This window comes from Vulpes lagopus, chromosome 5 (genome assembly GCF_018345385.1).
Source record: "Vulpes lagopus strain Blue_001 chromosome 5, ASM1834538v1, whole genome shotgun sequence".
In the NCBI taxonomy this organism is placed as follows: domain Eukaryota; kingdom Metazoa; phylum Chordata; class Mammalia; order Carnivora; family Canidae; genus Vulpes; species Vulpes lagopus.
This window is the reverse complement of record NC_054828.1, coordinates 73,780,306-73,893,474: the sequence shown is the minus strand read 5'-3', so window position 1 is coordinate 73,893,474 and position 113,169 is coordinate 73,780,306. Positions and strand designations below refer to the sequence as shown.

The 113,169-nt window shown below is 44.0% G+C and overlaps 7 protein-coding genes across 14 annotated transcripts; 4 read left to right on the top strand and 3 right to left on the bottom strand.

The window, feature by feature from the left end:
* Positions 1–659: 659 nt before the first annotated feature.
* TNFAIP8L2 (TNF alpha induced protein 8 like 2) lies at positions 660–4,164 on the top strand. Its single transcript, XM_041756507.1, has 2 exons — positions 660–1,519; positions 3,135–4,164. Exon 2 carries the CDS (start codon positions 3,140–3,142, stop codon positions 3,692–3,694), a length of 555 nt encoding a protein of 184 aa, XP_041612441.1. The 5' UTR covers positions 660–1,519; positions 3,135–3,139; the 3' UTR covers positions 3,695–4,164.
* On the bottom strand, positions 4,165–12,142 carry LYSMD1 (LysM domain containing 1). 2 transcript variants are annotated; one of them, XR_005987994.1, is made up of 4 exons: positions 11,311–12,142; positions 6,027–6,391; positions 5,218–5,423; positions 4,165–4,329 (listed from the first exon to the last, which is right to left on the bottom strand). XR_005987994.1 is itself a non-coding variant. In XM_041756506.1 (3 exons), exons 1-3 carry the CDS (start codon positions 11,488–11,490, stop codon positions 5,285–5,287), a joined length of 684 nt encoding a protein of 227 aa, XP_041612440.1. In that variant the 5' UTR covers positions 11,491–12,142; the 3' UTR covers positions 4,165–5,284. The 2 variants fall into 2 exon arrangements, 1 of the variants encoding a protein (XP_041612440.1); XM_041756506.1 differs by having other exon boundaries at positions 4,165–5,423.
* A 100-nt stretch (positions 12,143–12,242) lies between these two features.
* SCNM1 (sodium channel modifier 1) lies at positions 12,243–14,548 on the top strand. Of its 3 annotated transcripts, none has more exons than XM_041756504.1 (7): positions 12,243–12,436; positions 12,648–12,718; positions 12,952–13,022; positions 13,116–13,213; positions 13,335–13,423; positions 14,060–14,254; positions 14,399–14,548. In XM_041756504.1, the coding sequence occupies exons 1-7, from the start codon at positions 12,386–12,388 to the stop codon at positions 14,496–14,498; spliced, it is 675 nt and encodes a 224-aa protein (XP_041612438.1). In that variant the 5' UTR covers positions 12,243–12,385; the 3' UTR covers positions 14,499–14,548. The 3 variants fall into 3 exon arrangements, with proteins under 3 accessions (XP_041612438.1, XP_041612437.1, XP_041612439.1); XM_041756503.1 differs by having other exon boundaries at positions 12,245–12,436; positions 12,952–13,040; XM_041756505.1 differs by lacking the exon at positions 12,952–13,022 and having other exon boundaries at positions 12,370–12,436.
* A 690-nt stretch (positions 14,549–15,238) lies between these two features.
* On the bottom strand, positions 15,239–20,114 carry TMOD4 (tropomodulin 4). 2 transcript variants are annotated; one of them, XM_041756501.1, is made up of 10 exons: positions 19,964–20,114; positions 18,802–18,966; positions 18,456–18,612; positions 18,020–18,136; positions 17,190–17,279; positions 16,874–17,004; positions 16,656–16,763; positions 16,125–16,268; positions 15,721–15,865; positions 15,239–15,358 (listed from the first exon to the last, which is right to left on the bottom strand). In XM_041756501.1, exons 2-10 carry the CDS (start codon positions 18,922–18,924, stop codon positions 15,336–15,338), a joined length of 1,038 nt encoding a protein of 345 aa, XP_041612435.1. In that variant the 5' UTR covers positions 18,925–18,966; positions 19,964–20,114; the 3' UTR covers positions 15,239–15,335. The 2 variants fall into 2 exon arrangements, with proteins under 2 accessions (XP_041612435.1, XP_041612436.1); XM_041756502.1 differs by having other exon boundaries at positions 19,992–20,112.
* Positions 20,115–20,496: 382 nt separating this feature from the next.
* Positions 20,497–33,936, bottom strand: VPS72 (vacuolar protein sorting 72 homolog). Its single transcript, XM_041756499.1, has 6 exons — positions 33,749–33,936; positions 29,340–29,492; positions 29,029–29,143; positions 28,464–28,640; positions 21,348–21,492; positions 20,497–21,063 (listed from the first exon to the last, which is right to left on the bottom strand). The coding sequence occupies exons 1-6, from the start codon at positions 33,863–33,865 to the stop codon at positions 20,676–20,678; spliced, it is 1,095 nt and encodes a 364-aa protein (XP_041612433.1). The 5' UTR covers positions 33,866–33,936; the 3' UTR covers positions 20,497–20,675.
* A 377-nt stretch (positions 33,937–34,313) lies between these two features.
* On the top strand, positions 34,314–78,254 carry PIP5K1A (phosphatidylinositol-4-phosphate 5-kinase type 1 alpha). 4 transcript variants are annotated; one of them, XM_041754905.1, is made up of 16 exons: positions 38,628–39,152; positions 49,770–49,808; positions 59,436–59,467; positions 61,411–61,491; positions 63,526–63,656; positions 64,084–64,201; positions 64,384–64,536; positions 65,406–65,705; positions 69,272–69,477; positions 70,275–70,358; positions 71,172–71,220; positions 71,425–71,509; positions 72,566–72,712; positions 72,913–73,042; positions 76,292–76,340; positions 76,620–78,254. In XM_041754905.1, the coding sequence occupies exons 1-16, from the start codon at positions 39,071–39,073 to the stop codon at positions 76,620–76,622; spliced, it is 1,689 nt and encodes a 562-aa protein (XP_041610839.1). In that variant the 5' UTR covers positions 38,628–39,070; the 3' UTR covers positions 76,623–78,254. The 4 variants fall into 4 exon arrangements, with proteins under 4 accessions (XP_041610841.1, XP_041610839.1, XP_041610840.1 ...); XM_041754907.1 differs by lacking the exons at positions 38,628–39,152; positions 49,770–49,808 and adding an exon at positions 34,314–34,382; XM_041754906.1 differs by lacking the exon at positions 49,770–49,808.
* A 10,655-nt stretch (positions 78,255–88,909) lies between these two features.
* Positions 88,910–97,291, top strand: PSMD4 (proteasome 26S subunit ubiquitin receptor, non-ATPase 4). The gene is made up of 10 exons (XM_041754909.1): positions 88,910–89,010; positions 93,115–93,255; positions 94,221–94,335; positions 94,763–94,849; positions 95,074–95,142; positions 95,315–95,530; positions 95,911–96,019; positions 96,175–96,306; positions 96,382–96,449; positions 97,012–97,291. Exons 1-10 carry the CDS (start codon positions 88,985–88,987, stop codon positions 97,180–97,182), a joined length of 1,134 nt encoding a protein of 377 aa, XP_041610843.1. The 5' UTR covers positions 88,910–88,984; the 3' UTR covers positions 97,183–97,291.
* Positions 97,292–113,169: the final 15,878 nt, after the last annotated feature.

Sequence of the window (113,169 nt, the reverse complement as noted above, 5' to 3'; positions counted from 1 at the left end):
TAAATAGTTGAATCCATCCTTCTCATTCTGCTTCTTCAGCCCTATCAGAAATTATCTACGGGACGCCTGGGTGGCTCAGTGGTTGAGTGACAGCCTTTTGGCTCAGGGCGTGATCCTGGAGTCCCAGGCTCAAGTCCTACATTGGGCTCCCTGCAGGGAGGCCGCTTCTCCTCCCTCTGCCTATGTCTCTGCCTCTCTTTGTCTCTCGTGAATAAATAAATAAAATAAAATAGAAAAAAAAAGAAATTATCTTCTAAGTAATCTAAACTTCTCTTTACTCTCATTATTCTTCCAATTTCTATTAAGTTAATGATAATATTTGACTTGCATTGTAGTTACATATGCTTAAGTTTATCTCCCTGACAAAGCTGATTCTTTTATTTTTATTTTTTAAAAGATTTTATTTATTCACGAGAGACTCAAAGAGAGAGAGAGACACAGAGACACACACAGAGACACAGGCAGAGGGAGAAGCAGGCTCCCTGCAGGAAGCCCGATGCAGGACTCGATCCCAGGTCTCCAGGATCAGGCCCTGGGCTCAAGGCGGCGCCAAACCGCTGAGCCACCCGGGCTGCCCTGATTCTTTTTTTTTAAAGATTTTATTTATTTATTTGAGAAACTGAGCAGAGCAGGGCAGCAGGGGAAAGGGCAGAGAGAGGGAGAAGCAGACCCACTGCTAAGCAGCGACTCGATCCCAGGGACCCTGAGATCATGACCTGAGCCAAAGGCAGATGCTTAACCAACCCCAAGGCTGTCTGATTCTTGATAGTAAATGTTTTGGTCTCATTCAGAAACTGTAACTTACCTTCACTTCTGCAACCACATAGCCGCTACAAAGCACTGGCAGGTAGGCTTGTTTCCTCTAGTGGTTCAATGCTGTGCTGACATCTGCTGGTCACACGTGGTCTGGCTGCCCTGGCCCCAGCTCCTTCCTCTCTATTATTAAGGGTGGGAACAGTCCATGCCACCCCTACCCAGCCAGGCACTGGAAGCCTATGCTCATGGTACCCCTGCACCAAGCACCACCTTCCATAGAGACTCTGGGAACACACATCTGCTAGTCGCTGGCCTGCCTCAGGCATCTCTAGCCTAAGCTCAATTCAACTTTCAGTCTTTCCCCACTGACCCCCACCTCAGCAATTTGTACTTCACGTCCTTCCCAGCACCACAAAAATAGAAGAAGATGATCTCAAGGAACTGGGCATAAGGAAATGAAAAGACAGACAATTTAAAAGCAGGGGATGTGCAATGCCTCCTCCTAACCTCACAAAATCAAGACTATTTCCTACAGAGTGCTGCTATTCCTTTTAACCTGTCGTGTTGAATTTCTAGAGCGCACTTGGGCCACAGACCTTCTGAGGGAGAGTGTGATGAACCGGAGGTAGAGCACAGAGCTGGTAGGTGGGGCTTGAGGGGCGGGGTCAAGCCAGAGGGCCTCTCACTGAGGAGCTTCTCCATTCTGAAAGCTCTCCCAGAACCAAGCGGCGAAGGCAAGATTGGCACCCAGCACTCGCCTCAGGTGAGGGATCGTCAGTGGCAGGCCAGGCTTTAGGGGTGATGGTGGAGAGGAGTCTCCATTCTGTCAGCCTGAGACTTCCGTGTTGTGAGACTCCCACTTGACAGAATTCGTGGGTCCCCAGCAGCGGTCCAGCTCAGTTTTCCTTGGGGCAAGGCAGCCTCAGAAGGGAGGGCCTGGTTTGGGATGGTATCAAAGCAGGGCAGAGGCACGCAGGTGATGTGGGTGCGTGACAGAGTACTGACAGGTGTGAGGACACCGTAGGGGCCACGGAGATAGACGTAAGGGCCAGAGGGAGAGCCTGGCCGGAGGACCGCAGGGCAGGACCCAGACAAGAGAAAAAGGAAGGCTAAAACAGGGAGAGAGAGGACAGCGGACCAAATGTGAGATAACCGCGGGTTCAATGAACAACTGGGTAACAGGAAGGCCAAGGAGGAAGGCAGGCTCACATGGAGCAATCTCCTCTTCCAGCTACGGAGCCTGGTCCAGAAAGGCAGGGCCAAGAGCAAAGCACAGTTCCAGGTTCCCAGTGGACCGGTACAGCTCTGGCAGACCGTCCTCCTAACGGTACCCATCTCCTCGGTGTCCTCAGACTCTCGTTTTGGTTCGGGGGAGAGGGTGAGGCTGCTCCTCACTGCGGTCACAACCACATCCTGCAGAGCAGTGGAGGGGAAGTAAGAAGCAAACAACCAGAAGCACAGGCAGAGACCAGGGGAGAGAACCCTGGGTATGTGGCAGTCATGTGCCACCAGGAGGGTCCTTGGTTTGGTCCCAGCAGAAGACCATGGGCCTCCAGTACCCCCTGCCCCGTTTGCCATGCTTCCTTAGCCCAAGTCAAACTCATTGAAAGAATTCCAGGGAAGGAGGTTTCTTTGACTTATATAGTTCGAAGCCTTGTTTTTATCATTTGCTAGTGACTGTGGCCAAGTTGCTTCACTTCTCTCAGCTTCAGGGTTCTCACTGCAAGATGGGGACATCTACCTTACAAGGGGTTGGGAAGACTGGGACAATCCCCATAAAGCACCTGGAATGGATGTTCTCAATAAATGTTAGTTACTATTTTTATCAGGACTCCTGGGACCCCTATCTCACTAATTTCCTTAAAGACAGTATAATACAGCAGCTCACACAGACTTTCGGATTCAGAAAAACAGTTGTGTTGGGCCTTGGGTAAATTATGTAAGGCAAGCCTCGGTTTGCTCAGTGGTAAAACGAGGAGAGTAATAGCCACACCTCATAGATGTATGGTTCCTGGCCGGCGACCACAATGGTCGCCATGAAAGTGATCTGCCAGGTAAGCCTCATCTTCTCCACTGTAGCGCAGCAACAGCCTACTTCCCCTTAAGACCTAACTCATGGGGGCTAGTGGCCTGTATGATCTCACACCTCCAGCCAGAGCTGTCACTGCTCCTCTGGGAAGGGTGGTGATCAGGATGTCCTACAGTACTCTAGGGAAAGAAATGGGAATAAGGCATAGAGGACTGAGGGTGCCCAGGGGAGAAAAGATGAGAAAGAGAGAGGACAGTGAGAAACCAGAGAAAGGAGGAAAATTCATCTCTAAGGAAGCCTGTGGCCTTTCTAATGACTGACCACATACCGTCTTGCGCCCCTTCCCCAGGAACTATGGAGTCCTTCAGCTCAAAGAGCCTGGCACTGCAGGCTGAGAAGAAGCTGCTGAGTAAGATGGCAGGTCGGTCTGTGGCTCATCTCTTCATTGATGAGACAAGTAGCGAGGTGCTGGATGAACTCTACCGGGTTTCCAAAGAGTACACACACAGCCGGCCCCAGGCTCAGCACGTCATCAAGGACCTGATCAAGGTGGCTGTGAAGGTGGCGGTGCTGCACCGCAGCGGCTGCTTTGGCCCCGGTGAGCTGGCCCTGGCCGCCCGCTTCCGCCAGAAGCTGCGTCAGGGCGCCATGACGGCGCTCAGCTTTGGCGAGGTGGACTTCACCTTCGAGGCTGCCGTGCTGGCCGGCCTGCTGACTGAGTGCAGGGATATGCTGCTGGAGCTGGTGGAGCACCACCTCACGCCCAAGTCACATGGCCGCATCCATCGCGTGTTCGATCACTTCTCTGATGCGGGCCTACTCACAGCCCTCTATGGGCCTGACTTCGCTCAGCACCGCAGCAAGATCTGCGATGGGCTCAGGAAGCTGCTGGACGAGGGGAAGCTCTGAGGCCCGGGCCCAGCACATTCTACCTCGGCCAAACGGCGGACTGAGAAAACGACAGCCAACAGGCCTTCTAACCCTGCTCATCAGCAATCCTCTGAGACCACCCCACCCCCAAACTACTGGTGGAGAAGAGGGACAGCTGAGGGTTAAGGCCTCTCTCCCACTCCAGCCCCAGGACAGGAAACAAAGCTGCCTGAAAAAGACGAAGTGAAACTTGGATCTCTACTTCCCCCATCAGGGACATTCGAAGCAGGGAAGCCCCTCCCCTGAGGACCAGGGAAGAGGGCATAGCCCAACTAACCCTTCAGGGGACACTAGAGACGAAAGGGGGTATGGGGGCCCTTTGGAGCCATTCTAGACCTCCAGCTCCAGGCAGAGCCTGGACAGATGCCAGAGGCTCTGCCCCAGAGCACAGGAAGAAAGGGCCAGGGCAGGGGAAATTCTCATAGGGGAAATAAAACTACTAAAACATGCACAGGGCTCAACGTTTAATCTCTCCAGCTTCTTATACCTTCTGACCATCACAGAGGCAAGAGATATATAAACACCACTTATCTTACCTCTCACCATTTCCACAGGAGACTGAGACATAGTTCCAAGTATCATTAGGGTTCCCTTGCCTACTTCTAGTTAAGAAACTAAAAAAAAACAAACAAACAAAAAAAAACAAAACTGTACCGCAGATCAGTGCTACAAATTGCAAATAAATATGCAGTGGGGGAGCAAGGCATAGATCAAAAGGGTCTGGTGGGGAAGGAGTGTGACAAAGAAACTCCCACAACAAAAAGGCTCCCCCCAAACTGTCCTCTTCACACTCCAAGGCAATTCTTCTTTCATCCCTTAGCCTCACATGGGCTGAAGAGAGGAGCAGGTTAGAAGGGTGAACTGGTGGCATGGAGAGTTCCGGTCCCTACATTGCTGCTTTTTATTCAGAGCAAAAGTTATAAAAAAGTTAGAGTGAACTGTTAGTCAAAACTGAGTCCAAATCCTTTACTTGGAGGTTGGGGGAAAGGCCCAGCACTGTCTGCCATTCTCTGCAGAAGGGCTAGATCACTGATTGCCCCATCTTGAGTAACGTGCTTGTCTAAGAAGGTGGGGAATGTGAGGAACTAGCAGTCACTGGCTCGCTGTTCCTGGATTCCCCCCACCCCAGACTTACAGAAATCCCATTTTTTAGTTACAAGAGGAAAACAATAAGATATAGCAAATAAATACTATTTCAATATAGCACCAAATAAATTAGGTAACATAGTCAGAAATGGGGCGGAGGCTGAGGGCTGGGGGGAGTCCTTGCCTCCCTGCTCTAAGGCCAAGGAATGGTAAAGGGATAGGAAAGGCAGCATGGATGTAAAAAGAGCCTTCTGAATCTAAAGGACAACTTTAGATTCAGCCCAAAAACTGAGGAGGGTTCTGTTCTCTGTCCCCAGGAAAGCTGCCCCAGGCGAGGGAATTCTAGATCAATAGGAGGCTGGGAAGATGGCAGGAGGGAGGGAGGTGGGCTGGGAAGCTGTGTTCTTGAGCCTCACCTCAGGCTCCTCTCCCCCTCAAGTTGCTCCTTCAACATCTTGCTTCTCTCCATCAGTTTCGGGGACATCAGAGTTTGAAGATTTCATCCTCCTGGTCTCGAAGTGTCCGGGTCCGAGAGGTTCGGGTGAGTGGCACCGGACCTAGGACTGCTCGCTGCTGCATCCGAGGGGAGCTCAGGGGAAGGCCTGACTCCTCCCCAGGTATCCTGCAGGTGAGGAAAGGGGGCAAAATGACAGATCAGGGCAAGAACCGAAAAAGGGCCCAGTGAAGAGGTACAGAGCAAGCTATCCTCCCCTTTTCTTTTTTTTTTTAAAGATTGTACTTATTTATTCATGAGAGATACAGAGAGAGCAAGAGAGAGGCAGAGACGCAGGCAGAGGGAGAAGCAGGCTCCATGCAGGGAGCCTGACATAGGACTCGATCCTGGGTCTCCAGGATCATGCCCTGGGCCGAAGGCCGGCGTTAAACCACTGAGCCACCAGGGCTGCCCTGTCCTCCCCTTCTAATAGACATGAGCAGCTTGCTCTGAGATGGAGTCTTGTCACCCTCTCGCTAAGTTCTAACCCGAATGCTCCTTCGTGGATCATTAGCGCTCATCTCCTCTACTCCAGTGAGCACAAAGAACCATTTTCTGCTGCTCTACCCATCCCAGCAGCCACTGGCTCTGTTGCTGTCCTAGGGCCACCTGGGCAAAAGGCTTTACCTTGCTTCTGCTGACACTGAGCTCTTACTTGTGTGCCTGGTCAGCTAAGGCTACAAGAATGGAGAAGTCTGTGGAAGGGCTTAAAATGAACCATTCAAGACTCACCCACTTTCTCCCTTTCTCAGCTTCTGGGCAGCAGCCTTCTTTGACAGGCTGATCTGTGAATCAAGCTTCTTAAGGAAATCTGAGGCAGAGAGGTCATGGATGGGAGTTGGGGGTTCCCGGCCAGGTGTGGGAAGGACTTCACCATTAGCACGTTCTGAGCCTGGCTCTTGTTTCTTCCTGTCAGCTGAGTGTGGCCGAACTTCATCGTTCCCTGACTGTACATCTTCCTCTCCATTCTTCTCTTCCTCAGAATCCAAACCATTGAACAGGTCTCTGGGCTCTGTCAGGATGGGGATGTAGAGGGTTTTCTTCAAGAAGATGGAGTCATTAGTATAAAGGCGGTTTGCACGCTTAATCTGTTCCATCTTTAAAAAAAAGTCACCGCAATTAATAATAGTAATAATGATCAATCTTCTGTTTAGCATCTCATGCCTTTTAAAGTGATTATATAGAGTCCTATCTAACCATATCACAACCAAGCTAAAATACAAAGGGTTGACAGTATTCCTCTTTTATTGATCAGTGGGTTCCATACTTTCTGGTGTTAGGGCCCCTTTATGTTATCAGAAACTACTGAGGAAAAAAGCTTTCCTCAAATGTAGATTATAGCTATCAACATTTAAAGTATTATAAAGTAAAACTGAAAAAAAAATGAAAAAAAAGTATTTATTTTAAAATAACCCATTACTGGGGCCCCTGGGTGGCTCAGTCAGTTAAGCATCTGACTCTTGATTTCAGCTCAGGTCATGATCTCAGGGCTGTAGAATTGAGCCCTAGGGTCAGGCTCCTTGCTCAGTGGGGAGTCTGCTGGAGATTCTCTCTTCATCTCCCTCTGCCTCTCCCCCATCCTGTGCTCACTCTTACTCTCTCTCTTCCAAATATATAAATCTTAAACAAACATTACATGTTAACAAATATTTTAAGGAAAAATAACTATTTTCTAAAACAACAACAAATGGATCAAAAAGAGAGGCACTGTTTTACATTTTTTTTTTGCAAGTTACTTTAACATCTGACTTAACAGAAGACTACAGAAGATTCATCTATCTGCCTCTACATTCAATGGGCTGTAATATTACATGTCATACAACTTCTGGAAAATACAGTACACTCATGAGGATGAAAAAGACAAAGCCTTGTTATCATTACTGTGACAATGATTTTGACCTTGTAGATTCCTGAAGAGTCTCAGGTACTCCTAGGGATCCCTAGACCTCACTTTCAGAACTTCTGTTAAAGAAGAAGGAATTGAGGCTCAGAGAAGTTAAGTTACTTGTGTAAGATGATCCAGCAGGTTAATGACAAAGCTAGAAATGGAATTCTGGGCCTTTTTACTCCTTCTGGGGATGCTTTTCACACTAATAATTTCATTGACCAAATATTTATTTAGTACCTATTTATTCATCACTGAACATAGTGACTGGCATTACCATCCACTTGCAACCCAAGGTAGAAATATCAATGCCAACCTTAACTCATTCTTTTCTTTGACCAACCATACCCAACTGTTCAACAAAAGTATTGCAAAAATCTCTCTCCCATCTGGTCTGACCTTTATGTTGCCTGCCAACACCTTAGAACATATTCTTACTATTTCTCCTCTGGGTATTATAACAGTCATTTATTTTATTTTATTTATTTTTATTTTTTATTTTATTTTATTTTTTTATTTTATTTTATTTTTATTCATGAGAGACACACAGAGGCAGAGACACAGGCAGAGGGAGAAGCAGGCTCCATGCAGGAAGCCCAACGTGGGACTTGATCCCAGGTCTCCAGGATCATGCCCTGGGCTGAAGGCGGCGCCAAACTGCTGGGCCACCAGGGCTACCCTATAACAGTCTTTTTAACTGGTCTTCCTCTCTCCATTTCTATGTATCTTCACCCTGGTCAACAGCTATCTTTCTAAAAAAACTTAATCTGATCAACCTGCTACCCTGCTTATTAACCTCCTATGGCTCCCCATTGGCTCAGAGATAAAAGTCAAATTAGCGTTCAAGGGTTCTCAATCTACCCCCATAAGATGTCTTACCTCATCTCTCATCTTCTGCCATCTATATATTTTGCCATCCTGAACTTTTCATTTTTTCCCCAAACATTTTATGATCTTTCACACTTTTGTGTCTTTATCTACCTGAAATACTTCTCCACTGTCTTCTCTGCTGGGAAAACTTCTTCTCATCAACTATAACTCCCTTTGTGTTAACCTTCTCCAGGGCTCCCACGGTATACTGTAAATAGTGCCCTATAATACCTACTCTGTTATATTGTTATTCACCCTTTTGCATATTTGTCTTGCCCAAACTCTTTGAGTTCTTTGAGGTCAGGGATGCTGTTCCTGTATCCTAAGGCCCTTCTCAGCATCACACAAACTTGGCACAGAGCAGAAGTTCATTAATGCTTTATGAGCAAATCAACTAGATAACAAAATATAGAAACTGCAAATGTAGTATATTAGTAAAAATCTTATGCTATACTGCGTCAAAATAAAACTGGATTAATCTCAACATATTGTTAAAAAAGTTAAAATTGGCTCGCAGTTTTGCAGCTTTATTTTGCAAAGCACTTTGATACTATTAATTTCATTTTGCCTAGATAACTAGGTCCCTAACTCCAAGATGCTATGAATACTGTAAATCTTTTGGTGCTTTCATTTCCTAGAAGTACCATATAAGGCAACATCATTCCACCTTTAAAAAGGATGTAACCAAAGCCAAACCCCAGAGGAGTCCTAGGCTGCTGAGCCAGTCTGCTGAGCTAGAAAGGCCATTAGAATCTAGTTAAAGAGGGTAGCCCTGATGGCGCAGCAGTTTAGTGCCGCCCGCAGCCAGGGCGTAATCCTGGAGACCCTGGATCGAGTCCCACGTCGGGCTCTCTGCATGGAACCTGCTTCTCTCTCTGCTTCTCTCTCTGTCTCTATGAATAAATAAATATTTTTTTTAAAAAAAGAATCTAGTTAAAGAGAATAGTTAAAAAAAAAAGAGAGAAAGAATAGTTCAAAGGGATGATTTTAGAATGAGACAACCTGGTCTGAATCCCAGCTTGATTTAATAGACTAGTTAACTCTATTAAGTAGACTTGTAGTCTGTAGCACGTTATCTCCCTAACCCTCGCTTTCCTTATTTTCTTTAATCTTTTTTTTTTAATATTGTATTTATTTATTCATGAGAGGCACAGAGATAGAGAAGCAGAGACACAGGCAGAGGGAGAAGCAGGCTCCATGCAGAGAGCCTGATGCGGATAGGTAATAACTCTGGTAATTATCATTATTTAATACCTCTTTCTCATTTTACAAATGGTAAGGAAACTGAGGCCCCAGCCAGGTGAAGGGACATATGCAGGCACTCAACTGGAATGGAGGGAGTGCTCAACACCTTCATATCCACTTTCTTTGTTTAGGCCATGGCCTCTACTTGCAGTATTCACTTTCCTATCCTCCCAATCTCCATCTGTGGAAATCTTAGCCATGTTTTCATTCATTCAAAAAACATCTATTAGCTTCTGTGTTCTGGGATTCTGCCAGACTCCAGAGATATAAAACGGAAAGAAAATAGTTCTGTCCCTTAAGAAAAGTACAGGTTATTGGAAAGACAAACACATACAAGGTATAAACAACAGGAGTATAGGTTTGTGGAGGAGCTATAGAAAGGAACTTCTAAGTCTTTCAAGGCCCCTTAAAATTCACTTAAAATCTACACTTACGTCTGCCCTCGTCCCTTTCCAAATATAAATGAATCTTTTCTGATTTCCCACCCTTTGTTAATACCTCTACAAACTCACCTGCAATCATTACCTGTTTCCCCCTTACATTTCTCACTAGACTGCAAATTATATGAGGGCAACAATTACATTTTATTTATGTTTTGATCTCTTGGTCTGGTTACAACAGTGCTTAAACATATCATGCACAGAAATGTTAGCTAAGGATGCCTGGGTGGCTCAGTGGGTTGAGCATCTGACTCTTGCTCTCTGCTCAGGTCATGATCTCAGGGTGGTGAGATAGAGCCCAGCATCTGGCTCTGCACTTAGCAGGGAGTCTGCTTGACATTCACTCTCCCTCTCTCTCTGCCTCTGCCCCTCCTCACCCTGTGATCTAAAATAATAAATACATAAATAAATCTTTTTAAAAATGTCAGTTAAAAAAATAACTTAAAAATAAAAAGAGGGATGCCTAGGTGGCTCAGTGGCTAAGTGTCTGTCTTTGGCTCAAGGTGTGATCCTGGGGTCCCGGGATGGAGTCCCACACCAGGCTCCTGGCAGGGAGCCTGCTTCTCCCTCTGCATATGTCTCTGCCTCTCTCTCAGTGTCTCAGGAATAAATAAAATCTTAAAAATAAAATTAAAAAAATAAAAAATAAAAATAAATGTTGGCTAAATTTGACAGGATATTGGAAAAAACTCATCAGTTTCAATGCAATGTATTTTTTACAGCTATCAAATATACCCCATGAACAGCCTGAAATGCCTGGTGTAGAGTATCTGTTTTGCACCATGGAGGCCACCCTCCGGAAAGAAAGTAGAGCACTGAGGAGTAAAAAAGAACTAGAAGAGACGGACTTTAAAAACTTAGAGCTGGGGGGGCCTGGGTGGCTTAGTTGATTAAGCAACAGACTCTTGAATTCAGCTAAGCTCCTGGTCACAGGGTCCTGGGATGGATGTGGGGCTCCATGCTTGCCTGCCAGTCTGCTTGGGATTTTCCCACCTTCTTCCCCTCTCCTTCCCCCTCTTCCAAAAATAAATACATAAATCTTTGGGGAAAAAAACCCCAACAACTTAGATCTAGAGTGGTTAGAGCACTGGTCTCACAAAGAACCTTAGAAACCAACTCTCCACTGTTTGCTGTAAATGTTTAATCACTTGCAATTAAAAAGTTTCCATGTGGTTAATATTACGAGCTTTGGAGTCAGATCTGTTTGAATTCCCACTCTAATGCTCATTGGTTATTTGACCTTGGTCAAATTGGTTAACCAATCTAAGTCTGTTTCTTCATCTGTAAACAAATGTATGCTTGATGGGGATGGGAGTACAAATGGGCCAATGTATGTAAAACCTCTAGAATAGAGACTGGCATAAATAGAAGCAGCTCCTCTCCACCCGGATAGTGGCACAGAGTCTGTCCCAACCAGACAAGGCAACACTGAGATGGGAAAACAAAAAGATAAAGGTGGGTCAGACCACAACACAATTAGGAAATTTCAGGGGAAGCTGCCTAGCCGGGTCATTCAATCTAATGAGGAATAATCTCTTCTGAGTGGTTGTCTGCATCCCTACCATGGAAGACTCACCGTCACCCCGTATTTCAGTGCGAGTCCAGCCAGGGTGTCTCCGGGGGCCAGCTGATGCTCCAGGCGTCTTTCCCTCACCGGGGAGCAGGCTGACTGCACCAGGCTTCCGTAAGAACGAGCCCGGCTCCCCTGTAGCAGTCCTGATCCCCCGAGGGGGGCCTGTCTAGAGGACGAAGCCATCTCCTCACCCCGCCGGCAGCTGGGGTTGCAACTGAGGGAGGCCTGGCTAAGTGCCGACAGCCACAGGGCTGGGGGCTAGGGACGTCTATCCAGGGGGTTCCTTTCCCCTGTCTCCTCTCACAACTCCCCCGTCTACCCCGGCACTTCGCGCCCCCGCGGCTCTCGTTTGTCCCGCTTCCCAGGAGCCTTCCCACGAATCTGTATCCCGAGGATCCAGTCCCTACCAGAGTCTATCCTTATTAGCACCCCGCTGACTCTCAACCCTCCCACCACTATGAACTCTGACCTTTGAACTGTAGTTACCCTCCACACTCCGCTCAGCTTGCCCCTCTCCCCCAGGTCAGGTAGCCTCGGCCTCCCAGGTTCCCCTCACACCCCGGCCCCGCCTCGTCCCGGGGTTGGTCGGCTAGTGTCAGGAATAAATCCAGCCCCCTCCTGGTGGGCTGTCGGCGGCTAGGGAGGCGCGTGAGGACCGCGAGAGTTTGTACTACACGTTCCACTCAGAGATCTTCCAAGGCCCGCTCCTCAGCAAATCCGTCACGGCCTCAACGTCGGTCTCCACATTTAAGTTCTTGTCTCCCCAGACGCCTCGAATCAGCCAAGATGCAAGGGCCGGAGCCAGCTGGGTGGCAAGCCCTTTGAAAAAAAGACTTCATTTCCCAAAACGCCCCGCGCTTGCGGGGTCGCCGGGTCGCGTGGGAAGTGCGGTCGGCTCCGCAGGCTGTGGGCGGGCTTTCCGCGAGCGCTGTGCATCTAGGGAGGCGCTTCTAGGGAAGTAAGGAGGCCAACCGGAAAGAAACCCGAGGGCAGAAGACGCCTTACTCTCGCTACGGTGGCCTGAGAGGAGTGGCCAAGGCGGCTCCGGAGAATTGTTCGCTTCTGGAACTCAGTCGTAATGTCTTTCAAGAGGGAAGGGGATGATTCGAGTCAACTCAATGTGCTCAAAGTAAGCGCGAGAGGGGAGCATCGGGAACAGTTTCACTGCCCCGTGAAGGAGCTGTTTTGTTGCTCTGGCAACAGCTGCGGGGCCGGCGCGACCAGAGCTGGGTAGTGACCCCTTCTTAGCCCCGTGATCTCTGTTCTCATGGTCCCTTTTGCCTTTCAATCTTTGACCCCTCCCTCCTCTCCCACTGGTCCCGTCCGGCTACCCCCTGCAGAAACGGAGAGTCGGGGACCTGCTGGCCAGTTATATCCCAGAGGATGAAGCGCTCATGCTACGGGATGGACGGTGAGGGCGAGGGGTGATCAAGCCCGAGGGTGCTGCGGTTATAGGCTTCATATAATTTTGTTATCAAGGGGGGAGCGGGAGTATCTAGGATTTTCTGATGGGGGATGAGGGACAGGGATGTGGGTGGTGGAAATTGGGAGACCCTAGAGTTTGGTTTTGGAAAGGGTTGCTAGGTCCAGGTGGAACCAGACCCCACTCATCTGGCACCGAATATCTTCTACCCACCTCTCCAGCTTTGCTTGTGCTATCTGTCCCCACCGACCTGTACTGGACACCCTGGCCATGCTGACTGCTCACCGTGCAGGCAAGAAACATCTGTCCAGTAAGTGAGGGAAGACAAATCTCTGCAGATCACTCTTGCAGTTTTGTTTTTAATTCTCTTCCCCTCTATCTTCAGGCCTGCAGCTTTTCTATGGCAAGAAGCAGCCAGTAAAGGGAATGGAGCAGAATCCAAGACAGCAGAATGAATTGAGGCAGTCAGAGATCAAGGCTGAGGTAGGTAATCAGGGAGGGGAGGGTGTGTTTTAGGTGGGCCTGCTGCACATCTTAGGCTTGAAGGGCTTCGACTTCTTTCTAGCTCTGAAGACACTGACTGTGTTTCCCATCTCCACACCAGGCTCCTCTGTTAACGCAGACCCGACTTACCACCCAGAGTGCTCTGCACAGAGCTCCTCACTATAACAGTTGCTGCCGCAGGAAGCACAGGTCTGTGGGGTGGGAAAGCCAGAGGTAGGGCGGGTCAGAGGAGATAGATGGCTCTAAGATAAAGGTATTACAAATTGTATTCTCAGGAATATTAATACTCCAGAGATGTTTACTGGTATTTCAGAAAAAAAAGAGAATATTGCTTTTTTTTTTTTTTTAAAGTTTAGGAAATGGCACTATGTTTTTTGTTCTAAAGATTTTATTGATTTATTCATGAGAGACAGAGAGAGGCAGAGACATAGGCAGAGGGAGAAGCAGGCTCCCTGTGGAGAGCCCAATGCAGGATTCAATCCCAGGACCCCGGGATCATGACCTGAGCCGAAGGCAGACACTCAACCACTGAGTCACCCAGGTCCCCCAGGAAATGGCACTTTGTGATCCTACTTGAAGAGTAGTAATATTAATATATTCGAAGGGCTCTACAAAGTCTAAAGATTAAAAAAAAAAACCCTCAAAATTTTATACTAGCCTTTTAAAAATTCATATGATTCCAAAATTCTTTTTTTTATGCAGGACATTTTACTAATATCTTGAGGAACACAGTTTAGGAAGCACTTCTGTAAGGGATTGGGAGTCATAGGAGAATTGGCCTTTTTCCTTTACTACTTTTATAGACGTTGATTCTTCTCTACCTAGACCAGAAACCCCTCGTCCCTCTGTCTCCCATCCCCCTTTACCACCCCCAGAGGTTGAGCCTGAGAGTGGGAAGATCACTAAGGAACCCATGCCTGGAGCTGGCCCACAGGCCAAGGAGTCAGCAACTGTCTCATCTCCTGTGCCCATGAGCCCCACGAGGAAACGAGCCCTGGATCATTACCTCACCCTTCGAAGGTTTGTATGCAGAATCACTTTCTTCAAGTTTTCTCTTTTCTTTCTGAGTTTTCTTATTTCAATCCTTCTCAATTGTTTTTCTCTTATCCCCATTAACTTCTTAAACCTCTTTTCCTGATTTATTCTATTTTCTGTTATTTGCAGCTCTGGATGGATCCCAGATGGACAAGGTCGATGGGTAAAAGATGAGAATGTTGAGTTTGACTCTGATGAAGAGGAACCTCCTGACCTTTCCTTAGACTGATACCCTCTTTTCCCCTTCAGTTCACAAATAAATTTCAGCAGGCTCCAGGAGTCTAACTTTCTTCAAGTCTACTTCCTTGCCCCATTTCAGGATTTCACTGGTGGATTTTTTTTTTTTTTTTTTTTTAATTAGGCTACACACCCAGTGTGGAGCCCAATGTAGAGCTTGAACTCATGACCCTGAGATCAAGACCTGAGCTGAGATCAAGAGTCAAACTCTGATTAACCAACCAAGCCACCCATTTCAGGTGTCCCCCATTTCAGGACAGCCAGGCCCATTCTTCCCTGAAATGTACACAGCTCCCCATACTTCTGACCCCTCCCCCACCTTCAACCAAAGTACTGCCAAGCGTCAGCTGCATGCAGCCCAATGCCCTATTAATAAGTCTGTCAGAAGGAGGTCTTTGCCCTTCATGTTGTCTGCCTTCTTCCCCACCTTCACTTAAACTTCTTTCCTCCTTCAGATCACATGAAGTTGTAGTTAGACACCAGGGGCCCTACCCATATCTGAAAAGAGGGCTGGGGTAGTAGGTACCCTGTGAGAGCAGAAGGGACTAACTGCATTGGCAGGGCCACAGGGAACACCAAGGGAGGGAGCTGCCCCACCTCTGCCTAGTAACTTGAACCTCCCTGCCTGCTGATCCCCAGAGTATAAATAATCCCCTGATGAACTGGCAGTAACCCTTGGGGGTTAGCGCCAAGATTCCCACCCCAAAGCCCGAGGAAGGAGGGAGGCAGGCAGAGTGGACAGAAGGGCCTTTATTTACAGGAAAGGGGAGAGATGAGGATTTAGGTATTCAGGGCTCCCAGCTCTAGTTGGTAAAGGGAAAAGGTAGTGTTATCTCTTTTTTTGCTGGCGGCCTATAACAGGAAAGAGGAAACACAAGTCTTTGTTTTATCTCTTTGCTTCCTGCAAGGGTACTCATCTTCCCCTTTCCAGTTCCTTGGCCAGACTCATAAAGAGGTAATGCCTTAGGCTAGCAAGCATACCCATCCCACATGGCAAGTAAAAATGCCATGCCCACAAACAGGTATGTCTGGCTTCTTTTCCACCTTTCTGCAGGTATAAATTGGGGCAGGAGACTTTTCTATCTACTTTTTCACAGGATTTAAACTTCTCATGTGAATATTGCTTTGGCAGCCCACAGGCCATTAGTCACTAAGCTTTCAGATTCACTACCTATTTGCCCTTTCCGCCACACAACAAGTTTGTATTTACTCACGTAGTTCATTGTTCCGGGTCATGGCCTGGGCTGCCCGAGCTCGTGGCCCCTGCTGTGTAAAGTGGTAGCCAAAGCGGACAATGGAGGGACACTGTTCGAGAACGGTGGCCATCTCCATCTCCACTGCATCGCCAGGCCACTGGCGCTGGGGGAAGGAGAGATGAGACCTGTCAGCCATGCTCTCTGCCTGGTTCATTGTCCCACACCACCAACCCTTTGGGAGGTCAAAGAAGCTTGTTTCATCAGAGTGGGTGATGAGAAGTGCTGACTTGGCTCCCTTCATAGAGACAATGAAGAGGAGAATTCAGACAAAATTAGATGAGATCCTGACCCAAGGGCTGCTCCAGAAAAGAGATTCAGTGAGTATTACCTGAATGCAAAGACCAGAGGAAGGTAATGCTGACCTGGTTGTCTACACGCAGCTCAGTGAGTGTGGCATTTTCCCGAACTGCCTTCAGCACAGCCATGAGCCCTGTGCTGCTAATGAAGTTGGATTCAATGTTCAGGCTCTGGAGGCTACGATTCTCACGCAACATGTCAGCCACCGCCTGGGTAGTAGGGACTTGGGTTAGGATTAGGGGATAGTTTCACAGATGACTGAGGAGAGAAAGAACAGGAGCAAGAGGGAAACACAGCTCTTTGAGAAGAGTCCTTGAGGAGCTGTAGGTGGGGCTCAAGGAGATGGAAGGGAGCACAGGTAGTAGGGGAAGCGGGGAGGGTAGGCATGCAGTGAAGTTGGTGGGGCGGTAGAGAGGGCCATGGCTCTCTGAGAAGGTGATCAGAAGATTTCAGAGTGATGAGCCATAGGACTGGGCGTAGGCTACCCTAAGAGAACATGATAGGAAAAGCATCCCCAGCACAAACCCTTATGACAGCCCTGGCAGGGGTGCATGGTAAAGTATGGAGAGAGGGCTAGGGATTTCAAGTTGCCTTACATTGGCAATGGGGTCCCCACTCCTTGTGGCCACAAGACTGAAGCTCCGGACGTAGGTATTTTTCTTCATGGCCTCACATAACTCAGTTAGCATGGGTATTGGGATGTCCTGACAGAGGGGAAGAGGAAATGGCAGGCTAAGGGACTCATATATCTGGGACTCACATAGTTAAATGGGCATTTAGTGTTTGGAGGATGGGTGTAGGGGGGGTCAGATACCTGTATGTTATTGAGGTTAACTTCCTCCAGCTCCTTGTCATTGTTTCGAACACTCTTCAGGATCTCCTCAATGTTTGTAGGATTTGGGGGCTCGTCTGGCACTGGCTTATACTTGTCAGGCTGTACCACACCTGGTGGGTGAGGGCCAGAAGGAAACCCCAGCCTGTCCCCCCACAGTCTCCTCCTCATAGGTTCTCTTATTATTCATGCACCACATCCTCTCCGTGATCACCCTGTTTTACCCTTTGCTACCTTCCCGCAGACCTTGGGACTGGCTGCCAAAAGTCCTGGGTGCTGTGCCCCCAGACACACTCACTGCTAATGCCTTCTGTGTTGCAGATTTCTCCACTGCAGATGGCATCATAGTATTGCTTGTTGCTCATCAGTGTGTACATGCCCAGAATTGCTGGAGAGAGCAAGTAGAGGGGGACAGGGAATGAGAAGGGGTTTGTTCCCAGTATCCCTTCCTCATTCTAAATCTGTTAAAGTTTTTTTTTTTTTTTTAAGATTTTATTTATTTATTCATGAGAGATGCACAGAGAAAGAGAGAGGGAAGCAGAGACACAGGCAGAGGAAGAAGCAGGCTCTATGCAGGGAGCCCGATACGAGACTCGATCCCGGGTCTCCAGGATCACACCCCAGGCTGAAGGCAACGCTAAACTGCTGAGCCACTGAGGCTGCCCCTGTTGCAGTTTTAAAGCCTGACCTCTCCCACTCTTCCAAAGAGGTTCCCGCTCTCCCTAGGTCCCAGAGTTCCCTTCCATGAGCTGCTCAAGGTGTGATTTGTAAAAAACTTTAAGACCAGGCTAAGGGAGGGTTCCTAAGGAACCCCTAGAGGGGGAAGGAAGGAAAGACCACACGTTCCAAAAAAAGGGGTGAGGGAGTCTGTCCCACTTCCTCCTGTTTTCAGCCAGGCTAGTGACACTCTTACCTGTTTTATGATCCCTGTAAAATTGCCTTTGAGATGTGAACTTACTAAATTAAAGAATGAATGAACTAATACATTAAAAAAAAAAAAAACACGACCTTGAGGCTTTCTTTAACATCCATGTCCTGTCCAAGGCTTTCCTCATGAGTCCCATGCCCTGGGTAGGACCCCCCCGCCCCTGGTGTCGTCACCCTCCTCAACTTTCCACAGCTGCCCACCTGCTATATCACACATTTCAGCATCTGTGGCGTTGGCCAGTGCCTCTTCCAGTTCAGGCTCCAGAGTGATCTGCTCCTGTACAGGAATTTCTCTCTTGGGCTGAATATAGGGCTTCCCTGATGGGGAGATGAGGGATGGTTCAGGTAGAGGGCATTCCTCCTAAGATCCCTGTATCCAGCTCCTTTCTTTCTCCGGGAGGTGGAGGTCTGGGTCCTAGGGGCCACAGTAAAGCTTGAGTCCTCTACCAAATCAGGACTCCTGAGTCCCCTGATCTCTTCTAAAAGTTGGAGAAGTGAAAGATGGCATGTAGGTTTCAGGGTGGCAGAGTCCCTGGGCAGCTAGGAGCTGGAAGGCGAGAGGGAGGCTGGAGGGGGGAGTACAGTTGAGAGACAACCATTTGGGTTTTGGTAGGCATGGTCGTGAGGGTCTCCATACCCTTTTTCTCCCCTGTGAAGGGCACCAAGTCGTCCCGCTCTTTGACCTCGAGTGCCTGCTGCTCCAGGTACTGCAAAAGGGCATCCCGGTCCAGCGGCCCTGTCGGACTCTTCTTTGTCTGGTCACGTTGCCTTAGTCCAGCTGGCAGGAGCATGTTCTGAGGGATAAGTTTTGGGGAGCAAGTTGGACCTCTGATCTGGGGCACCTTCCAGGGCTCCCTAAAACATCTGCAGACCCCTTTTCCTTGGCCATCTTGAGACTCCAAGCCCTGTAGGCAGCCCTGATCTCAGCCACCCAGGGCCCCTCACCCTTCTCAAATGCCTGGAGACTGCTCCCAGCTCCCTACCTCGGGGTCCATCTCCTGTAGCTCGCAGTCCAGCTGCTCTAGCTCCTCAGGGCTCAAGGTCCTTAGGATCTCATCTTCATCTATGTCTCTGTATTTCTCCAGTTCCTTCTGATATGATGACATGATGGACCCCACCCCCTCCCCACTGTGTGGCACTCACGGAGCCTGGGGGACATGGGGAAAGTGACTGGATAATGGAAATGTGCACACAGACACAGCAGGACACAGACCGGCCAGGGGGCAGAACAGTGAACTAGATGCCTTGGCAGTTAGAAATCTAGTCAGGCATAGGAATATGGGGGAAGGTTAGGTTGCTTAGTTAGAACCAGAGCTTCCTTCTTCTTGCTTCCCCAGCTTCAACCACTGGTTGGGGATCCCAGACATCCAAGCTGGATTTGCCTGCCCATTGTATTACAGAGAAATCCTGGCAGTACCCTCCCCTCTGACCTCGGCGGTCGGTGCCTCTTGCCCAAGCACAGCTGCCAGGGCCCCTGCCAACAGCTGGCCCCATGCCCAGTTCCTATTGAAAGGAAGGGGGGCATACAGAGAGCTTCAGGGAAATTCCTCCTCTCTTCCCCATAATCGTCTTTTTCCTATACTGGCTTAAGGAAGCAAGGGGAGTGGGGAGAAAAGAGGCAGTTTTCTTACCCTATCCTCATTTCCTCTTTTATTGTGGGAGAATCAAGATTTCACTTTCTATGTTTGCTAAAACTAAAGCCCAAGGGAAAGCAAAGGCTCAGAGGAGCTGGGGACTTCCAGGTTGGGGGAAGGGTGGTACGCTCTCAGAAGGGACTGAGCTCCCATAATTTGTCCCTGGCTTTGGGTGGGAAGGTGACACAGGACCAATGGGTAGGAAATGCCTTCTCCACATGCAATAAAGTTTCTCTAAATACAGCAGGAAGATTAAACTTGTACAATCTTTTACATTATAGAAAATACACACAATCTACACATACACACCATGCCAAATATGAAAGATCCACAAAGTGTGTGAGATACTTGCACTGACAATGTAAACTACGGTTAGGGGATAGGACGGACAGTGGCAGAAACATACGCCAAGAACAGAAACACGCTTCATATCATTCCCAGTAGGAGCCACCCCTCACCTCCCATCTCCCACCGAGCTCTGATCCATAAGCCCCCTGCCTTCCCCACCTACCAGTCCTGGTGGCCACTTCCCTTCTCACCTCCCCTTCTGTCGGTTTGTCAGTGCTACTGGAGCACTGTCTCAGCAGCAGGAGGAGCCCAGTGCTGGGGACGAGGGTGGGGGAACAGTGAGCTCAGCATTTTATTATTTTAGCTCTGGCCAGGTGGGGGGTAGTGGGAGATCACATATACACAGCCCCCATACCCTGCCCAGCCCTGAGAGCCTCTAGTGGCCAGTAACAGCCATGGCACTTCCTTCCCTTCGTGCATATGAGCCCAAGTCCTACAAACTGTTCTAGGAGAACCACACAGTTCCTACTTACTTGGTGCCTTGCTATATTCAAAGCAGGGAATATAAGGTGATATGAAGGTAAGTATAAGAATTTTGTTTGGGTGTCTAAAGGTGTTTATAATCCAGCTGGAGGAACAAATACTTAGAATTTAAAAACGGAAGCTCACAATAAACACTATTAAACAAAATAAAAACCCATATATACTCAGACATTCACAAACTGCACCCAACTCTAGATCAGACACCAGACAAAGGAGATCTTTCTCTTTTATTAGATTAAAAAACACAAAACCAGTAGGAACTGGGGGGAAAGAAATAGAAAAGGGCTGGGCAAAGCTCAGAGCTGACAAAGGGGAGAAGCAGGGAGAGAAGGGGAAACATGAAGAGCCCCAAGTCAGGGCAGGAAAGAGGTTTCTAAGGATTAAACATCTCCTTATTTGATGACAATTTTCTGGCGCAAGGCTCGGGGCCCAGAACCAGGGAGGGGCTCGGGAGGTGGTGGGCCAGGGCCCAGGGCCGAGGCAGTGGGCGGCAGTCCGTGGGCAGTGATGTACTTCTTGTAGGCCTCACGGATGATCTTGAAGGCTCGAGCAGTGGCGTAGGGGATGTCTGTGACAGGGTCCCGGTACAGGGCTGGGCGATGGGTCACGGGGCAGACCTCCCGAACAGGGACCTTTGGGGGCCGGCCTTGGGGAAACCATTCCTCAAATGTTGCATCATCACTAAAAGTGATGAAAGTACGCGAGCAGCGAGGTGGAGGGACAACGGGTCCAGTGCCGGCATGGGGAGTCAGTGCAGAAGCTGTGGGAGTAGGATCCAGCCTAAGGGGAGAGAGAGAAAAACACAAACACTCTGAGGAGAGAAAACAATAGATAAACATCAGGCAAGGATAGAGAGGAAGGAGGTAGAGTGATGACAATGTTCTGAGAGAATCTAAGTGACAGACAGGGAAAAGCAAGCTGGGCTGGGTGGAAAAGCTGGAGAGAGAAGAAGGCTAAAAGAAACAAGGAGCTGAAGGAAGAGGACTCTGAAGGATAGCTGTGGGACAAGAGCTGAGGAGGGCAGGGAGAAGGCTCTCTCCCCCTCTTCCCTACGACATACTCACCCTTCCACATCCACATTCTCTTCTTTAGGGCCTGGCTCCCCAACAAGTGGCACTGTCACCGAATGATAGGTGATTATGGGCCCAGGGCACTTCCTCTTCTTGTGCACCTGCTTCTTTTTGTCAGCCTCAAGCCTCTCGTATGTCTCTTCAGGGTCAAAGGAAGGTATGAAGGGATGGTGAGTCCCCTTTGTGCCCACACCCACTTCTGTCCCCCAGTCTCTCAATTATCTTCCTAGCTGGCTAGTCCCTGCCTAAGTCATTCATGTAGATCCTCTGAGGCCTCCTAGCACCTTCTACTTCTGATGTTTTCTGCTTGCCCCCCTGACATCCTGACCACTTGGTTCCTCATACACTCAGAATAGTACAGCTTTAGAGCTGGAAGGGACCCTTGGATGAGAAGCCCACTGTTTCCCTGCATATTCCTCTATAGCTACCTTGTCCACTTGCTCCAGCCAGAGCAGCACACTGGGACTTCAGGCATTTCTAGTCATAACAGAGTTCCTTCCTATTTTAAGCTGAAATATGTTGCCTGATTACACTGTTTAACCTTTTGGGGCTGTAAAGGATGTGGATCTAATCTGTCTTCCACATGATGGTCCTTTACATAGTTGAAATTAATGTCCATGTCTCTCTAGGCTGATCACAATACCCATCTCATCAAACTGTTCCTCATACATGATTTTGAGACACTCTTTTTGCTAACCACAGTGGCTTAGGATACTCTTCTGCTACTGTATTTTTCAGTCTATGGCAGAAGTTGCAAGCTGGCAGTCCATTTAAATATTCTACGTAATCTGTTTTGCACTGTATTGTTTTTTTTTTTTTCAAGGTTTATTTATTTGGAGTGGGGGTGGGAAGAGAATCCCCAAGTAGATTTCCTGCTGAGTCTGGAGCCTGACATGGAGCTTGATCCCAGGACCCTGAGATCATGACCTGAGCTGAAATCAATAGTTGGATTTTTTAATTAAAAAAAAAAAAATTTTATTTATTTGATAGGGTGAGTGAGAGAGCATGAGCACGGGGGAGGGGCAGAGGGAGAATCAGACTTCCCACTGAGCAGGGAGCCCAATGTGGGACTTGATCCCAGAACTCTGGATCATGACCTGAGCCAAAGGCAGATGCTTAACTGACTGAGCCACCCAGGTGCCCCTCTGTATTGTATTTTAAAGAAAATTTTAGGGCAGCCTGGGTGGCTCAGCGGTTTAGTGCCGCCTTCGGCCCAGGGCCTGATCCTCGGGACCTGGGATTGAGTCCTACGTTAGGCTTCCTGCATGGAGCCTGCTTCTCCCTCTGCCTGTGTCTCTGCTTCTCTCTCTGTGTGTTTCTCATGAATAAATAAATAAAATCTTTAAAAAAAATTTTTTTTGGAAAATTTTAATTAGTTACTGACATTTGAAAATGATGAACTTCATTCATTCATTTTTCAGTAGACTCCACATCCAGTGTGGAGCCCAATGTGGGGCTTAAACTCACAATCCTGAGATCAAAATCTGAGCTGAGGGATGCCTAGGTGGCTCAGCAGTTGAGTGTCTGCCTTCGGCCCACAGCATGATCCTAGAGTTCTGGGATCGAGTCCTACATTGTGCTCCCTGCATGGAACCTGCTTCTCTCTCTGTGTCTCTCGTGAATAAATAAATAAAATCTTAAAAAAAAAAAAAAAAAAAGATCTGAGCCAAGATCAAGAGTCGGGTGCTTGTAACTGATAGAACCACCCAGGTGCCCCAAGGAAATTACACTTAAATACAGAGATTTCTGGTTCCTCTTTGAGAGACACAGAGAGGCAGAGACATAAGCAGAGGGAGAAGCAGGCTCCCTGCGGGGAGCCTGATGTGGAACTCCAACCCAGGACCCCAGGATCATGCCTTGAGCCAAAGGCACTAAGCCACTAAGCCACCCAGTTGCCCTCCTCTTAAAATTATAAGAAAATCTGGCAACACTGCTGCATCTGTATTGTCATGCAGCAATAATGAGCTAAGCAGAATAACTGCCTCTCCTGAATGCTTCTCACAGTCCCTTGGCTGGACCTGTGACACTGCTGTCTGGCAGTTCACAGTTGGTATACACATCTCCTCCTCAAGGGCACTGATTATGACTCATATTACCTACATATTATCAGGGCCAAGCAGTGTTTTGCATGTTGCAGGCACTCAACGAGTATTTGTTTGTTTGTTTGTTTAAGATTTTATTTATTTATTCATGAGAGACACAGAGAGAGAAAAAGCGAGGCAGAGGCACAGGCAGAGGGAGGAGCAGGCTCCATGCAGGGAGCCTGACATGGGACTGGATCCCAGGTCTCCAGGATCAGGACCCGGGTTGAAAGCGGTGCTAAACTGCTGAGCCACCCCGGCTGCCCACAACAAGTATTTGTTAATACTCAATAGGTCAAAATATTCCTGTTCCTTTTCTCTGAATGAACCCAAAATTTCTATTTCTTAAATATGGGTACAGGGGATCCCTGGGTGGCTCAGCGGTTTAGAGCCTGCCTTCAGCCCAGAGTGTGATCCTGGAGTCCCGGGATCGAATCCCGTTTCGGGCTTCCTGCATGGAACCTGTGTCTCTGCCTCTCTCTCTCTCTCTCTCTCTCTCTCGGCTCTTATGAATAAATGAATAAAATCTTTAAAAAAAATGTGGGTATAATCCTCTAGATAAAGTTGGACCAGGAAACTCCACTGATGATTTAGCCTTTCTTGTATTTGGAATTCTGATAGGTAATATTACTTTCTTTCCCTTCAGCCAACCTTCCAATCCTTCTCCTTTCGAATACTTTCCTGTGTCTTCTAGAAGTCCTGCTCCATAATCAGCCAACTCATCTTTGTCCTCAAGTTCCTCAACTCAGCATTCCTTCCACAACTTGTCTTCCTGGAAGCCTATCAGCCCCTCAGGCCACCACTCTCCCTGTAGCCCTCTGGTGGAGGCTGTTCATCCTGCCACATCCCATGCAGGGCATGCCTGTATTCTGTTGAGCCCACACTGCAACTTTAGATCGCTGCTCCTCTACCCATCTGCAAACTCACTTCCCTTTTGTGACTTATGCCACCAGGCTAGATCATCTCTCCTTCCAGCCATGTACCATGCTCACTCCCCTCACTCACTGAAGACTTTGGTAGCGCTTTACATTCTTCCTCTCCACCCAACTCCTATCCTCCTGTGTCACCCTGATGACCTCAAAGTGCACATGGGTAACCCCTTCAACATCCCATCCTCAGTTTCTTTACAAATCTCATCGCTTAACAATCTTCCTGTCCGTGACACTCGAGTTATTCCATTCTACCACAGCTACAGCCTATACTTCGTTATTGCCTAGAACTGGTCCAGCTCTAAAATACTAAAATCACATATCCCAGGCTCTGGCCACAACATCCTATCCTTTGGATCTGTTTGCTCCACTACTCTAGATACCTCTGTTCTCTTCCTTGAAGCCTCCCGCACATGGATCTCTCTACATTCTACCTAGCAGCCCCTTCTAGTCTTCATGTTTCTTTTAAAATCAAGGTTAGGTTCCTCAGTCTATCTTGTTTTTTTTTAAGATTTTTATTCATTTATTCATGAAAGACACAGAGAGAGAGAGAGAGAGAGAGAGAGAGAGAGAGAGAGAGAAAGGGGCAGAGACACAGGCAGAGGGAGAAGCAGGCTCCACGCAGGGAGCCTGACATGGGTCTCGATCCTGGGATCGAGACGTGGGCCAAAGGCAGGCGCTAAACTGCTGAGCCACCCAGGGATCCCCTCAGTCTATCATTTCAATCACTCTTATCAGTCGAAACTCCCTGGCCCAGACCTGGATTGCTAAGTGCTCCTGGTGAAATATTACACAATGTGGTACTGGAACCACCATGAACACATGTTCCCAAAATTCAAGACTCCCCCAACATCAGCATATAATTATATCTCAGGTATTTCAAAGACCCTTCACTCTCCTCAAGCTGTCAACTCTATGCCCAACACCTGACAGGTGATAGTGTCTAGAAGAAATCAGATGAGAATCACTCCAATGTCCTGCTGTGGGTTTGGAAACCTCCAAGTATAAACCATCCTTCCTTCCTCCCTCCCTCCCTCTTAACTTAAGCCAATTCCTCCATCTGTGCTCTAGCTACCCCCTCAATTCCACCTCTCACTTCTCCAAAAACCTACACTATTAACTCTTTCTTTTTTCCCTATTATTAAACTTTTAGATGCTTCTCACCAAAGATATAGTTCCTCCAATCTTTGAATGAAACAAATAAGGGAAACTATGTTTACCCCAAATGCCACAGCTCTTATTCCTTCTTCCACCCTTACAGCCAAACTTTTCAAGCTGCTTCAAAATGGTGTGGTCCCCCAAAGTGTTCCTTAAGGTCATCTCTGACTTATCACCAAGACAAATGGACACTTCTCAGTTCTCCACCTGAGTGGCATCTCTGCAGCATTCAGAAGAGACTCATTTTTTAAAAGATATTATCTATTCTTGAGAGACACACAGAGAAAGGCAGAGACATAGGCAGAGGGAGAAACAGGTTCCCTACCGGGATCCCTACTTGATCTCAAGATCATGACCTGAGCCAAAGGTAGACGCTCAATCACTGAGCCACGCAGGTGCCCCAGAAGAGACTCTTTTAAACATTCTCTTTGCTTGGCATTCTTTTTTAAAATATTTTATTTATTTATTCATGAGAGACACAGAGACAGAGAGAGGCAGAGACACAGGCAGAGGGAGAAGCAGGCTCCATGCAGGGAGCCCGACGTGGGACTCAATCCTGGGTCTCCAGGATCACGCCCTGGGCTGAAGGTGGTGCTAAACCGCTGAGCCACTGGGGCTGCCCTTTGCTTGGCATTCTTAAGACAATATTCTTAGAGTTCTCCAACTCTCTGGCCACTGCTAAGCTCCTCTTATATGAGCCCATTACATTCTATATCTAGTCTGCAGATGTTCTTCAGCTTCTGTCTTTTCTTCCCCATGCTTTCTCCCTTGGTGATCTAACCTACCAGTGCTATCTATACTCTACAGACTTTTTCACGTTTCTGTTTCAAGCCCAGATCTTTTGTTAAAGTCCAGGTGTCTACACTGAACTGAACTCAGCACTGCATGGACTGCTCCCAGACTCCTCAAATTATGTTCATGAACTTCTGCAAGGTCTCCTATGTCAGTTACTGATGTAAAAAGCCTAGAAGTTACCTTATAGTGGCCCAAACCAACCAATGTAGTGAAAGGATGTGATATCAAAGTCACCTCACTGTTTGTGATGGTTCTCAGTCACTTCTGTTTTGAGGGATAACTACTGTTCGAAAGTATTGAATTACCATCATACAAAGATTAAATACTGATTTTAAAGTCAATATAATGGGGCGCCTGCGTGGCTCAGAAGATTAAACATACACCTTTGGCTCAGGTCATGATCTCAGGGTCCTGATATCAAGCCCCATATCGGGCTCTTTAATGAGTGAGAAGTCTGCTTCTCCCTCTCCCTCTGTGCTCTCTCTCAAATAAACAATTGATTTTTTTTTTTAAAGATTTTATTTATTTACTCATGAGAGACACAGAGAGAGAGAGGCAGAGACACAGGCAGAGGGAATAACAGGCTCCATGCTGGGAGCCCGATGTGGGACTCGATCCCGGGACCCCAGGATCACGCCCTGGGCTGAAGGTGGCACTAAACCGCTGAGCCACCTGGGTGTCCCAAACAAATGAAATCTTAAAAAAAAAAAAAAAAAAAGTTTTGTTGTGTTTAATGAAATAATTGTGAAAATATATCCTGAAGATGCCAGAACTGAAGTAAATCTTTTCTTCATCATTGTGTTCTTTTGGACTTATCTAAATTTGAGAAATATAAAAGTGGAATGGGTTGGGTCCCAGATACTCTGTGTAAATAATCTTCCATTCCACATTGGGGCTATACACATTCAACTATACATGTTTGCTCACCTAAGAGCAAGATTCAGAGAAAGATTCGGGTGTGGTGGGGAGAGAAAGAAAAAGAGAACAAATTAAATACTATAGGTGATTGTGTTATTTTGCCTGATGAAAGTATGCCCACATTGAGCATTCGATGGGAGGTGTGTAACCTGCTGTTCCCGCATGTACCACTCATGATTTAAGACTCTCAACTCTCAACACCTTATAAAGAAATGTGTGTTTTGGGGTGCCTGGGTCGCTCAGTTGGTTGTGTCCAACTCTTGATTTTAGCTCAGGTCTTGATCTCAGGGTCCTGAGATTCTCCTGCTCTCTTTGCCCCTCCCCTCCATTCTCTCTTAAAAAAGAAATGTGGGGATCCCTGGGTGGCGCAGCGGTTTGGCGCCTGCCTTTGGCCCAGGGCGCGATCCTGGAGACCCGGGATCGAATCCCACATCAGGCTCCCGGTGCATGGAGCCTGCTTCTCCCTCCGCCTGTGTCTCTGCCTCTCTCTCTCTCTCTGTGACTATCATAAATAAATAAAAATTAAAAAAAAAAAAAAAAAAAAAAAAAAAAAAAAAGAAATGTGTGTCTTGTATAGCATATTATAATACAAGATCATGTATTCAGCATGTAAAGTGAAGAGACTTTAAAGAATTTTGACTTGGGACTCCCAAGTGGCTCAGCAGATAAGTGTCTGCCTTTGGCTCAGGATCATTCCTGGAGTCCTGCGATCGAGTCCCACATCAGGCTCCCTGAGGGGAGCCTGCTTCTCCCTCTGCCTATGTCTCTGCCTCTCTCTCTGTGTGTCTCTCATGAATAAATGAAAATCTTAAAAAAAAAAAAAAAAAGAATTTTGACTTGAAAATAGCCCATCTTAGGAACTAATTCTGGTGAATTCCTCATTTTTACAATTAGCATAAAGTAGGCATTATTGTCTGTTTGTAAACCAGGACAACGAGACACAAGTAGGTTAATTGCCAGCAGTCTTACAGCAAATGAAAAGCAGAACTAGGATCTGAACTCAGTTCTATGCAATTCTTATTTTACCCCCATACACTTTCTCTTCTATCTAACTTGTACTTCAGAGCCCTCCTCACTGCCTCTTTCCTTGCTACTAAGCCCTCACTCTCTACGTCTCCTTGACTCCCTTGTTCCGGATCTCCCTCTCCATAGCTGCTCAGGTTCTCCAGTCTCCACTTCTGTCATGCTCCTCAGCTCTCTGCCCACTGTTCTTAAAACCACAGACTGACCCAGTGAACGTAAGTTGAGCTCTTCTGTGATCTTGGCCTCTCTGAGCAGCTCTTCCTGGGTCAGAGGCCGCTCACAATGGGGCCCCTTTCGCCGCCGTGACTGGCCCTGCCTCTCTTGTACCCGAAGGAATGTCTGTCGTGTATGCTCAGCTGTAGACTGACGCATGGACTTCCGGCCTCGGAAAGAAGTTAGAAAGGAAAAAAAATCTTTAAATTCATGTCCACCTCCTTTAGTTTATAGTAAAAAATTTAAAACTTATTTGGAAATCATTTCAAACTTACAAAAATGTTGCAAGAAGAGTCCACAGACTACCCATGTATTCTTTACCCAGATCACCTCCTGTTTACCTTTCACCTCATTTGCATTGCATGTGTTTTCCTGAATGATCTGAGGCTTAATTTGCACACATCCTAGCTCCTGACCCTAAATACTTCAGTTTATATTTCCAAAGTGTATATTTTACTTATATAACTATAGTAAACAACTTTAGTAAACGTTAACACTGATAGAATGCTTTATTGTTCTATTCCAATTTTGTCAATTGACCAAAACATCTCTACTCACTGTCAGAGCCATCGTCCTGTAGTTCTAGTGGCAGCAGTGCCTTCTCTTCTCGGGCCTTCTGAGAGCTACCAGCTGGAGTGCTGACCTTTCGAGGCCTCAAGCTCTTGAGAGGCTCCTGGGGACAGATTGGAATCAGATACCAGGGAACAGAATTGATAAGGAGAAAGATGAGGATCTTAAGAAGAGAACACTAGCACTGTAGGAAACTGGACTGGTTGCAGGGAAGAGAGGAGTACTGGGACCTAATGAAGGGCAGAACAGAAATTATGGGAAATTATGGAAGTCCAATAAAACCAGGATACCCCCAGTACCTTATATGCTTTGGTGACTACTCGGCGCTTCCTTCTTGGCTCTTCTGCTTCTCCATCACTGGATGGTTCATCCCCTTCATCAATGTCAAAGTCAGAGTCCACCTCATCCTCTGTGTCTGACTGGTCCCCTTGATACTCATCATCTCCCGATTCCTGAGGACACAGGAAAAGGAGGTTCTCACTGTCACTGGAGTCATCAGTGCCCCTCCAGGAACAGAATCTTTTTTCTTTCTTTTTTTTTTTAAATTTTATTTTATTTATTTATGATAGGCACACAGTAAGAGAGAGAGAGAGAGGCAGAGACATAGGCAGAGGGAGAAGCAGGCTCCATGCACCGGGAGCCTGACGTGGGATTCGATCCCGAGTCTCCAGGATCGCGCCCTGGGCCAAAGACAGGCGCCAAACCGCTGCGCCACCCAGGGATCCCTTTTTTTTTTTTTTAATTTAATTTTATTTATTTATGATAGGCACACAGTAAGAGAGAGAGGCAGAGACATAGGCAGAGGGAGAAGCATCTTTTTTCTTTCTTGATGTAAGATCTGTTCCACAATCCTTCCCAGCCCAGCCCTTCAGTTTCCTCAGGCAAGAAGCCCTCCTAGCTGATGGACTTTGGCACCAGCACCACACCTTCCAGCATTGATCCACTGCCCGTAGCACAGTCTTAAGTGCTGGGATACAAAAGGATATCGTTTGATCTCTACCTCAGGGGTCTCACAGTCTGGCAGAGGACAAGACATAATTGTAAAAGGAAGTCTGAATACAAGGCAACTATAAAGTATCAAATGGCACTAAATGATACTAAAATGTTGTAGGAGTGGCTCAGTCAGTTAAGTGGTCAACTCTTGATTTTGACTCAGATCATGATGTCAGGGTCCTGAGATTGAGTTCTGTATTGAGCTCCGCACTTAGCAGAGAGTCTGCTTGAGGATTCTCCCTCCCTGTCTGCCCCCATCCCTGCCCCCGTCCTGCTCGCTCAAATAACACATAAATAAATAAATTTAAAAATGTTATAGGAGCTTGGAGGAAGGCATATTTCCTATAGACCAGTGGTCTGGGAGGGTCTAAACTTTAACTTTATTCCTTCAGAGCAGGGGTTGGCAAACTTTTTCTGTAAAGGTCCAGAACAGTACAGGTAATGTGCTGAATTTGGCTAGTAGGTCAGGGTTTGCTGAACTCTGCTTTAGAATCTAAAGAACAAAGAGGACTTGAGTTGTGGTTTAAAATATGGTAGTGTTTAGACGGCCAAGAGGGCAGAGGTATCATGGGTAGATGGAATAGCAAGAACAAATGTGCAGACGCAGGAATGTGTATACCTTGTTTACGAATAAAAATTTAGACCTCAGTAAAGCAGAAGGCTTGTCTTGGGCAAGAAATCTTCCTAGTCGACTGCCTTTGACTCCAGCACTGTCTTCTTCCAACATTAACTGACTGCCCTCCAAAGCTAGAAGACTTGAAAAGGTTGCCTTCAGTCAACAGAGAAACTCATGTATCAGGCTAATAAACTCGTGACTTTTAATTTGCAGGCCAATGATTCTCAATTCTCTCCCTCTCCTTATTTGTCCCATTATTGATAATCTTTGTTGAGGTAAACTTACTGAGACATAGGTCTCATTCCTCAGGTGTGTTGCAACAGAAAAATAACTGAGTTCTTATAATATGTATAATGGAGAGCCAATAAAGATTTAGAGAGGAAGGAAAACTATATACTAGGGCTGTTTCAGAAAGCTCTGGAAGTTGTTAGCTGAGTGGAGTAGACAACGTGGAGTACACCCTAGAATTGAGGGGTTACAGGTTAGGACTAGAATGGCAGCCACATTGGAAAGTAAAGGGAAAAACACACTTAAGGGCGAGGGAGTCAAAAACTGGGCAGGGTGGCACCTCAAACATGTGTCTCTCTCTTCAGTCAGGGATGTAGACCAACAGGCTAATCCTGGTACACATGCTGCCAAAGCAAGCAAACAGCACAGACAGCTGACATGCCAAGCTAGCCAGAGTTCAAACTTGCACCGATGGCCATCATTTCCTCCCAACTGATGCTTGTGAAAGACTGCCTGGGAACACATTAATCCCCTCAGCTCTAACCAGGTATTAAGTCATCGCACCAGAGAGTAGTCTTTCAACTGCACATTAGCTTAGTGTCCATCCAATCAAGATGCTTTCACTAAGTTAGGGATTTACTACCATACCTTTGGCTTTTTTTTTTTTTTTAAATTTTTATTTATTTATGATAGTCACACACAGAGAGAGAGAGAGAGGCAGAGACACAGGCAGAGGGAGAAGCAGGCTCCATGCACTGGGAACCCGACGTGGGATTCGATCCCGGGTCTCCAGGATCGCGCCCTGGGCCAAAGGCAGGCGCCAAACCGCTGCGCCACCCAGGGTTCCCTTTTTTTTTTTTTTTTTTTTAACCTTTGCCTTTTATCAAGGGTCATTAATAGGCATGACTAGATAAGTGAATGTTTCTACATCATCTAGTGAACCCATTACTTTATAATTTTATGTATAAGTGTATTTCTTCCTAGGACTTAATGCTGAATAAATTTTTCTCTCTTAAAGAATGTATATGCTTCTTTCTTACTGAAAAAAGAAATTCAGGGCTTGGCTGCCAGGAAGCTCACAGCTAAATTTATTATTTATTTATTTATTTATTAAAATATTTTATTTATTCATGAGAGAGAGAGAGAGAGAGAGAGAGGCAGAGACACAGGCAGAGGGAGAAACAGGCTCCATACAAGGATCCTGATGTGGGACTCGATCCCGGGACTTTGGGGTCACGCCCTGAGCCAAAGGCAGATGCTTAACCACTGAACCACCCAGGCGCCCCGCTAAATTTAATATAAATTGCTATTACTATTTTAGCAGAGGTTTCTGGTACAATTACTTCTGATCTGTCTCTATTTTTACAGTTCCTACTTTTTGTTTATACTGTAAGCCTCCTTTAATCCTTTTTGGAAGCATGAAGTGTACATATTAAATAACGACTCGTAAAATGACAGGAATAGGAAAATGGCCTTTGGGGGAGGGATGAGAACATTCTATTTTAAACTACAGTTGGTCAACTGTTCAAGTAATGACTCCCAATCAAGTCCTGTGGATTCAAGTCCTATGGATTCAGTGTCCTTAATTTGTCTTGAAACTATTGTCCATGTTTCTCTACTCCCACTGCCTCCTTCAAACCATTCTCCTCATTACAGAGTGAGCTTTCTAAAATATAAATCTGATCATGGTACTTTGATGAATCTTCTCAGTCGTCTAGATAAAGAGCAAAACCCCTCAACATGGTTCATAAGGCCCAACATGATTTGGCCTATGTCCACTCCCTCCAGCCTTATCAATTTTATTCTCCTTCAAGGTTTGGAGAAAGGAGAGTAGGCATGCATGTACCACACAGACTCAGTAACTTTACATATTCTGCATCCACCCCCCCCCACACACATACCATTTCTCCTTATCCTGCTCCCAGCCCTGCTGCTGTTCACTGAGTCAAGGCCTACTTTTCATACTGTAGTAAGCTTAAACATCATGTCCTCCAGGGAGGCCAATCCTAACCAGTAACTCTGGCTCCCACATATTACCACAGCACCCTAGCTTACCATTTTTTTTCCCTCCTTATCACACAGTATTTCAGCTGTTAATCCACCTGGTTCCCCTGCTGGGGTCTGGAATACGAGTAACAAAGTGGTGTTTTCAATACTTCATGCTTCCCTAGAACTTACCACAGTGGTTGGCTTGCCCTAGCTCTTCAACAGATATTTTAAGAATGGACAGATTCTTTTTTTTTTTTTTTTTTTTAAGAATGGACAGATTCAATCAGCACCAGTGCCCGTCCAATCCAGAGAATGGACCAGGCACTGGACGTATACTGTTGGACAAAACAGACCATCTCTAACCTGACAGAGCTTACAATCTAATAGAAAAGTATAAACAAGTAGGCAAACCAAATCTAATTACAATTCGAAATATATTATATGAAGGAAATAAATGGACCACTTCTTAGAGCAGTTAAGGAAGGATTAACTAAGGAGACATTTACGTTGAGATTTGAAAGGTGAAAAAAGTAGGCTGAGCTCCTCTATTTTGTGAAGAGATCCTTTTTTACCTTCAGGTGGATAACCGAGCAGTAGGCCAGAGTCCATACTGCGTGACTACGAGGAGCTCGAGTACGTTAGACGTCAGAAGTGAAACATGCAACCAGAGAAGTATACGGTTGGTTTCTTCCATGGTTTGGCGTCTCGGAGAGCCCCTCATCCCTGAGCCCTCCAACCCCATCCAGGACTCTCCCACCCGCTCTCGAATATCACTCCCAGGGCTGACTGTATCCATTCCCCGCCCCCTTCTTTGTCCGACGTTTCTCCGTTCAGGACTCCTAGTAGCTTCCTCCCCTCCCTCTTCCTGGGCCCGACTCTTGCCTCTGTGAAACCCCCGTAAGTCGTCTGGTAGAACTCATCTTCCTCCTCGGCTTCCAGGAGCCCAGAAAGCCGGTTCCCCGCGGTCTTCCGGGGGGCCCGGCCACCGGCCAAACTCATACTGCCTACCGAGACTGCGCCGCTACCAGCGGCCCCTCACCCAGCGCGGTATCGGCGCTCGACACAACTACCTGCGGCGGCGGGCGGCGGCGGAAGCCCTTCGTCCACAGGCAGAAGTAGGAGAGCGTCGAGACGCTTCTAGGCCCGTCTGTCAAGCCTTCTTTTTTTTTTTTTTTTTTTTTTTTAAGATTTTATTTATTTATTCATAGAGACAGAGAGAGAGAGGCAGAGACACAGGCAGAGGAGAAGCAGGCATCACACAGAGAGAGCCCGATGTGGGACTCGATTCAGGGTCTCCAGGATCACGCCTTGGGCTGCAGGCGGCGCTAAACCGCTTCTTTACCCTGCAGCCCGCCCACGGGGGGGGGGGGGGGGGGAGCGGCGTGGAGACCACCCCCAAGCTCCCTCCCCTAGCTCGCGCCGATCTGGACTGTAGAATGATTCGACCGGGTGACGCCAGAAGCCCCACTACCCTAAGTCCAGAGTTTGAGAGTCAGCAAATGTTCACTTAGAAGAGGTCAGTCTCCCTCTGCTCCAGTCCGTTTTCCACTCTGCTTTTAGTAATGAACCTTCCTAAAAAACCAGACTTTGTCAGTCTTCTGCTCAAAGATCTTTAATGGCTCCCTGGCATCTACAGGTTAAAGTCCAGAATTCTTGGGGGCAGAATAGTAGTGTGGTTAATATTAAGAGCATAGATTTATAACCAACCAGACCTGAGTTTTGAGTTTAAGGTCTTCTAGCTGTGTGACTTTGGACAGTTGGTGGAATCTCAGTTTTCTCACCTGTAGAGTGGGACGAGGGGCGCCCGGCTGCTCAGTGGGTATAGTGTGCGACTCTTGATACCAGGGTCGTGAGTTCCAGCCCCACCTTGGACATGGAGTCTACTTAAAAAAAAAAAGAAAAGAAAAGAAAAGAAAAGAAAAACAAAAGAGGTGGGACTAATAACATCTACCTTTTACAGTTATTGAAAAGATTAAAAGATTAAGAGATCTAATCCTTTTAAACTGCTTCAGCAGGATTTAGTAAGCACATAGATGGTTAGTAGGTGATAACTACTATTAACATTGACATTAAAGATCCTGCATAATTTGGCCTCTCCCTGCCTTTCTAGTTTCACCTCTTGAAACTCATCATCCCATTCTAGCATCACTTCCCAATCCTCTGTCGTGCCTGTGTGCTTTTCCTTCTCCTTAGGATTCTTCTCCTATCTTATATACCTGACAGAATCCTGGTTATATTGATGTCTTCTCACTCGCCCACCTCGCTTCCTAGCAGTTTCCATAATCTTGGAGATCATGCCTCCTCAATTCTCCAGAATAGTTCCAATCTCAAATAGTCTGTGGAATTGTTAAGACTATCTGTGTCGACTTCTTTTCCATCTTTTATCCTGAAAATATGGTTGTCAAACCATAGCACTCGTACCTATGCTATGGTGGCAGCTATTACATTTTATTCTAATGATTTATGTATCTACCTCATTAACCTGAGATCTTTTTGAGGGCAGGGACTTCATCTTCATCTTTATCTTCATCACCAGGAACTCTCATAGCCTAGGACATACTTGGGGCTAAATAATGCTAGTTGAATGAATGAATGAATGAATACTAGAATGAGTAAAGTACTCATCCCCTTATTTTGTGTTTAGGTTGATCTTTCCTGCCCCTAACCCCTCCATTCTGACCTTAGGAACTGTACTAAGACCTGAAGGTTGCTTTAATAAAACTGTGTGTGTGTGTGTGTGTGTGTGTGTGTGTGTGTGTAGGCACACATAATTTCTGCTAAGCCTGTATATGTGGCCCTATTTTGAGATCACTGGACTGCTCCACTTTTCCAAAATATATATTGGTGAACTCCCTTTTCAACTTCCTTGGAGGCACCAAGCCAACATGTCTTGCTTTGCTTCTGCTTCCACACCCTGCCATGTCTGCCATAGTTCTGCTATGCCAGGAATGTTACTGGGGAAGAGTAGTTCCATGACTCAGAGAACACCCCAGGGATTGAGTGGGAGTGGAGGCAGAGACAAGATATGGGAGAAAAGATAGGAGACACCCCTAGCCCCTTTTTGAATTTTGCCTTCATCCATTCAGGAGACATATACTATGAATCTACTTTGTGCCAGGCACTATTCTAAATGCTTAAGATATAAAAATGGAGGGATGCCTGGGTGGCTCAGCGGTTGAGTGTCTGCCTTTGGCTCAGGGTGTGATCCCAGAGTTCCAGGATTGGGTCCCACATCGGGCTTTCTGCATGTAGCCTGCTTCTCCCTCTGCCTCTGCCTTCTCTCTGTGTCTCTCATGAATAAGTAAATAAAATCTTTTTAAAAATATATAAAAATGGATAAAATGTAATCTTTGCCCTGAAATGTTCAGTCTTATGAGGGAGACAAGCAAGTAAACAGACTTAATACAAAGTAGTAGGAGTAATAAGTAGCCATTTTCTGGTACCTAAGGAGGAACAAAGATCCTTAAAAAGCTACAAAACGGAGATCTCTTCTTTTCAGGAGGGCTGAAATAAAATTCACTAATCAAATCCCAGGGAGAAGACCTGTTTAACCTATTGCCTTGATGAGTCAGGGCTTTATTGGTCTATTTCCGGTATTTATTTATTTATTTTTATTTCCTTTTTTTATTTTTATTTATTTATGATAGTCGCAGAGAGAGAGAGAGAGGCAGAGACACAGGCAGAGGGAGAAACAGGCTCCATGCACCGGGAGCCCGACGTGGGATTCGATCCTGGGTCTCCAGGATCGCGCCCTGGGTCAAAGGCAGGCGCCAAACCGCTGCGCCACCCAGGGATCCCTATTTCCTTTTTTTTTTTTTAAGATTTCATTTATTTATTCATGATAGTCACACAGAGAGAGACAGAGAGGCAGAGACACAGGCAGAGGGAGGAGGGAGAAGCAAGCTCCACGCAGGGAGCCGGACGTGGGACTCCATCCCGGGTCTCCAGGATCGCGCCCCTGGCCAAAGGCAGGTGCCAAACCGCTGCGCCACCCAGGGATCCCTCATTCTTATTTCCGATTTTTAAATCAGAAACAGCTTTATATCTTTCTAAAATAACTCAGGAAATGGTAGCCGCTGCATGCTTTTTATAAAAACAACGATAACTTATTCAACAAATATTTATTGAAGACCTATGAGCGAAATCCTGTGCTAGACAGATTGCCACTTTTTTTTTTATTTAAGATTTTATTTATTTATTCATGAGAGATACAGAGAGAGAGAGAGAGAGAGGCAGAGACACATGCAGAGGGAGAAGCAGGCTCCATGCAGGGAGCCTGATGTGGGACTCGATCCTGGGTCTCCAGGATCATGCCCTGCGCCAAAGGCAGGCACCACTTCTTTAGTACCTGTATTGTTTAGTCGGGTGGAAGGGTGTGTGTGTGTATATATATATATATATATATATATACAATTATAAAATACTTCAGTGTCACACAATCCCATTGCTATGTAATGAAACGGCAACCCAATCATGTGAAGTTTGTCTACCTTCAGCACTCAAAGGAATATGAATAATCCAGCAGGTGGCAGCAAGGAAACAATTATTTTTATCTTGATGAGAGGGGTAGAAGGCAGAGGTAAATACGCAGGGATAGTCTGGACTTTGGGTCCTAGATTCTCTTTCTAGGACCTGGAAGACACCAGGGTAGAGAGAATAACCAGGCCATCTTAGGGGCTACAAGAGCAAGACACCTCCCTCCCCCGCCATTTCTCTTAATTTATTAATTGCACAAATAATTATTGAGTCTCTACCGTGTGCAGAGTCACAGATGGGAGGAGCTGGAGATACAAGAATGAAACAGTCTTTGCTTACAGTCCGATCAGGGCGAGACAGGTCTTCAGATCCCCACCTGGGTTCACAATCTCCAGGGTACTTTGTTGTTGTTGTTGTTTTTAAATTTTTTATTTATTTATTCATGAGAGACACACACACAGAGGCAGAGACACAGGCAGAGGGAGAAGCAGGCTCCATGCAGGGAGCCCGACGCGGGACTCGACCCCGGGTCTCCAGGATCAGGCCCTGGGCCGAAGGCGGCCCTAAACCGCTGAGCCACCGGGGCTGCCCTCCAGGGTACTTTGTTAAAACTGAGCAGTGTCAGTCCGCACACTAGACTAGAATGAAGGACTTATAGTGTCTCCATGCCCTTTGGGGCACAGATGTACAGAAGTAGGGGTCTAATAGCTTGCTTGGATAGCGGGAAGACTGATGTAGTCTGATTGCTTTCCGTGGCTTTTTCTGACAGGTCTTCATTCATTCATTTATCAGATATTTATTGCATTCCATAACTGTGCCCATCATTGCGCTTGAGGCAAAGTGTAGATCTGTTTTGAATGCCGTTCATTGGAAGGCAAGACGGCCGCGCACATTAAGCTAACCAGTAAACAAAACAGTAAAGCCGGAAAAACAGTCGCATGTGATGTTTTGTGATATTCGAGTGCTTAACGTCTCTGGCTTGACAACAGCGCTTCTGTCGGGAGTTCTTACCTGAGCTCTAAAATTGAGACCGGTTGGGCTGACTTATTTACCCCGAACCCCAGCAACTCAACCGGCCCTTTCCCGGAGCCGAATATAAATGGACCCATCGAGCCACCGTAGGGATGGTCTACAGTCCGGAAGGGCCCGTCTTCGACCCGCGGATTCGTTAAGGGCGTGGGGAGCCCTTGTCATGTGATCAATTATAGCCCTCCGATTGGCTGCCAGGGCCTCTCTTCCGGTTGAGTAGGCTAAAACGCCGGAAAGGCTACGCGCATGCTCAGTTCTCGGATTTTCCTGGCCACCCGGAGTGGAGCGGTGGGATTGGGCGATGAACAGGCTCTGGCTAGGGAGGAGGGGTGCGGGTGTGCGTTCCGCTGGGACTTTTCACGCCCCCTTATTCTTCTAGGTGTGGCTAGGTTCAGACGCGGGGTCTTGGCAGCTGCTTGAGCCTACTCCCAAGTAAAGGGAAAGCAGCTCGCACGGAGAGTGGTCGAAGTTACGGAGAGGGTGCGAGACGGGAGTTCTCCCCTATACCAGCCAAATGGTGCGGCCCTGAGCTGTTTCACTGTCCCGACCGACGTGTCTGAGAGAGGCCCCGGAGGGGGCAGGGAGGCGGCCCGCAGACCGCGGGGTTCTGTGAAGAGACGTAGAGAAAATTCGATTCAGAGAAGAGGAAGAGCCCTGTTGAGAGGGAACGAGGCCGCTCAGGGGGAGGGGGCTGCCAAGATGGCGTCGGCCTCCTCTGGGCCGTCGGCGGCCGGGGTTTCATCCTTTGATCCCGGGGTCCCTTCCTGCGCCTCGGCTTCAGGTAATCAGGGCGAGGCGTGGGCAGGGGTCTGGTGACGGCTGTGCGATGGGAACGAGAGCGAGACTTGGGAGGGCACCTGTAACTAGGGATGTCCGAGAAGTTGCCGGTAAGGACGACAGATAGCAGGGCTGTCTGAGCGGGCAAGGAGAGTCTGAGGAAACGAAAGGGAGGCTGTCAAAAATAGGAGTTGTCTTTGAGGAGACCGAATTAAGGACTTGAAGAACTAGGGTTAGGAAGGGATGGAGACTGAAGGTGGGAGTAGGGGGAAACAGAAAGGAAACCGAAAGGTGTAGAGAAAACTAAAGTAAATGGACGCTTCATTCAGTAGAGGAATTAGTGTGATAGGCGGGTGGAATCCAAGTTGATTATGGGGTTAGTTAGATAAACATGTGGAAGAGAAGCCATGGGGTTAGAACATGTTTAAGATTTATATGACGCTTTCTTTCGATTGCTGTGGAGTTGGGAATTGTGGATTTTATTGGGGGTGGGAGTTATTCGGGACCTCTTTTTCTTTAGAGACTCCCCGTCATGCTTCATATCTTCTCACTTAGTGCCCCACGCGCTTGGACATACATACATATTTTATCACACACCCTACTTCGATCATTCCCATTTCTAGACTCCCCAACTTTGGGAAAGAATGGGGTATTTTGAAGGAAGGTGGAAAATTAGAGTTCAAGGATCCTAAAACAGGTGGAAGAAGGCAGAACGATGCAGTAGAGGTTGAGAGAGGTTATGCGGGAAAGATGGAGTGGTTGGGGGAGGTGGTTCTACGTGCTGTGGGGGAATATTGCGTAATAGGAAATGAACTGGAAGAATGCTTAGACTGTATCAGGAAATTGGCACTTGGAGCCAGGGAACATAGCTCAAAGTAGTTAAAAACTATTGGAGTTTGAGGGAGGGCTGAGGAGCCCACAAGAAAAGCAACAGATTGTGTGTAGGAGGGCAAATGTGTCTAAGTGTGGGGAAGGGGGTGGAGATTGAGTCAGAAACTGTTCTAGAGCTTCCATCAGAAATGTCTGGTGTTCATGGTGGCTGTTGCCTCTAAACTGTCAACAAGAGAGGCTGCCAGATGTTGGATCCTGTACTTGAGATGTTGACATTTCCTTAGGCCTGGGATTTCATCCTTGCCTTTTGAATTGGCTAAATAGAAGGTTCTATCTTTTGTATTCTAGCTGGCATGAGTGCGACTACATGGTGGCAAATACCTTCTTCATAAGGTGCAGTTTTATTTATGTGCATCTATTTTTAGTTTCTTGAGAGGTAATTTTTGTCTTTCCTGTAAAAGCATTAGAGGACCAGAGTAACCTTATGTTGCATTCTAGGTGTGCTGGATGAAGTAAAATGACAAGCTTTTAATAGAGTAGTTCCTTAATTTAAAATCTTTTCTTCCTTCCCCCAATGCAGAGAGAACAATGTTTGTGTGTAGTCCTTAAACGTAACTATTAAATTATGTGTTCTTTCTATTAGAAACCAGGTTAACCTTAAAAGCCATGTGTTTATATCTCAAAATTTGATTCAGCTTCTTTCTCATGGAAGTACTGGTCATGTGGACAGATTTCGGAGTAAAGGAACTATTTCTTTGTCACTTATTGATACATCTTCATTTTCCATCTCAACCCCTGCTTCAGATAGTCCTCTATCTTTTTCAGATGTCACTGTGTGATATTTTTATGTTTTTAAATTTACTGCCAGATCTGAGGGCTAGCAATTAGTAATTCAGATCATATAAATGTTTTTTTCTTGTTGTGTTTTCACCAGAAAATAAAGTTAGGTTTCAGTGAGCTTTACAGCTCCTTGACTCTACTATGTTCATATGAGAAGTGAAGGTATAAAAATGTCTAAAAATAGTTTTAGATTCCTTTTTTTTTTTTAAATTTTTTTTAAATTTTTTATTTATTTATGATAGTCACAGAGAGAGAGAGAGAGGCAGAGACACAGGCGGAGGGAGAAGCAGGCTCCATGCACCGGGAGCCCGATGTGGGATTCGATCCCGGGTCTCCAGGATCGCGCCCTGGGCCAAAGGCAGGCGCCAAACCGCTGCGCCACCCAGGGATCCCTAAAAATAGTTTTAGATTCCTATTTTTTACTTTTCTTACACCTCCCCTCTTTGCTTCCTTGACAAATATTGAAGCAATTGGATTAATAAATACTCCCCAAAAACTGACAGGATTTTTTTGTGTCCACATACACAGTATTGACTTTTATTGTGTATCTGCACTTTCACCTAGATTTGGGCTTAGTAAATTTGAGTAAAATATTTCATTTTAATGATATAATTGAAAAGGATATAATATTTGATTCTGATGGGAAGAAGAGGGCTATTAAAAATGGTTTATTTTTATTTAATGGGTTTTATTTGTGATTGGAGGTGAGTTTTGCTGTATCTGGATGGTACCAAGTGAATTAGGACATTGACAGGAATGAGTGATAGTTTATGCTTTCCTAAATTGTTAAAGGGAAGAAGGCTGGCCTTGTAGAAATTTAAGGTAAGGAATTGTGTGTGTGTTTGTAACCATTATAAAACCAGTTTATTGTTCTTATATGTTTAGCTGAACTCAGTTAAATTTTGGTGAAACTTTGAAATCTTAAAAGCAAGATTCTTTGGCAATGTTGAAAATAAGAATGTCAGGATTCAGGGACAGATTGATGTTTTAGATAAGCTACTCATAATCTTTGGTGGCTCAAAATCTTTTGACATTCAAATTAGGAAGGACAGATTATTATTATTATTTTTTAAGATTTTATTTATTTATTCATGAGAGACGTGGGCGGGGGGGGGGCGGGACACAGGCAGAGGGAGAAGCAGGCTCCATGCAGGGAGCCGGACAGGGGACTCGATCCCAGGTCTCCAGGATCATGCCCTGCGCTGAAGGCGGCGCCAAACCGCTGAGCTACCCGGGCTGCCCAGATTATTTAGGACAGTTGTTTCTGTCTAGATCATTTTACCATTAAGGCAGAGCTGGTCTTTTATGCTGCTGACAAGTGAAATACAGAGGGTAGATCAAACCATACACTCTGAGAGATGTTTGACATCTTTTCCCATTGGAGTAATTACCATGTTTGGATTTGGGGGAGGCAGTTATAAATGAATATCAGCTTGCAGACACCATCATCATGTGTTTGTGCTTATACTTTGTTAATAAAAGATGATGCTGTTTGCCATCTAGTCTCAGCTGTTTGGTGTGTAAAGGAAATTTATTCCTTTTTTTGCTTTCTCCCTCATCCTCATTATTTGTACAGTGGCACCACTTAAAAAATAAAATTAGCCCTGAAGAAGTGCTGTTCACAGTATGATGATATGTCACAGAGAGTCTATTTCGCTATTTGTAATTTGACTAGTTCATCAAGAGCTTGAAATTCAGGGATACCTGGCTGGCTCAGTTGGTAGAGTATGCAGCTCTTGATCCTTGGGGTTGTAAGTTTGAGCCCCACATTGCTGTGCAGAGATTATTTAAAAATAAAATCTTAGGAAAAAAAAGCTTGAAATAAGCTACTAAGTCCCCCCCCCCCCCTTTTTTTTTTTTTTTACTACTGTGAAGGGAATAAAGAGTTTCTGTTTTGGAGCCTTGATTTGAAGTTTGAAGGAGTTAGAATGCTGAAGTGTATACTCCTCTGAAATAAGAGCTGGTGTGATAAAATCATGTGTGACTCCCCCAAGGAAAAAGCACTTGAAACATTAGAAGATCATGAACTTGTAGTTCCTTTTTCCTTCAAACCAGAACATTTTTGAAATTGTCACCCTTCACTGTATCATTGTATTATAAGCACAAATGACTTGGAAAAAACTTCACAGCTCTTTTTCCAACTTTATTTTACTTAACTATTGAGGGAAACCTCAGAGGTCACAGGGCTGAAGCATTTTTTTTCCTTGGGAACTTTATTGTAGGGCCAGCCTCATCAGTCCCTGATTCTGGTGGCTTTGTTCTTTCTGGAAGAGCTTCACCAGTGAATTATGCTCCAATCTGATAACTCCAAATCGTAGGGATTTTTTTTTTTAAAGATTTTATTTATTTATTCATGAGAGACACAGAGAAGCAGAGACATAGGCAGGCTCCAAGCAGGGAGCCTGATGCAGGGCTTGACCCTGGATCTCCAGGATCACGCCTGAGTGGAAGGCAGACGCTCAACCGCTGAGCCACCCAGGCATCCCCAAATGGTAGGGATTTTGTTGAGGTTTTTCTGTCTGTGTACTTTATATCCAGTGTACAACATTGGTAGGTCAATCCTTTTCCCTTCAATTCTTTCATACTAGTCAAAAGTAATATAATTTGAGGCACTTTAATGGAGTGAGGAACTGAAATTTGGAAATGTAAAGATAAGACAGAACATCATGTAGTCAGAATATCACCAGTACCATTTTGGTTGACATTTTATATGCTAGGGATAGATGTTTCTGTTTTCTACATGGAGGTTTTGACACTTCTTTTTTTCTGTTGTTCCCTTGGTAGATTCTACCAAAAAACTGACATCAAAATGTCATTGTTTTTGGTTAACCTTTTTTTTTTTTTTTAAATTTTTGAAAAAGATTTTATTTATTTGAGAGAGTGTGTGAGAGAGTGTGGTGTGTACACAACAAGCATGGGGAGGGCCAGAGGGAGAAGAAAAGAATCTCTAGTGGACTCTGTGCTGATTATGGAGCCAACAATTCCAGGACCCAAGACCATGACCTGAGCCTAAACCAAGAACTGGACGCTCAACTGACTGAGCCACCCAGGCACCCCTAATTAACTATTTATTTCTGTCATGGCTGCCCAAGCCCGGTCAAGTATGATTATATAGACTTATTAGGTATTCAGTATCTGATAGTTATTGGTAATGTACTGATAAGTTAGCTTTGGGTATCAAAATAGTATATTTTGCTTGCTAGTTTCTGAGTGCTGTTCTGGATTGATATAAAAGTCTTCTGATTCAGGAGCACGTGGGTGGCTCAGTGGTGAGTATCTTGCCTTTGGCTCAGATTGTGATCCCTGGATCTAGTCCTGCATTGGGCTCCCCGGAGGAAGTCTGCTTCTCCCTCTCCCTGTGTCTCTGCCTCTGTCTCTCTCATGAATGAATAGATAAAATCTTAAAAAAAAAAAAAAAAAGTCTTCTGATTCATAACTGCTCAAATAGGTGCCAGCTAGCAGTTACTCCATATTTTAAGATTTTATTTATTTATTTGACAGCGAGCACAAGCAAGGGAAGCAGCAAAGAGAGAGGGAGAAGCAGGCTCCCGCTGAGCAAGGAGCCTAATGTGAGGCTCTGCATCGTGACCTGAGCTGAAGACAAACACTTAACTGACTGAGCCAACCAGTTATTACATATTTTATTGGCCTGTTTTTCTTCAGTAATACAGTGGAAAGATAGCCTGTGAAGTGAACAAAAGAGAGAACACCAGGCCAAAGAACTGGAGATAAGGAAGGTGGTTATTTTATCCTTTAAGCTGCATATTTTCTTTTTTTTTTTTATAAATTTTTTTTTTTAATTTTTTATTTATTTATGATAGTCACAGAGAGAGAGAGAGAGGCAGAGACATAGGCAGAGGGAGAAGCAGGCTCCATGCACCGGGAGCCTGATGTGGGATTCGATCCCGGGTCTCCAGGATCGCGCCCTGGGCCAAAGGCAGGCGCCAAACCGCTGCGCCACCCAGGGATCCAAGCTGGATATTTTCTTTCCTAGAATTTTGGGTTGTTCTGACTTGACATAAAGCAAGAGCATTGTTAGTTCTATTTCTGGATGTATTACTCTATCGTGAATTAAAGTATATTTCAGGGGGATCCCTGGGTGGCTCAGCAGTTTAGCACCTGCCTTTGGCCCAGGGTGCAATCCTGGAGCCCCGGCATGGAGCCTGCTTCTCCCTCTGCCTGTGTCTCTGCCTCTCTCTCTCTCTCTCTCTGTGTGTGTGTGTCTATCATGAATAAATAAATAAAATTAAAAAAAAAAAGTGTATTTCAGGAAGTATGCAACTTTCTGATAGCCTGGTAGAGGGAATCTGTGTTCCAAACCCCAGCCCACCACCATTTGGTCTCAAAGAGAGAGTGTTTGGGTTGATGGTATTTCCTGGAGGAAATCCCCTTCCTAGCCCATTTCCCCTATTGCACTTCACTCCTCCACCCTTTCCTATTAAAAGAGAGCATTGTTTAGTTTCTAAATATGTGTTGATTGGTTTTGTTCGTATCTCCTATAAGCTTCCATCCTTTCTACTGTTTACTATTTGAAGTGAACTTATTTTCTCAATTCCTCCATTTTTTTTAGACTTTGTCTCCCAGTAATTTTTCTTCCTTCTCCGGTGAAATTCCAGTCTGTTTGTAATGCCTGTAGACAATATGTATTTTTTTAAAGCTTTTATTTTTTTTATTTATTTTTATTTATTTTTAATTTTTATTTATTTATGATAGTCACAGAGAGAGAGAGAGAGAGAGAGAGAGAGGCAGAGACACAGGCAGAGGGAGAAGCAGGCTCCATGCACTTGGAGCCCGACGTGGGATTTGATCCCGGGTCTCCAAGACCGCGCCCGGGGCCAAAGGCAGGCACCAAACCGCTGCGCCACCCAGGGATCCCTAAAGCTTTTATTTATAAGTACTCTGTACCCAACATGGGGCATGAACTTAGAACCCTAAGATCAAGAGTCACATGCTCTACCGACTGAGCCAGCCAGGCCCCCCTGTAGACAGTATGTATTAATTGGTAAATATCTGATTCCAGAAAAGGTTCCTTTCTGTTGAGTCAGAGGAAGACTTTGGCAAAAAGAGTAAGGTTCCTTGCAGGGACTTCAGTATCTCTTATTTGCCTTGTATACTTAACTGAGCAATATGGAAGTAACCCAGAATAAGCACTATATCAAAGGATCAGTAATGTTAATGGGGAGTGGGGTAGGGATGGTAAGCAAGGAAGTTGTAGGAAGAGAATGGGAAGAGGTTTTTTTTTATTTTTTATTTTATTTTTTTTTGGGGGGGGCGGATACATAATTAGCTTGAGCAGAGTAGCTTTAGTTTGGGCGGTGTAGTTAAGTTAAATTTGATAAACTTCAAATTTTCATTGACAAGAACCTGTGTAAAAGGGATGACAAAAAATTAACATCTCTGATTTTCCTTATAATTGCCTTGAAGTGCATTGTTGGAACAATTAATGTTCATTATGATATCATTAAAGTTAGACTTTCTCTGCTGAAACATGCACATTCCAATCCAGCAATAGTCATTGCTTTTTCAGGCTAGAAGAGCCAGGTTTGGAAATAAGAGGTGGCAATCTGCCAAGAAATCTCAAATACTTCTTGGCCATGGGTGGCTTATCCAGAGGACTCAGGTCTTTTAAAGACACCCCGCCCTATATTTTCAACCAAAATTTTAGTGTCAAGAGATACATATTTGAGGCCTGAAAACCATGAAATTTGCTTTGTAGAAGCAGAAGCAAAAGTTTATCAGTAGGGGGAAATGTAGAGATATTTTAATTAATTTCATTTTCCAAACTTGGTTACTGAAGTTGAGAGCTTGTTACTAATGGCAGAGGTGACGCATTGCAGCCATATGTTATCAAGATGAGTCTTAGTATTTTAAAAAAAAAAATTAAAAAGTTGAGTCTTAGTAAACTTTTGGCTTATTCCTTGCTATTTAGTTGGCCTTTATCTGAGGTGGCCCCAGGACTGGTAGATGAAACTGCTTTGGAGCTTTTGTTTCTAGGAGCATTTTGGCCTTTCTTTTTTCCTAGGAGATCCTTAGGAAAACTTGACACTTGTTAGGAAACAAAATTTAGTTTTTCTCTGTGGCTTGGTTTTCTTAATTGGCTTGGTTTTAGTCTTTATTGAGGGTTTAATAATGGTACTTTTTTGTTTGTTTCTAAACAGTTTTTGAGTACTCAGCAGTACTTCTCAGGAGGTGGGCTGATATTTTCAGACAGTTCTGAGTATTTTTGTTTGAAGATCATATGCAGGGATATAGTTAAAATGGCTTTCAGTATTTCAGGGCGACAAGGGCCAGAGAGATTGCAGTAGATAACTGGGCTGACTGTGTTTGTGTTGTCCGAGTTTTTGTTTTTGATGTTTGTTTGTTTTTTTTCCTTTTAAAACTCCTGGCTCTCAGTCTGATCAACCAAGATAACCCCTAAGAGTTAGCATTTTGCTTCTCAAAAGTCTGCTTATATCACTTTGTGCTATGTGTAGGTATTATTGATATGTTTATGTGGTAGGATTGAGCTGGGTTTCTGGAATTGCTTCTCAGTGACTTGCCCAGGCAGAACTCCAGTTGTCTTTGGAATGCACATCCGGCCAGCCTCTAGCATCCCCAAATTATATGTGTACTTCAAACATTGAAGTCAGTCACACACTGCCTCTTAGTTTCTCATCTGGTGGATGATGTCATTTCAACTCCGACGGAAATACTTCTGCTCTGAAAGTGCAGGGAGAGACTCTGGTATTGCCATCTATTTTTTAAAAAAAGATTTTATTTATTCATGAGAGACAGAGAGAGGCAGAGACATAGGCAGAGGGAGAAGCAGGCTCCATGCAGGGAGCTGGATGTGGGACTCAATACCTGAGCCAAAGGCAGATGCTCAACCACTGAGCCACCCAGGCGTCCCATATTGCCATCTCTGTTTTGTTCCACACTCTGGGGGGGTGGGGGGGGGTGGGAAACAACTCCTATTTCAGAGGTTTTTACAGTTTGGAAATCTCTTTATTTCAGTTATCTGCTCTTTTAAAGCCAACTCATTTCCTCCTCTGAAATTTGCCCTTTTTTACACGTTTCAGAATTATGTTGATGATTTTTCCCTTTCCCTTTATTTTCACCTTCCCCTCAATAGTGAATCTTAGCCTCCTGTAGTTCAATAGTAGTAAGCAAATGTATGGAGAGTCACTGTGGTATTTTGCCAACTGACTAGAAACTGACCTTTCCAGTACCTTTTTTTTTTTTTTTTTTTCCAGAAACACAATTTAGGGTGGGACCAAAGACCAAAATGGAGTTGACTTCCTTAAGACTAGTACAGAGTTACTCAGAAAAATACTCTGTGACATGGTGTGATGATTCATCATTGTGTTTTAGCAAAAATCAATTGGGTTGTTTCCATTTTGGCACTTGACTGGTCCAGCTGCTTTGAAATTATTTTAGTAACATTAAAGATTTCCCAACTTATTTTCATAATTTAGCAGATCTTTTATATTTTTCAGGGCTTGTTATCCAGGAGATATGCTGAAATTAGGTATCCCCATTTTATAGGAGAATATTGATATTCTGCAGGACATGAAAGATGAACCTCTTAGGGCAGCCCTGGTGGCGCAGCGGTTTAGCGCCGCCTGCAGCCCGGGGTGTGATCCTGGAGACCCGGGATCAAGTCCCGCGTTGCACTTCCTGCGGGGAGCCTGCTTCTCCCTCTGCCTGTGTCTCTGCCTCTCTCCTCGCTCTCTCTGAATGAATAAATAAATAAATCTTAAAGAAAAACAAAAAACCACTCTTTAAAAAAAAAAAAAAGATGAACCTCTTATATGTGCTGATGAAGGTTTGTTTCAAGTTATATAAGCATCTCAAAGTAATATGTGATAAAGAGTGTAGAGGAGTCACGCTTATTTGTAGCTTGAGACTGTCAGCAGCATTCTGGACATTTTCTTTTTACATTTTTCTTCTAGTCTGTTTCTGCAACAGCGTAATATGATTGTAATGAGCTTGAGTTAATGGGTGGGAGTGATGTTGGTCTGTATATGTGGGGCTGTTGAGTAGTGGTTTACTGGAAAATGGGAGTATATAGCAAAGAGCACAAAAATAAAATCATCCCTGTATCTCTTTTCCTTAATTGTTAAATTATCAATGTAATTTTTTATATAAAATTTGCATAGATAAGGAAAAATAGATCTTTAAAGTTAAAATATCCACCTAATTCCACCATCCAAGGTAGTTATACCTAAACATTTTGATATATAATCTTTGGGATCTTTTCAAAGTGTATAACTAAGAATGAATTTTAGATGAGTATTTTATACAAATATTGTACTATGTATTTTTTTTTACCTTTTTCCATATCCTATCCATAATGTGCATAAAAATAATGGTTTATGTATTCAATTTTATGGTTAGAATTTATGTCACCAATCTCCTTTTGTTCATTATATTTTTTCCAATTATAGTATCCCATAATAGTTTTTATATACAATGCTGCAATAAATATCTTTGTATATATAGCTTTGTCCACTTGATTATTTATTTAGAATAGATTCCCACTTCTGGGTCGAATTGTACATGTATATTTTTAACACTTTTTGCTAGATACTGACAAATTACCCTCCAAGAGTGGAAGATCCTCAAATAAGATGTATACCCATGATTTTTTGAAAGGGTAGATGCCTGTATGCAAAGGAGCTTTGTACCTGAAAATTTTTTGCCAATATGAAATCACTCCAGAGTGAGATGATTTGGGGTTACAAATTTTGTGACCACTCTTGGAATTTTTCTGCTAGAACTTCTCATTTTTTGGATGTTTACCTAGAACTGTAAAAAATCATCTTTTATTTCACAGTATGGTGCTGGGGATCAGGTTAGGTCCTGTTTATAATTTTAAATTTTAGAGTTTTTCTTTTTTAATATACTTATTCTGCTGTAAACAACTAGAACCCTAGAAGTAAGTGATAACTTTCTGTTTTTCCTCATTTAGGTTTCAACTTTCTGTGCTGTGGGGTCAACCGTAAGAGAGGTAGATCTGATGTGTATCTGTGCTGAAGAAGCATGAGCTCTTTGCAGTAACTAGCAGCCAACTCCTCTTCCCCATAACAATTGCAGACTTTTTGTAGTGGTAGTACATGGCCTTTTTCTGAAAAGGCTGTGGATATCTTGCAATTTGATGTTAGTTCCCATTTCTCTCTCCCCTCCCCCAAAAAGATGCTGTTGTAATACAGAAGTTTCTTTTCTCACAGTTCTACAGTGTAATATGAATCAATTAATTACCTTTTGTCTCCCTCAAATTCTTCCTCTAACTTTATTTTCTTTTGTTTCAATGAGTCTCCTCTCTTCTTTTTCCTTTCTATTGCATATCTCATTTCCCCCTGACCTTTCTCATTCTATAGATAGGTTTCATAATTCACAATGATGATAATAATTGCTAGGATTTGTAGAGCATTTATTATATGTTAAGTGCTATACATGATCTATTTAATTCTCTTAACCCCATGAGGAACATTTTATTTCTCCCATTTTATAGATGGAGTAACCAAGGCCTAGAGAGTTTTAACTAACTTGTCCAGAGTTGCCTAGTTAGTAAGTGGTGTATGTAGTACTCAAACCTAGGTGTTCTAATTTTAGAATCCCCATATCTGCCTCCTATGCTATTATTGCTCCCCTGACTAATCTGATAGTCTGTGTGTGAACTAATTTGATTTTAAACCAGATTAACTAATTCTTATTGAATGGGCGCTGACTGAACCAGGACTCCTTGGTGAAGGAAAGAATAGTACAGAAGACAACTCTCCCTTCTGACTTTGGCTCTCTAATAAAACAAAATTCTGATCTCTTCTGTGCCTAATATGTTGAGTTAGTAATTTCTTTTATTTTTTTTTTAAGATTTTATTTATTTATTCATGAAAGACACAGAGAGAGAGGCAGAGGGAGAAGCAGGTTCCGTGCAGGGAGCCCGATGTGGGACTCGATCCCGAGACTCCAGGATCACGCCCTGGTCCGAAGGCACTAAACTGCTGAGCCACCCAGGGATTCCCTGAGTTAGTAATTCTTTCATTCTTTCAGCAAGCATCTTAGAAATTAACATGCCAAGGATTGGCAACTGATTCTACAGTCAATTTCATGATCCCTAAAACAAACAAAAAGAGTTTGTCAGATGCTCACCTTTTGTCCATGCAAATTCAATAATCATAAAAGCCTTATGCTTTCAATCAGAGCCAGTTATGATTTCACACCAGAAACAAACAAACCTAATCTGATATGCTTTTTTTTTTTTTTTTTTTTATGATAGTCACAGAGAGAGAAAGAGACATAGGCAGAGGGAGAAGCAAGCTCCATGCACCGGGAGCCCGATGTGGGATTCGATCCCGGGTCTCCAGGATCACGCCCTGGGCCAAAGGCAGGCGCCAAACCACTGCACCACCCAGGGATCCCCCTAATCTGATGTGAATGGAGCTCTTTTTTTTTTCTGTTAAAGTTGATTTTTTATTACAAAGAAAAAGTACTTTCTACTACTACTAGTGAGGATCTTAACATCTGCAAAACTATGAAACTGTTCTTTCAAGAATCAGACTTGAAAGTAGTTTGCTGCTGCTCTAGAATACAGGCATTATTTGGTTCAGAACAAGGATAACCTCACTAAAAGAAGTGAAAGGTGTTTTCCTACTATTTTTGCCAGTAACATTGATGACTATTGCCAGAGGAACAGAGTTGTCATAATTGTTAACACTGATGGGGGTGTGTGTGGGTGGTGCAGTTGGTTAAGCATTTGGCTCAGATCATGATCTTAGGGTCATGAGATTGAGTCACATCGAGTGGTGTGTTGGTTTCCCTGCTCACCTCGGAGTCTGCTTGAATTCTTTCCCTCTGGCCCCTTCCCCCCATGCTTGCTCATACTCTCTCTAAAATAAGTAAATAGGGGATCCCTGGGTGGCGCAGCGGTTTAGTGCCTGCCTTTGGCCCAGGGCGCGATCCTGGAGACCCGGGATCGAATCCCACGCTGGGCTCCCGGTGCATGGAGCCTGCTTCTCCCTCTGCCTGTGTCTCTGCCTCTCTCTCTCTCTCTCTCTCTGTGTGTGACTATCATAAATTTTAAAAAAATTAAAATAAATGAAATAAAAAATAAAATAAGTAAATAAATCTTAAAAAAAAAAAAGATTGAGAGGAACTGAAAGAGAAGGGACTACTACTCTTAATCCTCTGTCAATGAAAATGAAAAATAGATTTCCTTGTCCCAAGGGAATGGGTTACCTCAGGGGAAGAAAATATACATTCATATTGTCTATTAGCACTTCTGAGATTTATTTAGTTTTTTAGAGCCTTCTAGTTACCCTGGTACTTTCTTTGTCAGTCAAGACTCCAGGTGGCCAGGGAATTGAAAAAGATGGTTTAGAAGAAAGAGTTGAATTGGGGATTAGGAATGTGAATTCCCATTCTGGCTCTGTCATCTTTGTGATTTTGAGTACATCCTTTATGTTTGTGTTTTTGCTTATCAAAAGAGGATTGCACTAAAAATCTCAAAGGCCCTTTTGGAATGACTTTTTTCATAACGTAAATGGTTACTGATTTGTTAGCTTGACAATGGGCAAGTAGCTTCATTTATAACTGAAGGAGCTGAGATGTTCAACTTTTGTTTAAAAATCAGCTTTCAGGGGATCCCTGGGTGGCTCAGCGGTTTGGCGCCTGCCTTCGGCTCAGGGCGTGATCCTGGAGACCCGGGATTGAGTCCCATGTTGGGCTCCCTACATGGAGCCTGCTTTTCCCTCTGCCTGTTTCTCTGCCTCTCTCTCTCAGTCTGTGTATCTCATGAATAAATAAATAAAATCTTTAAAAAATAAAATAAAAATTAGCTTTCATGGGTGGCTCAGTCCAGTGTCTATTGATTTTGGCTCAGGTCATGATCTCGGGGTCCTGGGATTGAGCCCCGCATTGGGCTTCCCACTTAGCAGAGTCTTCTTGTCCCTCTCTGCCCGTTCCCCTGCTCATGCACTCTCTTTTTCAAATAAATCTTTAAAGACAAATTACCACAGTGAGTATACCCTTGCTTCTCTAGGGTTTGGTTTGTTGTTGCTGCTGCTTCTCCCACTGCTGCAGCTGCTATTTTGCTTCTGTAGGTCTTTTACGTTTTCTTTCTGCGGAGGAACTAGGTTTCAGAATTGACATGGTTGGTTCTATCTCATCAGTTGACCCACTCAAAAATAAGTTACTTGAACCATTATTTTTTTCTGAAGCAGTCTGTCTGTAATGGTTTCATATTCTTGCTTTCAGTACTGCATTAATTAGCATTAGCTAGTTGCTTTTTTTTTTTTTAAGGAGTTTATTTATTCATGAGAGACACAGAGAGAGAGGCAGAGACACAGGCAGTGGGAGAAGAAGGCTCCATCCCGGGACTCCAGGATCACGACCGGAGCCGAAGGCGGCCCTCAACCGCTTAGCCACCCAGGCTGCCCTAGCTGGTTATTTAGAGTGTTTCTTGGTCCAAGACCTGTTAGTGAGGAGTCTCAACTTCATGCAGTATAAACACAGTGTCAGGGATCCCTGGGTGGCGCAGCGGTTTGGCGCCTGCCTATGGCCCAGGGCGCGATCCTGGAGACCCGGGATCGAATCCCACATCGGGCTCCCAGTGCATGGAGCCTGCTTCTCCCTCTGCCTATGTCTCTGCCTCTCTCTCTCTCTCTCTGTGACTATCATAAATAAATAAAAAAAAATAAAAAAAAAAAAAATAAACACAGTGTCACTGTTAGAACTTCATCTTGATGCTTTTACCAGAGAAAACCTCTCAGAAAGAAGCCCACTCAGATGAAGAAGCTTGATTATCAAGACATGTTTTCTTTTCTTTTGTGGTATTTTTTAACTAAGCCTTTAATTATAACAATTTTCAGACTTACACATAGTAGAAAGAACAGTTTAAAGAATCTCCATGTGCCTGTCATCTAGCTTCAGCAACATTTTGCCAAGCTTGTTGTAACTGTTCATCTCCATTTCCCACTTCCACCCCCTGGAATATTTCAGAGCAAACCTAATCTTCATCTGATTTCAGCATAAATACTTCAGAGTGATACCTCTAGGGATGCCTGGGTGGCTCAGCAGTTAAGCATCTGTGTTCAGCTCAGGTGGTGATCCCGGAGTTCCGGGATTGAGTCCCACATCGGGCTCCCTTCGTGGAGCCTGCTTCTCCCTCCGCCTGTGTCTCTGCCTTTCTCTGTGTCTTTCATGAATAAATAAATAAACTCTTTTAAATTTTAAAAAGAATGATACTTCTACAATAAGGACTGTATGGGGGGGAGGGAGGGACTTGTGACATAATCACAGTAGTGTTGTCACATGTACAAAATTAATAGTGGTTATTTAATTTCTCTTCTTAAGGCTCCTGTCTCAGAAATCTTTTAAACTAGTTTACTATTTTTCTTTTAAAGTATCTTTTAAAAAATATTTTAATTGTATTTGTTCATGAGAGACACACAGAGGCAGAGACACAGGCAGAGGGATGAGCAGGCTCCCCACAGGAAACTGATGTGGGACTCAATCCCAGGACCCCGGGATCACCACCTGAGCCAAAGGCAGACACTCAACCACTGAGTCACCCAGGTGCCCCTAGTTTACAGTTTTTCTGATCAGTATCTAAACAAGTTTTATACATTCTGTTTGATGGATGTGTCTCTTAAGTACTTAATTTAAATGCTTCCCATACCCTATAGTATCAAGAGTCAAATTAGCTACATTTCTAAGGTTTGAAAGTGCTCTACAAATAAAAATTTTGTCATGGAGAGAAAAACCCTTTTTAAAAAGGTATCTGTTCAGTTTAGTCTTGTAGCCAGTATTAAGGAGAGGTAGGAGAATGTGGAGATGCCCAAGTGATGTTGAAAACAAAAATTTGTGAGCTCCTCCAAGTCAGGAACATAAAACTCTGTCCATAGTGCCTATGCTTGGTTTCTGACATGTAACAGATGATCAATAAATAGTTGAGAGGTGTTAAAATTGAGCCATTAATGAGAAGCCAAACTGTCAGCCTCCACACCCACTTTTTTTTTTTTTTTTCCTTCCATTTATTCATGAGAGACAGAGAGAGGCAGAGACACAGAGGGAGAAGCAGGCTCCATGCAGGGAGCCTGACATGGGACTCGATCCCGGGACTCCAGGATTATGCCCTGGGCTGAAGGCAGACGCTAAACCGCAGAGTCACCCAGGGATCTCCCTCCACACCCACTTCTGCCTTGGGTAATATGCTCTCCTCTTTTGTAGCACATGCTACATTTCATGGTGTGGACTGATCATGTAGACATTTTAATATAATCTTCGGAGTTTTGGCTTAAATGGGAGAGGCAGGTTCCCGATACCTTAGGAGAAGTTTTTCCCTTAGTAAGTTGTAACATTAGAACTCTGCCCTATATTCCAGTTCCCCACCCAGAAAGAGAATGATATATATGGATCATGGATATGGATTATAAAATAATCTATCCTTATCAGACAATATTTTTCACAAAGATGCTAGAAAATAAACTTTCTGGTAAACGATATTCTGGTCTTTTTTTTTTTATGATTATTTGAGGCGCAGGGAAGGAGCTGGGTCGGGGAGGGACAGACGGAGTAGAAACCTCCCCACTGAGCAGAGAGCTGGGGATCATGACCTGAGCCCAAGGCACCAAGCCACCCAGGTGCCCCCACAGTATTCTGATCTTATTCATAGCGATGAATCTCATTTCCCTTAAACATTGGCTGGCTGGTATTACCACGCACAGTGTTGCCATGTTGAGTTGTCCACTTTTCTCTCTTTTTTTCTCCCCACTTCTTTTCTGCCCTCTGCTCCTTCTTCTACTCCTTCTGTACTTATACAAGGAGAAATCTTGATAATAAGGTGAACAGGTACAATGCTGTTGACTCTGCAGTCTCTGGGATTCCTCCAGTAACAGTTTCTCATTGGCAGGGTTGGACCAAGTGGTCAAACCTTAGTGGATAGTATCTGGTTCCTTAAAATGTCACTCTTTTCTTCATTGGGTTTCTGGACCAACCTGAGTGTTACAGCAACATTGGTAAACTCTAGGTATTTTTCTCTTCCCTTCCCTTCTTCTTTGGTAGGTTAGAGGTCTGATTTGTGCCCCAGGGGCAACACTTCAGGCAAGGAAGAGAGGAATGAGACAGGTCTTTGTTTTCCTCCTGTGTTGCTTGGTCTGATTATCATTGTCATTATGTATTTTTAAAGATTCTATTTATTTAGAGATGGAGCATTAGTCCACATGAGCAGAGGTGGGGAGAGGGAGGGAGAATCCCAGACAGACTCTAGAATGCTTAGCGGGGAGCCCCATGCAGGGCTTGAATCATGATCAGAGCTGACCTCTAGAGTCTGAGGTTTAACAGACTGAGCCACCCAAGTGCCCCTTATTATTATTTAAATCCCATTATCATTTTAGCTGCTTCAGCCATAGTGTCCTTGGGATTAAGCCCAGTTTTGCATTTCCTGATAGCTAAGCAGTTGGCACCAAAATTCCACCAAGTGAAGTCCTCCTACCCTAGTTCTGGGTACATTGTAAGAGTGTAGCAGCACTAGAGCTACATGTTTATTGGATAAAACTAGGAAAGGTTAGTAAAGTAGAACTTTTCATAGAGTAAGAAAGCTCTGTGCTTTACTTTATGCCTTGAAATCATTACCTTTTTCCCCACCATTGTTTAACTTTGTCTAGTGACTACTTACATACAGAGGAGGTTATTTTCTAGGTAACACTGTTGTTAGACTAGGACTGGATGTTGGCTTTTCTTGGTTCTGCCAGATCCCTTCCAAACCTTTTCCTCTGGGGTAAAAAAGGAAGGGATAGGCCAGACACTGACCAAAGAGTCCAGAATCAGTATTTGTCTATTCAACTGAAAGCATACTTGGACGCCTGGGTGGCTAAGTGGCCCAGCGGTTGAGCGGCTGCCTTTAACTCAGGGCCTGATCCCGGAGTCCCAGGATGGAGCCCCACACTGGGCTCTCTGCGAGGAGCCTGCTTCTCCCTCTGCCTATGTCTCTGCCTCTCTCTGTGTCTGTCATGAATAAATAAATAAAATCTTAAAAAAAAAAAAAAAGCATACTGATTTTCTCACTGAGAATCACTGATTCTGTACTTGCATGTGTCCACTTGCAGGAGGGTGTAGGGGGATGGGGCAGCAGCTGAGGGGTTTGGGAAGAGCCAAGTAATTTGAGGTGGTAACTAAAATTCCATGAAGGTCTGGATAATTGAATATTAAAACCTTGCTGTGAGCCCAACTTTGCTCTTTTTTTTTTTTTTTAAGATTTTATTTATTTATTCATGAGAGATACACAGAGAGTCAGAGACACAGGGAGAGGGAGAAGCAGGCTCCCTACAGGGACCCTGATTCAATACTCAATCCCCGGACCCCGGCATCATGCCCTGAGCTGAAGGAAGACGTTCAGCCACTGAGCCATCCAGGTGTTCCTGCTCTTACTTTAGAAATCACATGGAAAGAACATATTTGTATAGCATGTTATGGTCCATTTGATGTACCTTATCTAATCTTTACATAAGTGGTTTTTTTTTTTTTTTTTTTTTAATGATGTCGGTTCCTTATATGAGCCCATGTGGGGCTTGAACTGACAACCCTCAAGACCTGAGCTAAGCTTATGAGTCAGATGCTCAACTGACTGAGCCATCCAGGTGCCCCTACATAAGCCTTTTACTGTAGCTTCATTTTTATTTAAGCATAGAGAACAATATGCCTGGTCTAACAGAGTTTTGAACCCAGGTCTTCTGATTTTTATTTATGTATTTGAGAGAGAGAGAGATAGCAACAAAGATAGCAAGGGACAGAGCACAAATGGGGAAGAGAGGGAGAAGCAGGCTCCCCGTTAAGTGGGGAGTCCTTCACAGGGCTGGAACCTAGGACCCTGGGATCCTAGGTCCCGGAGTCGGAGTCGAAGGCAGGCACTTAACTGAAGGCAGGCACTTAACCAACTGAACTACCCAGGTGCCCCAGGTCTTCTGATATTTAAATAGCTCAGCATGTTGACTCTTGACTAAAAGATTGTAAGATATAAAAGGTTAGGCTTTTTTGTTGTTGATGGATACCTTAAATTTTACAGGAAGTCAATAGCTGTTTTAATAATAAATCTGGGTTGTCCTGGCTTCTTGGCTTGGGGTTCCAGTACTAATTTATGTAGTTTTTTACCCAGCTGAAGGTGATCTGATTGAAGATGAAGCATCTATAAAGGGTGTAGATTATTGGGCTTTTCTGATTTTCCAATTTTCTGGGTCATTTTGTGCAGTAAGTATATCCTTCTAACCGCTAGGTGACATTTCCATTGCCTCCTGTCTTGGGAAGAGGAATGAAAACCATCTGTTCCCCATTTTTTGCCACCTTGACTCACTATGGGCAAGGAAACTTTGCTGCTCTGCTTATTGGTAACAAATATTTGATCTGTGGCTGCTGTACAACTAAGGGCTATTATCACAACTTTCCCTCTGAGCCCAGTTATATTCTGAAAGTCTCTTTGTCTTAATCATAGTTAGAGCTTCACCTTATTACCCTTAATCCCATGTGTTGCTGTTGCTGCCTCACCACCAATCCTTAGACGTACACTGGAACTGGGATCTTTCTACTTGGATATTAACATATTGTTGAAGATCCATCCTGGACTCCCTTTTTAAAATTTTCTTTAATATGGCTAATCTTTATTCCCTTTGAATTTGTTAAAATTAGATTGAAGGGATGTATGTATCAGTAGTCTTTGATACAGGTCAAGATAAAGCTCAGTATTTTCCAGTATGAAGGGGGATGGATGGTCTGTCTCTCTGAGTGGTCATATGTCTCCAGTGTGATCATGGATGAAGGTTATGGGGATGGCAAACCCTTGAGAATTAATTTAACCTTTCAGAGTAGATTTTCTACTGATAGATTCTTTAGTCATTTTGTAAACATATTCTTAAAATCTTTCCTAAGTTTAAATGGATAAAAGTCGTAATGCTTATGAGATTGAACCACACACTTATCTTACACATTTCCACTGATTAAATATATTTGGTAAGTAAAACTCACTTTAGTAAATAAGTAAACACCAACAAATTCCTGTTGAGTTTACAACAGAAACCAAGATGAGGTAGGGATGCATAATCTTCATTATTTCAACATTGCATTTTCTCATCCTTAGCTGTCTTGTCCCCATAGATCAACTCTATACCTTTCTTCTGAAATAATTAATAGAAGAGTAAAGCACCATAGGTATGCTCTAAAAGTTCTTACCCTTTTAGGCTGTACAGGAAAACTTATTAGGCCCTAGACTCTCCAACGAGTCTTAGGTATTACCTATGCCCTTTCTCTTTCAGCCATGGTATCAAATGAGACCCTCTTGACTCTGATGGTTAAATGTATTTAGAACAGATAGATTTCCCAGAAAAAAAATGTGGAAACTTCAGTAAGAATAGGGACTAGAACAAGAATGGAATATGCATAAGGGTACTGTGAGTATGGAGGAAGAAGAGGAAAGGATATTTAAAATCCCTATCCAGAAGGATTTAGTTATCACAGAGCAAGAGGCAGGAGGAGCTCACTGTCAGATTTAGTGGGACTCAAACTCCAATTGTTTCAGTGTGCTTGATAGAAATTGTGGGTGCTAGTGTACATATGCACACTTCTGATCATGTTTTGTTTATTTTAACAGCATCAGGAATCAAGAGATCCGTGGGGTCTGAGGTGAGTTTGATGATGATGCCATGTTTCTAAAACTTTAATTCTGTAATAGAAGGATACCTGTTTATGACATCTTTGTTTTCCTCTTACTTGGATCTTGGAGGCTAGATGGGATTCTTATATCTGGTAAACTAGAAATTATACAAGTACTTTTGTTATAGTTTATCATAGATATTAATAATAGCCCATGTTGATCTTTTTTTAAAAAAATGTATCAAATGCAGTGTACTGAAGATTAAATACCTAAGTGCCCTTTATTCTTATTTAATTCTGTAAATGTTCCTGAGAGCTAAGTACCATTGCTATCCATGTTTTACAGATTAGAAGATTGAGAATTAGAGGTTCTGTAACTTGCCCAAGGTCACAGAATTAATAAGGCTAGGATTAAAGCCCACTCTGGTTTTGCTGTTACTACCTCCTGGTTGCATAGCTTCAGTGAATTTGAAGAACTTCTTTTAACTATACAGATGCTGTTAATTTCCTGAATTTTTCTTTTCTGTCCGGAATGTCTTCCATTTACTTACCTTTCTTCCTATGCAGTATTTCCCAGACCTCCTCTTATTTCTTGCCTCTCTCCTGGGTTTTGTGGCAGGGCTTCAGAATGCAGCCCCCTCCCCTGGGATTTTAGGTTTTTCTCTTAGAACCTTTTCCAAGATCTTTGGGATTAAATACTGTGGGTTTTCTGACACTAAGGCAAGTGTCTTGCTAAGGCAAGAAGAGTAGAACTTGAATATCAGGCCCTAAGACAGGACACCCTATTTACACTGGCTTTTTTGCCTCTGGCTAATTAACTTAAGGAGACCTGACATCATGAAGAATACCTTTGTGTCTTTTGTACTCCATCTTGATGCGAGAAATAGCCTTCTAAGCTCTGCTCTACTGGTATTACTCCTTCCTTATTTCAGGAACTGTCCTGTGGGTGGAAAACAAAGCTGTATCATGTTCATGGGAATCTCTTCAAGGCACCGAGGGCTTCTGTCTCAGAGGAGTCATTGCCTCAGCATTTTATTTTTTATTTTTAAAATATTTAATTTATTTATTAATGAGAGACAGAGAGAGAGAGAGAGAGAGAGAGAGAGAGAGAGACCTACCTAGGCAAAGGGAGAAGTAGGCTCTCTGCAAGGAGCCTGATGCAGGACTTGATCCCAGACCCTGGGATCCCGCCCTGAGCCGAAGGCAGATGCTCAACCGCTGAGCCACTCAGGTGTCCCTGCCTCAGCTTTTTAATTTCTGGGCTTACAGTACTTGTATTTGCAAGCAGCTAGATCATTTTTACTGGTGAATTCACTTTGAGCAAGTAATGTTCACGTCAGGTTGAAGGTTAGAGGGGTAGAAATTTCTGAAAGAAAGCTGGTGAAAAAAGAAGAGGTCTGTGGAACCACTTTAACCTGTCTTGCTTTTGTAAACTGAGGCTTGTTCTTTTTCCTGGAACAGCTGTTTCATAGTTCTGTTTCTGCTTTTCCTTGAGACTTATTTTTTTATGTCCTCTTTTTTTTTTTTTTAATTTTTATTTATTTATGATAGTCACAGAGAGAGAGAGAGACAGAGAGAGAGAGAGAGAGTCAGAGACACAGGCAGAGGGAGAAGCAGGCTCCATGCACCGGGAGCCCGACGTGGGATTCGATCCCGGGTCTCCAGGATCGCGCTCTGGGCCAAAGGCAGGCGCCAAACCGCTGCGCCACCCAGGGATCCCATTTTATGTCCTCTTTTTAAGGCTCAAAGATGAAATATGTATCCCTTGGAACTTTCTGTGTTCTTTTAGCCAGTTAATTCATTGGGAAGCAACACTATAGCTGTGAGGGTCTTCTGAAGATTTTATAAAATGTTCTTAACCTAGAACGAGTAGGTTGAGTGTTTCACCTTGTTTTAATATACAATCACAGTAGCTGTATGGTTGGGTGTATTACATGAGGATCATGTGCTAATACTGACTCTTCTTTTCTTAGGTGCCTTATGCCTCTGGCATGCCCATCAAGAAAATAGGCCACCGAGGTGTTGATTCCTCAGGAGAGACAACATATAAAAAGGTGTGTCTGGATGGAACCCTTTCATCTGACTCCACGAAGGGATAAGTCTGTCTCCGTTGGTATTATTCTCCACATTCTGTCTCATTTCTTGATATTCTAAGCCTTTATACAAGAGCATTCAAACAATTTGGACTTTAAAGTGAATTTCAGTTCTGGACCACTTTGGGAGGTGCTCAGGCTTCCCAAGGGGCAGTGTTCACCTTTCCATTGAGTATTTATATCTTGTTTGATACGGGGTATGAAGATTTCTTGAAGTCCTATTTCTGGCACACATAAATTTTTCATGTTTGTGTCTTCTGCATTTATGGCCTTGTCCTGAGTAATAGAGGTGGACTTGTATCTGTCAGGGGCCTGATCCTCTCTGGGAATGGGCTTAAGGCTCTTGTTAATTCAACAGATGTTTATTGAGCTCTGCTTATGTGCTTGAACATTGAGACAAAGAATGAATTTCTAGGCTAATTAGAGAGGTGCACACTTAAAAATCTAGATAGATATAGATACATTTTTTTTTTTTTTTTTGTAATATCTACTGGGGCAGCCTAGCTGCCTCAGTCGGTAGAGCGTGTGACTCTTGATCTCAAGGTCGTGAATTTGAGCCCCACATTGGGCATGGGGCCTACTTAAAATGAAAAAATAAAATAATCTCTGTACTCAACATGGGGCTCAAACTTGTGACCCTACGATTAAGAGTCATATCCTCTACTGACTGACCCAGCCAGGCACCCCTTTAGTCATCTTTTTAGTGCTTAATGACTGAGTAGAAATACAAGTAATTTAATACTTGGTGAGAGTTAGAGATGAGGGAAATCATTTAGAACAAAACTGTCCAGTAGAAACTTTCTACACTGATTGAAATGTGCTATAATATGTGTTATCCAATAGTGGCCACTAATCATACTTGAATGTGACTGGTAAGACTGAGAAGGCAAATTTTCTATTTATTTTTATTTTAATTAACTTAAATAGCCATATGTGGCCAGTGGCTACTGTTGTAGACAGTACAGATCTAGATGGTGTGGTATTTCCCATGGCATTGTAAGAGTGAGGCTCTTGAATTTGTGTTTTGACCACAGTATGATAATTTTAAATCTAAATATTTCTCTGAGAAATAATTTGAGTCTTTCAGGCTTTCTTCTTCAATTAGGAACTCTTTTTGCCACTCTTGTTGTCCTTGGGACACCAGTCAGGACCTGCTTTAAAGAACTGAAACTTCTGTAGCCAGGTAGTTATCAGAATACCAGTTAATTTTAGTTACATTCTCTATTACCTGAATAAAATGTTTGTAGAGCCCCAGATAATCTGGGGGCGGGAATCTGGAGTGAGATTTAAGATTGTTCTCTCAGTATAACATATCTTCCAAATGTTGATATGGATAGGGACTTCCAAATATAGATAGGGTTAGGCAGGAACACCTTGCCTAGCTGAGGCTGACTCAGACAGTCCTGCCTTTGCTACTGTGTATCTTTATACCCTTCTAGTCTTTACCAGGCTTAACTACCATGTAAAGCAAGAGGAAAGAGGAACTGGACTGCCCCTGCTTAGTCTGGAGTACTTAGAAGGGCATTTGCCTTTTTTTTTTTTTAGATTTTGTTTATTTATTCATGAGAGACACAGCAAGAGAGAGAGAGAGAGAGAGAGGCAGAGACACAGGCAGAGGGAGAAGCAGGCTCCATGCAGGGAGCCCGAAGTGGCACTCGATCCCGGGACTCCAGGATCACGCCCTGGGCCAAAGGCAGACACTGAACCACTGAGCCACCCATGGAACCCCCTGGGCATTTGCTTTTGAGTGCTTGTGGCTCTTCCTTCCTGAGTTTTTATTGTTCTTTTTTTTTTTTTTTTTTAATTATTGTGTGTTTTCACACTCATTATTTTCCAAGGTTATAAATCCTTTGTTAAAACAAGAACAGCAGCAAAAAACAAGCAAGCGTCCTCTAATTCTGTACTTCCCCCTCCTGCCATGCATGTGTACACTGTTATTGTTCTGATCAGATTTAATATTAGAACATTTCCTCTCATTTCTCTTCTATTTCTCAGACAACCTCATCTGCCTTGAAAGGTGCCATCCAGTTAGGCATTACTCACACTGTGGGAAGCCTGAGTACCAAACCAGAACGTGATGTCCTCATGCAAGACTTCTATGTGGTGGAGAGTATCTTCTTCCCCAGGTACAGAGGTTGATGTTCAACAGAATGTCCTGGAAGTGTGGCTTTTTCATATCAACCTCAGGGCAGTTTTAGGGGTTCAGGTCTAATTTAGGCATGTGCCCAATGTCCAGTCCTCAACTTGATCTTAGTCGGGGTGATGTGGGAATAGAGAATTCAGAGAGTAGATAACTCTCCTTTGAATGTTTCCATGAGCCTCTGGTCTGAGCCCTAAAAAGCAATTCAGTGCACTAAGTAGGAGGCAATGTGATTCCCTATGCCATGTCTTAATCCCTGTGTTGTGGCTATGTCCCACTAAGTAACTGACTCATTTGCTCCCTCTCATTCTCTCAGGAGGGGGATATATTGACCTGCCTCTGGTTTACTCTGAGTGGCTGCCCAGGGTGGACAGGGAGTGGTAAATTACCACTTTTTCTATTTAACCCCACAGTGAAGGGAGTAACTTGACCCCTGCTCATCACTACAATGACTTTCGGTTCAAGACCTATGCACCTGTTGCCTTCCGTTACTTTCGGGAGTTATTTGGTATCCGGCCTGATGATTACTTGGTAAGCTTCCAGTTCTCAGGACCCTGTTGACTCCAGTATCAGAGGGATCCTCCCAAAGGAAGACCCTCTCTCCACAGTCTTGCTCTAGTTTTCCTTTAGAACAGAATTGCATCTGTGTATTTAATTTCTGATTGGATAGGCCCTGGTATTTCTGAACTTCTTGTCTACTTTTTGGATTCTAGTACTCCCTTTGCAATGAACCACTGATTGAACTCTGCAGCTCTGGGGCTAGTGGTTCCCTCTTCTACGTGTCCAGTGACGATGAATTCATCATCAAAACGGTCCAGCATAAAGAGGCAGAGTTTCTGCAGAAGCTGCTTCCAGGATACTACATGGTGAGGGAAGACGAGCACTGGCTACCTGTGCTGCCTACTCCACTCCTGCATGAGGCTGGGGGGCTATCTTCAGCAGAGCAACACAGTGTCAGCACTTCTGTCTTAGAGACAGTTAGTTCATTTGGGGGCTTTTTGTCCCATCTCTGTTGCCTTTCTGGGGCTAAAAGGGATTTTGTTTGTTTTGTTTATTTATTTATAAAAGATTTTATTTATTTGTGAGAGCACGAGTGGGGGGAATGGCAGAGGGAGAGGGAGAAGCAGACTCCCCACTGAGCAAGGAGCCCACTGTGGGACTCAATCCTAGGACCCTGGGATCATGACCTGAGCCAAAGGCAGACATTTAACCGACTGAGCCACCCTGGCACCCCTATCTGTCCTATTTTAAGTGTTATTTAACTTAGACCATCCTACCCGAAGTTGAAAATTAAGTGATAATTTTGTTTTCTGTTCTTAGTCCACCTCCTACACTAGGGAATGAGGTTGGTTACTTCTCCTGATAGTACTCTACTCCATGTTACTCTGACTGCATCAGAACTTCTGGAGAAGTTAGTTTTGCTTTGCATCACACCTGCAAGAATTTACTATACCAAGGGCTTAGAGTTAAGACTTTTTCAACATGATCTTTGCTTAAATCTCTCTGAAAGAATATACCTATCATATATTGAGAATCCTGAATGGTACTGTATTGGAGGGTCTGTGGCTCAGCTTGGTGATGATCCATTCACTGAGATAGATGTATTGGGAAATTGTAAGCAAATAAGATGTGGGCTTATGGGCAGATAGATTATACCTGAATCCCATGTAGCAGACCCTTGATTTTCACTGAAAATCAGCTGACTTCCTTTCCAACTTCTTTTTTTATGCCCCAGAACCTCAACCAGAATCCTCGCACTTTGCTACCTAAGTTCTATGGACTGTATTGCGTGCAGGCAGGTGGTAAGAACATTCGAATTGTGGTGATGAACAATCTCTTACCACGGTCAGTCAAGATGCACATCAAATATGACCTCAAGGGCTCAACCTACAAACGACGGGCTTCCCAAAAAGAGCGAGAGAAGCCTCTCCCTACCTTTAAGGACCTAGACTTCTTACAAGACATTCCAGATGGTCTTTTTTTGGATGCTGACATGTACAATGCTCTATGTAAGACCCTACAGCGTGACTGTTTGGTGAGTTTGTCGTACTTCCTTTCCTCTCAGATACCAAAAATCTCAGCCACTAAAACAGTTTATTGTTCTTAGGCATCAAATTTGTGGGAGATAGGACTCAGCTCCTTATCTCCATATGTCCCAGACTTCATTTAAAATAACTTTCTTTTTTCTTTTTTTTTTTTTTATTTATGATAGTCACAGAGAGAGAGAGAGAGAGGCAGAGACACAGGCGGAGGGAGAAGCAGGCTCCATGCACTGGGAGCCTGATGTGGGATTCGATCCCGGGTCTCCAGGATCGCGCCCTGGGCCAAAGGCAGGCGCCAAACCGCTGCGCCACCCAGGGATCCCCTAAAATAACTTTCACAGTAGGTCATAGCTGAGCCTTTACATTTTTACATTATTTCTATTGATCCTCCTCAACCTGGCTTTATTTTCTTCTGTACCTCTGCTCGGCTTCATAATTCTACAGTCTCCTTATTTTCATACCAGCACTATCATTCCTCAGATCTTTGTCCTGCCTGCCAAATCCAGATTTATATCTTGGAAGCTGATTGCTGCTGAAGGAAATCACATACCTGTGTCTAGCAGCATCTCTACAGGTTGTTGCTATTCAGCCTCAGGATTGTTCACCAGTACACTTCCTGTTCCCTCTCAGCACAAGATATCACATGATTGGCACTCTCTCCAAACCATTTCCTAACTCTTATCCCCCAGCCTTGTTTCTTACCAGACTACCTCACTCTTCTATTCCGTACTATCCTTTTGTCCTGCTCCCATCCCCAGTTTATAAACATGTCTATGCTTACCATCCTTTTTTTTTTTTTTTTTGAAGATTTTATTTATTTGACAGAGAACACAAACAGGGGGAGTGGCAGGCAGAGGGAGAGGAAGAAACAGGCTCCCTACTGAGCAAGGAGCCTGATGTGGGGCTCAATCCCACGTGACCCGTGCCAAAGGCAGATGACTAAGCCACCCAGGCACCCCTGCCCTTACTCATCTTTAATCTCCTTTTTGCCCAACTTGGTGGCTTGTTTTCCAGGTCAATCCCTTTTGCAGGACTGTTTCTTTAGGGTTTTGTTTCACAACTTCCTTCCTTTCCTTCCCCTGGCTTCAGCCTCTACCAACTGTTTTCTTTCTACATACAAACTTATATTTCTTCTATCTTAAAGTTAGGACAATTCTTTTTTTCAATGTCTCCATGTAATGATGCTTCTATTTTTTCTTTTTATCTTCTATTCCTGCCTCAATCTACTGTCATGGCTTTTGCTCTCACCCCTTCAGTTGAGCTACTCTCCCTAGTGACTACCTGGGATGCCAAATAGAAAATACTTCTCCGTCCTTTCTTGAATTTTCTGCAGCTTGACAGTTGACTATTTCTGCTTTATTTCTTTTTTTTTTCTTTTCTTTCTTTTTTTTTAAATTTTTTTATTTATTTATGATAGTCACACACACAGAGAGAGAGAGAGAGAGAGGCAGAGACACAGGCAGAGGGAGAAGCAGGCTCCATGCACCGGGAGCCCGACGTGGGATTCGATCCCGGGTCTCCAGGATCGCGCCCTGGGCCAAAGGCAGGCGCTAAACCACTGCGCCACCCAGGGATCCCTATTTCTGCACTTTTTTTTTTTTTTTTTTAATTTATTTATGATAGTCACACAGAGAGAGAGAGGCAGAGGGAGAAGCAGACTCCATGCACCGGGAGCCCGATGTGGGATTTGATCTCAGGTCTCCAGGATCGTGCCCTGGGCCAAAGGCAGGTGCTAAACCGCTGCGCCACCCAGGGATCCCCTATTTCTGCTTTCTTAATGTACCTTCTTTTGTTTTTTGTGACACCTTTCTCTATTGATTTTTTTACATCTCTGATTGTTTCTTTCTCAACTGCTGTTGTAGGATTGTCTTCCTCTACTCACTCCGTAACGTCCATCCTTGTCCTTTGCTTACTCTGCATCTACCTGTAAGGTAATGGCCTATTTTAGTTTGGCTTCTTTGGTTGAAAGGACTGGATGCAGAGCAGAGAGTTTTCAAACTATGCTTAAGAATCATTCCTATGCTTTTTTCCTCCTTTTCTCCACCAGCCTAGCAAACCACCTTTGGTTAAGCTGCATCACCAAAGTGGGCTACTGGAACTATTGGAACTATTGGGAGTATACTTTTTTGCACCCTGTTCTGGGATGGAAAGAGGGTTGAGAACTATAGGATATAATCCAGGTTCCTTAATATGATGCATTGGGCCTGTCATTGTTTTGCCCCTAGCATTCTCTGTAATCTACCACACCTGTCCTTTGCATTTTCTCTTTTAGCAGTGCCAGATTATACCTACCTGAAGGTTATGTGCCGTTTCATGCTTCTAGGCCTTGGACTATTCTTTCTTTTATTTATTTGGACTTATTTTCTAATTTATTCTTCCTAAACTTAGTTATGTATCACTTCCTGATGCTCTGTCCTATCAATCACGTAAGCACTTCTGTTGTTGCACATATTAGACTGTATTGGATTTATTTTTACATTTGTTTCTTTTCTTAAATTATGATATTGTTTGTTTATTTATTTATTTTTAAAGATTTTATTTATTTATTCATGAGAGACACAGAGAGAGAGAGGCAGAGACACAGGGAGAAGGAGAAGCAGGCTCCATGTGGGGAACCCGACATGGGACTCGATCCTGGGTCTCCAGGATCAGGCCCTAGGCTGAAGGCGGCGCTAAACCGCTGAGCCACCAGGGCTGCCCTATGATACTGTTTAGAACAGAAACTCTCTTGAGTATCTTTGTATCCCCATAGACAGGCACAGTGCCTGCAGATGGTAGGGCTTCAGTAAATACTGAACTAAGTCGAAGCTTGGTCATATAAGGTCCTGCAACAGATCTACTCCATCACAAAATGTACTTTTACCAGACCTTCCTTGTGAATTCTTTTTTTTTTTTTTCCTTGTGAATTCTTTATAGCACAAATATGTATTCCTCATTTCCTTGAGACTCTGATGTTCTTTTCACTAAGCAATACAAAGAAAGAACAAACAGGGTGTTGTGGGCTAGGCAATGACCTAATATATATTTACTCAAATAGAAGAAAGCTGAAGGGATAGAAATAATGAGTGACCAAGGACGTTAATATATTCTTCAGCAGGGAGTAGGAGGAACATAGGATAAGTCTGTAGTTAATTTTGGAGGTTGCCTGTCAAAAATAATTGAATCTTGGGGCACCTGGCTGTCTCAATTGGTAGAGCATGCAACTCTTGGTCTTGGAGTTGTGAATTTGAGCCCACCATTCTGGGTGTAGAGATTACTTGAAAATAAAATCTTTAGGGGCGCCTGGATGGTGCAGTCAGTTGAGTGTCTGACTCTTGGTTTTGGATCAGGTCATGAGGTCAGGGTTGTTTGGATGATCTGTGCATTGGCTCCACGCTGAGCAGGGAGTCTGCCAAAGTTTCCCTCTCCCTCTGTCCCTTCCCCTCCCTGTACACACACCTCTCTCTCAAATCTTAAAAAAAAAAAAAAAAAGTTGAATTAGGAAAGCTGTGAGATCCTGAAAAAAAGTCCTCCTACTTCCCAAGGCTCAGAACATGGCTTGTTTTTTTCCTACCTTCAGGTGTTGCAAAGCTTCAAGATAATGGACTATAGCCTCTTGATGTCAATTCATAACATAGATCATGCACAGCGAGAGCCCTTAGGCAATGAAGCACAGTGCTCAGCTGACACTCGCAAACCAGCCCCCCAAAAGGCCCTCTATTCCACAGCTATGGAATCCATCCAGGGCGAGGCAAGGCGAGGCGGCACTATGGAGACTGATGACCAGTAAGTGGGTTCATGGGCGGTGGGAAGGGGAGTGTAGACTCACTGAGGAAAAGATACAGCTTCTGGGATAAGAGTAGCCCTTATTCAGCAGAGAAGTTAACAGTATGAAGGCTTACAAAACTGTAGAACAAGCCTTCTTAAGAATGTGAAAGGAAAGGAAGAGGTCTTAAATTGGGGATTTGTAGTCCACCCAGGAAGGAGAGCTTTTCAAAATTAAAACACCAAAAAAAAAAAAAAAAAAAAAAATTAAAACACCTTTCAAAAAAAATATACTCAGCATCTTAGACATATGTCTGTATATTATAACTTCCTCATAAGTAATTTACTATAGGCAACTTTATGGAAGGCATCTTTCTTACCATCATGGATCTATCAAGGAAATGTATTTATTGGAGCATCATAAATGTCTTGTAGATGGTTTCATTTTTAAGGTATCCTTTACTGTGACTCTCAAGAAGAGTGTCCTAGTGGGCGTGAATTAAAATATGAAAGGAAGGAAGTTCAGGTTACTTGAGTGTGTCCTGTGTTGCTGAGTAGGGGTAACTTTAGAGTCTCTTTGGTGGAATTGGGGCTGGAGAGGCAGGCATGTGAGACTTGGAGAGAAAGAGGTTGCAATACATACTGCAGAGTCGCTCTTGGGGTTAGAGGAAGATTTTCACTCTTCCCCAGTTCATGGAAGCTGGGACAGTTATATTGAGGTCTCAGTTGCCTGTCCTGATCTGATTCAAGGTTAAGAGAACCCCCAATATAATAGGGCGGAGATTTTCTTACTGTTTTCTTCTTGTCTTCCGGAACAGTATGGGTGGCATCCCTGCCCGTAATAGTAAAGGGGAAAGGCTGCTGCTTTATATTGGGATCATTGACATTCTCCAGTCTTACAGGTGAGGAGCATATGGATCCCAAATAAGGGGGCAGAATGGTTGCCCATTTCTTTTCTGGATGGGTTTATCACTAAATTCTCCCTGAAACAGGAAGCGTGAATTGCAGTCTAGCTGCTTACCTCAGTTAGGTTTCAAATGGTGGTTTATTTCCTTGATTTTGCCTGTCTCCCTGGCTTCGTTACCCTGCATTCTTCCCAAACATAACATACACCTCTGTGCAGAACTGAGTCAGTTCTCAGAAGCACCTGGGTAGAATACACCATCTATCTGGCTCTTTGTGAAAAACCTGTGAGGTGAGTCATACTCCACATTGGGATATAGTTGGAAACATGTTCCTCTTTCCCTCGGAGGAAAAACAAGAGGACCACTGTGTTCTGTGCCAAGTATTAACCTATGGAACTGAGGCAGTGAAGTGGTAGTGAGGGAGGAGCTGGTAATGCTGGATCCCAGTCTTACCCCTGTAAGATTTCAGCTACTGATGAGGACTGGGCAATACTCGGTTTACTGGTTCAGAGTATTGTCATCCCCCCTTCCAGGTGTGCCCATCTGTCCCTTCATTTCTCCTTTTTGCAGTCAGTGTTCTTGTCCCTGACTTGCCCGGGACATGTTAACTACACTTTTTCCACAGGGGAGGTAATTGACTTCCCTAGAAACAGCTTTATCTCTGTGCTGAATGAGTATTATTGTGTCTGTTCCTTGGAAAGCCAGTGTAAGAGAGGGAATTCTTTTCCAGCTTCTTTAGCTCTGTAAGAGATAACTGTGTCATTCATTTAAAAACTATGTGACTCTGGTGATACACATTTTTCTTGGCAGGTTTGTTAAGAAGTTGGAGCACTCTTGGAAAGCCCTGGTACATGATGGAGTGAGTATCAATAAGTTTGCTAGAGGCTGTCCTCCTGCCTCCTTCAGTTCTGATTTGCTCCCTCAATTTCTTTCATTCTTCATTTGTGGGTTCTACCCTTTGGTTAGGGTCTCAGCCTGGGAGAAAATGGCCCTTGGACTAATCAGTGATTCTCTTGCTGGGCCTCTCCCTCTTTAACCATGCAGCCCTCTCTCTGCTCTGCAGGATACTGTCTCGGTGCACCGCCCAGGCTTCTATGCTGAACGGTTCCAGCGCTTCATGTGCAACACAGTGTTCAAGAAGATACCCTGTAAGTGGTTACTACCAGATGACGCCCCAGGGACTCCCTTGCTCCGGGAGATGGGTGGGCAAGGCACCTCTGCCAGGGAACTGCCAAAGCCCTTTCTGTTCCACCCATGTCCCGTGAGAGCTGCTACCCGTCTTTATGTCACTTTGTCCGTCCCCATGGTTTCCGAGTTGCTGCTTTTCCCCTGGCTCTCCCTTCATGCATCATTGAGGTGAGGGCCATTTCTGGGAAACACGTTCTGGGGAGGGAGAATGTGCTATCATGGGAGTAGGATCCATGCCATAGGCCAAGATAGAGCCAGCCTTCTAGACAGAGGCAGGCAAGGATATTACCAGTGTTCTGTTTTCTCTTCATATCCTTAGTGCCAAGGAATTCTCAGACTAGGATCAGAGGCTTGGAGAAGCATTTACTGATTTATGCTTAGCAGTGATTCTTACTCTCTTCCCTCAACTTTCTTGGTTGGAATGTGCCAGTATTCTTCTTTCCAAACCTTCCAATGCTGCTGCTGCTGGCAGACTTCCAACTCCTTCTTCCCATCTCTTCATCATAGGGCCTCAGTCGTCCCTCAGTGTGGCAGAGAGAACTTAGGTATGCCAGACAGTCTTAAGAAACATGGAGAATCCTTTCAAAGTCTTTGCAGAGTGACATATAAGCAAGTGTAAAGTATCGTGGTGCCGAGTGCTAAGTGCTACAAGGATGCAGAGTGAGAGGGTCCTCTTCATCAGCTTGGACTGGAGGCTGCTATTAAAGAACCAGGGAGTGACGGAATGGAGGACATCTCCTCGGGTGGAAGTGAAGCCAAGGAAGTTGCATGTAATAGGGGAAAGATGTATGTGGCTCCTTTCCTCTAGGTTCTCTGCTTTCCAAAGTGAAGTGAACCAAGGTGCACACCCTCTCCTCTGAAGAGTAGTTCATAGAGCCTGTCTCTGTTGACACTAGTCCTTCCCGCTTTGCAGAGCACCTTTGGGTTTGTGTTGGGGATGCTAGTGACTTGTGGCTATGTCTTGGTGATGGTTTCTCAGGTGGGTGCTAAGTAGGCTCTCTCTTTCCCTTTTGAAGTGAAGCCCTCTCCTTCCAAAAAGTTTCGGTCTGGCTCATCTTTCTCTCGGCGAGCAGGCCCCAGCGGCAACTCCTGCATTACTTACCAGACATCGGTCTCTGGGGAGCACAAGGCACAAGTGACAACCAAGGCGGAAGTGGAGCCAGGTCAGCGCCAGGGCTGGGGTTCCCATGTGATTGGGCGCTCCCTCCCTTCCTTCTGAACCCTATCTTATCTGCCTAGGACCTCTACTCCCCATTCCTGTCCAGGAAAAGCCAAGTTGCTACATTTTTTCCCTCTGTATTTCCCCCACCCCATTTTGTCTTCTTTTTTATTGATTGATTTTCTTCCCTTTTCTTTTTTCCAGGCGTCCACTTCGGTCGTCCTGATGTTTTACCTCAGACTCCACCTTTGGAGAAAATCAGTGAGGTTTCGACTATTCCTGACCCCTATTTCTCACCTGTAGTTGGAGAGACTTTGCCAATGCAAACTACAAGGTTGGTTCCTTGGCCTCTTTATATAATCCTTTCATCTCTCTCTTCAGGTCCTTGGGAACCTCCATAATTTTGTTTTTTCAAGAGATCATTGTTTATCTTTTGCTCTTCACTAGATTTTTGCAGGTTTACTTTCCTTTAGTTCATCTTTAGTGATTTGGAGAAGTGTGTCAACCTCTCTGCATCTTTAGGGGGGTGTGCAGACTATTCTGATAGTCAAAATTCCTCCCAGCTAACCCTTTAGAATTCTCAGCTTACTTTGTAAGCCTGGAAAAATTCCTGGGCAGTGAAGAAAACGAATAGTCAATCTTATAAAAGGATCCGGTAAAAGATTATGATTTAATGTTACATGGTGTGTTGATTATTCCATCATAATAAATTAACCCAAAACTTAGTGTCTTAAAATAACAAACATGTATCATGGTTTCTGTGGGTTAGGAATGTGGGTACAGCTTAGCTGGGTTTTCTGGGTCAAGGTCTTTCATGAGTTGTTGGTCAGGGCTCCCATCTTGTCTGGAGGTTCAACTGAGAGGCTTCACTTCTAAGCTCATTTATATGCTTATTGGCAAGATTCAGTTCCTTGTGGGTTGGTAGACAGAGGGCCTTAGTTCCTTGCTGGCTATTGGCTGGGAGCCTCCCTTCGTTCTTTGCCACATGAGCCTCTCCTTAGGGCAACTGAAAACATAGCAGCTCGCTACCCTCAGGGCGAACAAGCATGCACCTATGTAGAAGGCATAGTCTTTTTGTGACCTAATCTCAGGATTGGTATTCTGTCACCTGTACTTCATTCTAGTCACTAAATGTAGCCCACACTCAAAAGGAATAGATTACAGAACAGTGTGAATACCAGGAAGCAGAGCTCATTTGGAAGCCACCTAAAAAATCAACCTATCACAGTCTGTCTTCTGGCCCCCAATGATTCATATCCCTCCATGTGTGAAATGCATTCATTTGGTCCCATGGTCTTCAAAAGTCTCATCCCATTACAACGGCAGCTTAAATTCCAGAATTTTGTCATCTGAATTAGGTCTTGGTTTGGATGAACTTCCCCAGGTGGTGTTCCTTAAGTATAGCTGCTCTCAGGATTTGGACTTGTGAAACTAAAAAGACAGCTGTTTTCTCCCTACACACCTAGCAGATAGTGATGAGGCAGTAAGTAGGTAACCACTGAACACATTCCTGTTCAAAAAAAGGAGTGAGCAAGGCACAGAGTAGTCACTGGTGCATAGCTAGTCCAAAATCCAGCAATTGTTAGAGTTTCTTTGATCAGGGGAAATACAGGGAAAAGGCATGGGAGTAATTCTCCGTGACTCTTGGCCCCACCCTTTGAACTCTTGGTTTTGCTTCCTGGATCTTCCTTTTTTATGAAAGCTAGAATGTGTTTGCAGCTGAGTAGTTTTCTCAGTCTGCTTCCTGCCAGTACAATTTTGGGGTCCAGCGGTTTCTTCATTTTACACCGTGTCTGTCCCTTTCAGTTCAAGCTGATAATGTTTCTGCTTTTAGAGTGCCCTCAAAGATTTTGTGTGCCTCCTGTGAGTCTCACTGGGATTCAGTCCTCTAGACAAAAGTCACACCCACAGATACCTCTTTCATAAGCCCTGTGCTTATGAGAGATCCTGTTGGGAAGTTGAGAGGATCTAGGAGACATTAATCTTTTTGAATGGCCTTTTCTTGAATATTATTCTAAGGAACCAACTTTGATATTTCTAGTCTTAAAAAAAATGTTTTATAGTCATACCCTTGGCTTTTTCTTTAGACCACATTTTCCTGGCAGTACCCAGGTTTTATGCTTACTCACAAGTTGCTTCTTAATGTAAGCATTGTTTGCTATCTAGAGGGGCTCAGAATGTTCAAAACCATCAAGTCCTGGCAAGTCTTCCTTTTATTTAATTCACTGAATTTTCTTCCTCTGTCATATTTTACTGTAAGCATTAAGAAGGAACCAGGTGGCACCTTTAGCATTCTGGTTAGAATTCTCCCTAGCTCGATCACTCAAGGCATTAGACCCATATTCTCCTTTTCACATAACTGCGCATGACATTGTTGCAGAACTTTGTCCCACTACAGCACAGGGAATCCCCTTTCCTTCAGTCTCCAATAAGATTTTTCTTTTCTGTGAACCCACACTGGCAACGCCTTCATTCAGGTCTAAAATTCTATAGTGTATTCATGGCACTTTTAAACCTTTTTTTTTTTTTTTTAAAGATTTATTTATTCATAAGAGACACAGAGAATCAGAGACATAGGTAGAGGGAGGAGCAGGCTCCCCACAGAGAGCCCAATGTGGGACTCCATCCTGGGATCTAGGATCATGCCCTGAGCCAAAAGCAGACTGCTCAACCACTGAGCCACCCAGGCATCCCACTTTTAAACTTTCACTAAAACTTTTCTTAAAGCCCACTTCCCCTCTTCCAAAGCCACTTCCACTTTTCAGATTTTTAGTTCAGCAGCACTTTACTTCCAGGTACAAAAATGTATATTATTTATTATTGTGTAAATTACCCCCACCCCCAACTTGGCAGCTAAAAAACTACAGACATTTATTATCTCAGATTTTACATGGCTTAAACATCTAGGTGTGACTTAGCTGGGTATCACTGGCTTGGGTCTCTCAGGAGGTTACAGTGAAGCTGTACATCAGGGAAGTAGTCTCATCTGGAGGCTTATCCTGGGGGAGGATCAACTTCCAAGCTCACTTACGTGGTGGTTGGCAAGATTCAGTTCCTTACAGGCTGTTGGCCAGTGGTACTTCCTCAGTTCCTTATCACACGCTCTCCATGTGGCAGCCAGCTTCCGTCAAAGCAGAGAGTGTGAGAGAGTGTGAGCCCAAGAGGAAGCTAGGTGTAGGGTCTTTTTGTGACGTAATCTCAGAATTGACTTTCCATCACCTGTGCTGCATTCTGTCCTCTGGAAGAGAGTCCCTAAATCCAGCTCACACTCAAGAGGAGAGAATTACACAGTGGCACAAACATCAGGCAGTAGTGATCACTAAGTGCCTACCACACCTGAGAATTAAGAGCAGAAGGAAGGAGGATATTAGGAAATATCTTGTAGTACTTAAGAAGCTAAATAGTTAATTAAAACAACATGCTTCTGAATCAGGTAGTTTCTTCATCTCTTGTATCCAAATCCCAAGTTGACCCTGAAGTGGAATATGAAGAAGTACGAGATTTGACTTGAGAGGATTGTTTTTTCTCTTTTTTTATCTTCTGATTCTTCTCCTCTCTGCCTCCATTTTTTTTCTCCTGTTAGCTCAACCCTCTTGGAAAAGCCTGAAGTTGCAGAGTCCGAGTTCACCCATGTGAGTGTCTGGGATGGTGGGAGGGCGGTGAATGCTTTCTTTGAAGGGTATAAAGAGGATCACTGATGGAATGAAACGGAATTAATTGGCAGGGTTAGAGGGACTGAGTACCCCGTCAAGCTTGCCTTTTTAAATTTTGTGGGGATCTTATACTTGGAATCTGGGGATTAAATAGAAGAAAACTTCTTAACTCTGCCAGTCAGGCTGAAATTAACTTGAATTCCATTCCTGTCTCATTTCATAGTCCACATCTTAACCTTACACCCTTTCCCTTTTCAGTGAGCAAAAAAACTCAGAAGATCTGGAACAAGATTCTACCAGTTTGGTGATCCCAAAAAGCCAGCAATGCTGAGTTTTCTTCTTCGTGGTCATCACAAAAGGAGTGTAATGGAGGCTAGGGGAGCTCTCTGTCTCCTTTCTGAAGAAGAACTCTTCTTCCCTCTCCTTATGAATGGGCATTAGTGCCTCAAGACAGTTGAGGACAGCAGCATCCTCTCCACTTCTAGTTGGGTGACACGAGTTTTCATCTGGCTTCCACAGTTGAATTGTTTTCAAACTCCCATTCTTCTTGCTGGAAGTGGGGTTGTTGGACCTGGTGATTTTCTTCCTCTTCATCTACCTTTCACCAGGAGCTGGACTCTTTAATTTCCTCAGGACTGATTGGCTGGCACATTATCTCCACCTTTGTGCTTTCTCTGGAAGAAGACCCTTGTAATCTTTGTAAAGGTTTTGGGGAGTAAGGATGTTAAACCAACTCCCACCTTCCTTTCTTTTCCTTAAAAAAGGAAAAAGCTAGCACACAGCACACAATTTGAAGCCAGGCATTTTTAGATCAAAACTGCAGAAATGTCGGGAGAGATGCCTATTCAAGGGGTTCCCTCAGAAGAGCCCCCTGGTGTTTGAAAAATGGAAGTATGGAACTGCTTTGCCAGGAGTAGCTCCTCTAACTTCTCTCTTGATGAATTTCTTAAGGCTGAAGGAATGGAGAGAGTGGGACATGGGGTATTCCTTACCCCTTTTGTTGAACCAGTAGGGCAGTTATGGGCCCAGAAGATCAGAGCCCTTGCTAGGTGGGACCCTACTTACTGCCAGGCCATCACAATTATTACTGTTTTGCAATTTCAAGTGTATTCTGCTTGTTTTTCTAAATATGAAGACTTAATCAAATGAATTTGAATCCTTCTCAAAAGGAGGTTTCTTCTTGCTCTTCCCTACGTTTTCCAACAGTGTTCTGCTGTTCGAGGAGTTGAGGTGGAGAAGAGGCACCTGTGTCCGTTTAACAGTCAGTCTGTATCTATGAGGCTAGAGAATATTCACTTAGACTCATGGGGACCCAGCAGACTCTTGCCTAGGTGAGATCATTGCTGTGCCACATGTCTTGTCCCTTCTCATGCAGAGAACTCAGAAATGGGAGCTATGTAATCTGTCTGTTGCCCATCTCCAAGAGTTGCAGTCCCCCCTCTGGTCCTCTACCTCCTGTCAGGGGAAGAAGAGAGTCTGGCATCTCAGGCAGATTGTTGAATACTATCCCGTCTCCATCCCACCCAGCCTTGATAGTAGGTTAGCCCATCCCCCAAGTAACTGTCTATATTAGACACCCCCAGCCAGTTTTTGGCTGCCTGTCTTTGCTGCCATGTTCTTTTTTACAAGAAGGAAAGAAACAATTCTTGCTATTTTTTTTCATAATTTACTATTTATGATGTATTTAAGTGTTTTATTCAGGACAGAGTTCTGTAGGGGGTGGGAGGTAATATTTGAGGGAGGCTGGGTCTTAGGGAAGAGAATGGGAAATCAACATTTTTATGAAGTGTCACTATTTGCCTCTACTTTGTATTCTTCAGAAATGGCAAATGTAATATAAAAATGATAAATAATCTGGTTTTAATGTATTAAACTTTCATCAGTTATTTAGAACTCTTGTTTCTTCCTGATTCTTTTTATACCATCTGCTCCACCCTCCAGCCCCAGCTCGGGCTCAGTGTTGTTTTGTGTTGCCCTGAGCAGATGCTGCATCCTTGCCAGTTGCCTGCAGGCTGGTGCAGGCTGGTGCTGGCTTCATTCCCTACCTTCCAGCCACCCCTCCGCTTGCACAACTTCAACCTGACAAGGAAAAGCTGTGAATGAATATGAAGGGAATTACTGCAGGTCTGTTGCCTACCAAGTGGCAACCTACTTTAACTGATGGGTCTGGGAATCCAAAGGTCAAAATCTTGCTCAAGTTTAGGAGGAAAGGGGGATCCCTGGGTGGCTCAGTGGTTTGGTGCCTGCCTTTGGCCCCGGGCGCAGTCCTGGAGTCCCGGGATCGAGTCCCACGTCGGGCTCCTGGCATGGAGCCTGCTTCTCCCTCTGCCTTTGTCTCTGCCTCTCTCTCTTTCGGTGTCTATCATGAATAAATAAATAAAATCTTAATAAAAAAAAAAGTTTAGGAGGAAAGGAAAATGACAAAGCAAGCTTGAGATGAGTTGGCCTTTGGATTCCTTTTCTTTCCTTTCCCCGACCCGGGGTTAAGGTGTCACTTGGAAGACCACAGATACTGCTTCCCTCAGTTCTGTTTTCCTCTTCTGTGAGGTTGAGCTTTGTTATTAGTTAGGCTTTTTTTTTTTTTTTTTTTTAAGATTTTATTTATTTATTCATGACAGAGAGGCAGAGACATAGAGGGAGAAGCAGGCTCCATCCAGGAAGCCCAATGTGGGACTCGATCCTGGGACTCCGGGATCACGCCCTGAGCCAAAGGCAGATGCTCAACCACTGAGCCACCCAGGTACTCCCAGTTTCAATTTTTAAGTATGAATAACCATTTTTAAAAGAGATTTTGTTTATTTATGAGAGATACAGAGAAAGGCAGAGACAGGCAGAGGGAGGAGAAGTAGGCTCCCTGTAGACAGCCTGATGTGGGACTCAATCCCGTGAGCCAAAGGCAGATGCTCAACCACTGAGCCACCCAGGCGTCCCTAGGTAGGCTTTTTTACTGTGACGGAAACTAGACCAAAGAAGGGGATGCTTGTTCTAAGGCATGCGGGGACGGGAGCTTTGGAGAGAAGCAACTTAACTGAATACTGTTCTTTATCTTGTTAAGATCAGTCTACAACTACTTACGCAGCAGCTAATGAGCAGTGCACTGGACAGTTGGAGGTCCAAAGAAGTAGTTGACCTTCAAGAGTTTACAGTGTTCAGGAGGAGCACACAAAAACAATGTTTTTAGATGGGCTATGGTTAAGGATTTCAGTTCTCTCAGAGAATGGCACAATATATTAGGTGGAAGAAAATTAGAGGCTACTGTGGACTAGAGGTATTGGAGAAAGTTGCACATGAACCCAGAGCCTAGAGGCATGAGAAGGGTCTGTTTCAGAGAATAAGGAGAAGCCCACAGTGGAAGCAATGGTGGAGAAGATCTGACTGAGAATCTTGGAGTGGGTATAGGTGGAGGCCAAGCAGGAAATCCTGCCTGCTAGGCTGAGGAATTTTTTAAAGTATTTATTTGAGAGAGCATGAATGGGGTAGGTGGGTGCAGAGGGAGAGGGAGAAGCAGACTCTCCACTGAGCTGGAAGCCTAACCTGGGCTCGATCCCAGGACCCTGAGCCAAAGGCAGACGTGTAACCAACTAAGCCTCTCAGGTGCCCCTAGGCTGGGGAATTTATTTTAAAGTGTAGGCAGTAAGGAACTGTAGTATGTTTGTTTTTTGTTTTTTTTTTTTTTTGGCCTCTAAGTAGGACATGATCAAAATAATTCAGACAAATCCGTTGACAAAGTTCTGTAAACGTGGATAGAAAAGCAGATTTAGACTAGAACAATTTAGGTGTAAGGGTGTGGGAGAATAGATGTGATAAAAAGAAAACTGCTAGAACAAGTAATTGGAGTGAAGAAGGCACTGGGGATTCTCAGTTTTGAATTTGAGTTTAAGCCATAGGCATAGCCCTCCTTTAGACTGGGTAAGGAGAAAACTGCCCTAATAGGAAGCAAATCTGCACATATTTTAGGTATAAGTGTCTCTGTCACCCTGATCTAGTGCATGCAACTGCTGAGTGGGAAGTGTAGCTAACCTCTTAAAGTCAGAGGGTCCCTCTAGTGGTGAGCAGCCGCTGCTGCTTCTATAGTGGGACCCTGCAATCCAGATGCAAGTTGGGCTTGCTAGGGGAAAACTTCAATAACAAAAAGTTAAGGAAACCAAAAAAAGACCATAGGATAATAAAGCTGGAGGCGCACCTAGGTGGCTCACTTAGGCATCTGACTTCGGCTCAGGTCATGATCTCGGGATCCTGGGATCAAGCCTTGGGTGAGGTTCCATGCTCAGTGAGAAGTCTGCTTCTCCCTCTGCCCCTCCCCCTGCTTCTGCACACATGCTCCCCCATGCTCTCTCTCTCTCTTTATTTATTTATTTAATAAATAAATAAAAATCTTCAAAAAAGATAGTAAAGCTGGAAATCCTGGGTTAATGTTTGTTTGTTTTTTCCTCTTAAGCAGGTCAATCTTAGCTATTCTGGAAGTTATTCACCAGAGTTGGAGTCTCATCCCTTCTTGCTATTTAAAATATATTCCAGATTAAATGTGTATTCTTTAGTGTTTTTTTTTTCTTTTTTAAAGACTTTATTCATGAGTGACACAGAGAGAGACAGAGAGAGGTAGAGACAGGTAGAGGGAAAGGCAGGCTTCATGCAGGGAGCCCGACGTGGGACTCAATCCTGGGTGTCCAGGATCACACCCTGGGCCAAAGGCGGCACTAAACTGCTAAGCCGCCCAGGCTGCCTCCCTCTTTAGTTTTTCAAGGACACAAAATGATATTATCCGTAAAATTATTATTTGAAAGTTTATTGTAAAGCATCTGTTTCCAATTTCTTTTTTTTTTTTTTTAAGATTTTATTTATTCGTGATCCCTGGGTGGCGCAGCGGTTTGGCGCCTGCCTTTGGCCCAGGGCGCGATTCTGGAGATCCGGGATCGAATCCCACATCGGGCTCCCGGTGCATGGAGCCTGCTTCTTCCTCTGCCTGTGTCTCTGCCTCTCTCTCTCTCACTGTGTTCCTATCATAAATAAATAAAAATTAAAAAAAAAAAAAAGATTTTATTTATTCATTCATGAGAGACACACAGAGAGAAAGGCACAGACACAGGCAGAGGGAGAAGCAGGCTCCATGCAGGGAGCCCGACATGGGACTAGATCCCTGGTCTCCAGGATCACACCCTGGGCTGAAGGCGGCACCAAACCACTGAGCCACCTGGGCTGCCCTGTTTCCAATTTCCTAACTCAGAAATTTCCAACCAAAAGTAGAGTAGTGAACCATCATGTATGCATCATCCAGTTTTCAATAATTATAAGTGGAAACAAGGGCAACTATCCCATCCCTACTTTCTTTCTGCACCTCCAAAGGATGAAGTAAAAATAAATCCCAGATGTCATCCTTTCATCCATAAACACTTCAACATATGACTTAAGAGATAAGAACTCTTTTTTAAAATATGTATATATGGGGATCCCTGGGTGGCGCAGCGGTTTGGCGCCTGCCTTTGGCCCAGGGCGCGATCCTGGAGACCCGGGATCGAATCCCACATCGGGCTCCCAGCGCATGGAGCCTGCTTCTCCCTCTGCCTGTGTCTCTGCCTCTCTCTCTCTCTGTGACTATCATAAATAAATAAAAAAATAAAAAAATAAAATATGTATATAATTAGAGGGGTACCTGGGTGGCTCAGTCAGTTAAGCCTCCAACTTGATTTCAGATCAGGTCATGATCTCAGGGTCTTGTGATCAAGCCTGGAGTGGGGCTCCATGCTCAGCTGGGAGTCTGCTTGAGGTTCTTTCTTTCTCTCTCCCTCAGCCCCTCCCTCTGCTCATGCGCACACATGCACTTGCTCTTTCTCAAATAAAATCTTTTATTTTTTAAAAAACATTTTATTTATTTATCCATAGAGGCACAGAGAGAGAGAGAGAGAGAGGCAGAGACACAGGCAGAGGGAGAAGCAGGCTCCATGCAGGGAGCCCGATGTGGAACTCGATCCTGGGTCTCCAGGATCACACCTCAGGCTGCAGGTGGTGCTAAACCACTGCACCATGGGGGCTGCCCAAGAAAATCTTTTAAATAAAAAGATTCTCTCCCTCTTCCCCTCCCCACGTTGGCTCTCTCAAAAGAAAAAAATATATATATATACATATATATACATACATATATAGGGGCACCTGGGGGCTCAGTAACTTAAGCATTTGCTTTTGGCTTGAGTCCTGCATGGGGCTCCCTCTTGAGTGAGTCTACCTCTCTCTCTCCCCTGCTCCTACTATCTCTCTTGCTCACTCTATCTCAAATAAATAAAAATCTAATATATATGTGTATGTATATATATAAAACATGTGTTAAAAATTAATAATCCTTAATCTCTAGTCAGTGGTCAAAGTTAGATAATTGATTACAAATGAATTTTCTTAATAATTTTTTTAAAAGATTGTATTTATTTATTTATTCATGAGACACACACACAGAGGCAGAGACACAGGCAGAGGGAGAAGTAGGCTCCTCACAGGGAGCCTGACATGGGACTCAATATCAGGACCCCGGGATCACGACCTGAGCCAAAGACACTCAACCACTGAGCCACCCAGGTGTCCCTCATAATAGTTTTTTGACCCTAATCTCTCTTGAACTCCCAAGTTTTTGCCCCCACCACCCAACCAAAACATCTTTTATTAAGGTCACTCATAGCCATGTGGCTAAATATATCAATGTTCCTCTTGATGTGTCAGTGGCATCTGTCAGCTTATTACTCCTTCCACTTAGCTTATGGGATACTACTTTCCCCTGGTTGTCCTTACCAAGGTACTCACTGCTCCATCTCTATCCTTTACTGGTTCCTCCTTTTCTCTCTAACCTGTAAATGTTAAAGTGCCCCAAGATTCAATCATAGGACCCTTTCTTTTAGTTTGCATTCACTCCCTAAGTTTGTAAGTTCTTACAGTAGCCTAAAGACCCTGTATAATTTGCCCAACTCTCCTATCACCTCATGATTTAAAGAGCATCTCAATGTTGGCTAAAAGCTCCCAAATTTCCATCTCCAGCCCAGACCTTCCTTTTCAACTGCAAACTCCTATTATCTACTCACTTATTTGACATCTCCAACTAGGTGTCTAATAGATATCTTTTTTTTTAAAGATTTTATTTATTCACGAGATACACACACACACACACACACACACAGAGGCAGAGACACAGGCAGAGACACAGGCAGAGACACAGGCAGAGGGAGAAGCAGGCCCCATGCAGGGAGCCCGACGTGGGACTCAATCCCGGGTCTCCAGGATCACGCCCTGGGTCGAAGGCAGTGCTAAACCACTGAGCTACCCGGGCTGCCTCTAATAAATATCTTAAACCTAACATGACCAAAGCTGAATTTCTGGTTCCTGTCCCTCCTAACCCATCTTCAGAAATAGTCAGTGGGCACCTGACTGGCTCAACTGGTAGAGCATATGACTCTTGATCTCAGGGTTGTGAGTTCAAGCCCCACTTTGGGCATGGAGCCTGGGCTGAAGGCGGTGCTAAACCGTTGACCCACCAGGGCTGCCCAATGGAGCCTGGTTAAAAAAAATAATAAGGGGCATATGGGTGGCTCAGTTAGCATCTGCCTTCGGCTCAGGTCATGATCTCAGGATCCTGGGATTGAGCCCTGCATCGGGCTCCTCACTCAGTGGGGAGTCTGCTTCTTCCTCTGCCCCCCCCCCCACTCATGCTTGATCTCTCTTTCTCTTGCAAAAAAATAAAATCTTTAAAAATAATAATTACTTAAAAGAATAGTGACTATATTTCTCTAGTTGTCTAGAACCAATTATGGTATCTTAACATTCCCTTCCCTTACATCCTCTATTAAGTCCATTGGCAAATTCTGTCAGTTTTGTATCTTATGGAATACTCAAATTCCAATCACACGTCACCATTTCACCTCTTATTACCACACTAGAATAAGCCACCATCATATTATCTGATCACTGAAGTAGTCTCCTAATTGGTTTATCTCCTGTTCTTTTTGCCCACAGTCTGTTCTCAATGCAGTAGCCAAAGTGATGCTGTTAAAACACTACATCAGATCCTGTCAATCCTCTGTTGAAAACTTTCCAACAGCATCTATCTCACTCAGAATCGTTAAAATGATGTTAGGCTATATACCAACCTATTTACTGCCTTTGCTTCTTTGGCTTTTTTCTTCTCTCCCTCTCTCCCTCTACTCCCATCTCTACTGGACTCCATGTTCTTGAGAGCTTTTTTGGAGGTTCTAGCAGGGGAGCACTAGATGGGAATGCAGGATTTTGTTTTACTACTTGTATATCCTTGACTGAAGAACGGTCCTCCTCTATTGGGGATGGTCATCTTCTTCCCCTGAGGGCACAGTAGCTTCGGGAGGGATGCACATGGAGTGGTGACAGAGGAAGGGGACACCCACCTAGGCAGCCAGATCAGCCAAATCAACCCTGGCGATGAATGGGGTGACAGATGTCGCAGCCAGATTGCCCTCACATCCTGGACTCCATGTTCCTAAATACACTCTTGCCTCAGGGCATTTCCACTTGCTCTTTCCCCCCGTATTGTTTTTTGTTGTTGTTGTTATTTTTTTTTAAATTTTTTTATTATTTATTTATGATAGTCATACAGAGAGAGAGAGAGAGGCAGAGACAAGGAAGAGACACAGGCAGAGGGAGAAGCAGGCTCCATGCACCAGGAGCCCGACGTGGGATTCGATCCCGGGTCTCCAGGATTGCGCCTTGGGCCAAAGGCAGGCGCCAAACCGCTGCGCCACCCAGGGATCCCCTTGTTGTTATTTTTTAATATTTATTCATGAGAGACACACACAGAGTCAGAGACACAGGCAGAGGGGAGAAGCAGGCTCCCTGCAGGGAGCCCGATGTGAGACTCCATACTTGAGCCAAAGGCAAGATGCTCAACCACTGAGCCACCCAGGCACCCCTCCCCTAGGTATTGTTTAGGTCTCTGTAAGGCTTCCCTAATATCCTACTTATATAAAATAGAAGCCTCATCCACACTGGTTTATTTTTCTCTGAGGTGATCACCATTATTTGAATAAAAATTGTATATATTTTAAAAATTTGTATATATTTTAATATGATGCAACATATTATATATATGTTTATATATAAATTTAACATATAAGGTAATATGTAAACTTTAGGGGCACCTTTAGTCTTAAAGTGTCTGCCTTTGGCTCAGGTCATGATCCTGAGGTCCTGGGATGGAGCCCAGCATTGGGCTCCCTGCTCAGTGGAGAGCCTGCTTCTCCCTCTTTCTGCCACTCCCCTGCTTGTGCTCTCTTGCTCTTTCAGTCAAATAAATAAATAATTTTTTAAAAATATAAACTTTAATACTATATAAATGAATATTAATTATATAAATACCTAATGTTTATATTTTATTTATCTATTTACTTGCGTATTGATTCCTCTGCCTTTTCCCATAAAATATAAGCTTCACAAGGGCAGGATTTTGTTTTGTTCCCTTCCAAGTGCCCAAAATAGTACCTGAATCACAGGTAAAATGAATGGTTTCATTTTTGCTTTTTTCATTACAGAACTCTTATTTTACAGAAATGTGATCCTATCAGATTTCATCGTTTGTGTGCATTGTTACAACTCACATATCTTTTAACTGAATAGCTTCTGACATAATGCTAACAGGACATCCTGTTCAAAGACAGTATGTTCTCCATTTTCCAGGTTGAATCAAGTCAATCATATAGCACCTATTTTTCACTCTCATTTTTTTAAAGATTTATTTATTTATTTGAGATAGAGTGGGGAGAGGGGAAGAAGGAGGAATCTTCAAGCAGACTCCAGCTCAACATGGCACTTGATCCCACCACCCATGAGATCAGGACCTGAGCCAAAACCAACAGTTGGATGCTTAACTGACTGAGCCACCCAGGTACTCTCCATTATCTCAGTTTTTTTTTTAAAGGATTTTATTTATTCATGGGAGACACAGAGAGAGAGAAAGAGGCAGAGACAGGCAGAGAGAGAAGCAGGCTCCATGCAGGGAGCCTGACATGGGACTCAATCCCAGGACTCCAGGATCACGCCCTGGGCCGAAAGCAGATGCTCAACTGCTGAGCTACCCAGGCGTCCCATTACCTCAGTTTTTAATGGTCATTATATTTTGTATTCTTTACAATATCTCCATATACTTTTAAAAGTATACTAAGGGGATCCCTGGGTGGCTCAGCGGTTTAGCGCCTGCCTTCGGCTCAGGGTGTGATCCTGGAGTCCTGGGATTGAGTCCCACCTCAGGCTCCCTGCATGGAGCCTGCTTCTCCCTCTGCCTGTGTCTCTGCCTCTCTCTCTCTCTCTCTCTCTCATGAATAAATAAATAAAATCTTTTTTAAAAAGAGTACTAACTAAGCACTGGTTACAACTTATTAAATATCTGACTAAAGCTGAGAAGGTGACACTTCTCGCACAGGTATCATGGATCACGGTTTCCCAGAACAGTGATGACATTCCAGAACATTCAATTTCTAGGCCCTTTGTTTGGGTTGAATGTTTATCTTCATATACATTTAGAAGAATACTAACTTATAGTTATCCCTGATGGTCAACTTGTCTTTGGAGCTGTATTATCCTGATTAACCCAGAGCATTTTTGTTGTTGTTGATGATGAGTTTTATATTTTATGAAATATCCCTCTCCTTTTTTTATTTTTAAATTTTAAAAATTTGTTTTATTTTTTCTCCCTTTTTTTAAAAAAAAGATTTATTTATTCATGAGAGACACATAGAGAGAGGCAGAGACACAGGCAGAGGGAGAAGCAGGCTCCCTGTGGCAAGCCTCATGTGGGTCTGGATCCTAGGACCCCAGGATCACGACCTGAGCCAAAGGCAAACACTCAACCGCTGAGCCACCAGGTGTCCCTGAAATACCTCTCTCCTGATCTGATCTCAGCTATTTTTGCTGATTGTGTTTTGTGCAATATTAATATAGCTACACATGTTTTTTGTCATTACTAATTTTTTTTCACACTTTCCCTTTATTTTTACCTTGTATCACTTAGTTTGGTGTGTCTCTACATTGTGTAGATATATTTTTTAATGCATTTCTTGTCTTGTTTGAAAATATTTTGGTTATGTTTGAACTTGCCACTAATTATTTTTCTGTGCTTTATTTGTTTACCCTTTCCTGTCTATGGTTATATTGACAGCTTCCCCCCCGCCGCCAATGATAGGGAGATTTTACTCCTATTCAAGCTCTGATGGTTACCAGTAACTTTTGACATAGCTATTAAAACCAATCTCTAGGGGTGCCTGGGTGGCTTTGTTGGTTAAGCCTCAGACTCTTGTTCTGCTCAGGTCATGATTGTGGGATTGTGAGATGGAGCCCAGAATCGGGGTCCACGCGGGAGGAACTGGGGTAGAGGCTGCTTAAGATTCTCTTCCTCTCCCTCTGCCCCTCCACCCCCTCTCTAAAAACAAAAACACAAACACAAATAAGCAAAAAACATTTAAAACCAACATCTAGGTAATATCCACAACACTCCTGTCCCCCATTTCCAAGTATGGTATTCTGTAGCCATGCTTGGTGTCTTTTTTTCCTTTCCCTCTGCCTTCCAGGAGAGAGAGAGACCTAGAATTTTCAGTTTCATGTGTGTGTAGGGGAAGGTAATCCAAAGCATTTTTGAATGTTATTCTTGATCAACAAATCAAAATGGCTTACCAGTTTGTCTCCTCTTTTTTGGGAGTTATACAAGAATTGGTTGGTCAAACATTTTCTGGGTTCCAACCATGTGTCAGGCTCTATACTGGGCTCAGGGAATTGCAAAGATTAAGACACCTTTTTTGCCCTTAATTAAACGGGAGAGAGAGAAATTAAATTTGGGAGGAAAAGGGCTTAGTGGTTAGGTGCACAAAGCGCTATGGGGAAGTGACGGAGCTGGAATTTCTTTTTTTTTTTTTAATTTTTATTTATTTATGATAGTCAGAGAGAGAGAGAGAGAGAGAGAGAGAGAGAGAGAGAGGCAGAGACATAGGCAGAGGGAGAAGCAGGCTCCATGCACCGGGAGCCCGATGTGGGATTCGATCCCGGGTCTCCAGGATCGCGCCCTGGGCCAAAGACAAGCGCCAAGCCGCTGCGCCACCCAGGGATCCCTGGAATTTCATTAGTCATCCCACCACTTTCTAAAAAATGAAGATGCTGGCAGACACATCCACAGCAATTCCTTCCTCCCTCCCTCCTTTCTTCCTTCCAAGATTTTATTTATTTACTCATGAGAGACACAAGCAGAGGGAGAAGCAGGCTCACTCCGGGGAGCCCCAGGTGGGACTCGGTATCAGGACCTTGGGACCACGACCTGAGCCTAAGGCAGACGCTCAACCACCAAGCCACCCAAGAGCCTCATCTACAGCAATTTCAAAGGTTCCTCCACCGCTTCTCTTAGATCCGCCAACAGGGAATTCAACCAGGGAAGGAAAGACAGGGAAAGATGTGTGCCGGCCATCCCTTACATATCCTTTTATTTGGGCGGTGCCTACAACTCCCAGAGAGCAACGGGGAGGGGAGCGGAAGCGGCTGGCCGAGCGAGGCCTGTGATTGGTGGTAAGCGCTGGGCCAATGGAAGGATTTGTTGTTGGGCAGTCTAGAAGAACCGGTCGGAAAGGGAGGAAGGTGGAAAGATGGTGTTGGAAAGCACTATGGTTTGGTGAGGAGCTACCTCGGGACCCGTGAGGGGCGGGACTGAGTGGGGGCGCGTGTCGCGCGAGGCCGGCTGGGCCTGGGTGGGGGTGGTGTGCCGTTCGGTGAGATGCGGCCCTGGTCCAGGGAGGAAGGCGCTCCGTCGACTCCCTGAGTCATCCCGGCCCGGGAGCGGAGGACGGGCCCCGAATACCCCCCCACACACACACTCATCAGGCCTGTGTCAGTGATTTACCGGCCGATCCCTGCTTCCTTGCTGTATTTTAGCGTCGTCTTAAGGCCAGCCCCAGATCTGCTGTCTGTAGGTAGCCAGAGTCCTGCTTCTCCGGCTCATCTGCCCCAAGCGGAGGACACACTTTTTGCAAGGTTTCAACAGTTTCTTCAAAGTGTAAGAGTAGAATATAGTATGGAATAGAACACAAACACAAATTGCCAGTTGGATGGAACAGCCACCTAAGAGTTTTCTTTGGGGGGCAGGGAATGAAAGAGAACATTGCCAGATAAAATATAAATAAGATGCCCAGCTAAATTTGAATTCATATAAGTAGTAGTTTTTAATATAAAACGTGGCTGTAAGTATGTCTCAAATATTGCACAGGATCTATTTATACTAAAGGATTATTTGTTAATTATGTGTAGTTCACATTTAACTGGGAGTCCTATATGTTTATTTGCTAAATCTGGCAACTTCTGGGACAGAGCATGTTACGGTAGAAAAGAACAGAATTTGGAATTAAAAATCCTGTGTTTTCTGCTACTTACCAGCTGCATGTTCTTGAGAATGTAGTAAATCTCTCATGGGGAAAAATTAATTAAAAAAAAAAATCTCTCATGGGGAATAATCATGACCTCCACTTGCCTTATAACACAGGTAGGTAAAATGTTTGTGATGTTACTCCATAAACTGGATAGCACTGTACATCTGTTAGTTGCAGTGTACTTGAGGAGTCTTCAAGAGGGGATTTAAGAGAAACCTTGAAGGGACTTTTTGATAAATGCTGAGGAGAGACCATGACAGATAGGGGCAAGGGCAGAAACAGCTGCTGAAGTGTAAATGCCCAATGTGTGGTTAGGGATTCGGAAATAGGCTACTGTGACTTGGTTTTAAGGTTGTTGGTTTAAGGTACTTTCTTTGAAAGATAGAAAACCGCAAATGTCAAGCTCAGAGGTTGAACTCTGGTACCCTTCAATAGAGGACTTCTGAAAGAGTTTTGAGCGTGGTGGAGACAGAGCTCTATACAAAATGGCAGTTAAGAATATTGGCCTGGGGGCATCTGGGTGGCTCAGTGGATTAAGTGTCTGGCTCCTGACCTCAGCTCAGGTCTTCATCTCAAGAGTTAGGAGTTCAAGCCCTGTACTGGGTTCCACACTGGGTGTGTAAACTTAAAAAAAAAGAAAAAAAATTGGCCTGGGTTGATGTATAGGAAGAAATATTAGGCCCAGAGAGACATATTGGTAATCAACTGTAATAGCCCAGGCACAGAATAATGATGAGAGCCACTCCTTTTTCCCCCCCCCCCCCCCCTGTAGAGCCTCATGCTCTGCTGTGCATCAAAAATCTGTGGAGGAGTTTGTTAAAAATTGCAGGTATTTGACTCTGCTCTCCATCTGTGAATCCAGACTCCTAGCCAGGGAAGTCCAGGCATCTGTATTCTTATTTATTTATTTATTTAAAATATTTTATTTATTCATGAGAGACACAGAGAGAGAGAGAGAGAGGCAGAGACACAGGCAGAGGGAGAAGCAGGCTCCATGCAGGGAGCCCAGTGTGGGACTGGATCCCTGGACCCAGGATCACACCCTGAGCCCAAGGCAGATGCTCAACCGCTGAGCCACCCAGGAGTCCCTTTCTGTATTCGTTTTTAAATGAAGACTTTATGGAATGGCTAGATAATATCATAAGCCCTTATTTTTTATTTTTTGAAGATTTTATTGACTTATTCATGAGAGACACACACAGAGAGGTAGAGACACAGGCAGAGGGAGAAGCAGGCTCCCTGCAGGGGAGTTGGGACTGGATCCCTGGACCCAGGGTCACACCCTGAGCCCAAGGCAAATGCTCAACCGCTGAGCCACCCAGGTGTCCCATAAGCCCTTATTTTGAGATGAATTTTTGTTGGGAGAAATTATATACTATTGAACAAAAGTAGTCAAGAAATAGGTATATTACTCAATTCATACATACGTCAAGAATGGAAAAACTAAACTTTTTTAGGGATGCATACTTAGGTGTTAAGTCATCTGTGTTTTTAATACCACCATACCACCATCCCCTCCCAGTGTTCTGATGCATGACGAAGTGTGAGCCCTGAAGCCACACTCCCCACTGTCTTTCTCCCCTACCTCTCAAGTCCCCTTGCTTACTCTGATGCCTTTCTTCCAGCTGTCATCCATCTGCTGCTCTTGCCCACAGCTCTTAAACTTGGTAGCTGTTCCAGCTGGACAGTCTTCAAAGCCTCCATTGTTTTTTATATTTGGTTCACTACTATGTTTGAAGCTAGAGAAGCTGTTGCTTCTCCACTGGGTGAAAATCAGAAAGAGTGTATCAGAAAGAATATAATGCATGGTCAGTAGAGTCAGCCTTGACCTCTACGTAAATTGAGTTTTCACTATGAGAATTAATCTGTTTCATGCTTCCTATTAGCATGCTTAGCGCTGTGCTAAGTACTTTCTATGCATTTCATCATCATAGCAATCCTGTAAGCCTAACCTTTACCTACATACAGTGAAACACATTTTATTGGGTGAAGTAACTAGACCTTAGAGAAATTAAGTAACTTCTTCAGATCATAGTATTAATAAGTAACAGATTGAGGATTTGAACCTGAACACTGCCCTTTACTCCTTTTCTGTTTCTTTCAGTAGTTTCTTAATTACCTCTCTTCATCATTTTTGGTTTCTATTTATTGCCATTTAAAGGATACTAAGAAAAAGATGGCCCCCAGCCCATATTTTGTTTGCCAGTGGAAAAGAAGTGTCTCATCTGGGAGGACATCTTCCTCCCAGCAACATAGATGGAATCATTGACAATTAGAGTTCTAAGCAATCTCATCAGGAATTGATCCTGTTTGGGGGTTATATAACTGCTTCACTTTCTTGCCTTCTTTTGGTCTCTGAGAAGCCAGAGCTTGTTTTTCACATTATCTGGATTTCTTAAGATTGGGAAAAACTGCAATGATAAAAGAAGTGAGATCCCAGATCCATGAAACCTCATTTTTATAGTTTGGTCCAGCTGTCTAAGCTGTTAAACATTTTTTTTAAAGGATTTTGTTTATTTATTCATAAGAGACAGAGAAGAGAGGCAGGGACACAGGCAGAGGGAGAAGCAGGCTCCATGCAGGGAGCCCAATGTGGGACTCCATCCTAGGTCTCCAGGATCATGCCCTGGGCCTAAGGCAGTGCTAAACCGCTGAGCCACCTGGGCTGCCCGCTGTTAAACATTTAACCAGATGATTGCATTGTGCTTTCCCGCACTCAGTGTTGCCAAGCATGTATTTTATAAGTATTTTCTATCTTTGGAATACTTCTATTTTGAAGGCAAAGTTAGAATATTCATCCATGACAGTGCTTAATAACACTGAACTGCAGCTTATAAGAAGGTGATTGTGGTACATGAACAGATTGCAATGTTTGGTGTTTATCAGGATCATTTGTAGAAAGTTTCCTCCTTTGTTTTTTTTTTTTTTTTTTTTTTAAAGAGAGGAAGGGGGGATGGGCAGAGGGAGAAGAATCTTAAGCAGGCTCCACACCCAGCGCCGAGCCCGATGTGGGGCCTTGATCTCACAACCCTGAGATCATGACCTGGGCTGAAATCAGTAGTTGGCTGTGCACCTGACTGAGCCACCCGGGCACCTCTCCTTTGGTCATTTTGAGTCAGTAAGTTCGATGTAAGGCTTGACAGTCTGTGTGTGTGTGTGTGTGTGTGTGTGTGTGTGTGTGTGTGTGTAATTTGTAGGTGGTTCTGTGATTCTCAGAGACTGAGAGCCACTGCTATGCATGACAATGTTCCTCAGAGAAGTGTTGGAGGGTAGGGTAGGGGTCCCTGAAACTAGAGAGACTGTGTCAGAGATCCTGCAATATGTCTTCTCTTTCTTCTCTCCTAATCTGACAGTGTGGACAACAGTGAGTATATGCGGAATGGGGACTTCTTACCCACCCGGCTGCAGGCCCAACAAGATGCTGTCAACATAGTTTGTCACTCTAAGACCCGCAGCAACCCTGAAAACAACGTGGGCCTCATCACACTGGCCAAGTACATGGGGCAGAGGAGGAAGGGGCTTGGTAGGTGGGTGGGTAGTTTCTTACATGTGACCGGTTGTGTTAGGTTGCTGAACTTTGCATTTGCCCATCAGCCTTTTCTAGACTACCTTCTTCACTATCCAGTAGAAATATAAATAGCAACATGAGTTTAATATTAATCTGAATTTAATGCAGTTATGAAACTAAATCTGGGGTGAAATTTCACAATATATTTAAAAGTCAATGAGAAGTCATTTTGGGTAAAAGTCCCCAGGGCCTGTATTATACATCCTTTTACCCCAAAAGTTATTTGTTTTAGGAACTGATAATCCTCAAATGAATAACCTCCCGTCCCAGTATATATGTTGTTAGCTGGCACGTGGGTCTAGAAATGGAGTGGGTGGGAGACATACTCAAGCGTCCACCACAGTTGGATTCTTGGGGCCCTGAGAACAGGATAACATGAGAAGTGTTCAAGGGAAACATTGAGAGGAAGAGGGCAAGTTTTTTACAAAGTCAACCCCTTACTTTCTGTGCTCATATCTATTAAATACTAGATTCCCCCCCCCCACAATTTTATTGAGATACAATTGACATATAGCATCAGTTTAAGGTATATAACATAATGATTTGATATGTGTATGTGTTGTGAAATGGTGATTGTGGTAAGTTTAGTTAACAGCCATATCTTACATAGTTGCAAATTTTTCTTTCCTTACAATGAGAACTTTTAAGATCTACTCTCTAAACAGTGAATGTTTGATTAAGAAAAGTAGCGATTACAGTTACTATCAAGGTCTTTAAAGAAAAGATGAGTCAAGTAGCAACCGGCTGGCTCAGTCAGTAGAGTATGTGACTCTTGATCTTGGGGTTATGTTGGGTGTAGAGCTTCCTAAAAAAAGAAAAGATGAGTCAAACACAGGTTTGGAGGCGCTTGTCCTGACCTGAAATTATAGAAACTCTTTCCCTACCTCCCAGTGACTGTGAAGTGCTGACCACACTCACCCCTGACACCGGCCGCATTCTTTCCAAGCTCCACACTGTGCAACCCAAGGGCAAGATCACCTTCTGTACTGGTATCCGCGTGGCTCATGTGAGTCCTACTGGATCCCTTTGATTGTTCCTCCTTGTTCTGAGGTTCTGCCCCCGATGTTGTTCATTTCTTCCCTAGTATCTTGAGCTAGAACCACAGGAGGGGAAGAGAAGTGACCCAGAGAAAGGAGTAGAAAGAATATGGTGGGATGAATTCCAGGACTGGTGATGGGTGAAGGAAAAGACCTCTGGAATTAAGGCTTAGCCCCTCTTCCTTGTCCCGACAAAGGCACAGCAAGGAGGGAAGGGTGGAGAAGGGGTTAGACCTTGTAGGAACATGAATAGACTGGAGGAACATAGAAACCATAAGAAGAAAAAAAAAAAAAAAAAAAAAAAAAAAGAAACCATAAGAAAAGAAACAGTGTAACAGAGGAGAGAGCTAAGTGATTCCTTTGGCTGACTGTAAGAACTTCCCCTTCCTTTACAAGCTGGCTCTGAAGCACAGGCAGGGCAAGAATCACAAGATGCGCATTATTGCCTTCGTGGGAAGCCCCGTGGAGGACAACGAGAAGGATGTGAGTCCAGGTGACAGCTGGGGAATGTGGCAGTGGGGTCTCTTGGGCCTTAGGAGAGCCTTAGGCATTGGGTTCATCATTTTGGGGGAAGGTGGATGTGCAGAATTCAGTGTTTCTGCTGGGGGCCTCGGGGAGGTTAACCGATTTCTGTATGCTTTTGTGAGGTGTGTCATTTCCCCTCATGGTATGGAACAGATTTCCTACTTTATCTTCCCTCTTCCTAGCTGGTGAAACTGGCTAAACGTCTCAAGAAGGAGAAAGTAAATGTTGACATTATCAATTTTGGGGAAGAGGTAAGTAAGGACGGGTTGGGGAGCATGGACTCAATTTGGTTATTAAATGGAACAGTCCTTAACCAGAGGAGTGCCTGCACTGTGAGACAGTAGCTACAGATAAGAGCTGAAATGACGGAGGAAGGGGAGTAGGGCGGGAAGGAGAGCCTCCTGTGTTCTTCCCTCCCCCCAGGAGGTGAACACAGAAAAGCTGACAGCCTTTGTAAACACATTGAATGGCAAAGATGGAACCGGTTCTCATCTGGTGACAGTGCCCCCTGGGCCCAGCTTGGCTGATGCGCTCATCAGTTCTCCAATTCTGGCTGGTGAAGGTGGTGCCATGCTGGGTCTTGGTGCTAGTGACTTTGAATTCGGAGTGGATCCCAGTGCTGATCCCGAGCTGGCCCTGGTGAGCAAACGTTGACCTCAGGTAGAGCCCAAGGGTCCTATGTTGTCCTCCTGTATTGAGGACCCACATGCCACATAGCGTATCTTGGCCCAGACAGTCCTGAACTTATTTTCCCAGACTCCTTTTTGGTCCCTTTTCCCCTTAATTCTGTGTGATCTGTAGGGGAACCGATGTCGGACTGTCTTATTTACTTCTGATCAAACCCCAGGCTTTGCCCAAGTCCTTCTGTTTTCCCCATCACCTCTTACCTCCCCAGGTTCTTCCCCATGTGCTCAGACCAGAAGCTGCCGTTTTATGTTCCCTTCCCACCCCTCAGCTGACTTCCCAGTGCCTGCGAAGAGGGGCGGTGGAACATCTAACCTTGCCCTGCCCTTCGCCAGGCCCTCCGTGTTTCTATGGAAGAGCAGCGGCAGCGGCAGGAGGAGGAGGCCCGGCGGGCAGCTGCAGCCTCTGCTGCTGAGGCGGGGATTGCTACGGCTGGGGCCGAAGGTGAGGGATGGGGCCAGGGAGCCGGGCGTAGATGCTGGAGTAGTGGTGGGGAGGCCTGGCAGCATAGGCGTGTATGAGCTGGGGGAACGGTTTGGGGGTGGGTCTGTGTGGAACACAGCGCCAGTTCTACTCTGCCGCTCTCTTCCTTTTTCCAGACTCCGATGACGCCCTGCTGAAGATGACCATCAGCCAGCAGGAGTTTGGCCGGAGCGGGCTCCCCGACCTAAGCAGTATGACTGAGGAGGAGCAGATTGCCTATGCTATGCAGATGTCCCTGCAGGGTGCAGGTGAGCCAGGGCCGGGGAAGTGGTGCTCAGGCAGAGAGATTGGGTAGTGGAGCTGAACAGACCTCTTTTCCTCAGAGTTCGGCCAGGCAGAATCAGCTGACATCGATGCCAGTTCAGCCATGGACACATCTGAGCCCGCCAAGGTGAGGGCCAGCAGTGACTCCCCACCCCGATCTCAATTGAAGTCCCCTAGCCCTCTAGGCCTGGAACCATTCTTCAGGGTTTCATAGATGAGCTTTATGAGGAGCAGAGGGAAAGAAACACACAGATACACATTTCTTGTTTGTAAACCCTGTTAAGGCAATAGAATGAACTCAGTCTGGGTTGCGTAAGTGTCCTGATCTTTAATTTTCCTTCCTTCTTGGTGGGAGCATTCTAAACAGGTGGATAGGTATTGTCTTCCCAGGAGGGTGAAAGAGGGTCTAAGGCAAAGAAGAAGGAGTGGGTGTCTGATAGCAAGAAATCTGAACCTGATGGCATCTGTTTTTATCCTGTATGCTCAGGAAGCAAAGTTCAAGTTTCTCTGTTTGGTCAGTAATAAATGTGAGTTGGTACCATATATAGGCACTGGGGTTTTCCTGAATGGTCCTTTTTGCCCTTGGCCAGAGGTGTCCCCACCCCTAGTCAAGTGGAGAGGGGTTCAGGCAGCAGCGGGTTCCCCAGATAGCTCAGCCCTTGCCCCAAGTTGACACTGCCCTTTTACAGGAGGAGGATGATTATGATGTGATGCAGGACCCCGAGTTCCTTCAGAGCGTCCTGGAGAACCTTCCAGGCGTGGATCCCAACAACGAAGCTATTCGAAATGCCATGGGCTCTCTGGCCTCGCAGGCCAACAAGGATGGCAAGAAGGACAAAAAGGAGGAGGATAAGAAATGAGACTGGGGTCAGGGGTGGCTGAGCCTACTCAGGGGGCTGTATTGTGTGGGGTGGGAAATAGATATGTTATCTGTAATCAGTACAACCGAAATAAAGCTTGGCAACTTTGGTTTCTCTTTTGCTTCCAGTAGTGGTAGCTCTAAGTGTGACGGAGGGGAGGAGTGCCTGGCACAAGGAGAGAGTCCCCTGTGGAGTCCTCTGTGTCTGTAGCACCTGGCCTCTAAATTCCGATCTGATCTCCTTCCGATCTGATCCCCTTCCCTCTATCTCCATGGCAGTCTCTCCTGACACTTCCGCCCTGGGGCTGTTTCACTGTTTGATTAAGAGGAGCTTTGCTGAGAGTTAATTTGGGTGGGCTCTGGGGCCACAGGGGTGAGTAGAAAACAGTACTGGCCTTGAGGCGCCTGGCTGGCTCAGTCACTCAATCAGTGACTCTTGATTTTGAGGTTGTGAGTTCGAACCCTATGTTGGGTTTAGAGATTACTGTAAATACATACATATGAATAGTACTGACCTTTGGGGACTCTAGCAGAGCAGGACTGGCCTGGAAATGAGGGATTACACACATCTGATAAGTGCCCAAGGGAGCATGAACAAGGCCCTGTAGAAACAGAACAAAGGGCCAAACCCTCACAGCCTCTGGGAACACTCCTGGGGATAACATTTGAGCCCTGTAACAGGGCGAAACATTCATCAGCCAACAGGGAAGAAATGGGGTGTTTCCAGTCAATAGGGACACGTATGTGCTGATGGCACAGAGGCCCTTGAGAGGGGTCAGAGACTGGTTGGGCAAGGGCACAGGATGGTAAAATCAGCAACAATCAAAATACTGAAGATCAGGGAATCTTGAGGTCTGACTTTCACAAGGTGGGGTTTATGAAGCCACAAGATAAACATGGTGTATCTCTAAATGCAAGTATGTAAACCCTCATTTAGAGGAGGGTTTTTTTATAGGCTATAGAATAGAATGCAAAATTCACATAATCCCAAGCAACTTACTGAATGGGAGAAGATATTTGCAAATGATCTATTCAATAAGGGGTTAATATCTAAAATATATAAAGAACTTCTACAACTCAACACCACAATCCCCACCAACAGCAACAATTGCCTAAACAATGGGCCGAAGACCTGGATAGACAGTTTTCCAAAGAAGACCTAGAAATGGCTGACACATTGAAAAGATGCTCAACATCACCAATCATCAAGGAAATGCAAATCACCTATACCAGTTAGAATGACTAATATCAAAAAAAAAAAAACAAATACTGATAAGAATGTGAAGGAAAGGGAACCCTTGTGCCCTGTGGGTTGGGGTGTAAACTGGTGCCATCGTGGAAAACAGATTGGAGGTTCCTCAAAAAAATAAAAATAGAAATAGCATATAATCCAGTAATTCCACTATTGGGTATTTACCCCAAAACACAAAAGTACTTACTTGAAAAAATATGTGCACCTCTCACATTATATACGATAGTCAAGATAATGGAAGCAACCTGTGTCTATTAGTAAGTGAATGGATAAACGTCTAGACCCAGAATATTCTAGAACCCCATCTCTTCCCTGTTGGCTGATGAATGTTTCGCCCTGTTACAGGGCTCAAATGTTACCCCAGGAGTGTTCCCAGAGGCTGTGAGGGTTTGGCCCTTTGTTCTGTTTCTACAGGGCCTTGTTCATGCTCCCTTGGGCACTTATCAGATGTGTGTAATCCCTCATTTCCAGGCCAGTCCTGCTCTGCTAGAGTCCCCAAAGGTCAGTACTATTCATATGTATGTATTTACAGTAATCTCTACACCCAACATGGGGTTCGAACTCACAATCTCAAAAGCCAATCTGCTTTTGGCTCCAGTAGTAAGTCCCATGTTGGGCTCCTTGAAGGGAGCCTGCTTCTCTGCCTATATTTCTCATGAATAAATAAATAAATTCTTTAAAAAAAAAAAAAAGGCAAGCTGGAATATTCCTAATGCCACAGACCTATGTATGTCTTCTTGAACCCACCTCTACGTACTCCTCAGAGATAACCATTTTTTTTATTTTTTATTTTTATTTTATTTTTTTTTTTAATTTTTTTATTTATTTATGATAGTCACAGAGAGAGAGAGAGAGGCAGAGACACAGGCAGAGGGAGAAGCAGGCTCCACGCAGGGAGCCCGACATGGGACTTGATCCCTGGTCTCTAGGATCACACCTTAGGCTGAAGGCGGCGCTTAACCACTGAGCCACCAGGGCTGCCCGTGAACTAAATTCTTAATGTCAAATTTCTCAATATTTTCGTTCAAGGTTAGTGTTTTTTGTGTCCAGAAAACTTTTCCAGGGGTCAGAAAGATATCCAGTGATACCTTGTTTTCTTTTTAAAGGTTTATGGTTTTGTCTTTCACATAGAAATTCTGTATTCCAGGGATCCCTGGGTGGCGCAGCGGTTTGGTGCCTGCCTTTGGCCCAGGGCGCGATCCTGGAGACCCAGGATCGAATCCCACGTCAGGCTCCCGGTGCATGGAGCCTGCTTCTCCCTCTGCCTCTCTCTCTCTCTCTCTCTCTCTGTGTGTGTGTGTGTGTGTGACTATCATAAATAAATAAAAATTAAAAAAAAAAAAGAAATTCTGTATTCCATCTAGAATTGATTTTTGTGTACATTGGGATAAGGATCCAATTTCATTCATTCATTCATTCATTCATTCATTCATTCATTCATTCATTCATTTAATTTAGTAGGTGCCACTCTCAGCACAGAGCCCAGTGTGGGGCCTGAATCATGACCCTGAGAACGAGGCCTGAGCTGAGGTCAAGAGTCAGTAGTAGGTGCCACTCTCAGCACAGAGCCCAGTGTGGGGCCTGAATCATGACCCTGAGAACAAGGCCTGAGCTGAGGTCAAGAGTAACTGACTGAGCCACCCAGGCACCCCAATTTAATTTTTAAGTATGAATAACCATTTAAAAAAAATATATGTATATATATATATATATTTATGTATTTATGTATTTATTTATTTATTTACGAGAGATACAGAAAAAGGCAGAGACATAGGCAGAGGAGAAATAGGCTCCATGTAGAGAGTCTGATGCGGGATTCAATCCCAAGACTCCAGGATCACGCCCTGAGCCAAAGGCAGACGCTCAGCCACTGAGCCACTCAGGCATCCCTGGGTAACCATTTCTTACAGCATTTTTTACTGAAAAATTCCACCCTTCTCCAATGATCTGCACTATTACTTCTGCCTAGGTCTAGATCCCATGAATTTTTTTTTTTTTTTTGATCCCATGAATTTTGTTTCTAATTATCTTGAAGTCAGACCTTAAAGCCTGAATATAAACAAGATTACACAAAAAGAAGCTACAAAAACCTACTTTGTGTTTACATTATATTCATATTGAATAAGCTCCCTTTCTGAATAATGGCTTTTGTAGGTATTTGTCTCTAAATTTCAGGGGAGACTAGTATTTTTTGAATTAAATATTACTTGAAAGAAGTGGCCCATCATCAAGTCTTAGGAATCTTATTTGTGTTGGTTATGAAGTCACTTTCCTGGGCCTGGGTGTGGTTCACCAAGCAAAATCCTGTTCTGGCAGTAATGACAGGACCTAATGTACCAGTCTTCTGGCCCTTTGTATGTTAACTGGGTGATGTCAGTGTTCATGAGGCTGACTCAACCAACACCACAGCCTCTTCCAATTTATCACCACACATTCATTTTGTGATCATCACAGTTCGTTCTTTCACACTTTTGGCTACACCCTGGATTGTGTCCACTTTAAGTAATGCTCCCCACTGAAGTGAAATATTCACTTGGTCCATAGACCAAGTTTTCAGCTCTCCTACTTTGATATTCTCTGTATACTTTTCAACAGTTGATGTGAAGAAATGGGTATACTCCTTGAGCACTTTAGGAATTTAAATAATCAGAGAAGTACCAAAGATTTATGTATGAGGGTGTTGAAGAATTGGAAGCAACCTAATATCCAACAATTACGTTACATTAGTATGGACTAATGCATTATCAATAAATTTATTTTGGAAGACCATTTGATGAGGTAGGATATTATAGTTATATATCTATAATATTACCAAATGCTTATCTAACATAATGTGCCAGAGACTATTTTAAATGTTTTACATGTTTTATTTTTTTTTATTTTTTTATTTTTATTTTATTTTTTATTTTTTTTTTACATGTTTTAAATTATTTAATTTTCACAACAATCCTGGTCTATTGCCCCATCACTCTGAGGTAGCTGTAGCATTATTAATTCTATTTGATAAAGAAGGCAACTGAAACCTTGCAAAGCCAGGTAACTTCCTCTACAATGATTCTCAGTTTGATCCACAAACTCCTGGGTGCCCCCAAGACACTTTCAGGGGGATTGTGAGGTCAAAACTATTTTCATAATGATACTAGAACATCATTTGCCTCTTCCACGTGTTAAGGTTTGCACCGATGCAAAGGCAATGAGGGGAAACTGCTGGTATCTTAGCATACATCCAAGGCAATAGCACCAAACTATACCGGTAGTCATGGTACTCTTTACCCCCCACATCCTCATGGTTTAAAAAATAGACCAAAAACTTCGTGGTGAAGCAGTAAAACATATTAGTTTTATTACATCTCAACCCTTGAGTGCACAGCTTTAATATTTTCTGAGGCAAGTGGGAAATACACAGAGCACTTCTACTGCAGACTGGAGCCCAACGACCATCTTGAGGAAAAGCACTTGAGAAACTGAGTTGTGAGATTAAGTAGCCACTATTTTCACAGAACATTTTTACATAAGAGAACAACTGCCAGACAAGTTATGGTTATTTAGTCTTGGGTATTTGGCAAACTTTCTCCCCTCATCAGAAAAATGAGTGGAAGGAAGACTCACTTCAAGAAACGACAGTTTTTGTTGCCAGTGAAAATTTGAGCTCATAAGTGAAAAAAAAATTTTTTTAAGATTTTATTTATTTATTCATGAGAGACAGAGAGAGGAGAGAGAGAGAGGCAGAGACACAGGCAGAGGGAGAAGCAGGCTCCATGCAGGGAGCCTGAGGTGGGACTCGATCCACGGTCTCCAGGATCACACCCTGGGCTGCAGGCGGCGCTAAACCGCTGAGCCACCGGGGCTGCCCTTATCTTTTTTTTTTCTTTTTAAGATTTTTAAAATTTATTTATTCATGAGAAACAGAGAGAGAGAGACAGACAGACAGACAGGCAGAGGGAGAAGCAGGCTCCACACAGGTAGTGCAACGTGGGTCTCCATCCCGGGTCTCCAGGATCACGCCCTGGGCTGAAGGCGGCGCTAAACCGCTGAGCCACCCAGGCTGCCCTAAAATAAATAAATCTTAAAAAAAGAAAAGATTTGCATGTTTTTTTGATTGAGCCAGTCAGGCACCCCAACATTCTAAAAAAAAAATTATTTTTAAATTTTTTTTAAGATTGTTTATTTGAGAGACAGAATCAGTGGGGGAAAGGGGCATAGGGAGAAGGACAAACAGACTCTCTGCTGAGCAGGGAGCCTGATTCAGGGCTCCATCCCAGGACCCTGAGATCAATGACCTGAGCTAAAGGCAGATGCTTAACCAAATAAGCCACACAGGCACCCCTCAAAATTTTTGCAATGGATGATATTATATTTTTTCTACTGTATATCAGAATTGCATAGTGTAATGTTCCATCATTTGATAGATCTGCATTACACATTGAACCAGTATCCTCCAAATGATCTGTTCCAAATGTAAGAAAAAGCAATGGATTCAAATGTACAGGTTACAAAAAGTTTACTGATATGGCTTCAGATTCTATGTTGCAACTAACCTTTAAGAAATTAGTATGTGTCAAGTTTTGGTATAATATCAAAAAAATGTATCCACAATTATCTGAAAAAGCTATTGAAATATGCCTCCACTGAATCACTAACTTGTACACCTGAAACTAATGCAACACTATGTATTAACCAACTGAAATTAAGATAAAAACTAAAACTAAGGAAAGAAAGAAATATGCCTCAATTTTTCCCAACAGCATATTTGTGAGACCAGATTTTCTTTACATACTTCAACCAAAACAACATACTGCAACAAGTTGAGAATCCAGTTGTCTTCCTCTATTTGAAGATATATTAAAGAGATTTGCAAAAATGTAAAATAGCACACCCATCTCATTAAATGTTTGTTTTGGAAAATAGTTTTTTTTTTTTTTTCCATCAAAACTAAGGTATGGTAACATGTAATGGGTTTGTTGTGATTTTTTAAAAAGATTTTTTATTTATGTGAGAGAGTGAGAGAGCAAGAGCAGGGAGGAGGAGCAGAGGGAGGGACAAGCAGATTCCAGACTGGGCATGGGGCCCAACATGGGGCTTGATCTCATGACCCTGACACCACAGCCCGAACCAAAACAGAGAGCCAGATGCCTAATCAACTGGGTAATCCTGGCACCCCTGTTGTGATTCTAAATGGATTAATATTTAATTTTTTCCTCAGTTTTAATTCCTAATACATCAAATTTCTATACATTTAATCTACATACATAAAAGCCTTTGGGGAATCTTCAACTTCTAAGAGTAGAAAGAGATCTTGAGACCAAAAAGTTTGAGAACCACTATTCTACCGCTTGGAAGTGATAGGACAGTACCCAGGAAGTTGGGCAATAGGGTCTATGCTCCTTTTTTTTTTTTTTTCTTTTTTTAAGTAGGCTCCATGCCCAACATGCGGCTGGAACTCATGACCCCAAGGTCAAGAGTCACATGCTGTACTGACTAAGCCAGCCAGGTGTCCCTATGGGGTCCATGTTCTTAAATGTTTCATTATACCTGCTATTTCTCTTTTTACAAGCACTGGCAAGACATATGTGAAAATGTCATAGTATTTGTGGGGGATGGAAATTTGCAGTGTAGTAAAATGTAAAAACTACTTGCTTGAAAATAACTTCCTTTTTCTTAAAATTAAAAAAAAAGATTTTATGTATTCATTCATAGAGAGAGAAAGAGAGGCAGAGAAAGAAACAGGCTCCATCCAGGGAGCCAGATGTGGGACTCGATCCTTGGACTCCAGGATCAGGCCCTGGGCTGAAGACAGGCGCTAAACCACTGAGCCACCTAGGGATCTCCCAACTTCCTTTTTTCTTTTCCTGTTAGCTTCTTCCTTCTTTGCTTCCATCTCTAATGATAAAGACCTCATCTATCATTTAAACCACCATCCTGGGCACCTGAGTGGTTCAGCTAGTTAAGCCTCTGTTTTCCTCTTGGATCATGATCCCAGGGTCCTAGGGTCACTCTCTGCATTGGGCTCCTTGCTTTGCGGGGAGCCTGTTTCTCCATCTGCTGCTCCCCTGGCTTGTGCTCTCTCTCTCTCTCTTTCAAATAAATAAATAAAATCTTAGAAGAAAAAAAGAAACCCGACCATCTTGGCATAACTTCATCCCCCAAGTCCCTTTTTACTCCACATAAGCCCGGCTAAACCCCAAGCTTGAACTCACCCTCAACCCACTGCTTTATCAACTTTCTCATCTCAACTTCTAAGGTTCAGAGAGGGCAGGTAATTTGGCCAAGGACTTAGCTAATGAAGGGGCAGAATCAGGATCAAAACCCAGGAAGGCAAGTCTCCATGAAACAGCCATTTCCTCCTCAGGGAGCCGGTCAGCCCTCCTCTCACCATTTCCTTGTAGCGACCACTCCGCCCCTGGGTTTCCTCCCGATCACTCAGCAGATGATGTCACCTTTGTTATCATGAATTCCTTCTCTCTAGCCTCGGCCTCCACCTCCTGGCATCAGTTAGGACCTTGCTCCAGTCTCTTCTGTCTTCAACACCTGCTCGGCCAGTGTTTTCCTCTCTGTGGACTTGGATCAGATCCACACCACAGATAACCTTGCTTGAGACTATACTTTTTTGACATTTTATCTTACAATGAATATCTATTTCCTTTGTAATAACAAAAACAATGGATAATAGTAAATATATCAAAATGGAAAATGTTCACAACATATGAAATGAAACAAGCATCCTTCAAAGCAGGCAATTTTTATTTAAACATATGTGGGTTAATTAAAAGACCATCACCTAGGGATGAACAGTAGTCACCTACCTCTGTTAGCTGAGTTTATAGAATTGTCTATTCTTTGCACTTTGCTTTTCTTTCCACGTTTTACGAAAAGAGTATGTAACTGGTATTGTAATTAAAAAAAAAAAAAAAACCTCAAATGTTTTAAAAACAAAATAAAATGCCCTCTCCTTTTTTTGGGAAAAAAAAAAAGAGACTTATTTATTTATTTTTAGAGATGCCTCCATCTCACGACTCTGAGATACAACTTGAGATCACCTCCCTGAGATCTCGACCCTCAAATCACAATCTGAGCGGAAACCAAGAGTGGGATGCTCAGCCGACTGTGCCACTCCAGTACCCCTGCCTCCTCCTTTTTTAGCCATCACCCCATCTCTTTTTCAAACTTAAGCTGTTCCAAAGAGCAATTTGCTCTCCCTGCTCTTCCTCCTCACCTTCCTTGACTCTGCATTTTGAAGAAGCCTCTCTGGCTGAGGTGGCCAATGACATTCTCTTTACAAAATCTAGCCCTTCTCTTGCTTGCCCTCTCCATAGCACTTGACCTGGTTAAACATCCCTTCTTGGAACCTGTTCCTTCTGGCTGCCCTGTTTCAACAGTCTTCTCAGGCTTCTCTTTTCTCTGCTCTTTCCTTAAATGTTAGATTCCTCAGGATCCTGTCCTGGGATTTCTTACTTCTCACTCTGTACTGTCTCCCACTCAACATCCTCAACATGTCAATCTTGGGGTGCTCCAACATCTTATCATAATTTTATGTGCTGACTCCTGCATCTGTAGTTTCAACATATAGATGGAAACCTCTTCCAGATATTCAAACCCAGAGAGCCTTTCAGACACAGGTATCTTCACTTGAATGACCCAACCCACCCCATCTTTGCCCCACAATTGTTCTTCCTGTGTTGGCTTTGTTTTTCCTAATGAGATAAATCATCTTTGTTTTTTTCTATTTTCTTCCATCCTCACTGTCAAGGAGTGTTGAAATCCTGCCACTTTTACCTCCTTAAGATACTCCAAACTCCCAAACTCATCCTCTTCTATCACTCCTCCTACACACATTAAGGTGCAAGAAAATATCAATAGAGTATGTACCAAAGAAAGAAAAGTAAAGAAAAGAGAAGAAAAGGATAAAAAAAAAAAAAAAAAAAAAGAGGTGCCTGGCTGGCTAAGACGGTGGAACATTGAGAGTCTTGATATTGAGGTCATGAGTTCAAGCCCCACACTGGGCATAGAGCTTACTTTAAAAAATAAGTAAATAAATTAAAAAAAAAAAGTAAATAAATCTTGAAATGAAAAAAAGAAAAACAGACTGACAACAGGCTTCTAATCAGCAACAGTAGATATAAAAACACATTGGAATTTTTTTTTTTAACACATTGGAATTTTATCTGAAATCTTGAGGGGGTGCCTGGGTGGCTCAGTCCATTAAGTGACTGGCTCCTTGGTTTTAGCTCAGGTTGTGATCTCAGAGTGGTAAGATCAAGCCTTACATTAGACTCTGCACTCAATGTGGAGTCTGCTTAAGATTCTCTCTCTCCTTCTCTCTTTGCCCCCCACCTTAAATAAATAAATTAAAATACTTCTTAAAAAAAATGAAGCCTTGAGGGGGCACCTACGTGGCTCAGTGGTTGAGCATCTGCCTTTGGCTCAGGTCATGGTTCCGGGGTCCTGGGATGGAGTTCTGCACCAAGCTCCCTTCAGGGAGCCTGCTTCTCCCTCTGCCTGTGTGTCTCTCTCTCTCTGTGTGTGTCTCTCATGAATACATAAAGGAAATCTTAAAAAAAAAAAAAAAAAGGCTTGAGGGAAAATAAATGTCAGGTTTTTAAAGCATATTTTTTTCTCAGATTTTATTTTATTGTCATATTTTGACCAATATGACAATATTGGTCTACAAATACTTGTGAAGTATTCTTCTATTGAACATCCTAAGAAGGAAATGGAGATAGAATATGAATAAACTACAAGGCCGTTATCTGATAAGTACAGAAAAATCAGAACAATATGCCTACTAAGTTAAGACTATAATGATGAAACAACAGAATGAGATGAAAGGTAGCTTTCTTACTGAAAGGATAAATTTAATGCAAAATAAATTATTATAATTGAAAATACCTAGGGCCACCTGGGTGGTTCAGTGGTTGAGCATCTGCCTTTGACTCAGGTCATGATCCTTGAGTCCCTTACATCAGGGCTCCCCGCAGGGAGCCTGCTTCTCCCTCTGCCTATTTCTCTGCCTCTCTGTGTCTCTCATGAATAAATAAATAAAATCTTTTTTAAAAGAAAAGAAAATACCTTAGAGTAATCCAAGATTTGTTTTTCTATTAGTTTCCATTAGGACACCAAAAATCACTGGGGCATTTGGTCAAATGTCACTACGAGATCTCAAGAGATATACTGGTTCAGTACATCTTGGGCAGAGTAATTCATTTGCGTTTTATTTATTTTTAAAGGATTTTATTTTTTCATGAGAGACACAAAAACAGAGAGAGGGAGAGGCAGAGAATAGGCAGAGGGAGCAGGCTCCATGCAGGGCACCCGATGTGGGACTCCATTCCAGGTCTCCAGGATCACACCCCAGGCTGCAGGCGGCGCCAAAACTCTGCGCCACCAGGGCTGCCCTATATACACTTTTAATAGATACTTTAATGTACATAGAAATGTTATAATAAATGTTGAATATTTCTGCATTTTTTAAATTGAAGTTTAACTAACATACAGTGATATATTAGTTTCAGGTGTACCATATAGTGATTCAATTATTCTACACAGTTTTTGGTGCTTATCATGATAAATACATTTTTATTTTTTTATTATTTTTGATAAATACATTTTTAATCCCATTTATTTATTTCACCCATTCCCTCACCCACTACCCCTCCACAACTACTATTTCTCTGTATTTGAGTCTGGTTTTTTGTTTCTTTTTGTCTTTGTTTTGTTTCTTAAATTCCACATTTGAGTGAAATCATATTTGCCTTTATCTTACTGACTTATCTCACTTAGCATTATACCTTCTAGGTCTATCTATGATGTAATTTTTGCATTAAAAAAAAAACAAAACAGGGATCCCTGGGTGGCGCAGCGGTTTAGCGCCTGCCTTTGGCCGAGGGCGCGATCCTGGAGACCCGGGATCGAATCCCACGTCGGGCTCCCGGTGCATGGAGCCTGCTTCTCCCTCTGCCTGTGTCTCTGCCTCTCTCTCTCTCTCTCTGTGTGACTATTATAAATAAATACAAATTAAAAAAACAAAACAAAACAAAACAAAAAACAAAACAGGGGCAGCCCGGGTGGCTCAGGGGTTTAGCGCTGCCTTCAGCCCAGAGTGTGATCCTGGGGACCCGGGATCGAGTCCCACATCAGGCTCCCTGAATGGAGCCTGTGGCTCTCTCTGCCTCTCTCTCTCTCTGTGTGTCTCTCATGAATAAATAAAATCTTAAAAAAAAAAAAAAACCAAAAACAACAACAACCCACTGGTCATCAGAAACAAAATAAATTTTTGACTTACTGCTTTGAGTAAATGTCATTTCAAAATTCTTTTTTTTTTTTCATTTCAAAATTCCATCACCAATTTTGGTAATAAAATTAGGAAAATCTTTAGTTCATTTAGTACACTTTTTATGATAGAAAATTAGGATTTCATTCTTTACTCCACATGCAACACTTATCCCCTTTTCCAATAGTAGACCATAGTTATTGGGTGTTTGTTTGTTTGATTTGGTGCTGAAATCCAGGAGACCAGAGTTTTAGGAATAATTAGTATTTATCATTTTTAAAAAAGATTTTATTTATTTGAGAGAAAGAGAGGGAGCCTGAGTAGGGGGAGGGGCAGAGCAGACTCCCTGCTGAGTAGGGAGCCCAATGTGGGGCTCACTCCCAGGACCCCAAGATCATGACCCGAGCCAAAGGCAGATGCTTTAACTGATTGAGCCACCCTGGTGCCCAGGATTTATTTTTATATAGTTATGACTATGTAAATTTCGTTCACAACCAAGCCAAACGAATATTATGATTAATTTGCCTCGTATGTGAGTTTTTGTTTTTCCCGGAATTTATAAATTGCCTTGTGTTTTGTTTCTTGGTTTTGTTTCATACACTCTGTAAGAAGTGTAGACCTCTTGGGGTGCCTGGGTGGTTCAGTTGGTTAAGTGTCAGACTTTTGTTTTTGTTTATTTTATTTATTTATTTTTAATTTTTATTTATTTATTATAGTCACAGAGAGATAGAGAGAGGCAGAGACACAACACAGGCAGAGGGAGAAGCAGGCTCCATGCACCAGGAGCCCGACGTGGGATTCGATCTCGGGTCTCCAGGATCGCGCCCTGGGCCAAAGGCAGGCGCCAAACCGCTGCGCCACCCAGGGATCCCAAGTGTCAGACTTTTGATTTTGGCCCAGGTCATGATCTAATGGGTCCTGAGATTGAGCCCGAGTCAAGCCCCTAGATGAATGGAGCCCTGCATGGGGGCTCTGAGCTCAGCCAACGAGTTGGCTTGAGGATTCTTTCCCTCTGCCCCTCCCCCCACTCTTGAGTGCTTGCATGCACTCTCTCAAATAAATAAGCAAATCTTTCAAAAAAAGTGCACAGGTGCCTGAGTGGCTCAGATGGTTAAGTGTCTGCCTTCAGCTCCGGTGGTGATCTCAGGGTCCTGGGATTGAGCCTCATTTTGGGCTCCCTGCTTGGTGGGGAGCCTGCTTCTCCTTCTTCTTCCCCAATCCTTCATTTATGCTTACTCTCTTTCATAAATAAATAAATAAATAAATAAATAAATAAATAAATAAAATCTTTAAAAAAATAAATTAAAAAAAATTTAAAGTCTAAACCTCTCAAGTTGGTCAAACACAGTTAAGTAGCCTGTTGACCTCATGTGATGTCAAGCTGGTCTGGTGGCAGAAGCCTGCTACAAAATTGTCCTGGCTCTTTCCTACAACTTCATCCAGGGAATACTTTATTTCTCTTCTGTATGAATCAACTCTTTATTTCGGAGATACCATGTTTTGATTTTCCCTGGTTTCATGCTCTGTTTTAGTACTTCATCATCCACTAGCTTCCTGAGGAAGGGAGCATGGAAATAAAATTTCCTGTCTTTGCATGACTGGAAACATCTTAGAGGAATTCTAGACTAAAAATGATATTCATATAGAATTTTGAGGTCATTGTCCCCATCGTTTTCTAGTTTTCAGGAGTATTAGCAAATCCAATGCCATTCTAGGTATGCAACTGAGTATCCCTTGTATGCAGTCTGGTTTTATCTCTCAAAGCCTTTAAACATTTCTTTTTCTTTTTTTAGTATTTTTATTTATTCATGAGAGACAGAGAGAGAGAGGCAGAGACACAGGCAGAGGGAGAAGCAGGTTCCATGCAGGGAGCCTGACGTGGGACTCCATCCGCGATCTCCAGGATCACGCCCTGGGCTGTAGGCGGCGCTAAACCGCTGGGCCACCCGGGCTGCCCTATTTTTTTTTTTTTTTGAATCAAATATTCTACCTCCCAGTTTATTATTTTTTTAAAAATATTTATTTATTCATGAGAGACACACACACAGAGAGAGAGAGGCAGAGACACAGGCAGAGGGAGAAGCAGGCTCCATGCAGGGAGTCCGATGTGGGACTCGATCCTGGGTCTCCAGGATCACAACCTGGGTTGAAGGCAGCGCTAAACCGCTGAGCCACCCGGGCTGCCCTATCTCCCAGTTTAAACCTCTAATTTTCATTTTTTAATTTTTATTTTATTTATTCATTTTTAAAGACTTTATTTCATGAAATACAGAGAGAGAGAGAGAGGCAGAGGGAAACGCAGGCTCCACGCAGGGAGCCGGATGTGGGACTCGATCCTGGGTCTCTAGGATCACGCCCTGGGCGGAAGGCGGCGCTAAACCGCTGAGCCACCGGGGCTGCTCCTAATTTTCATTTTTTAAAGACTATTTGAGAGAGAGAGGGAGAGAGCACGAGAAGGGGAAAGGGCAGAAGGCTCCCCGCTGAGCAGGGAGCCTGACTCGGGGGCTCGATCCCAGGACCCCCAGATCATGATCTGAGCAGAAGGCAGACACTTAACCAACTGAGCCATCCAGGCATCCCATTAAACCTCTAATTTTTAAATGTTTTTTCATTCTTTGTATTTTTACTCTATACTCCAGGGTATTTCCTCAACTTTATCTTAGGATTCTATTAATAAATTACTTCCTTCCATTTCCATACTTTCAACTTCCAAGTCTTTTGTTTTCTGAGTGTTCTTTAAAAAATAGTATCCTCTTCTTGTATTGTGGATGCATTATCTTCTCTTATTTTTCTAAAGATGTATTTTTTTTAAGATTTATTTATTTGAGAGTGAGAAAGGGGGTGCAGAGGCAAGAGGGAGAGAGAGAATCTCAAGCAGGTTCCCCTCTGAGCACAGAGACAGACACAGGAGGTCAGTCTCATGACCTTGAGATCATGACTTTAGCTAAATCAAGAGTCAGATGCTTAAACCACTGAGACACCCAGGTGCCCCTCTGAAAACATTAATTGCAGTTTTTTGTAATTATCTTTTGATCCCTTCATTATCTGTTACCCTTGGTTTCTTGTCTTTCATGCTTGAGACTCCCTTCAGCTCTGTTAATCTTTGTCTATCTGTTCCAACTTAAGCATGAGATCTAAAAGAGCAACTGAAAGCTCATAGAGGTCCTGAAAAAGCCAGCTGGTGGGCCTTACTATGTGGTGGATGAGAGAGGGCCCTGATTTGGGGTTCCTGTAAACTTTTTCTCCTGAGTCAGTCATTGTCTCCAAAAAGGAATGTTCCAGTCCTCCTAACCCTGCTTTCAAAGGACTAAGACCTTCTAAATTTTTAAGTCTTTGTAAGTTCTAAGAATCCAATTATTTTATACCTTTGGGATTCCAACTCCAAACCTCATGAGTAGAATGGAAAATATTTAAATGTAAGGATTTAAAACCTCACACATATGACTTTCCATTTTTTCAAAATTACATCTCATTTGCTCTAGTCTTCTCTCTTTGTCCTTGTGCATTTATTTTTCTTATTCTCATTTTTTTTTTTAAAGTAGGCTCCATGCCCAGTGTGGAGCCCAATGTGGATACTGAACTCATAACCCTGAGATCAAGACCTGGGCTGAGATCAAGAGTTGGATGCTTAACTGAGCCACCCAGGGGCCCCTCCTTACTCTCAATTTGATATAGTTTTTGGAGGGAACAGAGATAAATGTGCGTGCTCAATTCACCATATTTAACCAGAAGCTTCTTCCTGAAGTCTCAGTTACATCATTTCTCTAACTCATAAGGTGGATGTGAAAATTAAAGGTTGTAGTGCATTATTTAACAGCATTTTGAAAGAGACTTTTCCTGTTGCCTTGGGATTTGGGCTGAGTCTTTAAGAAGGGAAGAGGAGCATGTAGGTACTCCACATTATAAGGAAAGACTACTGGACATACAAGAGAGAACAACTCCTCCAACAATGATGGCCCTTCTCATCTTCAGCCTATGAGATGGGAAATTTGACGAGGGAATGAAGAGGTATGGAGATAGAATAGCTGGTCTATTTTAGAGTTTTTTGTCCCCCCCACCCCTTTCATTGTGAGGCAGATGAGCAGAGGCTACAGACCAAGTAAAGAGAGTACCAAGAGATAGGGTACTTGCAAAAACAGAGGTGGGCTTCTCACTCCTTGGCTGGATGTTTCTGGGGTGGTGGAGTCATTGTCTAGTGCTGGCCAAGAGTACAACAGAGCACAAGTTCCAGAATAACTTGATATGATTCTCTGGCATTTGGGAGATGCATATGGACATAGGGATGAGTATCTGCTGATGGTTTGGATGGCTGGAACCAGGATCTGGAATGGCAGTGCTAGGGGCTAGCCTGTGCTTCCAGCATTTGGCATGGAAGAATGTGGGAGTTTCCTATGAACAAAAGAGACATGATGGAAAGTACTTGGGCTTGAACCATCTAGATGGGACCCTCCCCAAGAGAGGTCCCTGTA

Coding starts and splice junctions, on each gene's coding strand:
- LYSMD1 (XM_041756506.1), bottom strand. CDS start 11,490: ATGGCTTCGTCCTCTAGACAGGCCCCCCTCGGGGGATCAGGACTGCTA. Junction 6,392..11,310: donor CACTGAAATACGGGGTGACG/GTGAGTCTTCCA, acceptor TTTTTTTTAAAG/ATGGAACAGATTAAGCGTGC. Junction 5,424..6,026: donor CTGAGAAAGGGAGAAAGTGG/GTGAGTCTTGAA, acceptor CCTCACCTGCAG/GATACCTGGGGAGGAGTCAG.
- VPS72 (XM_041756499.1), bottom strand. CDS start 33,865: ATGAGTTTGGCCGGTGGCCGGGCCCCCCGGAAGACCGCGGGGAACCGG. Junction 29,493..33,748: donor CTTACGGGGGTTTCACAGAG/GCAAGAGTCGGG, acceptor CTGTGTCCTCAG/GAATCGGGAGATGATGAGTA. Junction 21,064..21,347: donor GAGAATGTGGATGTGGAAGG/GTGAGTATGTCG, acceptor CTCTCCCCTTAG/GCTGGATCCTACTCCCACAG.
- TMOD4 (XM_041756501.1), bottom strand. CDS start 18,924: ATGTCATCATATCAGAAGGAACTGGAGAAATACAGAGACATAGATGAA. Junction 17,280..18,019: donor TGAAATGTGTGATATAGCAG/GTGGGCAGCTGT, acceptor TGCTCTCTCCAG/CAATTCTGGGCATGTACACA. Junction 16,764..16,873: donor TTAACCTCAATAACATACAG/GTATCTGACCCC, acceptor CCCCTCTGTCAG/GACATCCCAATACCCATGCT.
- PSMD4 (XM_041754909.1), top strand. CDS start 88,985: ATGGTGTTGGAAAGCACTATGGTTTG. Junction 93,256..94,220: donor GGCCTCATCACACTGGCCAA/GTACATGGGGCA, acceptor CCTACCTCCCAG/TGACTGTGAAGTGCTGACCA. Junction 96,450..97,011: donor ACACATCTGAGCCCGCCAAG/GTGAGGGCCAGC, acceptor GCCCTTTTACAG/GAGGAGGATGATTATGATGT.
- PIP5K1A (XM_041754905.1), top strand. CDS start 39,071: ATGGCGTCGGCCTCCTCTGGGCCGTCGGCGGCCGGGGTTTCATCCTTT. Junction 63,657..64,083: donor GAGAGTATCTTCTTCCCCAG/GTACAGAGGTTG, acceptor TTAACCCCACAG/TGAAGGGAGTAACTTGACCC. Junction 65,706..69,271: donor CCCTACAGCGTGACTGTTTG/GTGAGTTTGTCG, acceptor TCCTACCTTCAG/GTGTTGCAAAGCTTCAAGAT.
- TNFAIP8L2 (XM_041756507.1), top strand. CDS start 3,140: ATGGAGTCCTTCAGCTCAAAGAGCCTGGCACTGCAGGCTGAGAAGAAG.
- SCNM1 (XM_041756503.1), top strand. CDS start 12,386: ATGTCTTTCAAGAGGGAAGGGGATGATTCGAGTCAACTCAATGTGCTC. Junction 12,719..12,951: donor CTCATGCTACGGGATGGACG/GTGAGGGCGAGG, acceptor CCACCTCTCCAG/CTTTGCTTGTGCTATCTGTC. Junction 13,214..13,334: donor AGTCAGAGATCAAGGCTGAG/GTAGGTAATCAG, acceptor TCTCCACACCAG/GCTCCTCTGTTAACGCAGAC.